General features: G+C 50.5%; 20 protein-coding genes and 6 pseudogenes across 26 annotated transcripts; 14 read left to right on the top strand and 12 right to left on the bottom strand.

The window, feature by feature from the left end:
* Positions 1–369: 369 nt before the first annotated feature.
* On the top strand, positions 370–678 carry LOC131378713 (feather keratin Cos2-2-like). The gene has a single exon (XM_058423684.1). It carries the CDS (start codon positions 370–372, stop codon positions 676–678), a length of 309 nt encoding a protein of 102 aa, XP_058279667.1.
* A 2,422-nt stretch (positions 679–3,100) lies between these two features.
* On the top strand, positions 3,101–3,430 carry LOC120763909 (feather keratin Cos1-1/Cos1-3/Cos2-1-like). Its single transcript, XM_040087542.1, has one exon. It carries the CDS (start codon positions 3,101–3,103, stop codon positions 3,428–3,430), a length of 330 nt encoding a protein of 109 aa, XP_039943476.1.
* Positions 3,431–5,512: 2,082 nt separating this feature from the next.
* Positions 5,513–5,824, top strand: LOC120763861 (feather keratin Cos2-2-like). The gene has a single exon (XM_040087452.1). It carries the CDS (start codon positions 5,513–5,515, stop codon positions 5,822–5,824), a length of 312 nt encoding a protein of 103 aa, XP_039943386.1.
* A 3,423-nt stretch (positions 5,825–9,247) lies between these two features.
* On the bottom strand, positions 9,248–10,018 carry LOC120763855 (feather keratin Cos2-2-like; annotated as a pseudogene).
* A 3,203-nt stretch (positions 10,019–13,221) lies between these two features.
* LOC120763603 (feather keratin Cos2-2-like) lies at positions 13,222–14,155 on the bottom strand (annotated as a pseudogene).
* Positions 14,156–16,695: 2,540 nt separating this feature from the next.
* Positions 16,696–17,022, bottom strand: LOC120763746 (feather keratin Cos2-2-like). Its single transcript, XM_040087294.1, has one exon. It carries the CDS (start codon positions 17,020–17,022, stop codon positions 16,696–16,698), a length of 327 nt encoding a protein of 108 aa, XP_039943228.1.
* An 8,550-nt stretch (positions 17,023–25,572) lies between these two features.
* Positions 25,573–27,458, bottom strand: LOC120763602 (feather keratin Cos1-1/Cos1-3/Cos2-1-like; annotated as a pseudogene).
* Positions 27,459–28,920: 1,462 nt separating this feature from the next.
* LOC120763745 (feather keratin Cos1-1/Cos1-3/Cos2-1-like) lies at positions 28,921–29,688 on the top strand (annotated as a pseudogene).
* Positions 29,689–34,501: 4,813 nt separating this feature from the next.
* On the top strand, positions 34,502–35,428 carry LOC120763601 (feather keratin Cos1-1/Cos1-3/Cos2-1-like; annotated as a pseudogene).
* Positions 35,429–48,581: 13,153 nt separating this feature from the next.
* Positions 48,582–49,028, top strand: LOC120763600 (feather keratin Cos1-1/Cos1-3/Cos2-1-like). The gene has a single exon (XM_040087058.1). The coding sequence runs from the start codon at positions 48,582–48,584 to the stop codon at positions 49,026–49,028; it is 447 nt and encodes a 148-aa protein (XP_039942992.1).
* Positions 49,029–56,504: 7,476 nt separating this feature from the next.
* Positions 56,505–57,292, bottom strand: LOC120763731 (feather keratin 1-like). The gene is made up of 2 exons (XM_040087264.1): positions 57,218–57,292; positions 56,505–56,812 (listed from the first exon to the last, which is right to left on the bottom strand). The coding sequence occupies exon 2, from the start codon at positions 56,808–56,810 to the stop codon at positions 56,505–56,507; it is 306 nt and encodes a 101-aa protein (XP_039943198.1). The 5' UTR covers positions 56,811–56,812; positions 57,218–57,292.
* A 3,262-nt stretch (positions 57,293–60,554) lies between these two features.
* LOC120763732 (feather keratin 1-like) lies at positions 60,555–61,318 on the top strand. Its single transcript, XM_040087265.1, has 2 exons — positions 60,555–60,614; positions 61,004–61,318. Exon 2 carries the CDS (start codon positions 61,013–61,015, stop codon positions 61,316–61,318), a length of 306 nt encoding a protein of 101 aa, XP_039943199.1. The 5' UTR covers positions 60,555–60,614; positions 61,004–61,012.
* Positions 61,319–64,320: 3,002 nt separating this feature from the next.
* Positions 64,321–67,602, bottom strand: LOC120763733 (feather keratin 1-like). 2 transcript variants are annotated; one of them, XM_040087267.1, is made up of 2 exons: positions 67,585–67,602; positions 64,321–64,666 (listed from the first exon to the last, which is right to left on the bottom strand). In XM_040087267.1, exon 2 carries the CDS (start codon positions 64,643–64,645, stop codon positions 64,340–64,342), a length of 306 nt encoding a protein of 101 aa, XP_039943201.1. In that variant the 5' UTR covers positions 64,646–64,666; positions 67,585–67,602; the 3' UTR covers positions 64,321–64,339. The 2 variants fall into 2 exon arrangements, with proteins under 2 accessions (XP_039943201.1, XP_039943200.1); XM_040087266.1 differs by lacking the exon at positions 67,585–67,602 and adding an exon at positions 65,419–65,464 and having other exon boundaries at positions 64,340–64,647.
* A 534-nt stretch (positions 67,603–68,136) lies between these two features.
* Positions 68,137–69,071, top strand: LOC120763599 (feather keratin 1-like). Its single transcript, XM_040087057.1, has 3 exons — positions 68,137–68,175; positions 68,260–68,391; positions 68,745–69,071. Exons 1-3 carry the CDS (start codon positions 68,137–68,139, stop codon positions 69,069–69,071), a joined length of 498 nt encoding a protein of 165 aa, XP_039942991.1.
* Positions 69,072–71,231: 2,160 nt separating this feature from the next.
* LOC120763788 (feather keratin 1-like) lies at positions 71,232–71,978 on the bottom strand. Its single transcript, XM_040087351.1, has 2 exons — positions 71,907–71,978; positions 71,232–71,539 (listed from the first exon to the last, which is right to left on the bottom strand). Exon 2 carries the CDS (start codon positions 71,535–71,537, stop codon positions 71,232–71,234), a length of 306 nt encoding a protein of 101 aa, XP_039943285.1. The 5' UTR covers positions 71,538–71,539; positions 71,907–71,978.
* Positions 71,979–74,158: 2,180 nt separating this feature from the next.
* LOC120763811 (feather keratin 1-like) lies at positions 74,159–74,905 on the top strand. The gene is made up of 2 exons (XM_040087378.1): positions 74,159–74,230; positions 74,598–74,905. Exon 2 carries the CDS (start codon positions 74,600–74,602, stop codon positions 74,903–74,905), a length of 306 nt encoding a protein of 101 aa, XP_039943312.1. The 5' UTR covers positions 74,159–74,230; positions 74,598–74,599.
* Positions 74,906–77,066: 2,161 nt separating this feature from the next.
* LOC120763831 (feather keratin 1-like) lies at positions 77,067–77,776 on the bottom strand. The gene is made up of 2 exons (XM_040087409.1): positions 77,704–77,776; positions 77,067–77,374 (listed from the first exon to the last, which is right to left on the bottom strand). Exon 2 carries the CDS (start codon positions 77,370–77,372, stop codon positions 77,067–77,069), a length of 306 nt encoding a protein of 101 aa, XP_039943343.1. The 5' UTR covers positions 77,373–77,374; positions 77,704–77,776.
* Positions 77,689–80,865, top strand: LOC120763598 (feather keratin 1-like). The gene is made up of 3 exons (XM_040087056.1): positions 77,689–77,745; positions 80,054–80,185; positions 80,539–80,865. Exons 1-3 carry the CDS (start codon positions 77,689–77,691, stop codon positions 80,863–80,865), a joined length of 516 nt encoding a protein of 171 aa, XP_039942990.1.
* Positions 80,866–83,026: 2,161 nt separating this feature from the next.
* LOC120763597 (feather keratin 1-like) lies at positions 83,027–83,793 on the bottom strand. The gene is made up of 2 exons (XM_040087054.1): positions 83,716–83,793; positions 83,027–83,353 (listed from the first exon to the last, which is right to left on the bottom strand). Exons 1-2 carry the CDS (start codon positions 83,791–83,793, stop codon positions 83,027–83,029), a joined length of 405 nt encoding a protein of 134 aa, XP_039942988.1.
* Positions 83,794–84,367: 574 nt separating this feature from the next.
* LOC120763808 (feather keratin 1-like) lies at positions 84,368–86,775 on the top strand. The gene is made up of 3 exons (XM_040087373.2): positions 84,368–84,476; positions 86,007–86,104; positions 86,449–86,775. The coding sequence occupies exons 1-3, from the start codon at positions 84,368–84,370 to the stop codon at positions 86,773–86,775; spliced, it is 534 nt and encodes a 177-aa protein (XP_039943307.2).
* A 2,623-nt stretch (positions 86,776–89,398) lies between these two features.
* On the bottom strand, positions 89,399–92,817 carry LOC120763596 (feather keratin 1-like). The gene is made up of 3 exons (XM_040087053.1): positions 92,682–92,817; positions 90,079–90,176; positions 89,399–89,725 (listed from the first exon to the last, which is right to left on the bottom strand). The coding sequence occupies exons 1-3, from the start codon at positions 92,815–92,817 to the stop codon at positions 89,399–89,401; spliced, it is 561 nt and encodes a 186-aa protein (XP_039942987.1).
* LOC120763809 (feather keratin 1-like) lies at positions 92,474–93,186 on the top strand. Its single transcript, XM_040087374.1, has 2 exons — positions 92,474–92,546; positions 92,879–93,186. The coding sequence occupies exon 2, from the start codon at positions 92,881–92,883 to the stop codon at positions 93,184–93,186; it is 306 nt and encodes a 101-aa protein (XP_039943308.1). The 5' UTR covers positions 92,474–92,546; positions 92,879–92,880.
* Positions 93,187–96,118: 2,932 nt separating this feature from the next.
* Positions 96,119–96,898, bottom strand: LOC120763805 (feather keratin 1-like). The gene is made up of 2 exons (XM_040087370.1): positions 96,821–96,898; positions 96,119–96,433 (listed from the first exon to the last, which is right to left on the bottom strand). Exons 1-2 carry the CDS (start codon positions 96,896–96,898, stop codon positions 96,119–96,121), a joined length of 393 nt encoding a protein of 130 aa, XP_039943304.1.
* A 1,035-nt stretch (positions 96,899–97,933) lies between these two features.
* On the top strand, positions 97,934–99,490 carry LOC120763595 (feather keratin 1-like; annotated as a pseudogene).
* Positions 99,491–101,996: 2,506 nt separating this feature from the next.
* Positions 101,997–111,190, top strand: LOC120763778 (gametocyte-specific factor 1-like). Its single transcript, XM_040087340.2, has 7 exons — positions 101,997–102,194; positions 104,175–104,272; positions 104,768–104,894; positions 106,947–107,033; positions 107,701–107,761; positions 108,556–108,636; positions 109,425–111,190. The coding sequence occupies exons 1-7, from the start codon at positions 102,173–102,175 to the stop codon at positions 109,474–109,476; spliced, it is 528 nt and encodes a 175-aa protein (XP_039943274.1). The 5' UTR covers positions 101,997–102,172; the 3' UTR covers positions 109,477–111,190.
* A 3,486-nt stretch (positions 111,191–114,676) lies between these two features.
* Positions 114,677–129,611, bottom strand: GOSR2 (golgi SNAP receptor complex member 2). 6 transcript variants are annotated; one of them, XM_040087465.1, is made up of 6 exons: positions 129,508–129,611; positions 127,869–127,933; positions 125,714–125,822; positions 124,333–124,465; positions 121,575–121,715; positions 114,677–117,590 (listed from the first exon to the last, which is right to left on the bottom strand). In XM_040087465.1, exons 1-6 carry the CDS (start codon positions 129,534–129,536, stop codon positions 117,429–117,431), a joined length of 639 nt encoding a protein of 212 aa, XP_039943399.1. In that variant the 5' UTR covers positions 129,537–129,611; the 3' UTR covers positions 114,677–117,428. The 6 variants fall into 6 exon arrangements, with proteins under 6 accessions (XP_039943399.1, XP_039943402.1, XP_058279671.1 ...); XM_040087468.1 differs by having other exon boundaries at positions 129,458–129,520; XM_058423688.1 differs by lacking the exon at positions 129,508–129,611 and adding an exon at positions 129,363–129,382.
* Between the last annotated feature and the right edge of the window lie 3,831 nt (positions 129,612–133,442).

The following is a 133,442-nucleotide window of genomic DNA, read 5'->3' as shown; positions in this document are numbered from 1 at the left end:
TCTCTCATCCACTTCTCTCACCTCCTTCTCCTCAGGAATCAGGTGAGTGCAAAGCCTCTTCTCCTCCTCCTGCTCCTGCTGTTTCAAGAGCAGCTCTCTCCTGGCTGTAGGTCTCAGCTGAGAGGGGCTGTCATGGCACAGGGCTGGGAGCTGCTTGTGCTGGGAGAGGGCAGGGGAGAGAAGGTCTTGTGCAGTCAGAGAGAGGCTGGGACTTGGCTGAGGTGGCTCCTGGGCTCTGAGCTGGGCAGTGTAGTGTGGGCCTGGAATTTTCATGGTTCCAGAGAGTTTAGGTGCAGTGCTGCTTCTCATGTGACTTCACTTTCTGCTTCTCCCTGCTCTCTGCTCCAGGTGCACCTGTGACTCCGAGCCATGTCCTGCTGCCGGCCCTGTGACCCTTGCTGCCAGCCCTGTGGCCCCTGCCCGCTGGCCAGCAGCTGCAATGAGTGCTGTGTCAGGCAGTGCCAGAGCTCCCACGTCATCATTGAGCCGCCTGCTGTGCTGGTGACCCTGCCCGGCCCCATCCTCAGCTCCTCCCCACAGAACACCGCCGTGGGATCCTCCACCTCTGCTGCTGTTGGCAACATCCTCAGCTGTGGCGGAGTGCCCATCAGCTCTGGGGGCTTTGACATCTCCTGCATCACCAACTGCTATGGCAACAGATGCTGTCCCCCCTGCTAAATCTGCTGGCAACACCCTCGGGCAAGAACCTCCACAACCTCAGAACGTTCAGCTGCACTGAAGATGGATCTTTAGAACAACGGATTTGTGCCCTTCATTTACTCTTGCCCTCTTCTAATCTCTTCTCTTCCTTTCCTCTCCGCACTCACCAATGCCTTCCCAGAGGGGCCTGTTGGCCTCCCTCCGTCCCTCTGCAGGACAGGCAAATGGACACCCCCACTGAACCCCAGGACCTGCTCCTGGTGTCCTCCTTGAGCCACCTGCTTTTCTTCCTTAGACTCAATAAAGTTCTTTTGCATTCAAAATTGGCCCTCCGCTTTCTTCTTCCGTGTGTGGGAACGTTTCCAGTCAGCTCAGGGCAAAAGGTGCAGGAAGCTGAGGCTGGACACTCTGTGGTGGATTTTACTTTGTGCTTTTTCTCTGGGAGCTCGAAAAACACAGCCCTGCTTCCCCAAAATATTGACCATCAGGAGAAGGTGATGACAAAAATGTCACACAAGAGGGAATTGGAAACAGCAATGCCTGAGGTCAGTACACAAGGTCCTATCTTCAAACACCTCCCTCACATGAGCCTTGTGGTCAGCTTCCAGCCTGACAGGCAGGGCTGAGGGATTTCACAGGATCAACTAAGCCTGAGAACAGAAGCAAAGCCATCCACCCACTGTGTTGGAGGCTGCCACTGTTTCAGCTTCTGAGTGTGAGAGAGGAGCAATTCTCTGCTCTTCCAGCCTCCACCTCCCACACACGGCCCAAGGTTTGTCTCCATGTGCCACGTTCTCTTTGACAACATCATTTTCCCGTAGCTCCTGGCTCAGCAGGAAGGCCAGTGTGGCCACAGGACTGCCCCATCCCCACAGAGCCAGCAGAACACTGAAACCTCCAAGCTTCTCCATGAGGCAGGAGCAAGGAGCCTGGCAAACAGCTGAGTGCTCCAAGGCTGCCTGGACATCAAGGGGATGGCCTGGCTTTGGGATTGTCCTGGTGAGATGGGAGTGCCGTGGCCCTGTGCAGGCTCCTGCCGAGAAGGATCTGGGGGCTGAGTGTGTGGGAGTGTCTGGCGCTGCTGGGCAGGGAAGTCCCTCCGGGCCTTGCAATGGCTGCGCTGAGAGCTGAGCTCAGGCCCAGCTGTGGACACACACACAGGGGCACTGACACATTGCCAGCCTGCCCAGCTGTGCCCAGACATGAGCCCAGACGCACTGAGCCCAGCACACGGGCACAGGCACACGCGCACGGGGCTTGCACACAAGTGCCCTGCCCTGAGCACAGCCATCCCCGTGGAGGCCAGAGGCTCTCAGGGGCTGTTCCCACGAGTGCACAAGCACAGGGATGTGCAGACACTCGCACACACTGGGGCACAGCCACACTGCCACACTCACTGTAGTGGGGAGCAGATGGGGCAGAGGCCACAGGAAGGGGTGGGACTGAGGGGATGCAGGGGAGCTGCCAGCCAGAGCAGCTTCAGGGCACTCCAAGTAGCAGAACTGAAGCTCTGGCAGCAGCGCTACCAGAGCATCAAGAATTTTGCAGGGAGAGGAGGAGGGCAAGGAGGTTTCATTAAGAAGACAAGTCACATAGTGGGTCCCTCTGGAGTGCTGTGAGCTGATGAGGCCCTTGCAGTCAGCAGGAATTACAAAAAGCTGGCAGCATTAGAAACCTCTACCAGATTGCCCCAGGCTGGCATCACCTGCCGAGCTTTGGTTCCATTGTGCACTTACTTCATGTCTCTAACACACACTGACACATCCTTGACCCCAGGAAATATGGAATATTACATGTCAGCATTCCGAAGAAGTGTCCGTGAGGGAATGGGAATGATGTAGGCCAGGAAATGCAGAGTCATTCTTGATGGAGAATCCAACTCCTTCCCTAACATTCCCAGAGCTGTTTCCATTCATTTGGGATCATGCAGGAATAGCATCATTCATGCAGCATGAACTCTGGGCCCTGAGGCACAGTGGGGCCAGGATAAAAGGCAGCTGAACTGGGGACTCTCTCAACCACTTCTGTCACCTCCTTCTCCTTGGGAACCAGGTGAGTTGCAAGCCCCTTTCTCCTCCACACTCTCCAGGACAGCACTCAGCTTTCCAAGCCTTGTTCCTGCTCCTTGTTCTTCTGGCAGGGTTCTGCAATGGTGGTGGTGGTGTGGGCAGAGGGCAGACCGTGTGTTCTGGCCAGAGGCTGAGGCTGGGGCGCTGGTTTCCATGCAGGTTATGCAGGAGCATGGCTGGGCCTGGCTGAGCTCAGAAGGACCGTGCTGGGCTCAGGCAAAGGATCCCCAGTTTGGGGCTGCAGAGCCTGAAGGTGCGCAGGCAGCAGGGGCCGTGTCTTGCTGGGGGTGCCTTGCGGGCTGTGTCTCAGGTGTGCGTGTGCTCTGCTTCCTCCCTGCCCTCTGTGCCAGGTGCAGCGCCAGGCTCCAGCCATGTCCTGCTCTGAGAAGTGCCAGCAGTGCCGGCCCTGTGACCCTTGCTGCCAGCCCTGTGGCCCCTGCCCGCTGGCCAGCAGCTGCACTGAGTGCTGTGTCAGGCAGTGCCAGAGCTCCCACGTCGTCATTGAGCCGCCTGCTGTGCTGGTGACCCTGCCCGGCCCCATCCTCAGCTCCTCCCCACAGAACACCGCCGTGGGATCCTCCACCTCTGCTGCTGTTGGCAACATCCTCAGCTGTGACGGAGTGCCCATCAGCTCTGGGGGCTTTGACATCTCCTGCATCACCAACTGCTATGGTGGCAACAGATGTTGTCGCTCCTGCTAAAGATGCCGAGGACAATATCCATGGGCAAGAATCTCAAAGACCACAGAATATGGTGCTGGAATGAAGTCAGAACTTTAAGACATTGGATTTAGGACTCTGGACCGTTGTTTCCTTCCTCTTCTGCTCTCCTTTTTCTCTTCCCATCCTTCCCTTTCACCACCACTCAATGCCAGCCTCGTGGGACCTGTTGGCCTCCTTTGCTCTGCAAGCCAAGAGGCCGACATGCCAGCAGCCTCTTAGTGGCTGCTCTCTGGTGCCCCCCATGAACCTCCTCCTTTTCTTCTTTTGACTCAATAAAGTTGCTTTTGCATTCAAACCTCGGCCTGTGATTATTCCTTCTTTCTGTCACCACTCTTCCAGTTTGCCCATTGGAAAAAGGGTGGAGGAAACACAGCATTGCAATCCCTGCAACCTACTCTGGGCAATTTTCTAAAGTGCATTTTCTTTTTTTCCTTCTGTTTCCCTTGGAGCTGACAGAGATGTGCCTCTGTCTGAGGGTGGTGAGGCATTGTAATAACCTGCCCAGAATGGTTTTGAATGCCTCAACCTTGGCAGTGTGCAAGACCAGGCTGAACAGAGCTTTGAGCACGCCGGTTTAGTGGGTGGCAGCAGTGCCCATCTGTTGAGGGCAGGACAAGTGGAAAGAAACGGTCTTGAAGTTGCCTTCCAGCCCAAGCCATTCCTAATGAAATCTGCTTCCACACAGGCATCAGCAGTGTGACAAATGTGCTCCGGGGTGGGCAGGGCTGAGTCCCCTTTGGACACCGTTGGAGCTGACTCAGTCAGATGTGGCAGGAGCCACTCTACTCTTCTCACAGAGCCCATTCCTGCAGCCCTATTTGCAAAGTTTGCCTTTGTGAGCAACCACAACACATGAGGAAGCCCTGCTTCCTGGGAAGTGGCCAGCTATCACTTCCTGAGGGATGTAGGCCATGAATTAATTTTCTTTCCCAGTGTACTAGTACATACATAACCTTTTCCTTCTGCTTTTGCAAACTGTCTTCTATTGAGCTTCAAGTTGTTCTCAGTGTTCTTTTATTTGATCTTGTCTTTCCAGCAGAGAAAGGGGATTGATAGAGCAGCTTGCTGGGCACCATGCATCCAGGCAAAGTGCGCTGAGCACAGCTGGAATCCAGCCCAGGGCAAGAGCAGGAACCAGCTGGAGGAGCGAGCATGGACTGTTGACCAAAGGGAGATGTATTAGAGGGCAAGCAAGACCACAAGGAATACCTTATGCCCCCAACCCATTCCTAAAATGGGCCAAGAAAACAGGCTGCACGTGAAAACTCATGGGATGTCACAGAGAAATGAGAGAGAGATGAGAGAGGGATGGGCAGCTATACAGGAAGAATGAGAGTGATGCCCTGACTACTTGGCCACAAACAACCGCACAGGAATGCACAGGTCCATGTCATCTGCCTGCATGGAATGCCACCAGACCATGATCTGAGCCTTCTGCCTACTCAGAGGTGCTTATATCCCGGAAATTCTTGGACCTCTCATCCTGGCCCTAGAAGAATTCCTCAGATAGGAATGCACATGGCAGAAGGCAGGAAATAGAGGCTGCAGTGCAGGAAAGCAGGACACAGCCCCTACCATTAGCTGGGATGGTGCACATTTGACATGAGCTGGTCAAAAAATTATCACTTCCACTAAGGTGCCTCTGGGCCTGAGGCAGGGCAGGACTGCTATAAAAGGCAGCCCAAGTCTCTGCTCTCTCATCCACTTCTCTCACCTCCTTCTCCTCAGGAATCAGGTGAGTGTGAACCCTCTTCTCTTCTCTTGCTCCTGCTGTTTCAAGAGCAGCTCTCTCCTGGCTGTAGGTCTCAGCTGAGAGGGGCTGTCGTGGCACAGGGCTGGGAGCTGCTTGTGCTGGGAGAGGGCAGGGGAGAGAAGGTCTTGTGCAGACAGAGAGAGGCTGGGACTTGGCTGAGGTGGCTCCTGGGCTCTGCGCTGGGCAGTGCAGTGTGGGCCTGGAATTTTCATGGTTCCAGAGAGTTTGGGTGCAGTGCTGCTTCTCATGTGACTTCACTTTCTGCTTCTCCCTGCTCTCTACTCCAGGTGCACCTCTGACCCCAAGCCATGTCCTGCTGCAAGCCCTGTGACCCCTGCTGCCAGCCCTGTGGCCCCTGCCCGCTGGCCAGCAGCTGCAATGAGTGCTGTGTCAGGCAGTGCCAGAGCTCCCACGTCATCATTGAGCCGCCTGCTGTGCTGGTGACCCTGCCCGGCCCCATCCTCAGCTCCTCCCCACAGAACACCGCCGTGGGATCCTCCACCTCTGCTGCTGTTGGCAACATCCTCAGCTGTGACGGAGTGCCCATCAGCTCTGGGGGCTTTGACATCTCCTGCATCACCAACTGCTATGGTGGCAACAGATGTTATCGTCCCTGCTAAATCTGCCGGCAATATGTTCATGAAAAAACGTTCAAGGCCTCAGAACATGGTGATGGAATTATGAAGGAATTTTGAGACATTTTATGTAGGGCTTCTGACTTTTGTTTCCTTCTTCTCCTCTCTTTTTTCTCTTGAATTCCTTTCCTCTCACCACCACCTAATGCCTGCCTTGTGGGAGCTGTTCACCTCTCTATCTCTTTCTATTTGCAGGCCAGGCAGAGGGACACCCCAATTGCACCCAGTTGTTGCTCCTGGTGCTCTCTGAGGACCAGCTCCTTTTCTTGCTTAGAATCAATAAAGTTGTTTTGCATCCAAGCCTTGGACTCTGATTCTTTTCCTGTCCGTGCCAACTTTTCCGGTGAGCTGAGGTCGGAGGGTGGAAGAAGCAGCGGTTGGGACTCCCTCCCTACAATGGATTTCTCTTTGTGTCTTTTCTCTTGGAGCTCACAAACCCATCCCTCACTATTCCACCGCAATTACTGTGGGAGGAGGTGGTTCCCAGACTTGACAGAAAAGGTGGAGGTGAAAGGCAGTGGGTTGGAATCAGCAATGTCTGGGGACAGCCCACAACCTCCTCCTCTTTGCTGACCCCTCCCTCACATTTAGAGTTCAGCCCAGCTGCTCTCCAGACACACAGCACTGAGAGGTTTCACAGGCTGGGATTGGCATCACGCACACAAAAGAGCTGATTGGGATCAGCTGCTCTTTGGAGCTCCTTGCAGGTGAATGTACCTGGAGGGGAGCTGTGACCCCATGAGGAGCCTGCACCAGAAAAGATTCCTGGCAGGAATGTGCACTGCAGTTGAGAGAGGACCACGGTAGAACAGGTCCTGCTGATAGGACTTTTTCCCCTCTTGGGGAGCTGCTGTGGAGAATTCTGTTCTTGAACAAGTTTCCCCCTTGGAAATGACTCACCCCTTTCCATGGGAATCCTTGGAATGAAAGAGGCCCCATCCTTTTTTTTGCAATCCTTGAACTGCTGGAAAACTGGATGGAGTTTGCCAACACCTTCTGCTTTCCAGAGAGAAAAGGCTCCACACCTTCAGTCACAGCACAGGTTCTCCAGCTGTCTGGTCATCTCTGACACGTGCAGAGGGGTTGCAGTGGCTGCTGGATTGGGATTTGACACATTCCTCAGACAGTGCTGGCTCACCCTTCAGACTGCCACCAAGATGCATCTTTAGACAAGACATTCCAATGCCTTTCTGAAGAAGCAAAAGAAGGGTGACGGAATGGCCTCACTTGCTCACCCTGTGCAGAGATCATTTCACTCTCTAGGTGGAACAGCAACCACTCTCTTCAGTGCTGTAGTGGTTTCAAGTTTTCAAGATCACAGCTATTTCAATATTACCTTAGTCCACCACAAATACCTTTGCTCAGATCTACAATTTGAATACTCTTACGTCCCCAATGCGTCTTTTCCACAATTTAAAGGGATATTCTAGTATATCACAGTCCATTACCATGACTTACAAAAGAATTTCAGCCAAAAACCAATTTCCACTCATTCTCTTCCATCTAGGCCTCAACTCTTCCTTCCATTCACTTTGATGTCTCGTATTGTCTCTCTACATGGCTCCACTCTGTCCCTTTTCTCTCCCAGGTCAGAGAGGATTAGTGTTTTGCAAGTTTCATCTGTGCAAGGAAGGAGTGAACATTCTGCAGAGGGCGTGATGATTCTTCCAGACATTGGCCGAAGGTGGTTCAGCTGCGGGCGGCTGGAGCGCGCTGAGGGGGGAAGGCCGGGATCTCACAGCAGCATGGCCACGGCTGGGGCTTCCCCCTTTCCTCTGCACCGCAGCCGCTGACGGGTGGCGAGGCCTTACCTCGCTCCACAGTGGAGGATGGATCAACACTCGGGAAGGGATGCACAAGTGGGAACATTGTCCCACTTCAGATCAGTCCCGCGAGGGCACAGAGGCGGGAAATTCGTACCATTAGGCACAGTTCTTGCTAGCTGGGATCCTCTTTGAACTGGTGCTGTGATCACGCTGTGCCTCCTGTGATTTCTGAGCTTTGATGTTCTCTCTCCCAAAACAGGGAGCTCAAGCATGTCCATGACAGGGCCTCAGAGTCTCTCCAAACACCGGCCTTGTCTCTACACACAGACTTTACTTCTCCAGAAAGACAGAGGATAAACGGCAGGTGCAGAGTGAAATGATCTCTGCACAGGGTGAGCAAGTGAGGCCATTCCGTCACCCTTCTTTTGCTTCTTCAGAAAGGCATTGGAATGTCTTGTCTAAAGATGCATCTTGGTGGCAGTCTGAAGGGTGAGCCAGCACTGTCTGAGGAATGTGTCAAATCCCAATCCAGCAGCCGCTGCAACCCCTCTGCACGTGTCAGAGATGACCAGACAGCTGGAGAACCTGTGCTGTGACTGAAGGTGTGGAGCCTTTTCTCTCTGGAAAGCAGAAGGTGTTGGCAAACTCCATCCAGTTTTCCAGCAGTTCAAGGATTGCAAAAAAAAGGATGGGGCCTCTTTCATTCCAAGGATTCCCATGGAAAGGGGTGAGTCATTTCCAAGGGGGAAACTTGTTCAAGAACAGAATTCTCCACAGCAGCTCCCCAAGAGGGGAAAAAGTCCTATCAGCAGGACCTGTTCTACCGTGGTCCTCTCTCAACTGCAGTGCACATTTCTGCCAGGAATCTTTTCTGGTGCAGGCTCCTCGTGGGGTCACAGCTCCCCTCCAGGTACATTCACCTGCAAGGAGCTCCAAAGAGCAGCTGATCCCAATCAGCTCTTTTGTGTGCGTGATGCCAATCCCAGCCTGTGAAACCTCTCAGTGCTGTGTGTCTGGAGAGCAGCTGGGCTGAACTCTAAATGTGAGGGAGGGGTCAGCAAAGAGGAGGAGGTTGTGGGCTGTCCCCAGACATTGCTGATTCCAACCCACTGCCTTTCACCTCCACCTTTTCTGTCAAGTCTGGGAACCACCTCCTCCCACAGTAATTGCGGTGGAATAGTGAGGGATGGGTTTGTGAGCTCCAAGAGAAAAGACACAAAGAGAAATCCATTGTAGGGAGGGAGTCCCAACCGCTGCTTCTTCCACCCTCCGACCTCAGCTCACCGGAAAAGTTGGCACGGACAGGAAAAGAATCAGAGTCCAAGGCTTGGATGCAAAACAACTTTATTGATTCTAAGCAAGAAAAGGAGCTGGTTCTCAGAGAGCACCAGGAGCAGCGATTAAGGTGCAGTGAGGGTGTCCATCTGCTGGTCTGCAGAGAGAGGGAGGGAGAGAAGCCAACGGGTCCCACTAGGCAGGCACTGGGTGATACTGACTGGAAAGGAATTCAAGAGAGAGAAGAGAAGAGAAGAAGGAAACAAAAGTCAGAAGCCCTACATACAATGCCTAAAAATTTCATCATCATTCCATCACCATGTTCTGAGGCCTTGAATGTTCTTTCATGAGCACATTGCCAGCAGATTTAGCAGGGACGATAACATCTGTTGCCACCATAGCAGTTGGTGATGCAGGAGATGTCAAAGCCCCCAGAGCTGATGGGCACTCCGTCACAGCTGAGGATGTTGCCAACGGCAGCAGAGGTGGAGGATCCCACGGCGGTGTTCTGTGGGGAGGAGCTGAGGATGGGGCCGGGCAGGGTCACCAGCACAGCAGGCGGCTCAATGATGACGTGGGAGCTCTGGCACTGCCTGACACAGCACTCATTGCAGCTGCTGGCCAGCGGGCAGGGGCCACAGGGCTGGCAGCAAGGGTCACAGGGCCGGCAGCAGGACATGGCTTTGGGTCACAGGTGCACCTGGAGCAGAGAGCAGAGAGAAGCAGAAAGTGAAGTCACATGAGAAGCAGCACTGCACCCAAACTCCCTGCAGCCAAGGCACTGCTGGCCCACACTGCACTGCCCAGCTGAAAGCCCAGAAGCCACCTCAGCCAAGTCCCAGCCTCTCTCTGTCTGCACAAGACCTTCTCTCCCCTGCCCTCTCCCAGCACAAGCAGCTCCCAGCCCTGTGCCACGACAGCCCCTCTCAGCTGAGACCTACAGCCAGGAGAGAGCTGCTCTTGAAACAGCAGGAGCAGGAGAAGGAGAAGAGGCTTTGCACTCACCTGATTCCTGAGGAGAAGGAGGTGAGAGAAGTGGATGAGAGAGCAGAGACTTGGGCTGCCTTTTATAGCAGTCCTGCCCTGCCTCAGGCCCAGAGGCACCTTAGTGGAAGTGATAATTTTTTGACCAGCTCATGTCAAATGTGCACCATCCCAGCTAATGGTAGGGGCTGTGTCCTGCTTTCCTGCATTGCTGCCTTTTCATTTCCGGTCTTTTGCTGTGTGTGTTCCTATTTCCCTTCAGAAGACTTGTGTTCAGGCCAGGATGAGAGGCCCAAGATTTTCCAGGATGTAAACAGGTCAGCACAAGGCAGAGTGTTTGGATCATAGTCTAGTGGCATTCCATGTGGGAACGTGATGTTAACCTGTGTCATTCCTGTAGGTTTCTTTGTGGCAAAATTTTCAGTGCATCATTCTCATTCTTCTTGTACACATGCACAAGGGCTGCCATGTAAGGGACGCAGAAACATCTTTTCCTTCTTCTTCCCCATCTCTCTCTTGCAGTCACTCTTTTTTTCATTCAGATGGGCTTCCCTTGTGGGGTTTTTCCTTCTTGCTATATTTACAGTATCTCAGGAGAATTGTGCTGGTCTCATCGACCTCACCCTCTTTCTGTACCCTCTCTGTGGATCCTTTGGGAAGTCTAGGACCATTTCTATGGCTGGGTTCCTTCACAGGGTGTTTGAGTTGTCTTAGAGTTGTCCCCAACACCTCAACAGAGCATCCACTTTTTGATGGTTTTCTTTTATGAATGTCCAGATTGCAAGGTTCAAGGGAGGCCTTCCCAAGCACACACATGTCAGTCTGTGCATGTGTGCATCATGAGGGCATGTCCCCATTTGGCATGTCCTTTAGTCCCACAGAGGCACTGGTTGCCCTGGAGAGATGGAGCCAATGTACAGCGGAACGGTGCTGCTTTGTCCTTGCAGAGAAGTGTCCAGAGAGCTGAAATGCAGCCTCTGCCTCCTCTACTCTCCACTTCTTGCTTTACATTCAAGAAGAAAGCCCAAAAATCCTGCCAGCCTCTGTAGGCCTTCACCCCAAATGGATTCCCCTCTGCTGGAGTGGTGCTGGTGAGTGGGTGTAGTGTCACACTCGTAAGGGGGACGGAACAACCAGGATTTGTACGTGCTGGTGGTTAAGAGGAAAAACCAGAGTCAGAGAGTCCAAAGAAGATTTCATATTTTATTAATAAATTGCCCACTTGGCATGGAAATAGGGAAAGGAGGAAAAGGAAAATAAAGGAAAAGGAAAAGGAAAAGGAAAAGGAAAAGGAAAAGGAAAACAAAAAGAAAAACGAAAAGGAAAAGGAAAAAAAGGAAAAGGAAAAGGAAAAAAAGGAAAAGGAAAAGGAAAAAAGGAAAAGGAAAAGGAAAAGGAAAATCTCAACACTGCTGGCTCATACATCAATCCAGCTGATATGGTGTCCAGGATCCTGGGGGCATTTCCCAGACTTTCTGGGGGCTCTGATTTTAGATAAGATTATCCCTGCAATGGAACCAGTCATCTAGCTTCCTGTGCAAATGAGTTTCCATGCCCAATCTGTCCTTCAGGCTCATTCTGGAAAGGGGATATGGCTTCAGGGGCCTTTTTCATATTCATTCCTTTATCCTAGGTCAGCATTCCATCAACATTTCATGCCCACTACTCTACATCACTCCTACTCTTGCCCTGTGCTATGTTTTGCTGCCCTACAGGAGCCACAGCACAAATGCTTCTGGAAAAGTGCTGCCTTACACCCCAGTGTCCCTTCTACCACACATGCTGGTCTTTCTTGCTAGCTTGTTCTTACTGGCAGTCTTTGATGGTTATTACCAGCTGTATTGGGTTGACCTTGGCTGGAAGGCCAGTGCCTTCCAAGCCACTCCATGACTCTCCCTTCTGAAGTGGACAGGGAAGAGAAAATAAGATGGGAAACAACCTGAGACTTGAGATAAGGAGTTGACTAAAGCAAAACTGTGCATAACAATCTACTGTTGAAATTCTCATTCATCTGATTTTCTTCACACTGTGTCGGACACTGTCTTTTGCCTAAAGGTGGTGAGGTTTGGTAGCTGGGGCAGAAAACTGCAGGAATGGGCTCTGTGAGAAGAGTCCAGTGTCTCCCACTACATCTGACAGAGTCAGCTCCAGCTGTGTCCAAAGGGGACTCAGCTCTGCCCAACACTGAGCACATTTGTCACACTGCTGGTGCCTCTGTGAAAGCAGATTTTGCTAGGAACAGTTTGTGTTGTGAGGAAAGTGTTAAAAGCAGAAGTATTAGGAAGATGATTGTAGGTTTGCTCAAGTGACCTTGCAACTGGGAATGCCAAGGCCTGGAGAGTATCAGTGTGGGAAACCACAAAAAGGATGCCTACTGCTGTTTTATCCTGTGTTTGAAGAAGTAAAATCTCTGTGTAGAGACAAGGCCAGTGTTTGGAAAGATTGTGAGGCCCTGTCATGGACATGCTTGAGCTCCCTGTTTTTGGAGAGAGAAGATCAAAGCTCAGAGATCACAAGAAGGACCGAGACATCACAGCACTGGTGTAAAGAGGAGCTCTGCCAACAAGGACTGAGCCTAAGGGGGACAACTTTCCCAGTTGTGCATCTTTGCCTGAGTGTTGATTTGGCCCCATCTGTAGAGTGAGGTAAGGAAATAAACTTACTCTTTGTCTTTTCGCCATGGTTTTGTGGGTTGTTCCATCTGCCTGACTGTATTGACTAAAAAACTTGGAATGAAAGGAAACGTAATTTTATTTTGTTTACAACACTCCTCCCACCCCACAAAACATGGGCAAGGATGGCATTTACAAAATCAAGTGGATCAAAATCCTGAGCAGCTTTGCCTTGAACACTTCCAGGAATGAGAAATCTACAGTATCTCTGGGCAATTTGTTCCATTGCCTCAACACCTGCAATGTCAGGTTATCTTTATCATCAACAAGGGGAAAGGCCACAAGGAAAACCCACAGGAGTGAGCCCCGCTCTCTGCTTTTCCATGGTACTCCTGAGGAGACTGCAAGAGTTGTCACAGAATGAAGGACAAATCACAGGCCCAGGTTTGAATGCAAAATTACTTTATTGAGTCCAAAGAAGAAAAGTGGGTACGTCAGAGACAGCAACAGGAGAAACCACAGAGACGCAATGGGGCCCATGTATTTGGCCTGCAGATAGAGGGGGGCAAGGAAGGGACCATTAAGGTTGAATCAACAGGCGAGGAAAGGAAGAGAGAAGAGAGGGCAGAAGAAGGAACTAATAGTGAAAAAGTCTAAATCTGATGTCCTCAAACTCTGTCGTCAGTCCAGCACCATGTTCGGAGGTTGTGGAGATTCATTCCCGAGGATGTTGGCATCGGCATCTTTAGCAGGAACGATAACATCTGTTGCCACCATAGCAGTTGGTGATGCAGGAGATGTCAAAGCACCCAGAGCTGATGGGCACTCCGCCACAGCTGAGGATGTTGCCAACAGCAGCAGAGGTGGAGGATCCCACGGCGGTGTTCTGTGGGGAGGAGCTGAGGATGGGGCCGGGCAGGGTCACCAGCACAGCAGGCGGCTCAATGATGACGTGGGAGCTCTGGCACTGCCTGACACAGCACTCAGTGCAGCTGCTGGCCAGCGGGCAGGGGCCACAGGGCTGGCAGCAAGGGTCACAGGGCCGGCAGCAAGACATGGCTTTGGGTCACAGGTGCACCTGGAGTAGAGAGCAGGGAGAAGCAGAAAGTGAAGTCACATGAGAAGCAGCACTGCACCTAAACTCTCTGGAACCATGAAAATTCCAGGCCCACACTGCACTGCCCAGCTCAGGAGCCCAGGAGCCACCTCAGCCAAGTCCCAGCCTCTCTCTGTCTGCACAAGACCTTCTCTCCCCTGCCCTCTCCCAGCACAAGCAGCTCCCAGCCCTGTGCCATGACAGCCCCTCTCAGCTGAGACCTACAGCCAGGAGAAAGCTGCTCTTGGAACAGCAGGAGCAGGAGGAGGAGAAGAGGGTTCACACTCACCTGATTCCTGAGGAGAAGGAGGTGAGAGAAGTGGATGAGAGAGCAGAGACTTGGGCTGCCTTTTATAGCAGTCCAGCCCTGCCTCAGTGGTGCGCAAGAGGCACCTTAATGGAAGTGATAATTTTGTGACCAGCTCATGTCAAATGTGCACCATCCCAGCTAATGGTAGGGGCTGTGTCCTGGTTTCTTACATTGTTGCCTTTTCATTTCCTGGCTTCTGCCATGTGCATTCCTATCTGAAGGCTTGTGTTACGGCAGGGATGAGAGACCCAAGAATTTCCGGGATACCGACATGTCAGCACAGACTGCTTGGGTGATGGTCTGGTGGCATTCCATGCAGGCACATGACGCATCTTGATTCCGCTCTGCTGGGTCAGCCTATGGTCAACAGTCCATTCTCATTTCTGCACCTCATTCCTGCACCTCGTTCCTGCTCTTTTCTTGTGTTTTGTTTCTCTCCTGGAGCCACAGAAAGGACACTTCCTCCAGAAAAGTGCTGCCCTACCTCCCCAGGGCTCCTTCTCCTGGAACATGCTGTTCTTTCTCACCACATGTTCTTAACAAGAACCCTTGGTTCTTTTTACCAGCTGTGCTGTGTTGACACTGGACTGCCAGTGTACTCCAGGCTCTCGATCATTCTCCCTTCTGAGGTGCATAAGAAAGGGAAAGTAGAAAGGAAAACAACTAGAATATTAGGATTTGAATGTTTGCTAAGACATAATCAAAAGATTGTGGGTGCAGTCGTGAACTGGGGAAAAACAAGCAAACAGTTTTTTGCTCTATTTCCAATCAGAAATTTCTATCTCACCACTTCCCAGGAAGCAGGACTTGAGCACATGGAGTGGTGTTACTTGTAGGCAAATATCGCAAAGAACGAATGCCCACCCTTGTTTCTCCTTTCCTTTGCTATTGTGTCTGAACTCCTGTCATACGGTATGGAATATCCCTTTTACTCAACTGCTGTCAACAGTCTGGTCGACTCCCAGGATCTTGCCATTCTCCCAGCTCCTGATGGGGAAGGGAATGTTGCAGGGACAGTGCTGGTGCTGTGTGAGCACTGCTCAGCAGGAGCCAAAGCACTGCAGTGTTCCCGGCACCTTTGTAACTCGCAGTGCAGAGCACAGCCCTGCCAGGGCTGCTGTGGGGAACATGAACTGCATCTCAGGCAGACCCAACACACCCACAAGCCTTGGCTGGCTCCAGAGGCATCCAGCTCTCCGTGTTTGAGACATACACAGCAGCCCTTATCTCCTACACTTGTCCACTGGGATGGGACACCGTCTCTTCCTGTCCAGGCCAATGCTGCCACTCAGACTGGTGCTGAGTGAGGCAGGGGCCAAGACCTTACAACAAATGAGGGGATGGAACTGAAGGGATCAGGGCTGAGATATTACCTCGCTCTGAGATGTAGGATAGATGTTCTGGGTGGCACAGGGACAGCCAAAGAACTGCGGACTCTTTTTAGTGTTCAAGAACCAGGACTTCCAGATTCCTTGAAGCATAAGGTGTTCCACTAATTATGTCCAGGAAAGCAGCGACACATCATTCAGGACAAAAGGCCAAAACCACAGCTCCTTCATCAAAGAGGAGGTCAGGCAGTTTCCCTCTCTGCTGAGGGACCACCAACATAATTTTTCTTTAGGTTATTGAAAATTTCATTCATCCCTGTCTTAAGCCTGGACCACTCTGTGGCTGTCAGGAATTTTATTCATCCAATTGTTCTTCACACCGTGATCGATGGACCTTCTCTGCTGTGTAAAAGTGGTGAAATTTGGCACCTGGGGCAGAAGGCTTCAGGAATGTGCACTGGAACAACATTCCCGCAGCTCCCACCATTTCTGACAGAGTCAGCTCCAACTGTGTCCAAAAAACCCATAAAGGATGCCTACTGCTGTTTTATCCTGTTTGAAGAAGCAGAATCTGTGTAGAGAAAACACCGATGTTTACAGAGACTGGGTGGCCCTCGCACAGACATATTTGAGCACTGGTGCAAAGAGGAGCCCTGCCAGCAAGGACTGAGCTGAAGGGGAACAATGTTCCAATTCCTGCATCTCTGCCCAAGCATTATTTCAACATCCTCCAAGGAAAGAGGTATGGAAATAAATTTACTCTCTATCTTTCCACAATGGTTTTGTGGCAGTTCCAGCTGCACAACTGTGTCAACTCACACACTTGTGATGGAAGTGAATTTAAATAACATTTCATATCATTTTCAAGTCCAAAGCCACGCCAAAAAAAGAGGCATTGACTGCATCCACCAAACAAAGAGGCTCAAAGTGCTGAGCAACTTTGCCTTGAGCACTTCAAGGAATGAGAAATCTCAATGTCTCCAAGTAACTTGTTGCAGTGCCTCATCACCCTCACTGCTAAGAATGTCTTTGTCAGCTCCAAGGGAAAGGGCACAAGAAAAATCCATAGGAGTGAGTCCCACTCTCTGCTTTTCCACTGTACTCCTGAGGAGGCTCAAAGAGTTGTCACAGAATGAAGGACAAATCACAGGCCCAGGTTTGAATGCAAAAGCAACTTTATTGAGTCTAAAGAAGAAAAGCGAGTACGTCAGAGACAGCAACAAGAGAAACAACCACAAAGATGCAGTGGGGGTGTCCAATGGTGTGGCCTGCAGAGAGAGGGAAGATGGGAGTGGGGGCAGACATTCCCATGAGGCTGGCACTGGATGGTGGGGACAGGAAAGGAAGGGAAGACAGAGGAGATAGCAGAAGAAGGAACTAATAGTGAAAAAGTCTAAATTCAATGTCTTAAAGTTCTGACATCATTCCAGCACCATATTCTGTGGTCTTTGATATTTTTGCCCATGGATATTGTCCTCGGCATCTTTAGCAGGAGCGACAACATCTGTTGCCATAGCAGTTGGTGATGCAGGAGATGTCAAAGCCCCCAGAGCTGATGGGCACTCCGTCACAGCTGAGGATGTTGCCAACAGCAGCAGAGGTGGAGGATCCCACGGCGGTGTTCTGTGGGGAGGAGCTGAGGATGGGGCCGGGCAGGGTCACCAGCACAGCAGGCGGCTCAATGATGACGTGGGAGCTCTGGCACTGCCTGACACAGCACTCAGTGCAGCTGCTGGCCAGCGGGCAGGGGCCACAGGGCTGGCAGCAAGGGTCACAGGGCCGGCACTGCTGGCACTTCTCAGAGCAGGACATGGCTGGAGCCTGGCGCTGCACCTGGCACAGAGGGCAGGGAGGAAGTAGAGCACATGCACACCTGAGACACAGCCCGCAAGGCACCCCCAGCAAGACACGGCCCCTGCTGCCTACACAGCTCCAGGCTCTGCAGCCCCAAACTGGGATCCTTTGCCTGAGCCCAGCACGGTCCTTCTGAGCTCAGCCAGGCCCAGCCATGCTCCTGCATAACCTGCATGGAAATCAGCGCCCCAGCCCAGCCTCAGCCTCTGGCCAGAACACACGGTCTGCCCTCTGCCCACACCACCACCACCATTGCAGAACCCTGCCAGAAGAACAAGGAGCAGCAACAAGGCTTGGAAAGCTGAGTGCTGTCCTAGAGAGTGTGGAGGAGAAAGGGGCTTGCAACTCACCTGGTTCCCAAGGAGAAGGAGGTGACAGAAGTGGTTGAGAGAGTCCCCAGTTCGGCTGCCTTTTATCCTGGCCCCACTGTGCCTCAGGGCCCAGAGTTCATGCTGCATAAATGATGCTATTTCTGCATGATCCCTGCATGAACAGAAACGTCTCTGGGAATGGTATGGCATGTGTTGCAGCTTCCTCTAAAATGACTTTGCATTTCCTGGCTTACATCATTCTAATAACAAACATTCTTTCTGAGTGTTCCTATGTGAGATTCCAGGATTTCTGTGGGTAAGGATGTGTCAGTGTTGTCAGAAGACAGAAATGAAGTGCAGAAGGTTTCCAAAGGTGGTAGGTCATGCCAGCCATGGGCACCTTACGGAGTTTTGTAATGTTGTCTGATTTTTGAAATTTCTTCTGACATGAGGATATCTACTCCCAGCCCTCCAGTCTTTGAATCAAGACTCAATGGCTCACCTGGCAAAGTGCCTTGTCCTCCAGATAAAGATCTTTTGCCTTCCTCCTCATCTTGCTCAATTCATGACACTCCTGTGGCACTGTGGTATGAGCTTCTGTCCTGCTTAGAGTGCCCTGAAGCTGCTCTGGCTGGCAGCTCCCCTGCATCCCCTCAGTCCCACCCCTTCCTGTGGCCTCTGCCCCATCTGCTCCCCACTACAGTGAGTGTGGCAGTGTGGCTGTGCCCCAGTGTGTGCGAGTGTCTGCACATCCCTGTGCTTGTGCACTCGTGGGAACAGCCCCTGAGAGCCTCTGGCCTCCACGGGGATGGCTGTGCTCAGGGCAGGGCACTTGTGTGCAAGCCCCGTGCGCGTGTGCCTGTGCCCGTGTGCTGGGCTCAGTGCGTCTGGGCTCATGTCTGGGCACAGCTGGGCAGGCTGGCAATGTGTCAGTGCCCCTGTGTGTGTGTCCACAGCTGGGCCTGAGCTCAGCTCTCAGCGCAGCCATTGCAAGGCCCGGAGGGACTTCCCTGCCCAGCAGTGCCAGACACTCCCACACACTCAGCCCCCAGATCCTTCTCGGCAGGAGCCTGCACAGGGCCACGGCACTCCCATCTCACCAGGACAATCCCAAAGCCAGGCCATCCCCTTGATGCCACCTCCAGGCAGCCTTGGAGCACTCAGCTGTTTGCCAGGCTCCTTGCTCCTGCCTCATGGAGAAGCTTGGAGGTTTCAGTGTTCTGCTGGCTCTGTGGGGATGGGGCAGTCCTGTGGCCACACTGGCCTTTGTGCTGAGCCAGGAGCTATGGGAAAATGATGTTGTCAAAGAGAACGAGGCACATGGAGAGAAACCTTTGATTGTGTGTGGGAGGTGGAGGCTGGAAGAGCAGAGAATTGCTCCTCTCTCACACTCAGAAGGTGAAACAGTGGCAGCTTCCACTGTAGGAGGATGCTTTTGATTCTGTCCTCAAGTGTGGTTGAGCCCACAGTTTTGTGTAAAATAGGCTTAAGGATCATGAAAAAAAAGTAGGAAACTTGTTAGATTAAATGGCAAAACAGTTGTTATACATGGGCACAGGTATTTCATTTGGAAATGGAAGGGTGAATATTACAATTGCTTGTTTCTCCTTGGGATACATCTAATCCTGATGGTTCAGATCCATCATCTGCCATGACCCTGCACTATCCATGCTGTGCCAAGAACTCTGGGTAACTTTCATTCTTTGAAGCCTCAGAAATATTGACTTGGGAAAATAAGTTGGGAAACAGCAATGCATATGCAGAAATGTACACACTGAACCACTGCACTTATATATTGCTGCACTGTGCGTGATGTCAGAAGACAACATCTTAGATCAGGGCAGGGAAAGTGGAACTGCTGGACTGTGCTTCCTTCTCCATGGTTTGACAGAAGTCCAGAGCCTCAGGGGCCACCATGGGGATCCTGGTTGGACTTGGGACACTGGGTCTTCCTGACAGAAGCACATCTGAGAAATGAGCATTCCTGAGAGCACATCTCATCCAGCGGATACTGAAGAGCCTGGTCACTGTTCCACCTGGAGAGTGAAATGATCTCTTCACAGGGTGGGCCAGTGAGGCCATTCCATCAACCTTCTTTTGTTTCTTCAGAAAGGCATCTGAGTGTTTTGTCTAAAGATTCATCTTGGTGCCAGTCTGAAAGGTGAGCCAGCACTGGTTCAGGAATGTGTTTGTGAACTCCAAGTGAAAGGGCACAAATCAAAATCCACTGCACTGTGTCCCACCCTCTGCTTTTACCATCATTTTTCCCCTGAGCTCCCTGGAAGAGTTTCCACAGAAGGAAGGAGAACTTACAGGCAAGGTTTGGATGCAAAACCAGCTTTATTGAGTTTAAAAAGAAAATGAAGAGCCTCAAAGAGGGAACCAGGAGCAGCCACTAAGATGCAAAAGGAATGTCTGTCTGCTTGGCCTGCAGAGGGAAGAAGGCCAACAGGACACACTAGGTTGGCATTGGGTGGGGCTGAAAGAAGGAAGGGAGGAGAAAGGGAGGAGAGTGTAGTAATGCAGCGATAACCCAACAGCCTAAATATACAATTTTCCAAAAATCAATCTTCACTTCAGTACCCTGTTCCGAGATCTTGGACTCTAGACTCCAGTGTTCTCAAAGACATTGACAGCATCTTTAGCATGGACGACATCTGTTGCCACCATAGCAGTTGGTGATGCAGGAGATGTCAAAGCACCCAGAGCTGATGGGCACTCCGCCACAGCTGAGGATGTTGCCAACAGCAGCAGAGGTGGAGGATCCCACGGCGGTGTTCTGTGGGGAGGAGCTGAGGATGGGGCCAGGCAGGGTCACCAGCACAGCAGGCGGCTCAATGACAACGTGGGAGCTCTGGCACTGCCTGACACAGCACTCATTGCAGCTGCTGGCCAGCGGGCAGGGGCCACAGGGCTGGCAGCAAGGGTCACAGGGCCGGCAGCAGGACATGGCTTGGGGTCACAGGTGCACCTGGCGCAGAGAGCAGGGAGAAGCAGAAATTGGGGACACATGAGAAGCAGCACTGCACCCAAACTCTCTGGAAACATGAAAATTCCAGGCCCACACTGCACTGCCCAGCTCAGAGCCCAGGAGCCACCTCAGCCAAGTCCCAGCCTCTCTCTGACTGCACAAGACCTTCTCTCTCCTGCCCTCTCCCAGCACAAGCAGCTCCCAGCCCTGTGCTAAGACAGCCCCTCTCAGCTGAGACCTACAGTCAGGAGAGAGCTGCTCTTGAAACAGCAGGAGCAGGAGGAGGAGAAGAGGCTTTGCACTCACCTGATTCCTGAGGAGAAGGAGGTGAGAGAAGTGGATGAGAGAGCAGAGACTTGGGCTGCCTTTTATAGCAGTCCTGCCCTGCCTCAGGCCCAGAAGTACCTTAGTGGAAGTGATAATTTTGTGACCAGCTCATGTCAAATGTGCACCATCCCAGCTAATGGTAGAGGCTGTGTCCTGCTTTCCTGCACTGCTACCTTTTCATTTTCTATCTAATTCCATGTGCCTTCCTATCTGAAGACTTCTGTAAGTGCTGGGATGAGAGGCCCACATATTTCCATGATATAAACATGTCAGCTCAGGCGGAAGGCTCAGATGGTGGCATTTCATGTGGTCAGTTGATGAGAACATGCATCATGTCTGTGTGAGTTTTTGTGCTAAAATTGTCAGGGAATGTACATTGCCCTCATTCCTGCATGTGGAGAACTGCCATGGGAGGGGACATAAAGCATCCTTTTCTGTTTTTCTCCCTGACTCTCTGTGACAGTTAGTCATTGCTGCACTGACCCCATTGCTACACAAACATTGCTTTCAGGAAAATTCAGATGGTCTCATTTGCCTCATTCTCTTACTGTGCAGTCTCTGTTGGTCATCTTTGAACACCAGCAGTGTGTCTGTGACCTGGTCTTTCCCCAGTATACCTGAGTCCTCTCCTGTCAGAGCTGCTCCCAACATGTTCTCAGCAGAATCCCGAGTTGCTGGTATTTTTATGGCCTTCTATGAATACAAAGAGTTTTTTCTTGGCTCATGCATGAGCACACATGAGTCAGTCTGTGTGTGTGAACCTCATCATGAGGGCATGAAGATTCTCTCAGTTGCGCACCCCCCCTCCCTTGGTTTGTCCTTCTACACCACAGAGTCGCCAGATATCTTTGCCAGAAGAAGCCAATATACAACTGAATGGTGCTTGCAGAGGACTACCCACAGAACTGAAATGCAGAATCTTCCCCTTTCATCCTCAATGTCTTGCTTTATGTTCAGGAAAAAAAGGCCAAGAATATCTTCCCACCTCTGCAGATTTTTATTCTTTTATCAAAAATTGAAGAAGTGGATAATGGCTTTGTTTCGGTTTGAAAGGCTAGTGTCTGCAAAGAAAGGCAGGAACCTCCCTTGGAATGGAGAATATGACCCCCTTCCCTCCAAATTATTATAACTTTGAAATTAAGGGGCTTTCAGGCAAAGATAGGGAAAAGGAATAACAGTTCTTTACTAGTATGTATGTATCTAACAAGGCAAACAAACAACAACAGCAGCAACAAATAAAAGAACCCAGAAAACCCAATAAAGTCTCTTCCTGCTCTTTAAGTACTTTCCCCTTTGGTGCAGTTCCGGTCACAGCCAGCAGGGGCGCTGGTGGCTCCCGGCCAGGCAGGGCTGGTGCGCTGATTCCTCCAAGCCTGCAGGGGGCGCTGTGGCGCCAGCTCGGCTGCCCCTCTGTGTGTGGGTAATGGCGGGTGGGCCGGCAGGAGATGGGGAAGGGGCTTCCTTTACAATCCCCCCGGTGTCCCTCCGGATAGTGAAATGAGCTGTAGCAGGAACGTAGGAAGCAGCAAGCTGGAACGGCAGGGATGAGCAGATCCTGGAGTGTTAGATGAGATGTACCAGAGACTCTGCAGCTGCAGCAAGAGCCGCAGGGTGTCCTGGTGGGCAGGGTTAGCACAGAGTAGTGACGAACCTGGAGCAGTGGCAGAGCAGCAGCAGGGCTGGGCAGCAGCAGCCCGGCTCCTGAACATGGCAGAGAGAGGTTCCCTTGAATGGGAAAGGGGCTTGGGCATCCTGGGTCTTCCCCTGAGGCACCCAAGCAGATAGTGAAGGGTCCCCTGTTTGGTGAGGCAGTGTTCATAAGGTCCCAGTGCGATGGCCACTCTTAAGAGCAGAGCTCCACTCATGGTAGGAGAAGGCAGGAGGAGGCAGAACACCACAGTGTTTGTGAATTCTTCCCACAGCGACTGCAGCCTCCTTCTCCTCCAAACAGTAAGAGAACAAGACAGCAGCTGTGCCCAGCCCCCTTTTTTTCCCAACCCCAATTCTCGAGGTATCTCTGCCCCTCCGAAAGAAACCTTCAGATAAGAGAGTAGCCAGCCGATCAATGATCAATGACTAAGTTTGAATATTGATATCTGGTTAAACCAGTGGAAGGATGACAAGCCTCTGGGAATACACATAAAATCAGAGAATACTGAGTAAAGTTCTCTTTTCCTACTGAGCCTGGGAACAGGTAACAACCAGCCTGGCCCACTCTGTGCAGCTGGCCGGGCAGGCTGGGCCGGGCACCGCTACCCAGCTCAGGTGGGGCCGGCTCTGGCTGGGCCCCCCGAGCCACAGTAGCTGCCGGCGGGGTGGTGGGGAGGCCACAGCTACTAACTTCCAGCTGACCCTGCCGCTGACCTGGACCAAAGGAGGTGTCTGCTGGGCTCCCGGGAGCAGATCTGAGCCTGCGCTGAGATGGGCGCACCCTGATGCCACCATGGGGTAAGGGGAAGTGTCCATCAGCCTGCCTGGCTACTGAGATCCTGGCTGCCATTCTCTGGCCTCTCTGACCTTTGGTGTGATGCTACTGAGGCTTCCCTCTGTCATCCTGGCTTTGAAATCCAACACCATGAGCTGCAGCCCAAGAGGGAGAGATCCGGGCAAGATATTAACTCTTTCACTGCACAAATGAGACCTGAGGACATTAACCCTCTTCCCAAGTGAGAGGAAAAGGACAGAGTGAGACGTGGAGAGACACAGCATGAGATTGAAGTCAGTGAAGAGAGAGAGAGGAAGTAAAAGTCCTAGGTGGGAGGAAGATTGAGGAGTTGCCTAGTTTGGGCTGGGCTCTCTTATGAGGCCATGGAGAATACACTAAAATGTCCCTGTCACTTATAGAATGCTTTTTAGGGGGATGCAAAGTTCTAGTCCTAGCTGTGAGCTGATGTAGCTGTGATCTAATGGAGAATTTTGAACAGAGGAAGATAGAGAGAAAGAGATATGAAGCCTTCTGCTATCGGGGGGAAAAAAGACCTCTGTTTCTTGAGATGAAGATGATTTTAGAGATAGATGAAGAAAGAACCTTTGTTTTTATACTAGAACAGTCATCTTTAAACTGTACGCTAACAAGCTGAAATGCCCAAGACCACAGCTGTAGGAAGGCTGTCAAATGGGAGGAACTTCACGGTTTGCTGAATTTCTGGGCATCTGCAGGTTCATGACATGGGAGCCACCAGGGAACTGTTTCTTGTGGGGATGTCTTCATAGGATTTCTAAGAGAGGGTCCTCTCCCTAAGAACCGATGAAAGACTATTTAAAATTGGTGAAACTGACTGAAAATCCCAGGTTTTGTCTCTTTATGTTGTCAGTGGGAAAGTGAACAGTTGTAGGGTGAAGGAGAAGTGCTTTGAAGGTTTCATTCTAATTCTTTTGAATTTTTCTTTCTTGTAGTTTTGTTAATAAACCTCTCTTTATACCTTTTAAGTTTGAGGCTGCTTTGCTTTTCTCCTAATCCTATCTCACAGCAGAAAAAGAGTAAATAATTCTAGTAGACACTCAAACCACTACACATAATTTGGGAAATAGAAATTAGCAAAGGTGAAACCACTACACCGTGTGAGACATGAAATGGTTGCCAGGCAAAGTCTCCCCAGAGACTCTCCCATCTTCTTCTAGTTGACTCCTGCAACTGACACATGTGCAACCTCTCCCCCACGTGCCTCTGAAAAAACAGTATTGAGACAGAAATCAAGATTAAATTGGCTCCTCACACCTCAGGACCTTGAACATCCAATGGACTGGACTGGCACAGCTGGATGGATGCTGAAACCAGGACTGAGATCTCACCACTGGATCAACACTGAAATTGGAACTGACATTGTATCAGCTAGATGGAAGCTGGAACCAGGGCTGGTGATCTCTTTATCTCTCTGCCTCTCTCTTTCCATCTCTTTTTTTCTCTTTTTCCCTCGTTAATTCATCTCTCTCTCTTTAATTTCTCTCTTCCTTTTCACCAAACCTCTTGATCCAAAACACACTGCCATTGTTTATATAGTAGGTCTGGGACTTCTCTAACATACTAATCTCTACACCAAGTGTGTAATTTACTCATAAAACTTTCTGATTTTTCATGGACCCTCTGACTCCTGCCATTCCTTTTGACTGTGACCATTTAAGAATCTTGAGTGTTTCCTTCGCCTTAACGGCGCAACCCGACAGCCTGCACAACTCGATTGGCAGAAACTGATCCCAACTTCTGCATCACCTCAGCTCTGCATGTCTGGACAGCAGCTAGGTCCTGTCAGGTGCTGAAGGAGTCTGTGAGGTACCTATCTCATCTGCCTTTGATCACATGTGCTACTCATGAGCCCTAGACTGGGTAATGCAGTCGGAGAAGGAAGAGATGAGGCTGTGGGCTGGTCCCAGATATTGCTGTTTATCCTCCTCACTCCTGCCCACCTTTGGAGCCATCTTTTCCCTGTTTGGCATTGGCTGTGGAGTAGCCAGGGGTGTTCTTCAGCAGCTCCAAAGGAAAAGGCACAAAGTAAAATCCCCTACAGGGAGTCCCACAATCTGTCCCTCCACCTTCTACCCTGAGCAGACTGGAAGGGTGGCCATGGAAAAAAGGAAGATATGGAGGCCAATGCTTGGATGCAAAACAACTTTATTGAGTGCAAAGTAGAAAAGAAGATGGCTCAGAGTGGCCAAGAGGAGCAGCCACAAAGATGCAGTGGAGCTCCTGCAGGGTGTGCATCTGCTTGCCTTGCAGGGGGAAGGAGGGCAACATGTTCCTCTAGGCTGGTCTGAGGAGACACAGACAGTAAATAAGAGGACAGAGTAGAAGAAGGAAAGAGTAGCTTTCAGCTCTAAATACAATGTCCCAAAACTCTATCTTTGCCCAGAAGCAGATTCAGAGGTCTTGGAGATTCCTGCCCGAGGGTGTTGCCAGCAGATTTAGCAGGGACGACATCTGTTGCCACCATAGCAGTTGGTGATGCAGGAGATGTCAAAGCCCCCAGAGCTGATGGGCACTCCGCCACAGCTGAGGATGTTGCCAACGGCAGCAGAGGTGGAGGATCCCACGGCGGTGTTCTGTGGGAAGGAGCTGAGGATGGGGCCGGGCAGGGTCACCAGCACAGCAGGCGGCTCAATGACAACGTGGGAGCTCTGGCACTGCCTGACACAGCACTCATTGCAGCTGCTGGCCAGCGGGCAGGGGCCACAGGGCTGGCAGCAAGGGTCACAGGGCTTGCAGCAGGACATGGCTCGGGGTCACAGGTGCACCTGGAGCAGAGAGCAGGGAGAAGCAGAAAGTGAGGACACATGAGAAGCAGCACTGCACCCAAACTCCCTGCAGCCAAGGCACTGCTGGCCCACACTGCACTGCCCAGCACAGAGCCCAGGAGCCACCTCAGCCAAGTCCCAGCCTCTCTCTGTCTGCACAAGACCTTCTCTCCCCTGCCCTCTCCCAGCACAAGCAGCTCCCAGCCCTGTGCCACGACAGCCCCCCTCAGCTGAGACCTACAGCCAGGAGAGAGCTGCTCTTGAAACAGCAGGAGCAGGAGGAGCAGGAGGAGAAGAGGCTTTGCACTCACCTGATTCCTGAGGAGAAGGAGGTGAGAGAAGTGGATGAGAGAGCAGAGACTTGGGCTGCCTTTTATAGCAGTCCTGCCCTGCCTCAGGCCCAGAGGTACCTTAGTGGAAGTGATAATTTTGTGACCAGCTCATGTCAAATGTGCACCATCCCAGCTAATGGTAGGGGCTGTGTCCTGCTTTCCTGCATTGCTGCCTTTTCATTTCCTGACACGTGCCATATTCCTTCCCCCTTGAGGGCTTTTGTAAGTACCAGGACAAGCCCAAGGATTTCCGGGACATAAACACATCAGCGCCTGCAGAATGCTCAGGTCACAGGCTGTTGGCATTTCATGTGGTCAGCTGATGTGAACTTGTGTCATTACTGTGGGTTTCTTTGTGGCAAAGTTGCCAGGAAATGGGCACCTCTTTTGTGCTTCTTGCCCTAGGACTGCCATGTGAGGGGGCACGCGGTGTCAGTAGAGACTCCTGCTGCTAAATTTTTCCTGTCCTTATATGAGCGCACATATTTTTGAGTTGTTCCAGGCAGATGACTGAATTGAAGTCCCTGAATTGACCTTCTTCTGTTGGAGTGTTGCTGGTGACTGGGATGGGACACAGGTTCCTCCTCTCCAGACCAATGCCGGATGCACTTGTACAGATCATCTCCCTGGTGCTGAGTGAGGAAGTGGCTGCATCTCACAGCAAATGAGCGTTGGACTGAAGGGACTGGGGCCTGGGTTGTGCTCTCTTGTGAGATGTAGAACAGAACAGACTCTCTGTGTGGTATAGGGAAAGTCGAACATCTTTGAGTGAAACTCATATTCAAGCAACTCCATACCCCCCCAAAAACTGCATGCCTAGCAACTGTGTCGGGAAAGGTAGGAAGGTGGTTTTTTGTTTGTTTGGTTTTTTAGGCTAACTCCCAAAATCCTGCTGCTCTTTCATCATCAGGTCTGTTAAAGTTGATCTTTGCCCAAGAAAAATAGCTGTTGTGTTCTGACTGCAACCTGTCATTCTGTATCCCACTGTGCTACTGAAACATGGACGAAATAGAAGAGAATCAGGGATGAGGCAGGGCAGTGGCATTGGTGAAATGGAATTCGAGATGGAGTGAAGTTATTTTAGTGGTTTTTTGTTTTTTTTTTTTTGCAGTCTTGCTTTGTTTTGTTTGTAGAGTGTAGAAGGAATGTTCCCAAAATCAAGCATTGTTTTTGCTGGTGGTAATAGGTAAGAAATCCCTCTGTCCTTACCTCAACCCACAACATTTTTCTCCTTACTTTTTTTCTGAGAGGGAAATACCTCTTCCTCTCAGAGAAGACAGATACTGCTCTTCCAGCACAGCCTTGCAGTGCCTCATGCAGCCCCAGATGTTCATTGCACACATTTTACAGGGCTGAGGCGTCTTGCAGACAGCACATTCCCAACTCTCATCACACAGAGCACACATGGGAGAGGAAAGGTTGTTCACATGGGCTGGAAAGATGACAGGGACAAACCACCACAAGTTCCCGCCATGGAACTGGAAAGAGAGCACCAATCAGAACAACCCTTGCTCGCTCTTTGCAGGTCACTGCAATTGCAATCCCATTCTGGGGCAGTTCCATGGCAGAAGCTCTCTCCTCCACCATTTCCTCTTCCTGGAGGTAATAACCCTAGCCCCTCACAGGAAGAGGATCTTTTTCCCATCTCCGGGTACATGGGGAAAATTGGGATGACAGGGGAGAACTGAAGCCCCTTCCTGCAGAGCTCAGCCTTGCACCAAAGGGTCTCCTTCCTGAATGCCAACACAGGAGAACTCTACTTTGCCTCTATCACTCTCTCCCACCTCTACTGAAGCATGGAACTCACAGGGAAGACTCTATAGTGCTTGAACCTCAGAAATTTTGGATTTCGAAGACAGTTGAGATCTTCTGAAAGACCTGTCTGGGAAACATACAGAGTAGATTGGCCAGGAGAGAGTGTCAGTGAGGGATATATTGTTGGGAAAATAAAAAAAATAGATTTTAGTTGGGGAACATTTGTTTAAGACACTGACAATGAAAAAATAAAACAGGATCTTGATAAATAGCAGAAAATTAAAAAAATGCAACCTCCTCTCCCCCAAAACAACTCTTAAATTAACTTCAGTGTCCTTGCCCATGGCAGGGGAGCGGGGGGGCGGGGTGTGGAGTAGATAACCTTTAAGGTCCCTTCCCACCCTTAATATTTTATGACTCTTTGATTCTATGATTTAGTTCATCCACACCTCTTTCTTGAAGATTCAACTTGCAGCCTTCATTTGGAAATCTTCTATTTCCCTCCGCCCTACACAGCACTGTGGGGAGTGAAATGGAGGAGTTTTAGTCAGTGCACAACTGTCCTTTTCTGCCTCCTCACATTTTTCTCTATTCCAGGATGAGCCATTCTTACAGGCTGCAGTCCTTCAAGGCTGTCATAGATGACAAGACGGGAGAAATCTTCTTTGCCACTACAGCTTTGCTATTAACAAACCCATGGAAATTACACAGTTTATATTACGTGCCTGCATGGGATGCCACCAGGCCTGGACTTGAGCATTATGCCTGTCCTGAAGTTCTTATGATGCCAGAAATTCTTGGGCCTCTCATTTCAGCACTTACAGAAGAATTCATATAGAAAAGCATGTGGCACGTGCCAGGAAATGAAAAGGGGCAGTGTAGGAAAGCAGGACACAGCCCCTACCATTAGCTGGGATGGTGCACATTTGACATGAGCTGCTCACAAAATTATCACTTCCACCTAGGTGCCTCTGGGCCTGAGGCAGGGCAGGACTGCTATAAAAGGCAGCCCAAGTCTCTGCTCTCTCATCCACTTCTCTCACCTCCTTCTCCTCAGGAATCAGGTGAGTGCAAAGCCTCTTCTCCTCCTCCTGCTCCTGCTGTTTCAAGAGCAGCTCTTTCCTGGCTGTAGGTCTCAGCTGAGAGGGGCTGTCTTAGCACAGGGCTGGGAGCTGCTTGTGCTGGGAGAGGGCAGGGGAGAGAAGGTCTTGTGCAGACAGAGAGAGGCTGGGACTTGGCTGAGGTGGCTTCTGGGCTCTGCGCTGAGCAGTGCAGTGTGGGCCAGCAGTGCCTTGGCTGCAGGGAGTTTGGGTGCAGTGCTGCTTCTCATGTGACCTCACTTTCTGTTTCTCCCTGCTCTCTACTCCAGGTGCACCTGTGACCCAAAGCCATGTCCTGCTGCAAGCCCTGTGACCCTTGCTGCCAGCCCTGTGGCCCCTGCCCGCTGGCCAACAGCTGCAATGAGTGCTGTGTCAGGCAGTGCCAGAGCTCCCACGTTGTCATTGAGCCGCCTGCTGTGCTGGTGACCCTGCCCGGCCCCATCCTCAGCTCCTTCCCACAGAACACCGCCGTGGGATCCTCCACCTCTGCTGCTGTTGGCAACATCCTCAGCTGTGGCGGAGTGCCCATCAACTCTGGGTGCTTTGACATCTCCTGCATCACCAACTGCTATGGTGGCAACAGATGTCGTCCCTGCTAAATAAATCTGCTCACAATGTCCTTGGGCATGAACCTCCAAGACCTCTGAAACTGCTTCTGGGCAGGAGATAGAGATTTGGGACATTGTATTTACAGCTTAAAGCTATTATTCCCTTCTGCTTTTCTTTATCCTCTGTTTGCTGTCTGTGTCCCTCCAGACCATCCTTGTGGGGACATGTTACCCTACCTTCCTCTGCAGGGCAGGCACATGAGCTCCTCTGCAGGAGCTCCACTGCATCTTAGTTGCTGCTCCTGGTGCTCTCTGTGAGCCACCTCCTTTTATTCTTTCAGCTCAATAAAGTTGTTTTGCATCCAAGTCTTGTCCTCCAAGTTCTCTTTCTTTCTATGGAAAGTCTTCCAGTCTGCTCTGGATAAAAGGTGGAGAAACAGAGGGTGGTAGTCCCTGCAGTGAATTTTACTATGTTCTCTCTCCCCTTGGACTGGATACCGCACAGTCAGTGACCATCAGAAACAGCGAAGCTCTAAAGGCTCACAGGAGTGGGTTGGTGTGTAAATTGATACAACCACGTCACCAAACTACAGCTGAAATGTAAAGAGTAGATTTATTTCAATACCTTATTAACTGACAGGTCCCAAAGAACTGCCAAGCTGCAGAGACACATAAAATGGGAACAGTGGCACCATTAGGGTCAGTACAATCCTAGAGCGTCACTGACTGTCCCACTATCCCAAGAGGCCTCATGCACCTCCAGTTTATCAAAATGTTGTGCTTTTATGACCTTTGAGTTTTTTCATCTCTCACTCTCCCAGCAGGAATCTCAAGATTGTCTGTGACAGATCCCTCCTCAGGTTCTGATAGCTTTTATATTATGTTTCAAAAGAGAGACAGGATAATCAGCAATAAATATGTTTCCCAAGTGGATATTCTCAGCCTCCCCACCTACAAGGTCATTTTGCACAAATCTATCATCCTCCTCTATCATATCTCAAAATCTTTCAGTTTTAACCTTTTTGTCCTAGTTGGGAAATAGCAATGCATAGAAACAGCCACAACCTCATCTTACCTTCTCCTCCTCTCCATTATCCAGTCTAGGGTCCACAGGCTGCACAGGCAGATGAGGTACACATCTCACAGGAGCCCTCAGCTCATGCAGTGCCCAGCCCTGTCGTAAGACACAGTGCTGAGATATTTCAAAAGTTAGGGTTGATATCAGTCATACTCAGGATATGCAGTAGTAAATTACTTTAGGTAGACTTTGTGCACAAGACTTTGGGCTTCACTATTAATTCACATTTCTCCCAATATGGACAGATGTAATCTGTCCATCAATGCCTTCCTGATTGAAGCCTTTGACCAAACCTGTGCCCAAGGGGAGTGCAAGACAGACAAAGGAAGTTGGACCCTGGTGAAGACAGGGTCTGCCATAGGCAGCCCACAGATCACAGAGTCATCAAATGGTTCAGGCTGGGCAATCTTGTCCCACCCCGCTGCCATGGGCAGGGACACCTTCCACCAGACCAGGCTGCTCAAAGCCCCATTGTCCAACCAATTTCCTGCTTCAGACAGCTGGCGTTACTTTATTAGCAGAGCTGGATGCAGAGGGATGTCTCCTAGCATGCCCAGAAACCTAAGAGACCAGGTTGTATTCCAAAAACTAATACATATTCACCATTTTTTGAATACATGCACATATGTTAATTATGTCCATGGACTTGTTTGGATATGGTTCCAGATCTTCTGATGAATCTTTTCTTTTTGGGAGTATCTCAAATATGTGGTCATGTCATAATGTACTTCTGTCATCATTCTTAACTCTGACACATAATCTGTGTTCTCATGTTGGTGTTTAGGATTTTTTCTTTTTTTTCTATCTCATGGAATTTTGTCCTATCTGTTGCCAAGAAACCATAACAACTGATACTTAGGAGATACAAAATAAATTGCCTTGGGAAGGGTGTGGCTGCCTACTCCTTTAGCTGCGGAGTTTCTCTTGGAGGGGCAGAGATACTGCGGGATTTTGGCTGGGTTAAAGGCAGCTGGGAGCGGCTTCCAGCCTTCTTGCTCCATGACGCTTGGAGGAATGCAGGCTGCAGTTGCTGTGGGGAGAGTTCACCACCACTGCTCAATCTCCTGCTGTCTTCTCCTACCCCAAGTGAAGCTCTCTGCTTGTGGTAGCAGCCGTTGCACTAAGACCTTAGTAACATCCTATCTCACTAGAGGGGGGCCCTTTTCACCATCTGATCACTTGCCTTAGGGGAAACTCCAGGACACTGGACTTTTTCCCCTGCCAGGAAAGCCTCTCCCAGCCGTGTTCGAGAGCCAGGCTGCTGCTGTGGAGTTTCTGCTGCCTCTTGCTTGCTGCCTTGGGTGAGCCCGCCCTGCTGTTCCAGCCGCCACTCTGAGGTTCTGGCTGCGGCCCATTTCGCCTTCCAGCCCATCCGCCATTACCCTGTGAGGGAGATGCTTCTGAGCTCACACCACAGCGCCCCCTGCAGGCTTGGAGGAATCAAAGCACCCGCCCTGTCTGGCCGGGAGCCACCAGCGCCCCTGCTGGCTGTGACCGGAACTGCACCAAAGGGGGAACTGCTTAAAGAGCAGGGAAGAAACTGTCTATTGGGTTTTCAGGGTCCTTTTACTTGCTGTTGCTGTCATTGTTTTTTGTTTACCTTGTTATATAGACACATACTGGTAAAGAACTGTTATTCCTTTCCCATATCTTTGCCTGAAAGCCCCTTAATTTCAAAGTTATAATAGCTTAGGGAAAGGGGATCATATGCTCCATTCCAAGGGAGGTTTCTTGGCAGACACCTGTCTTTCAAACCAAGATATTTCTAAACTAAGATATTGGCTAGTACATATTAATCACTGATATAAGTAAATAAGGAAGCTTTAACTGACATAAGACTTACCAGTCACAGACATAAGGAGTTAACATAAGCTCACATTAATCTCTGGTATTTGTACTAAACACTGTCTGCTACAAAGCTAAGCATTAACCATGAATATAGGGATCATACACTGTATGCTAAAGTCAAAAGAATTTTTCCAACACCTTTCCCCATTGCTGCAAAGACTCCTTGAAGAAACAGAATTTGTTTGGTAGTAAATTCCCCCTTTGAGACTTTAATATCATTTCTTTAAAGTGTCATAGGCAGTTATTGTATTGATCGAGTCTGCACATCAGTAAGCACTGAATTAAACAAGTGATTAAGGTCATGAGTACCACATCACATCATGATAAGTGCAAGAGATTGTTTTAACCCTCCTAAATTCAGGACTGTGGGGCCATGAGCCCCACAGCCAAGAGAAATCTAGTCCTTCTATCTCTGTAGTTCTTGCAGCTGGTTTCTTTAGTTCTTTCTTTCTTTCCTATTAGTCAGGAGTTATTGAAAAGAATGAACCAACATATCCCTTTAAATTCTTCACATCCCTGCTTATGTCTCAACACCAAGTAGTCAACTGCAGCTCGATTTTCTAGGGCAGCTTCTCTGACTTGTATAATTTCTGTACTTCGGGCTGTTAATACTTGTGAAGTGTAATTTATATTTTCAGTTAAAACACACATGGTTCTCTTTCTGGTGTGATGGTTCACAGCTACTCTGACTCCAGGTGTTCAAAAGGCAGGAGAAACCAGTTCACTCTCACTATATAGGGTAACTTGGGAATCACAGTCCTCTGTCAACTGAAAAGCTGAACAGTTTTCTCTTTTGTGTTTCACATACTCTTGGTGAAATAGTAGAAGAGTTAATGTATCAATGGCACTGGGCCCTTGAGAAATATTGGCCGGAACATCTGAGTAGGCCTGTCAGCCGCATAGCAAAACTCATCCTATAGGTAACTTCGTGTGCTCCCAGGCATAAGAAATTTGTTCTGTGCTATTGCTTTTTAAGGGAGGTTGTAGCTGTGTCAGATGTTAACATTTAGAAAAGCAACTGACAAATTACATTGCTTTTCTCTGCACACCAGACACTGATCCCAACTGGTGAATCACCTCAGCTGTGCATGTCTAGACAGCAGCTGGGCCCTGCCAGCTACTGAAGGACTGTAGGAGGTACAGATGTCATAAGGGTGTCATGTCTTTGACCATGTGTGCTGCTCATGGAGCAGGTAATGGAGAGAAGAAGCAGGAAGGGATGAGGCTGGGGGCTGGTAGCCCCACAGTGAAGACTGTTTGTCATAGTCACCACTGCCATTCTTTGCATCCAGGATCTCCCTGATGGCCATTGACTGCAGAGTAGTCAGGGATGTCTTCATTAGCTGCAAAGGAAAGGACACAAAATAAAATCCACTCAGGGACTCCCAGCCACAGCTTCTCTACCTTTATTCACTGAGCAGACTGGAAGTGTTGCCACAGAACAAAGGACAACTTTGGGGAACAGGTTCAGATGCACAACATTAATGAGTCTACGGAAGAAAAGGAGGTGGCTCACAGAGGGAAGCAGGAGCAGCCACTAAGATGCAGCGGAGCTCCTGCAGGGTGTCCATCTGCCTTTCATGCTGAGGGAGAGAGGGCAACACATTCCCTCTAGACTGGTGAGGAGACACACAGACAGCAGGTGGTAAAAAGGAGACGAGTGGAAGAAGGAAACAATGTCCAAAACTTCTGTCGTGTCCCCTCACATTGCAGTTCTTAGGTATATGAGTGAGACGCACAGGAGCGGTGCCCATTTCCTGACAACATTAACACAAACCACTCAGAAATGACACAAAAGAACATGACCTGCCCACAAGGGATGCTGCTGGCACTTGATCAGAGACTTCTGCCTGTGCTGACGTCTCTCTGCCCGGGAAATCCTCCTGGCACTTAGAGAAGTAGCCCTTCCTATAGGACAGGAAGCAAAATTACAAGGAAATGAAAAGGCAGCAATGCAGGAAACCAGGACACAGCGCCTACTATTACAGGAGATGGTACACATTTGACGTGAGCTGGTCACAAAATTATCACTTCCACTAAGGTGCCGCTGGGCCTGAGGCAGGGCTGGACTGCTATAAAAGGCAGCCCAAGTCTCTGCTCTCTCATCCACTTCTCTCACCTCCTTCTCCTCAGGAATCAGGTGAGTGCAAAGCCTCTTCTCCTCCTCCTGCTCCTGCTGTTTCAAGAGCAGCTCTCTCCTGGCTGTAGGTCTCAGCTGAGAGGGGCTGTCTTAGCACAGGGCTGGGAGCTGCTTGTGCTGGGAGAGGGCAGGGGAGAGAAGGTCTTGTGCAGACAGAGAGAGGCTGGGACTTGGCTGCGGTGCCTCCTGGGCTCTGAGCTGGGCAGTGCAGTGTGGGCCAGCAGCGCCTTGGCTGCAGCGAGTTTGGGTGCAGTGCTGCTTCTCATGTGACCTCACTTTCTGCTTTTCCCTGCCCTCTGTGCCAGGTGCACCTGTGACCCCGAGCCATGTCCTGCTGCAAGCCCTGTGACCCTTGCTGCCAGCCCTGTGGCCCCTGCCCGCTGGCCAACAGCTGCAATGAGTGCTGTGTCAGGCAGTGCCAGAGCTCCCACGTCGTCATTGAGCCGCCTGCTGTGCTGGTGACCCTGCCCGGCCCCATCCTCAGCTCCTTCCCACAGAACACCGCCGTGGGATCCTCCACCTCTGCTGCCGTTGGCAACATCCTCAGCTGTGGCGGAGTGCCCATCAGCTCTGGGGGCTTTGACATCTCCTGCATCACCAACTGCTATGGTGGCAACAGATGTCGTCCCTGCTAAATCTGCTGGCAATATCTTCAGACAAGAGCATCCAAAACCTCTGAACCTGGTCTGGGCAGAGATAGAGCTTTTGGACATTGTATTTAGAGCTGTGGGCCATCACTTCCTTTTTCTATTCTCCTTTTGCTGTTTGTGTCTCGCAAGCCCAGTTCAGTATGGACCTGTCGCCCTTCCTTCCTCTGCAGGGCAGTCCAAAGAGCACCACATGGGAGCTCCATCTTAGTGGCTGCTCCTGGTGCTCTCTGTGAGCCATCTCCTTTTCTTCCTTGAACTTATTAAAATTGTGCTGCATTCAAGCCTCGGTCTCTGAGTCGTCTGTTGTTCTGTGGCAACTCCTCCAGTCTGCTCAGGAAAAAGATGGAGAAAGCAATGTGTGGGGCTTGCTGCAGTGGATTTTACTTTGTGCCCTTTTTCCCTTGGAGCGGATGAAGAACATCCCAGGCTACCTGGCAGCCAAAGGCCATCATGGAGACTTTTGCTCCAAAGGAGTGGGGATGGGAAACAACAACACCTGGGGACACCTGAGCTCACAACCTCATCTCTTCCTGTCCTTCCTTCATTTCCTGGCCTAGGGTCTGTGCCCAGCACACCTGGCAACAAGCAGAGGAGATCCAAACCTCACACAGTCCCTCAGCACTTGGCAGGGCCCAGCTGCTGCCCAGACATGCAGGGATGAGGTGAGTCACTAGTTGGGATTGGTAGCACACTCAATCTGTGCCGTGGAGTCTCCGTCCCTGTGAACCCAACACCTCCAAAAGGATCTAAGGTTTTGTTTTGGGAGTCCATCTTCCCTGTTTAAATGACTTGTGGCTTCACTGCTAATGCCAACATGTAGGAATGTTTTCAGCTGTACTTGAAAATTTCTGGTTAGTCCTTGGCCTTCAGCCCCACGCAATGCTCCAAATATCATTCCCTGGGTCTCCATGTTCTCCTGGGCACAGAAAATGAACTGCTGAAGGCATTACTGGACTCCAAATACCAGCTCAGGTTCACAGCATTCTTTGATTCATGTGATGTTCCACACAGGCTGCTCCTGCCTAGATCTTTGGACATCATTTCTGCTGGCCTAGTCTCAACAATTGCAGGCAGTGGCGAGTCTGCTTGTCACAGAAACACTGCCCTCTTCAGCCTTTGAGACATTGCTTCATGCAGAGGAGCCATGGGGTGGCCCCAGAATCCCGGGGAAGAACCACCAGAGAGCTTTAAGGTTTCATGTAGTTAGTGCTCAGGTATCTGAATTCATCTCCAAGCATGAAGCAATTGTCAAATGCCTCTCAAGGTGAATATTTGGCCATTCATATCACTCTGGCTATAAACAACTTTTAACTACACTTGATCACATTTACCTCCCCTTCCTAACAGGGATTCCCATCAGGCTCACTTCAAAATAAATTTGGAGTTACAGAAATGGGAAGTTGAGTGCCACCAAAGAGGTCCAGTCCACGAAGCATCAGAATTACAATAGGGAGTGCCTGGTCAGTGCCTGGGGAAAAGAAAAGGAAAGCTCTGAGAACAAAAATTATTCAGCAAAAAGGGAAAAATGCAACGCTCCCTTTCTGTCCCTCCTTCCTCCCCTCATTTTTCCCTACTCCAGTGTGAGGTGATCTGTTGTGGGTGGAGTGGGAGTGATGCCTTGAGAGGCTACCTAGAACAGAGGTTAGACAATGTTAAAGGAATAAAGTAGGTATTTATTAAAAGGCCTTCAAAGGATACACCTTGGGCAGTACAGGAGCCCGGCCATGGCCACACCGAACACGGACAACCAGTCACAAGTTTTCACACTTTTATAAGTTTTGGTCCATTTACATATTGGGGTTAATTGTCCAATTGCAGCTTCAGGTTATGAAGTCTCATCCTCCCAGATTGCTCCCCTCAATTCACTGTTGTTTATACTTTTGGAGCCCGAAGCTGCAATGGTGTCCTTGGTTCTTGGGGTGGAAAAGGATTGTTTTGTCTAACTAAAATGTGAAGAGAACTTGCTAACTCTTAATATGAAGTTCAGTGTTATATACCAATGCAGCACAGAATCTGGAAAATATGAAAGCTAAAACTTAAGGCATCAGACAGAGTTTATTAAAGAAGCCTGGTCACTGAGGTGCCGAGAAGTCTCCCTTGCTCTCTAAATCCATTCTCGGAGAGAGGAGTCCAGGGCTGGCTGGATCTTATCTTAGCCTCAGACTACCAACAGTTTAAGTTTTGCAATTTTGTCCCACATGTTTTAATAATGTTAAATCAGATATATTTATGGAAGATGAGCTATCTATAAAGACAAAGGAACAGACAAAAATAACAGATGAAAGATCTTAATCAGAATTACTTACTACAAGGTATTAAATTAAAGCACTACTACTAGTAGATTACAGCAGAACATGAAACAGTGCACTATATCAAGGTACCTATATTAAAGCTAGCAAAAGAAATAGAAACGATTAGCAGTCAAATGTAATTTACCACAGAAATTATGTTAATGTACGTATTCCTTCACTTAACCCCATGGGAATAACCACAAAGCAGCACCCCTACTCATGGGAGAAACTACATACATTTTCATAGAATGTACAGAAGATTTCTGCTTTATAAAATTTGCTGTGGCCCATGAGACCAAAATAACTCTCTACAGGAGAGCTTGTCCTGTTTGAGTTATCTGACCAGTTAAAGAACCAGAGATAAACCGTTGTGGGGGGTAAGATCCTGCTACACCATCCCACAGCCTGAAGTCTTTCAAGATCTGCTCCCATGAGAGTCCTGTCCACAGGCCACAGTTCTTCTAGATAAGGCTGCTCCACAGACCACAGCCTCCTGCTGCAGATTTCCATCTGCTCTGGCGTGGGGTCCTCCATGGGCTGCAGGGAGAACATCTGCACCACCATCCCTCCCACGGGCTGCAGAGAATCTCCATCCCATCACCAGAGGTACCTCCTCCACCTTCTCCTCTGATCCTTGTGTTTGTTTTTAATGTAACCCACTGGTTCTGGTTTTCTTCATCCCACACTTCCTGTGCAGTGTTTTGCCTTTTCTTAAATATGTTTTCATGAAGGCTTGACCAGCGTCACTGAGAGGTTCAGGCTTGGAACCATTTTCTTCAGCCCTCTGGATGTGGCTTTGTAAAACATGGGAACAGCACTTGGGATCTTCTTGTAACCTCCCCACTGTTACAAAAACCTTGTCATATAGCAGGGGCTACAAGGGAGTATAAAGCAGATTTAGGTGAATAAAAAATTCAGAGGGAAAGAACCAGTTCAGGCTGGTTTAATACAGTATAAAACAAATTTGATTTATTTCAAATTCAAGAGGTAAACAATGTTTTGGCTTCAATAAAGGGCAGATGCAACTTTGAATAATCTTAAAATAAGATCTGATGCTGTAATATTTGGGAAGAAATGCTCAAAAAAATACAACTGCCTAAAGTCCTTGGTAGGTCTACTTCATGTCTTTGGCAAGTTGAACAGATGGAGCTAGTTATGGTCATTTCCATTATGTTATTTTCTGGAGATTTGAAGTGTGATATTTCACATTCTCTCTGGGCCTCTTTGAATCCCCAGGGCACTTTCCCAAAGGATTCTTCCTGGGAGGTCCCTACGCTGACAAAAATCTGCATTTATGGAGTTCATGGTTGCAATTTTGCTCTCTGTTCTCCACGACCACTGCACACCACAGACAGAAGAGTTACCTCAGCTTTCTCCAAAATCCCAGTAAGGTCCCAGGTCTGCAAGTGTGCACAAACTTAATGACAATTGTAATAATTAGGGCCTGCAGCTGTTAGTGGGGCTGTGTTTTCATTGAGATGCTGACAATCAATTGTCGATTGCAATCTCCTGTCCAGCTTTTGAACAGGCCAAAACGGTAAATTCTATGAAGAGTGGGTTCTGGAGATAACCTGTCATATTTCCAAATCACCTACAAATTCAGAAAATCTTTTTCACACAGCAGAAGTTGTGTATTGTGGTATATTAGCGATCCTTGAGTCAGGGAGTTCAGATTTTCAAGGAGCACCTCCAAGTTTTAAGTTTGTTATCAGGGTTAGTGTCAATATTTGAACCAAAGGACTACACACTGCATTGTGCAGGTGCCAGGTTCAAGTATTTAAAATATCAAAGCCCCAAATGCTTTCTTTGTGGTCTTTAAATTCAGCTTCTTACCCGGGAGCCATAAATGAACCCCTGTGGTTTGGCACTTAACTCTTGCTCTGTTTACTTCAGAGGTTTTAACTCTTTGCCCTCCAGGCAAGACACACAGCTTCTCAGCTGTGTTGGTATTGAAATTTGTGCTCCCATATCTATTCCAAATGTCATTGTTGATGGGGACTGACACGAATAAAAATATATGACATTATAATCTATTTACTGATAAGCTTCCATTCAAATGACTGGCCCATTTGCCATCCAGATGTTATTCAGGTTTTGATCTTGAATTTGGAGAGAGAAAGTTATTATCCTCTCTTGGAGCTGGTCACGGTCTCTGAATGTTTAGAGTATTTTCCTTCTGATTGCTATTGCTGTGACCCTGAACCATATTAATTAGACTCTGGATTACCCCAGCAGACTGCCTCTGAATTGTAGCTCTTGGAATGCCTAATGCTAATGCTTGAGTATATAACTCTCTCCACCTCTGAGTTCTGTTTGAACATTCACTGGGTTCTGGTTCCCAGGAACTTATTTGCCTAAGACTGCAGCCTGTATTTTTGGTTTCACCATATCGATCACTCAGTCTCATCTCTTGCCCATGGTTCATGGTGTTGTGCCTTAATGCTGCCCAGCCAGGGACATTTCTGTGCATCAAGGTGCCTTCCTGATCCTTAGCAACCTCCCTTAAGGTCAACAGGGGGTTAAAATCTGTGTCTCTGTTAATGTTATCTCTTTTTATGGAGAGGTAAGATTTGAGTATGGCATGTCATAACATGTCACAGTTTACAGTTGTCTAAAGAAGAAGATTCAGGGTTGTGTTCGTGCATGGCCTGGCTGCAGCCAGCTTTTGTAATAGCCCTTGAGAATAGATTCAAGGATCTAATGGGTATTCACAGAGAATCTCCTCTCTCCAACACATGCACTCTTCCACCCCAGTGTGCCACCCCACGTGCTGTGGAGTGGGGATGATCTGGTTGTTGATTCTGGAATCAGAGTTTTAAAAGACACCAGGAGTCCCAAACCCCCCGGTTTCATCATCATTTAGTAAAATCCCATTTCCTCCAGTTAGACATGAAACATTGAAGTGGCTACCTAAAACAGAGGCTACACAAAATTAAGAGGATAAAGTGGGTATTTGCCTTCAATAGGTACAGCTTGTGCAGTCAAAAGCCTCCAAGAGGGGCTATACTCAATATGGACAAAGGTCATGAGTTTTTCTGACAGTTAAAAGTTTGGTCTATTTACATACCAGGGGTTAATCCTTCAATTACAGTTTCAGGTAATAAAGTCATATTCCCTGAGTTTGCCCTCTCTCCCCTGAACTCACTTTTGTTTATACTTTTCAAGGCCTGAGGCAGCAGAGTGTCCTTGAGTCCCAGGCCTAGAAAGGTATTATTTTGTCTGACCAAAATGTGAGTTGAGAGTTATACACACTCGATATGGAGTTTAGAGTCATACACTAAAGAATTGCAGGATTACAAATATAAATATAAAAATATAAAAGCTAAAATCCTAAGGCATCAGACATGCCTGCCAAAACCAAATGTCACCAGGAATGAAAATGCGTATGTCTCCACAGAAGACAACATAATGCTAAAATCATGGAGTTATGGGATCACAGAATGGTTCAGGTTGGAAGGGATGCTTACGGGAGTTGCTGCCTGGTTCCCTGTCCCAGTCATGGTGTCTCCACATGTGGTTTAAGTCTCTGTCTCAACCACTTTATTCTCAGGTGCAGTTTGGATCCCTGGCTCAGTTATGGCATTCCCACAGGTGGTTTGGTCCCTGCCTTAACCACAGTCCTCAGGCTGAAATGAGTCAGCTCGACCAGCACAGGTCAAGCCCCAACACAGTGCCAAAAGCTGCTGGTTTTCAGCAGGGTAAGCAAGGCACCCTTCTGTCAGCTGGGACACCAACTTACCAGGATTTTTAGCCTGCTGAAGTGTAAAATCCAAGGTGATAACTACTCTGGGCGCTTGCCCAAACCCTTTCACACGCCCTGTCACTCAGGCACAAGCATCCTCAGGGCATATTTCACTGTTGTCTCACCCAAAAGTTGTCTCCTCTCACACCGGGCTGACACTGGATTCCACAAACCTGCCAATAAGCCAACAGTGTTAATTAGCACAGCTATTAATTAAGCAGCTCAGGTGAAGGTAAACAAGGGCTTGGGAAGTGTGCAAAACAAAAGAACTCATTTCACTCATGGATGGGGATAGGGATGTGTGTTCCCTGTTCCTCTCTCTCCGTTGCTCCCCCAGCACAGCAAGGGCATTGCAAAGCACCCAGCCCTTGACCCTATCAAAGTGTTCCCAAGCTCATTTGAGATGTCAGAGCACCTATCACAGCTAAGGTTTACATCATAACAATCTAAATAAACATCCGAGCTGTGCATCAAGCAGCTGATCCACAGCCTTGTCAGGACAGCGTGGAGAGGCATTTCAGGTATCTCTGCAGGTGTCTCTGGTGGTGATCTGGTGTAGGAGGTGATGAATCATCCATGGGAAGTGCCACTCTCTTTGCATCGATGAAGGAAAGGACTGAGGTGAATGCCTTTGATATACCACACAGCTTTACCACACCAGTGAGGACATCTGAAAGGAATCAAACCTCCTTTTCATGTTATAAATGAGCAGAAACAGTGCTCCAAGATAGAGCTTGTCCGAACTAATTGAGAGTTTTCTGATATTTATTTGGAGTTAAAATTCTAAATAGCAAAGAATTTATCTCCTTGACCTCCAGAGCAGGTGTCTTCACCTGAGATATTTGTCACAGACCATCAGTGTGGAGAAATAGGCAATTTCAGACCCAGATTTATCTCCTCCAATAGTTACTGTACCGGTCAGGTAAACCACATTTTACAAGAATCAATTTTTCTCCCAGTGGTGTTCAAGAGAGTTTAAAGACTTAAAAAAAAAAAAAAAAAAAAAAAAATTTCAAAATAGACATCCAAGTTTTATTGAGAAGACTTCCACCCAAAAAGACACTGTCTACACTGTCTAGAGACAAAACAGGAAATGTTGGATATGAGAAAATCACTTTTTGCAATTCCTGTGTCAACTCCAAAGGCTCAGCGGGGTTAGAAGGAGGCTGGTTTATTTTGGTGTTTTGTGTGACGGATGCAGCTAATTAGAGCAACCAGTCCAGCTTCTCTCCTGCTCACAAAACCCCTCTCCCTGCCACCTCTGAGCTGATTAAAATCCTCCTCTTTACCATCTCCTGTGCTAGTAAAAAACAAACAAACCAACAAAACTGGAAAAGCTCCCTAATTAACCACATGGGAAGGATTTGCCTTCCAGTTCTTAATGAGTGGTGAGAAACATTCCACACTTCATTAGGGGCAGGGCCATGTGATGCCTTCAGGGGGATCACACATGCTTTAAAACCATTGCAGGCAACCCAAGCAGCAGGAGCTGAGTCTGATGCTACTGTACAAAAACTGTTCCTCTGGGAACTCTAGATGGATCCACTTGTGCTAAGGATCCATCTTTCTGTATAACATCTCCTCAAGAGTACAGTGAACAGCACAGATTCAATAACAACATAACACCTAAGAGAAGGATGAATAAAGAGGTAGGTAAAGGATGCTGTTGATTTCTTATGAGATTTAGAGATGGTTTGCATGATTTTGTCAAATGTTTCCCATCCTTGCTCAGTGCCCCACATTCATCACAGACATTTCTCTGGCAATCAAAACCAAATCTCCACCTGCAACACAAAGCCTGCAATCAGGACTCACCAATAGGATGAGTCCTTTTCTACTCAGTCTCTTCCATAAGGGCCCTTATACCCTTACTTCATTGCAGAGCTCTGTAGTCACTCTAGAAACACTTTGGACTTTATCCCTGGAGCCCATATCAAACAGCAGCAAATGGTTTGCTCCAAAGGCAGGGCAAGCTCAGCAGCCTTCTCCTGCAACAAGAAACCTCTCAAGACATCAGGTCAGGTTGGGAGACTGGTGCTTAAGATTCCCAAGACAGGGAGTCTCCTGAAGATGTCACAAGTATTTTCTCCTTTAAGGAGGAAAAATTATTTGAGCACAGGCCCCTCAGGCAAATTCCCCAATGTGTCTTTTTGTCCTCACCAGTTTGCAGATGACAGCACCTGTTCTGAAGTTCAAGTCCACAGGGGAGCAGAAGCCTTTTTTTTCTATTGCCAAAACCCACCAGCTTCCAGCCTTCCTCCCCCTGACCTGGCTGGCCACGGTGCCCATCTGCCCTGCCTTCCTTGCTCTGTGCAGCTGAAGCTCTTGACTCCATGAGACAGGCACCCACCAGACAGCACTGGAAGCAGATCCGCTCAGGGTTTCCGTGCACAAGCTGGACAGGATTTCTTGGCACTTCTCCCTTGGCATAAAGCTAATGCTCTTTTAAGCTTTTTAACGTGGAGGATGCAAGAGGCAGCCCAGCCTGCAGGGCCAGGCTGTGCTGAGGAACACCAGCTGTGGGGATGACCATCACATCCTGTTGTGATGAGTGCCAGAAATGTACAGACTCGTTTGTGCTCATCTGCACAGCACTACATGCAAATTTGTCCATGCCATGCATTCAAAAGGATTTATCATCCACCTAAGTGCATCCAGCAAAAAAAAAAAAATGGCCTTATGTGACTACTGAGGGTTCAATGAGCACAACCCTGGGCTGGAGCACGCCAAGGCACCTCAAGGCCCAAAACTTGGATTGACTGAGGATCCCCAGTCATGGCCTAAAGAGTGGAAGAAGCCAAGCAGCCTGGGAAATCTCTTCCCAAGTTGGGGAACAAAGGTTGGTGAAATATTGAAGCTCAGCAGTGCAGTTCAGCTGCCTGGATGAGAAAGACCAGTAGCAATCAGAAGGTGCTGGGAGGGAGAGAGGGAAAAGGATGGTGTGTCCCCACAAGTGGGATCCATTTGGTGTCCAGACAAGGATTGCAGGGCTGACAGGAGCTTGGCCTTTTGTCAGTGGGTTTGAAAACACCATCCCAGGACACCGGTCCTGGTCTGTAGAGGACTTCTCCAGCAATAGGTGTGAGTGTTCTGCCCAAAATTACATGCTCCTGTCCCAGAAACTTTAGCAAATCTCATTCTAACCTCAAAACAAACATCCATAAGGGAAATATCATAGTGTAAACAAGGAAGTGAAAGGCACCAGGAACCTGAAACACGGTCTGTATCATCTGGGATGTCCCACATTTCAGAAGAGCTTGTCAAAAACTCTTCAGTCTGCTTGGGCAACCTGTGAGCCTGGGGCAGTGCAGGACCAATATAAAAGCCAATGAAAGTTCTTGGTCTCTCATCCACTTCACTCTCCTTTTTCTCCTTAAGAACTAGGTGAGTGTGCAGACCCTTTTCCTTCTGCTACTCCTAGAGAATGAAGCCATTACTCAGTGGACAGGTGTTGTTGTTTAACCTCAGCCAGCAACTGAGCATGACAGAGCTGCTCATTCACACTGCCCCAGCAGGATGGGAGAGAAATTCAGAACAGCAGAGGTGAGGAAATCTGTGAGTTGAGGTAAAAACAGTTTAACAGGTACAAGAAAAAAATCCAGCACACAAGAAAAGCAGACCAAGGAATTAATTCACCATTTCCCAAGGCAGGTGGGTGTTAAGCCAACCCCAAGAAAGTAGGGTTCCGTTAACATGTGGAACACTGATTTGGGAAGACAAACACCTTAACTCCAAACATCCCCCTCATCCTTCTTCTTCCACATATTTATATGCAGAGCATGACACCATATGGTCTGGAATCTCTCTTTGGTCAGTTGGGGTCAGTTGTCCCAGCCGTGTCCCCTCCCAACTCCTTGTGCACCCCCAGCAGGTGGGGGGACGTGAGGAGTGGAGAAAGCTTTGACTGTGTAAACACCAGTCAACAATAACAAAAACAGCCCTGTGTTTTTAAAGTTGTTTCCACCGCAAATCAAAGCATGATGAAGATGGTATGGAATATTAGAGAATATATTGGTTTTGGCTTGGATAGAGTAAAATTTCTTTAGGGTGGCTGATATGGGGCTGAGTTTTGCATTTGTTCTGAAAACTCTGTTGATAATACACCTGTGATCCGGTAGCACAAGAAGCTAAAACTTTGTATGATGTTTAGCAATATGGTGAATGGACTCATGTCCTTGGAGCCAGCTGCTGCCTGATATGACAAAAACCTGTCCTCTCCTCTACTGGTACCAGACCACAGTGTAAAAGTTAGAGTTCCAACAGGTGTGAGTGGTCTGGAAGGTGATTCTGTCCCTCCATGACTCAGCCTTTTCTCTAGGTCATGGTGTCTGGAAAAATGTGAGAAACAGTAAAAGTGCAAGGAAAGGCTCCAGGAAGCAAGCCTAGATGTCTGATGCAAGTTCTCATAGAAGAATTTTCCCTGTTCCTTGCTTATCAGCAAGAACTCAAGGGCTGGGGACAGCAAAATGGTGAGGGCAAGAGCTCTCAGCTCTCAGCTCAGTGTGGTTCCACAGTGCAGTAGTGAACTTCACTTCACATAAGGTTGTCCTACCGGACAACTGTATGTGACCCCACTCCCAGATTCCTGATTTTTGTTTCATAAAATTCCTAGGAAATTGTCTGTTGTGTCACCCCTGGTTCTAGGATCTATGGAGCAGCTAAGAAAGTTACATCCCTCCTCAAATTTCCTGTTATCTGGGGTCCAAATATCCACAAACCAAAGGTGGAATGAAGGAAAGAGGGGTCTTTGGCAGTTTTGACTCACAAGAAGAAATCAGTAGCCACAGCTGTATGTACCAGACAAAAAGAGAGTAGGGCTGCCTGTTGACGGGCACAACTGCACCTTCAAAATACAAAATCCATGTTTAGAGGGCAGAAAATTCAAACAGCAGTAGAGAACTTCCTCAGAGACACAAGTGAGAAACCATGGCCTGGATGAATTAGAAGGTGAGGAAAAGCAATAGTGTGCAATGACTTCAGCCCCATGCCGTGTCCTGGGCAGTGCTTGCTGCTGCTCTTACATCTCTGCCAGAAGGGGCCAGATACAACCAGGCTGAGTTGGGATTCCATTCTATTCAGGGATACCTGAGATAGGAATCAAGTGCCAACTCTGGCAACAGAGCAGAGGGGGCAGGTGGGGCCCTCTCAGGAGCTGGCAAACTCATACCCCAGTAGAGAATCCCTGTATCCCTTCAGCCTCAGGGCCAGTCTTGGATTAATTCCCTGATGCATCTTTTTGCCCTCACTGGAACAAGGGGAGAGCACGTCTTCTAAAGGAGCAGTCCTGCGGGTGAGCTGTACCTGTCCTCACACACAGGAATCCTTGGCTGTCCAGTCAAGGATTGCAGGGCTGGATGGAGCTTGGCTTTGTGTGCTGTCGGCTTGCTTGGAAACACCCCACGGAGTGTGCCAGGCCAGTGACTCCAGCCTGCAAGGGAGCCCTGCAGAACTTCTAATGCAGTTTATGGTAGCAATGACATACTCCTGCAATGGAAATTCTCGGAATTCTCATCAGCCCTCAGAGTAAATATCCATGGGGGAATGAATGTAAACACAGGAATCAAAAGTTAACAATGCAGGAATCTGAAACACAGAGCATATCATTAGCTGGGATGTTTTGCAACTCATTTCAGGAAATTATTGCTTCCACAAGAGAAAATCTCAAGGCCTGGAGCAGTGCAGGACCAGACCAATTATTAACTCTCCCATCTATTTGTTAGAGGTTAGGATTTTTTTTTTTTTTTTTCTTTTTCTCTAGGGAATTATCTCCCATCTGCTGCCTAAGAGATAATAACAACCAGTACTTAAGAGACAAAAAGAGTGGCCAAGGTGGGGGGAAGGATGCAGCTGCGCTCTCATAGCTGAGAAACTTCCTCTTGGAAGGGCAGAAAGACCACGAGGTTTTGGCTGGGGAATGAGGGAATGGCTTTGGTTCCTGTCTCTCTCACCCTCAGGATTGGAGGACTGGAGTGGAACGGTTGAGTTGCTGCTACCGAGGGAAGAATAAAAAGTCCTTTCCCCACTTCTTGTGCAGCCATAGCCTTGTGCCCCACTAACTGATGGGGTAATGTGAGAAGAAGAAGAAGCCTTGATGTTGTGCAAGCACCACCGAGCAAAGAGCCCTGCTTCCCCCTCAGCAGCTGCAGGCTTGTGTGGCAAAGGAGACTCACAGAAACTTCTTGGAAAGGCAAGGCTGGAGTATCCCACGAGAGGACATGATGAGGTTGTTTGTGTTAGTAGGAGACTGTCAGAGAGAGTCCATGGAGTGGAGGAGGCCCAACAAGTGCCCCAAGGACTCCTAAGAGCAGTATTCAGAGGAAGAGAGGCAAGAGCAGCAGAGCTGACCATCAACCTGCAAAGGCAAGGGCCAGTGTCAATCAGAGATTTTGGAGGGTGGGAGGAAGGGGACGTAGCACATCAACACGTTCAGTAACCCTTTGGCATCTGAGCAAGCATTCCAGGGCTTGGAGCAACAGGGCCCTTCCTGCCCACAGGGCTGCAAACAAGCCCACGGGGGTGCCCCAAGCCAATGTCCCCAGACTGCAGGCAATGCCTGTGGCACTCAAGACTCATCTTGTGCTGGCACCAATGAGCTCCTGTCCCAGAAGTCCATGGGCTTCCATGCCCAGGTCTAAAATGGAGCCTTCAGGGAGAAATATGTGTGGCCAAAGAAGGCAATGAAAATGTGGCCACGCAGGAAAACAAAGCACAGCCCATATCCTTAATTGGAGTGTTTTGCACTTGAAATGAGCTTCTCAGAAAATTATTGTTTCCAGAGAGACTTCCTCTGGACCTGGGGCAGTTCAGGACCAGTACAAAAGGCATCTCAGCTTCTCATTCTCTCATCCACTTCACTGTCCTTCTTCTCCAGTGGAAGCAAGTGAGTTGGAAGCCCTGTCCTATACTGGGCTGCCTGTTTGGGGAGGGGAGGTGGAGAGAGGGTTTGGTGTGGAGGGGGCTGTGTCTGGGCTGGGGGAACTCCTGTTTTCTTGACTAAGAAAGAGTTTTTGTGGACCTGTCTGTCCTTGTTCATTGGTGGGGATCAGGCAAAGAGTTGTGTGGTCCTCCCTGCACTGGCTGCATATCCCAGGCCAGCCTGTGTCTTGGCTCCCTTGTGATGGGTGGAGAGGTGGCTCCTTAACTATTTCCATGTTGTCCCTTTCTTCTCTTCCAGGTGCACCTGTGACTCAGAGCCATGTCCAGCTGCCAGCCCTGCACGCCCTGCTACCAACCCTGCACCCCCTGCTACCAGCCCTGCAACCCTTGCTACCAGCCCTGCAACCCCTGCTACCAGCCCTGCAACCCTTGCTACCAGCCCTGCAACCCTTGCTACCAGCCCTGCACCCCCTGCTACCAGCCCTGTGACCCTTGCTGCCAGCCCTGCGGCCCCACCCCACTGGCCAACAGCTGCAATGAGTGCTGTGTCAGGCAGTGCCAGGATTCCCACATCATCATCGAACCCTCGCCCGTGGTGGTGACCCTGCCCGGCCCCATCCTCAGCTCCTCCCCACAGAACACCGCCGTGGGATCCTCCACCTCTGCTGCCGTTGGCAACATCCTCAGCTGTGGCGGAGTGCCCATCAGCTCTGGAGGCTTTGACATCTCCTGCATCACCAACCGCCACTGCAACAGGACCTGCTAAAGCTGCTGCTGACAACCGCACAAAAGGACACCCTGGAACCCAGAAGGTGGAAATGGACTGAGCATGGAAATCCTGACCATTGTTTTCAGAGATACTGAGCATTCATGACTCCAGCTGCACTGGAGGAAGGGTACCTGGGCTCTCTGAAGCCATGGTCTTTGTCTAACTTCCCTCTTTCTCCTGCTCTTCTTTCTCTCTCTCTTCTTTGTTGTTATGTCCTCCCCGGGGCTGTGACCGCTGGCTAAGCCCCATCCAAGGTGTGAACTGCAGCCTGGCCAAGGTGCAGGGTCTCCTATATCCCCCTGGTGCTTCCTGCACTACGGTGCCCACTCAGAGGTCCTCCTTTCTCTCTTCCAACTCATTAAAGTTTTGCTGCATTCCAGTCTGTGCTTCTGTTTGGTCCTTCTCTCTCCCCAGGCTGTCCCCAGCTGCCAGAGAGTAAGGTATTGCTCTGGGGGACGTGACAGGCACAGATCAGAGCCCTGGGTCTTCCTGGAGGGAGGGAAGGATGCAACACAGGCTCCTGTCTAGTGGTTGTTCCTAGTAGCTGAGGAAGATATTCCTGTCTCCTGCAGAGCCAGGAGCCATGAGGCCCTGGCTTACTGCACCCCAAAAACCAATTCCTTCATCAGCCTTTTAGAATAACCTGCAGATGATGGAGAGCCTAACCAGTCTTCTCCTAAGGTATCCATCCCCCCGGCTTCATGGTGGGTGGTTGCTGGGAGGAAAGAGTTAAAATCGAAAACTGGCAAGGAGAAAGAAAGTAAGCTGGGTTTAGAGTTCTTTTCCCTCAAAGGCCAAACTTGCACCTGAGAGATGCTAAAAATACTCAGTGTGGAAATTTCACTCACTTTTGTTTATTCTGGATTGTTTTCAGCCTGCTGAAAGAAACTGAATTCTCTCAGAAAAGATACCAGGATATTGTTAAAAACTTCAAAGTATTTTTCCCATAGGCTTGGGCCTCCTTGTAGCAGGGTGTACTGGTTTCAGGTTCACCAATTTCTGTTTCCTGAATTTTGTGTAGTAGTTTGAGTGTCCATTAGAATTATTTATTCATTTTCTGCTGTGAGGTAGGATTAGGAGAAAAGCAAAGCAGGCTCAAGTTTATCAAATCAGTTAGTCAGAGTGACTTGTTTTCATTTTCAGCACAGAAACACTTGGGTTTGATGCTTTTCCTGCCAGTAAAGGCCTTAGCCTGGCCAGAACTAAGACCTAGACTGGGAGGACTTGATGGTACACTTCTCCTGCCAGTCAAAGCCACCGCTTGGCCAGAGCTGCGACTTAGACTGGGTGGGCTTCCCTCTCATATCTTTAAAAGAAATCTTTTAGCAATAACTCACAAAACCACTGGCTTTGTCATGCATCCCAAACTAAATAATCAATGATATGATAAAGAACTTACAAATAACTATAACTATGTACATACATATACAACTCCTTTAAAAGCACTATTCACTTTTTATTACAAACTAATTTAAAAGCATCAAAGGAAACGTCGCCTTGTTTTCTATATAAATCAAATTATGCTTTAAGGAAATGAGCATTTTAGGAGCTATGTATAAAAGAAACCAAAAGCATTATTGAAATGAAATGTAAAATGTTATTGCTAACCCTGTTGTCTAAAATACGTTTGAAATAAAACTAACAAGATGTCAAAGAGAACACCACAGAGTAGTGAAAGGCGTATGTGCTTTTTCCCTATAACCCTGGGATTTCACTTCTTGAAAGTTGCTAAGTTTCCATACTGACAGGGGAGATTAAATTTATAATAAGGGGCAGTATCTGTGTAACACAGGATAACTGTTTATAGTTATAAACAGTTTCTATAACTGTGAAATATTATTAATAGGGTTGGAATAGAGGTATCATCTTCATTTCTTAGCAAGAAAATATCTTTTAACACTGTAAGGTGAGGAAGTCTAGGTGAATATTACCATGAATATTGTGTGACTATATTGCATGTACCAGTATGGGACTATCATGTGTATGCTTTCTTTAGGAAAGGCATAAAGACATGACCTGCAGGCTGCAAGGCAAACTATTTTTGTTAATTAGCAGTTTTTGTTATTACCTTCTCATATATAGTTTTTAACCTTTCTGTAATCTCAAATTACTTTAGTTCTGTAATTAACATCTGGATACTTAATTGCAAAAAACTTAAAAGCTATGGTTATATTTTGGGTTGAAAATATGAAAACATGCAATTACTGTTTCAGGGATAATAGTGACAGACCCGTTATATTTAGAAATCTGCTATTGACTTTAACAGGAGTTGACATGAGTGAAATATGAAAGGTGGTTGTTAGTAATTTTTAGCATGAAAATGCTTGGTTGAAATCCTATAGCTGAAATTGTAGGATTTTTGGAAGAGGAAAATAAATATCTTGGTACTTCTTTTTTCTTTGAAGGGTGAAAATAGCCTGTAAATTATCATGAGTTTTATACAGAAGAAATTATGAAATTAAACCAAAATCCTTAAATATCACACAGCACTATATTGTAACTTCAATGCACACCTGAAAAGAAAAGAGTTTAGTGTTGTTAACATTAAACTGTTGAGAGTAGTTAAAAACAAATATTAGAATGGATATCTGTTTCTATTGTAACTATTTGCCGCATCCGATTATTGAAATCTAACCACTATTGTGGTTAGTATTTTCTGGGATTTTTTTTTCTGTATGCTGATTACTTGCATCACCACGAGCGAATGGATTGTGGTAGGTGTGGCAGGCTGTGGTGGCCGTGATGGGAGCCGCCGTGGCCATCCTGCCTATGCTCTGCTCCCCAGTCCCGGTCTGGGGGGCGGCACTGCTTGGGGCCCCCCCTAGGATGGTGCACTCTGGCAGCTGTTGGAGGATCCCCTGGTCCCACGGGTTGGGTGTTACATCGTGCGAGCGGTCACAGGGTCCTACAGAGCGACTTCGCGCCCCTGAGCCTGGGAGCGCGGAGTTGTAATGGCGCAACTGTAATGGCGGTGACAGAGCGGCAAAGGTTCGGGTTCTCGTTTGGATATCCGAAGGCTGTTTAGTCAGGGAACACAAACAGGGAATAGCAAAGGGGTCCAGGGACATCAGTGATGCCAACAGCCTCGACTAAAATCCAGGGACGAGAACAGGGTGGGGCCAAGGGCCCTGGTTATAAACGAGACAAATTGGGAAGATCTGAGGGTCAAGGTCCAGTAGGGATAGGGAAAAATGGTGTGAAGGGGTGGCTTGGAACCAGCGGGAACCAACAGGGTAACAGGGGTGGAGTACTGCAGCAAAATAGAGCCAATGGGGCTTACAAGAAGGAAGAACATTCTAGGAGGGGTGCATATATGGTGAACAGGTGCTGAACAGGGTGACATAAACCTAACAAACCAATTGAACAACAAAACCTGACAGATATTAACGTGGCTGCAAAGGCCCATGGGAGGAAGGTTTTCCTCACCCTAATCTAGAGGGGTGTTTCAGCTCAATTGCATCTGTCCCTCCAGGGTCGATAATTATCCTGGTGGCAGGCCCCTGGGCCTCCACATTAAACCATGGAAATTTGTTTGCCTCGGCATGTGCTTTGTTCTTCTGAGTCACCCTAGCAGTGGGGGCCACATGGTGTTTTGCCTTTTCTGCTTTTGTAGCTGAACCACTTTTCTCTTTATTGTTGAGTTGTTTGTGAGTTTCACCTGAGTAAAATTGTGAATCGAACATTTTTAACCTCTCGCAGTATTCTTTCTGTTTTCCCCTCCATTTTGTGGGAGAGAAGGGTGTCAAACAATCTTAACTTTTCCCCACTGAGTTTTTTAAGCCATTACACATTGGAAAGACCAGTGTCAGTGGGCACAAGAGACAAGTCATGCTGGAGGAAAGAGGCACTTTTGCTCTTATCAGATACACAACTTTGGTGCTGTGTTCTGATACCAGCACAGGGGGCCAACAGACATCTGCCCTCGTATCCCACAGCAGCTGGTTCCAAGCAGAACAGTTGTAGTGGTTTTAATTTAATAAAACCGGGCAGAAACACCAATTAATGTAGGGGTTTTAGTATTAATTTTCTTTTTGTGGGAGGGAGAGATTAGGAGAAAAAAAAAACAAAGCAGGCTTAAGCTTAAAAATGAACAAAAATAGTTTTATTAACATATATTAAAAGGATGAGAGGGAAAAAAAAAAGTTGAGAAAAAGAAAACTTAAACAAAATCAGAATGATACTTTTAAAAACACACTTCTTTCCTCTTACAAACTATTAACTTTCTTATTGAACAACATAGAGAGACACAACTATTTAGACATAACCACTCATTACTTTAGGAGAAGAGTCTTTCTAAGATCTTTTTTGATGATTGCCAGAAGACAAAATAGTCCAGTGCTCTCAATATCACACATCTGCTGCCACCCGGAGTTTTCGCAGAGTGTGATGTTCTATCAGCAGAGCTTCTCAGTGTAGCTGGGATACTATTTACGCATACTTCTTCTAGTCAAAAGTCATCTTTGTCTCAAAGGCTGAGACCTCCTTTTAACCCAGGAGCAGAGGCTTTAAAGTTCTCAAATAAATCTCATTTACATCAGTCCTTAATTTTGATTAGAATAGCATTCTACCCAACGACACTAAGATGCTGCAAAGAACAGTTTCTTTCTCCATAATTTACCTTTAAAAAGTCCGGTTAAAAATGTTCACTTCTTCAATCCTATTCCAATATTATTAGTTCTTTCACTTCTAATCTAACTGACTTTATACGGTGTCTGTTCCTATGTACCTTCTGTTTCTATGTACCTTCTGTTTTTCTTTCTTCTTTCTCTCAAGGAAGAATTGTGCTTCAAAAGTTCTATGTTGCTAAGAAAGAGTTACATCTGCCCGGGCTTGCAAGGGCCACGTGGACACGCCGGGCTGCAAGACTGAAGAAAAATGCAAAGCTGTGCGGATGGAGGAAGCTGGTAGATGTCCTTTTTTTCCACCCCTGGGTTGCATCCAGGGCGGTCCAGCTCGGAGCTACCACAAAGCTGTGAAAGGGCTTCACCCGGGCTGCTCTCATGCGGGCAGCAGCTCTCAAAGGCTCAGCCAGGCCCGGCCCAGCCGCACAGAGGGCAAAGGGGCCCGACCTGGGCCTCTCCCGTGCTGCATGCGGGCAGCAGTTCTCAGAGGCCTGGCCAGGCCTGGCCTAGCCGCCCAGAGGGGCAGAGGGGCCCGACCAGGGCTCCCCCCTATCTCCATGCAGGCCGCAGCTTCTGGAGGCCTGGCCGGGCCTGGCCCAGCCACCCAGAGGGGCTCAACCTGGGCCTCTCCCGTGCTGCATGCGGGCAGCAGTTCTCAGCAGCCTGGCCGGCCCTGGCCGAGCCGCCCAGCCGGCAATGGGGGGCCCGACCTGGGCTTCCCCAGCTCTGCATGCAGGCAGCAGCTTCTGGAGGCCTGGCCGGGCCTGGCCCAGCCGCCCAGGGGGGCCCGACCTGGGCTCCCCCCTATCTCCATGCAGGCTGCAGCTTCTGGAGGCCCGGCTGTGCCCGGCCCGGCCCGACCACATGTTACCTCATGGCTGATTCTAAAGCGAGAGAGAGACTGATCCCCAGCAATTAGTTTTAAATGTCCCCTCCAAAGTCGCATTGACATTTCCCATTGGTTAACTTAGCTGCCAATATCCCGGCTAGCTTTTTGATAGGTCCTTGTTCTTCTCCCCAAACCACTCCATGGTTAGGGCAGGAAAAATATCTCACATTTTTCTATAACTAGAAAACAAAATTGTGCCAACCCATGATAACAGTCAATTCAGGACATGGCTCAGCACTGTGGGGAAATACAGTCTCCAGCAGCTGGAGGAGTTTCCAGTCTCTAGTACCAGTTAGTTCCTCTGTGCTGTCCATGCCACCCTGGTGCAGGCTTCTTCCTTGTCTGGGCAAAAACCTGGAAAGAGAGGTGCTCCTGTGCAAGGGGCACAAAGATGGTGAAGGGTTGGAGGAGAAGCTGGGATGAGAGATTTAGGTCACTTGGCCTGTTCAGGATGGGGGAGACCTCATCCCAATTTACAACTTCCTTATGAGGGGGAGTGGAGGGGCAAGGGCTGACCTTTTCTTTCTGCTGACCAGTGACAAGATATGAGAGAACAGCTGGAGCTGTGTCAAGGCAGATTTAGTTTGGATATCAGAAAAAGGGTCTTCCCCTAGAGAGTGGTCAGATATTGAACAGGCTCCCCAGGGAATGGTCACAGTCCCAAGGCTGCCAGAGCTCAAGAAACGTTTGGACAACGTTATCAGTGTGGAATGGCTGTGGTGTCTGTGCAGGGCCAGGATTTGGACTCAATGATTCTTGTGGGTGTCTTCCAAGATATTTGGTGCTTCCGTGAAGGCTGAGCGCTGGGTGCAGTTGCTATTTTACTTCCACAGCCAGACATGTCCGGTCAATCAACCTTTTTCTGATAGCAGCCACTCTTTAGAGGATGGACAAAGTGGTGAAAAGAGTGTGTGGTGGAAATTTTATCTCTCCATGTCCTAAGACCACACTTCCTTGTAGACTACACTTGCTACATTGATCTGGTCTCACTGCACTGTTCCAAGGGCTGAAATAAACTCCAAAAGCTCCATCAAGTCCAACAGTTCGGTGACAAAAACTTTTTTGGTCTTTGCAGAGGTATATATCCCACAACAACAAAAAAAGGAGGGATTGTTTCCAGGTGGAGCATTTAAGCATAACAAAACGGATTCTGGCTTGGAGGTTTTGTGGATAGTGGACCCTCTAATCACAAAAAAGTGGAAATTTCATGGCTTGGAAAGAATTGGCAGATGTGGACCAAGTTAATCCTGGTGCACTAGAGAAAGAGTGGTGCTCCAGATGAATTTTCTGTCCACAGAGATTAAAGTTGGCCATGGATGCCATTAGCAATAAAATCCCTTTGGCATTCAGAATATCATCATCCTGCTAGTTTTGCAAGATTTAGAAACCAGAAAGTAATCCAATGTCTGACTAAGCAAGCTTGATGTAAGCCTGTGTTACCAGTTATTTCAGAGGCAACCCCAAACACCTCCTTCCAGAACCAAGACTGAGAAACATCTCTCTCCCTGGCATCTTGGAAGAGCATGTGCAGGGGAAACAACACAGAGGCAATGGCTCAAATGCAGCATAATTTTAATGAGTCAAGGGAGGGAAATTAGGTCATTTTGAACAATGGTTATGGTGCAGTGAGCACAAGGGACAAGTAAGAGATTGTGCCCCATGGCTGTGGCTGAGAACCCTCTATAAGTCCATCTGCCTGCCCCACAGAGGGAGCAGAGCCAGCAGGTCCTCCCCAGGATGGCTGTGTGGGGCTCACAGCCCAGGGCAACAAGGACACAGGAGGGAAAGGAGGGAGTGGCAGAGGGCAGAGGCAGGGATGGGCTGTGCTTCCCAAGAGTCCTTCTGCAAGGGCTGCTGGGGTTGCTCAGCTCCTCAGGATGCAACAAGCTGATGCTCTATCCCCAGTGAAGTACCATCTTGTTGAGTCCTTAGGTTCATACCCCGGAATCATTGCCAGCAGCTTTAGCAGGGGAAGCACCTCCTGCCACAGAGGCCACTGCCCAAGCCAGAGAGGCCAAAGCCCCCAGAGTTGATGGGCACTCCCTGAGAGCTGAGGATGTTGCCAACAGCAGCAGAGGTGGAGGATCCCACGGCAGTGTTCTGAGGGAAGGAGCTGAGGATGGGGCCGGGCAGGGTCACCAGCACGGGCGAGGGCTGGATGGCCACATGGGAGTCCTGGCACTGCCTGACACAGGGCTCATTGCAGCTGTTGGCCAGCGGGGTGGGGCCGCAGGGCTGGCAGGGCCGGCACGGGCTGTAGCAGGACATGTCTTGGGGCTGCACGTGCACCTGGCGGAGTGGGAAGAGGGAAGAAAAGCAGAAGGGGTTAGTGAGTAGAAGTCTGTAACACCACCACAAGGGTTAGAAGACATGAGCTCAAACAAAGAGCTGGAAGGATCATAGGAAGGCCCATAGGCTTCTCCTTGTCCAAAGCCCAAAAGAGACCTGAAAAACACAGCCAAGCCCTGGAAGATCCCTTTGTAGCCCACACCACAGCAGACACCTAACTGAGTGTATTGTTACACTCTCCATGTCACTCCTTTTGCACCCTTCCCCCTCCCACAGAAAGAAACCCCAGAATCAGGCATAGAACAGAAACAGTTTTGTGCTGAAAAATCCCATGGAAATATAATGATGAGAATGAATAAAAGAAGAATAAAGAGCTCCAGACTTACCTTGTTCCCAAGGAGATTTTGTGGAGGAGAGAGGAGTGTATGAGAGAGTGAGGAGAAGGAGCTGCTTTTATACTGCTCCCGTGCTGCCCCAGGCCCACAGTCACTGCACAAGGACAGTAATTTTCCAACAGACTCATCTTGAAAGCAAAATATCCCACCTAATGCCCCAGGTCATGTCTTGTTTTCCATCGCCATTGCCAGTACATTTACTCATTTCTGACATGCACATTATGCTATGTAGGCTCCTTTCAAGTTCCAGGGTGACAGATCCAATGATTTCCCAAGATGGATCATGTCGCTGTCATCAGAAGATGCACCCTCGAGTGCATGAGGGGTCCATGCAGATGTAGGACATGGAACTGGGAAATCGGGCAATGTTCCTTTCAAACCCCGTTACAGAAAGGTTTGACTCTCCCCCTGCCAATGCATTAGTCTGTCCTGGGTACACAAAGGCTCCTGTGCCTGATGACATGACTTATCCTTCTCCCTCAATCCTTTACAGATTTTCTTGGAAGAGTTGTCCCCTCTCATGGCAGTCTCTGGGGAGTCTCATATCACTGCCTTCAGTCACCATGAAGAAAGAAAATGTCATCCTTCGTAAGGACCATGATTACAGTTCTGGTGGAGTCAGGTCTCTCCTTACTACATGAGAGAGGTGTTGGGGCTTGGTACAGCACCTTGTTTGTCCCATTCTCCTCAAAGTGCCATGAAATTTGGATGCATGCCTTAAACCCTAACCAGCACAAGAGACTTTTCCAAAACATGTTGACTGTCCTGTGAGCCCCTGAAGCTGTGGGAGTGTTGGCAAGGAGGTCATGGCGACAGCAATGGCTGTCGTGGCTGCCTGAAGCTGTGTACTCGGGTACAGCCCAGTGCTTGCACCAGTTTTCCTGGGTTATGGATGGATCTGCCCTTGCTGGAGGGCAATTGTGTCCCTGCAGGGGACATAGGTCTACAGACAGCACACACTCCTGGCTTGGCCTCACAGCAAAAGGCTGACACACAGCCAACCCAAAATTAGAGTGTGACTTGCCACAGGTAGGGACTCTCCCTCGAAATTTGCCTACTGAAGGCATTCCCTTGCCCTTCTGGGATGTGTCCCAGCTGCCTCCATGTCTGCGGGGCAGGGAAGTGCATCAGTCCTTGATGTGGTTGAGAGCTGGTTTTGTACCCAGGGCCCTTACGAGTACATACCCTCCCTCAGTGTTCATGGCACTGCAGGGGTTCTCACTGACAACCCTCCTTTGCTAGGGAGTTGGACAAGTTCCTGCTTCTCCAAGGGTGCTGGGTTGCTCTCCAAGTGGGTCTTTCTGAGCATGGGAAGCAAGGTATGCTGAAGCACAAATGCCAAGAGAATACTCAATGCACAGGACATTGATGAGTCCTAACCACAGGGAGGTGTTTTCTGCAACCCCTTCTATCCCTCCACTGAGCATTCAGGAGAGCTCCTCAACACAGCACGGTCTCTCTGGCCAGGAGGATGTGTGTCCACTCCAAATCTCCACCACCCTCCAAGTCTCTCTCCAAGGTACATCTTCTCTCACAAAAGAAAAGAGAGCTGAGGGCTCTAAAACTAAAGCATAGTTCAGTCTCCAGCCCATACTGCTGGAAGAGGCTTTTCATTTCCAGTTGCAGATCTTGCCATTTGTCTTTCTTGAATGCTAGAGGGCTCCTGTGTCCCAGGTCTCCAGATAGTCGATAACTCGCTTTATAGAAGCCATAACCTGGAATGCATTAGCAGGCCTTCACTGGTTGACTCTTGTGAGGTTGACTCTTTTTTTCTACACCCATTCACTGCTGGGAAAGCTTCCCCACCTTCTCAGAACTCTTTTACAGGATGCAGAAGCCTGGGACATCCTGCAGGTGAAGACTCAGAGGGGCATAGTCTCCTCTATCTCCACACTTCTGAGATTACCTTCCTTCATCTGAAAGATGTCTCCTTCCTAAGCAGCCCAGAATATTGTCAGATGCCATTTCCACAAGGGCCCAGGACTGCCTCATGGTGTCCTCCAGAACCCCTATCCTCTGCTGCAAAGCTCTTTGGCAGCCAATCAGCTCCAGCATGTAGTGGGGAGAAGATTTTTTTTCTTCCCCCAGTGCAGGACCTTGGATAAAGGAGTTCAACAGTGCTGGCCCCTGTCTAGGCCCTGCAGTGCATCCAGGTGTGTGTCTGCCTGCTGGACTTTGTGCCCTTCATCCCAGCCCTTGGAGACCAACAATTTTCACAGGTTTCAGTCCTCTGTACTACCCTCTTCCCCAGCTGGTATTTTGTCAGTTTATCTCTAAGGATTGTTACAGGCAACAGCATCAAAGGCCTAAGTTAAATGAGATGAACATTTGCCAAACTTCTCTCACCCACTAGAGCCAGGCATGAGATCAGAGAATGTAATGAGATTTGTCAAGCCTCCAGAAATCCCCCTCACAGGCAAACTTTTATCCTGAGAAATTGCTTCCAGGTTGATTTGCTCCATTACCTTTGTAGGGATTGAGGTGAGGCTGACTGACATGGCTCCTTCTTCATGTCCTTTTTGAGGACAAGAGGTCCACTGGCTTTCTTGCAGTCCTGAGATGTATTCTGTGAGTGCTGAGTCTTTCAAAGGGAGTGGAGAGCCATCAGACACCAACTGTCCCTCATGGGGTGCACACACACTCACCTCAGTCCTTTGGTTAATATGTTCCCACACACACCTGATCCTGCCCTAATTCAAGTAAGCCCTTCCTGCTTATGTCTTTCCAAGGGGCACAATCTCTTGACTGCAATTCCTGCTGGTAAAAACCAAGGCCAAGAATCCATTGAGTACCTCCACCTTTCCTGTAACCCTCATCCTCAGTGAAGCTCATCAGCCAGCCTCTGGACTTCTCATCTATCTGGCAGAATTTCTTGTATCTGTCATGTATTTTGCCTGGTTCAAACCCAGGCAGACTTTGGTTGTCCCTAGTGCTGAAAACTCAGACGAACTGGCAAACATTATCCCCAGAGAAAAGCTTAGTTAATAGGAGGAAAGTTGAAACTTCTTGCTATAAGGGGAACTGTATACAACTGCAACTCATGGCTCCAAGCCAACATCCCCTGCGTTCATGGGACCCCATTACACTTCCAAGGCATCTTCTGCCTTCACTGACACAGCATCACCCAGGATATCCTTGGGTGCCTCATCTCAGCACATGAAAGCAGAGCAGGAATGTTGAAAATGAGGAAATGAAACAGCAGCACAGGTTGACAGAAAACAAAACACAACCTGTGCCACTAGGTAGAAAATTTTGTTTTTGAGGTGAGTCTGTTGGAAAATTACTGCCGTCATGCAACGTCTGTAGGCCTGGGGCAGCACCGGAGCAGTATAAAAGCAGGTCCTTCTCCTCACTCTCTCATCCACTCCTCTCGCCTCCATCTCCTTCAGTACAAGGTAAGCCTGAAGCCTTTTTCTCCTATTTTTCTTCATATTCCTCCAATGCACTGCAGCATATAGCTGCCCAAGTCCTACGTGGGGCCTTGGAACTGCTCTCAGGGGAGAGGGAAGGGGAGGAAGTTCTGTCATCACCAGAGGCTGAAACTTGATTAAGTGTCTCATGAGCTATGGACTAGGAAGGAACCCTTTTGGGCTTGGTTGCAGTTCGGAGGGTTCTTTTTGGCAGAAATGAAGGTGATATCTGTGGATCTCATTGCAAAGCCCCTGACTCTTTTCTCCAACTTGTGACTTATCCCCTTCTTAGTGGGGTGAAAGACTGTTCTTCATCCACAGTTTCTGTTCTTCTTCCCCCTTCCCTGTCTCACAGGTGCACGTGCAGCCCCAAGACATGTCCTGCTACAGCCCGTGCCGGCCCTGCCAGCCCTGCGGCCCCACCCCGCTGGCCAACAGCTGCAATGAGCCCTGTGTCAGGCAGTGCCAGGACTCCCATGTGGCCATCCAGCCCTCGCCCGTGCTGGTGACCCTGCCCGGCCCCATCCTCAGCTCCTTCCCACAGAACACCGCCGTGGGATCCTCCACCTCTGCTGCTGTTGGCAACATCCTCAGCTCTCAGGGAGTGCCCATCAGTTCTGGGGGCTTTGGCTTCTCTGGCTTGGGCAGTGGCCTCTGTGGCAGGAGGTGCTTCCCCTGCTAAAGCTGCTGGCCGTGATTCCAGGGTATGAACCCAGGCACTGCCAGGATGGAACCGCCCTGGGGACGCAGTGTGGGCTTGTTGCTTCCTGAGGGGCTGAGCAACCCCAGCAGCCCTTGCAGAAGGACGGGGCCAGCCTGGGCTCTTGGGAAGCACAGCCCATCCCTGCCTCTGCCCTCTGCCACTCCCTCCTTTCCCTCCTGTGTCCTTGTTCCCTTGTGCTCCCTGGGGCTGTGAGCTCCACGCAGTCATCCAGGGGAGAACCTGCTGGCCCTGTAGGGCAGATGGACATCTCCTGAGATCTCCACCACAGTTATTTGTAGACTCCTGTCTGCCTCTGCTGCTCCTTTGACTCAGATTCGCCTAATTTTCATCTTTTGACTCATTAAAGTTCTGCTGCATTTGAGCCCTTGGCTTTTTGTCATCATTTCCCCTGTATATGCCCTCACAAAATGACCAGGGGGGTTATTGGGTATGCTTGTACAGGGACCATTATCACAGGATTGCTTTGACTATGTTTAGAGGGTGATCCTCAATTTTTCAAACTTCTCTACCTATCTAGAGCTGGATGGAATGATTCAACACTGTTCAATGGTTAGAGCTCCATCAGAGATGATGGCAAGTGAAGAAGGGAGATTTCCTCAACCCTTAGTGTTTAATTTGTCTGTCAGTACCCCAGGAAGGTTGAGACCCTTGTGCCCAACCATCCTGTCAGTGTCCAGTTCGGGGGATCCTGCTCTGAGCTGTCTGGCTGGATTGGAGGGCAGCTCCACTGACTCAGTCAGGGGAACACCATCAGCCTCAGGGAGACCCCTCAGCACATATTCCCTCTTTTTTACCCCTTAGTGGGTCTTCCACTGTATTTGAGTATGTTCCCTGCTGCCAGAGACTGCAAACACCCGTGAAGGACTGGCACTGACATTTTATGGAATAATACCCTTCATAACATAAAATTGTGACAGGTTACATTTTGAGGACTGCCAGTGACAGTATATGACTGCAAAAATGTATTCAAAGAAATACAAAGAGAAGCTCTAATTCCTGATAAAAGTATTCAGTGCGCACAGAGTATGGTTCTTATCCAATAAGCATTCCAGGTTCAGCCTGTAAACTATCCCAGCAGTTATGATGGAGTCTGGGCTCATGTTCCGCTGCTGTTCCCCAGCACCCCCAAATACCTTCCTCCAGGCAGATTTCCAGCCATTCTGCCCCAAAACTGTAGTGATGCAGGGGACTGTTGTGACCCAGGGGCTGTGCCCATCCTCTAGAAGATCAACAGTGACATCCAGCTTGGATCTGCAAACTTACTGAAGGTACACTTGATCCCCTGGCCCTGGTCATCCATGAAGATACTGATCAGAACTGGACCAAATATTGAGCCCAGGGCAACACCACTAGTGACTGGCCATCAACTGGACTTAACTCTATTCACCACCACTATCTGAGCCCGGCCATAAAGCCAGATTTTTATCCAGTGAATACAACCCACATTCAAGTCATGAGCAGTCATTTTCTCCAAGAAAATTTGGTGGGAAATGGTGTCAAAGACTTTACTAAAGTCCAGATAAACAACTTCTTCAATATTTCCCTTGTCCACTTAGTGGATAATCTTGTCACAGGAGATCAGGTTAGCCAAGTAGGGTGTATGTTTAATAAAGACATTCTGATTTGGGCCCCTGTCTGGACCCCTGTCCTCTGATAATACTGGTCAAGCTCCAGAGTTGTGTTAAAAGCTGCCACCAGCCACCTCAGGACAAGTTTCACTTGTTGCCACACCAAAAAATTCTCTCTTCTTACACCACCCTGACACCAGATACCTCAAACACCACATTAAGTCAATAGAGTTAATTAGTATTTTTAAACACCTCACACTAAGATGAAAAAGGACTTTGTGAGCCAACACAACAAAACAACCTGCATCACTCATGGACGAGAATGGAGAGGTCTATTTGCTCTTCCCCCGCACAAGACAGTTCCTCCAGCACAGTCTCATCTTTCCTGGCCCCCAGGTGCCTATCAAAATGTTTAATCACTCTCTCTCCTCAGAGTTTATGGTGGGAGAAGATAAAATTAAAGTACTGTGTGTTGAGATAAAGGCAATTTAATGAAGGAAAGACTGCAAAAACCCTAGGGGGGAAAAAAAAGTTTTATTATCACCTTCCACCAACTGGCAATGTCCATTCTCTCCTGGGAAGCAGAGACAGAGTACACTTGTCTTATTCTTCCTTGACAAACGATCTGTGAATAAATGTTCCCCTGCCACCCTCATCCTCTTTTCTCTCAGCCTTTTTTGCTGACCATGATGTCATGCAATAACAAGTATGCCTTTGGTCAGTGTGGGTCAGGCAGCCTGGCTACGTCCTCTCCCAACCTCTTGACCACATCCACCTTCCTCTGCCTTTTGCAGAGGAGGGTGTAGGGACAGGGTTGATGCTGGACAAGCACAAAATATTTTTGTGTTATCAGCACCATTTCAGCTCCAGCTGCGAAGAACCAGTAGAAGGGTTAATTTGGTGACATTGAACTCCATCTTGTGTAGACCCTATACAGTGCTGTTATTCATCTCAAGCAAATCCTCACGAAGACAGCCCTTAAAAACATCTTTTTTCCCTGGGCATACTGAGAAAGAACCTCCAGAGGAAAGGATGACACAGACACATGGGCTCAAATGCAGCAGAAATTTAATGAGACAAAACACAGAAATTAAGTCGCTCTGTCTGGAGGTCCCAGTGCAGAGAGCATGAGGGACAGAAGGGAATCTGTGCCTCTTCCTGATCCAGAGAGGGCCAGCAGGTTCTCCCCTGGATGGCTGTGTGGGGCTCACAAGGGAACAAGGACACAGGAGGGAAAGGAGGGAGTGGCAGAGGGCAGAGGCAGGGATGGGCTGTGCTTCCCAAGAGTCCTTCTGCAAGGGCTGCTGGGGTTGCTCAGCCCCTCAGGAAGCAACAAGCCCACGCTGCGTCCCCAGGGCGGTTCCATCCTGGAAGTGCCTGGGTTCCTTCCCCAGGGCCACGGCCAGCAGCTTTAGCAGGGCAGGCACCTCGTGCCACAGAGGCCACTGCCCAAGCCTGAGAAGCCAAAGCCCCCAGAGTTGATGGGCACTCCCTGAGAGCTGAGGATGTTGCCAACAGCAGCAGAGGTGGAGGATCCCACGGCGGTGTTCTGTGGGAAGGAGCTGAGGATGGGGCCGGGCAGGGTCACCACCACGGGCGAGGGTTCGATGATGACGGTGGAGTCCTGGCACTGCCTGACACAGGGCTCATTGCAGCTGTTGGCCAGCGGGGTGGGGCCGCAGGGCTGGCAGGGCCGGCACGGGCTGTAGCAGGACATGTCTTGGGGCTGCACGTGCACCTGGCAGAGAGGACATTGAGGAGCAGACATGAGAGGTGCTTGAAGAGCAGCCTGTCACCACACCACGACTCAAGCCAAGACAGAGACAAGAGCTGGAGATGCAGGGATGCCCACAGGTTTTTCCTCACATTTAGCCCACATGCTCCCCGTCAAGAGCAACCAATCTCAAAAGGTTCCTGCCTAGACCATCACTCACTTCAGCAAAACCCCAGCCCCCCTCCATATGAGCCTCTCTCACATTTCACCTCTCACAGAGAGCAGTCTCAATGATGCAGCATAGGACCAAGTGACTGGTGTGCAATGGAAAATAGGAGGAGGGAGAGGAGAGGAGAGGAGAGGAGAGGAGAGGAGAGGAGAGGAGAGGAGAGGAGAGGAGAGGAGAGGAGAGGAGAGGAGAGGAGAGGAGAGGATGGAGGAGAGGAGAGGAGAGGAGAGGAGATGGAGAGGAGACGGAGAGAGAGGATCGAGAGAGAGGATGAGGAGAGGAGAGGAGAGGAGAGGAGAGGAGAGGATGAGGAGAGGAGAGGAGAGGAGAGGAGAGGAGAGGAGAGGAGAGGAGAGGAGAGGAGAGGAGAGGAGAGGAGAGGAGAGGAGAGGAGAGGAGAGGAGAGGAGAGGAGAGGAGAGGAGAGGAGAGGAGAGGAGAGGAGAGGAGAGGAGAGGAGAGGAGAGGAGAGGAGAGGAGAGGAGAGGAGAGGAGAGGAGAGGAGAGGAGAGGAGAGGAGAGGAGAGGAGAAAAGTGACCGGACTCACCTTGATCCCAAGCAGACTGAGGCAAGAGGAGAGGATGAGAGAGAGAGGACGAGTTCTTTCTTATATTGTCCCTGCACTGCCCCAGGCCCACAGTCACTGCACAAAGGTAGTAATTTTCCTACAGACTCACCTCCAAAGCAAAATATCCTCCCTAATGCCACAGGTTGCGCTTTTATTTCCATCAACATTGCCATTTCTTTTCCTCATTCCTGATGTGATCATTAGGCATCTAAGGATCCTTTCAAGTATCGAGATGAAAGACTGAAGGATTTCCCAGGCTGGGATACATCAGCACAGGCAAAAGATGTGCTGGAGGCGTCTCTGTAAGGAAGGGCTCATTGAACCAGGGAAAAATGGTAACACTGGTTTCCACCCTTTTTTGCAGACAATAGAGGGCAAGGCGTGTAGTGGCTGCCTGGATCTCTGGGCTCGGTTACACTCCAGTATTGGAGATGATTTCTCTGTGCATGGATGGAGTTGCCCTTGCTGGAGGGGAACTCATCCTGGCCTGGAACAAAGCCTGCAGACAGCACGCCCTCCTGGCTTGGTCTCACACAAAAAGGCTGACACAGGGCCAACCCAAAATTAAAGCATGACTCGCCACAGGTAGAGAGAGTCTCTTCCTGGAAATTTGCCTACTGAAGGCATTCCCTTGCCCTCTGGGGTGCATCCCAGCTGCATCCATGTCTGCAGGGCAGGGAAGTACAGCCCTGCTTGATGTGGTTTGAGAGCTGTGTTTGCACTCAGGGCTCCTCTGAATATGTCTCCTATGCTCAGTCTCCTCTTGGTTTTCTGTGTTTTTCCTGAATCTTTCTTAATCCTTGGCCACAGGACGCCTAAGATGCTGCCAGCTTTTCTGACTTCTTTTACTCTTCACAGGTGCCTCCATTCTATCCAACCTGCCAGACTGGGAGTAAGATTTTTGATGTCTGGGGGCTGTACATTGCTACTGTTTTCTCCCTGACACCAGCTCTTCCTTTCCACTTCCTTTGGTGTGACAGCCAAGGCTGCCCTTGATTCCAGTGTTCACATCCAGTTCTTCCTTCTCAGAGGCAGCTATGCATCACTATTTTTTCCCCCTGACAGACGCCATGAGACTGGGAGGAACCTCTGGAGATCACCTAGTCCGACCACCCCTCTGCACAGCATGATCAGCTCTTGGAGGATGCTCAGGGCCAAGTCCTGAATTTCTACAAGCATGAACAATCCTCAACCTACCCATATCAACCTCAGGCAAGTTCTTTACCCCCCTCACACTAACAACATCTTTTCTTATGTTTCTCCAGAATTTCCCGTATTTATAGTGTGCCTATTTCCTCTTGTCCCTTCCCTGAAGAAGACTCGGGAGAGCCTAGCTCTGTGTTCTGGACTCCTACCACAGCTCTTTTAGCATTGCTGAGCAGTGTGCCCAGGTGCCTCCTCTCTTCTGGAATGGACAACCCCACCTCAAGCGGCCCCTCCTGTCCTAGGGGCTCCAGTCACGTCACGGGCTCTGAGGCCCTTGGCTGGAGCTGCACCAGTATGACTGTGCCTCTCTTATACTGGGCAACTGCTCTTTGTGGCACTGATTTCTCAGCACTGCGGAGCAGAGGAGAGGGGTCACGTTCCACAGCTGGAGGGCAAACCTTTTCCTAATGCAGCCTTGGATGCTGTCAGGTGCAAGTTCCACAAAGGTCCAGGGCTGTGTTGTGATGCCCTGCAGGACCCCCTTTCTGTACTGCCAAGCTCTTTGGCTGCCCTACAGCCCCAGCTTGTGGGGGGCAGGAGATTTTCTCTCCAGCCTTGCAGGACTTTGCCCAAAGAGGTTAAACAGTGCTGTTCCCAGTCTGAGCCCTGTGCTGCACCAGGAGTGGGTCTCTGCCAGCTCCACTTCATCCCACGCATCACAACCCTTAGAGACCTGAAGCCAAGAGAGTTTTAAGTCATGGTCTTCTACAAGTCAGGATGCCCAGTGTCTTTCTCCCAATCCTCAGCTGCATTCCCTGACTGCCAGCACCTCCCAAAGGGTGTTTAGAGCTCTTTTCACTGACACCAAAGCTCTTGTGTCCATCACCAGGTTGCACACACTCATGTCAGTCCAGTCTGTTTAAATGTTCCCACTGCTGATCCTCCTCCTCTGCTCTGGGGAGCTTTTCCCTACCCCTGTGTCTGAGGAATATCAGGGACCTTATCCTGTGACAGGAAATGTTGCCAGTGAAGACCAAGGCCCAGAATCCTTGGAGAAGCTTCCCCTTTCCTGTGAGCCCTGCCCCAGGCAGCCTCGGCTCAAGACACCCTTTTGCTGTTGCCCTGTGTGGAAGATGTTCTTGTTTGCCACCACAAGCTTTCCTGATTCAGCTCCAGCTGGGCTCTGGCTTTCCAACCCCGGCCCTGGAACACTCAGCCAGCCTGGCAAACAATCTGCATCAGCAAAGGGCATCAAGAGGAAGGGAGAGGAAAGCATTTCCCTGCAGAAGCAGTGTGCAGTGGGCGTTGGAGTGGGGCAGGAGGGAGGAGAGAGCAGCAGGCAGGACGTGCTGCCAGGACAGGAGCCTTTGGGTGCTCTGCTGCTCTGTGCGGGGCAGGGCAGAGCTGGGGCTGTCCCTGCAGAGGCAGCTGCCAACAATGGCAGGGCACTGCCCTGAGCCAACATCCCCTGCCTGATGGGACCCTGTGGGATGGGGGCACATCCTGTGCCTGCACGGACACGCTCTGATCCCAGGTCTCCTCAGGCCTGGCATGGCACACGTGAAAGGAGCTGCAGCACAGACCAAGCATGTCAGAAATGAGGAAATGAAATGGCAGCCTTGATGGAAATCAAACCACAATGTGTGGCGTTAGGGAGGATATTTTGCTTTGCAGGTGAATGTGTTGGAAAATTACTGCCTTTGTGCAGTGCCTGCGGGCCTGGGGCAGTGCAGGAGCGGTATAAAAGGGGGACCTTCTCCTCGCTCTCTCATTCACTCCTCTCACCTCCATCTCCTTGGCATCAAGGTGAGTACAAAGACTTTTCTTTTCTTCCTCCTTTGGGCTTTCTGATCACATTCTCTGCATTAATCTCATGTGGGTCCTTGAGAACAGCTTGTTATTAGAGAGGGAAGGGGCAGAAGTTGTGTACGCAGAGAGGCTGGGTTTGGTCTGAGATGTCTCCTGGCTTCTGGCGTATGTGACTAAAACCCCTTGGCTTGTTCACTCATGAGGAGATTCTTGAACAACCAGTGAGGCTGTTGGGGCTCTCTAAGCAGCCTCCTGCTGTCTTCTCTTTGCTTTTCTCCATCATGGTGTGCCAACAGACTGCTCTGACATAGGCCTGTGTCTACTCTGCTTCCTCTTGCCCTCTCTGCCAGGTGCACGTGCAGCCCCAAGACATGTCCTGCTACAGCCCGTGCCGGCCCTGCCAGCCCTGCGGCCCCACCCCGCTGGCCAACAGCTGCAATGAGCCCTGTGTCAGGCAGTGCCAGGACTCCACCGTTGTCATTGAGCCGCCTGCTGTGCTGGTGACCCTGCCCGGCCCCATCCTCAGCTCCTTCCCACAGAACACCGCCGTGGGATCCTCCACCTCTGCTGCTGTTGGCAGCATCCTCAGCTCTCAGGGAGTGCCCATCAACTCTGGGGGCTTTGGCCTCTCTGGCTTGGGCAGTGGCCTCTGTGGCACGAGGTGCCTCCCCTGCTAAAGCTGCTGGCCGTGGCCCTGGGGAAGGAACCCAGGCACTGCCAGGATGGTACAAGACCAGGGATAGAGCATTGGTGCTCTGTCTACCACTCTGAGTCACTTCTTTCTCATCTTTTGACTCATTAAAGCTCTGCTGCATCCCAGCCCGTGCCTCTGTGTCATCCTTTCCCCTGCACATGCTCACCCAGCACATCCAGTGAGAGAGGTGTTGCTGTGTGGCTCTGGGCAGGCATTGCTGGAAGTGGTATTGCCAGGGCTGTCAACATTGCATTCATTATGTTAATGCGGCATTGATTACTCACATTTAGTGTCACCTTTCTAAATTATTCTGCCTCTCTCTACCTGCAAGAATTACCCGATGCCATTCAGCAACCATTGAATACACCAAGAACACTTTTAGCTCTCCCATCAAAGCCTTCTCTGTTGTCACCAAGCCTGTGTCCTCAGCCCTCATGCACAATTAGCCATCTTGGTCAATCTGCATGTATTTCACTTCCCTTGCTGGAGATCTTTTTGTGTTACAGTCCAGAAGGCAGCACAGCATGCTTGATGCCATCTGGAGAGTGCTGAGCAGAGTGGGATCTTTGCTCCCATCGATGTCCTGTTGACAGTCATGCTCTGATAGCCCAGGGTGTTGATGACAATCTTTGGTGTCCAGGAACACTGCTGGCACTTCCTCCTGTTTTGATGGTGTTACCACAAAAGCACCTCATCCTGGGCCTGACTTTTCAGAGACTGGAGGATGTGATAGGGTTGGCTACGACAAAGCCAACTTCAAATCTGGACCCTGCATGGACAGGTGTCACCGTGTCCTGCAGCACTTCAGCCATTCCCCTCCCTCAGATGATCCTGCACAGCCCCTTGAGACCCTCAGCCCACCCCTGATGCTTCTCCCTGCCTCCCTCTCTCCAGGAACTCTCCCAGGAAAAGTTGCATTCTCGAAATCCACAACATCAGAACAGCCAGGGAGAAGAAAGGATTGCAGGCAGACCTTTAAGGAAGACATGGGGATGCTGGAGATTGAAAAGTGGATATGAGCCAGCAATGTGTGTTTGCAGCTCAGCAACTCCATCAGGTCCAGGGCTGCACAAAGAGAAACATGGCCTGCAGGTAAAAGGAGAGGATTCTCCACTTCTTATCGGCTCTTGTTAAACTTCACCAGGAATGCTGAATTCATTCTGGAGTCCTCAATTCAAAGCATGCATGGATCTGTTAGAGCAGCTCCAGACAAGGGCTGCGAAAATGATCACACATTGCCCAAAAAGGCTTGAGGGAGATGAGGTTTATGAGGCAGGAGAAGGGCAGGCCCTGGAGAGACCTTAGTGCAGCCTTTGGGTAGGTAAAGGGGATGAATGAAGAAGCTGCAGAGAGACCTTTCCTCAAGGCCTGCAATAATTGGACAAGGAGCAAGAGTTTTAAACTGAAATAGGATAAATGCTGAAGGGACATAAGGAGGAATTTTACAGTGGTGAGTGAGATAAGAAACACTGGGAAACAATTCCAAGAGAATGATGGGGTGTCCCATCTTGGGAAGGGTTCAATGCCAGGTTTGCTCAAACCTTATGTGGTGCAGTGACAGATATCTGTGTCCACGGCAACAGGCTTGGACTAGATAAACATTAATGGTCTCTTCCAACCAAAGCCATTCTAGGATCCCATGGAAAGAGGGGTCTGTGAGAAGGCAGCCCAATGCACTCTGCCCTCCCTTTGAGAACATCCTGTGATAAGATGGGATCTGCCAGAGTCTGATGGGAATGCAGCACCTCTGTCTGGTCAGTGAAACATTGACTGCTGAGCACTTGTGCCACAGTGTTGAGCTGAGAAGGGAAAAGGGAAAGAAGTGCAAAGAGAGTGGCTGTTTGGACAATGTGGACAATGCAGGGAAATTCTATCCTGCCCCAAAGAGGCAGAAAGATTCAAAACCCAGAGGGTCCCTCAGTGCACACTGAGCACACGCAGTGCCAGCCTGTGATGACAGCCAGTGCAAAACCAGCCCCAACAACCCCTCCCAGAAACAGCCCTGGGCAACCTCTCTGCCCTGGGAGAGTGTCTGCAGGGCAAAGGATGACACAAAGGCATGGGCTGGGATGCAGCAGAATTTAATGAGTCAAAAGAGGGAGAAGAGGGGGATCCAGGAGGAGGCCACAGTGCAGGGAGCAGCTTAGCAGGGGAAGCACCTCGTGCCACAGAGGCCACTGCCCAAGCCAGAGAGGCCAAAGCCCCCAGAGTTGATGGGCACTCCCTGAGAGCTGAGGATGTTGCCAACAGCAGCAGAGGTGGAGGATCCCACGGCGGTGTTCTGAGGGAAGGAGCTGAGGATGGGGCCGGGCAGGGTCACCACCACGGGCGAGGGCTGGATGGCCACATGGGAGTCCTGGCACTGCCTGACACAGGGCTCATTGCAGCTGTTGGCCAGCGGGGTGGGGCCGCAGGGCTGGCAGGGCCGGCACGGGCTGTAGCAGGACATGTCTTGGGGCTGCACGTGCACCTGGCAGAGAGAGAAGAGCAGAGCAGACTGTTAGGGTTGTTTCAAGAGCAGCCTCACCACACCGTGAGGGAGATCCTTTCTCTCAGCCCCCATGAACACCAACAAGAAACCCAAAGGCAGTGATGACCCCACCCAGCCCACAGGTCAGGAGACACCCCGGTCTATGTCCAGCCTTTCTCCACAATACATCTGCCCTCTCCCCTGGTGAGCAGCCTCTAGACACAGCAGGGAGCAAGGAGCGAGGTATATGGTTAGAAGTCCCAGACAAGTACGAGGTGGAAGAGAAAAGGGAAGGAGGAAGGGCACAAGGAGAACCCAGAGGAAGACAAGAAAGGGCTCAAAACTCACCTTGTTCCCAACAAGATGGAGCTGAAGGAGTGGATGGGAGAGTGAGGAGAAGCTCCTGTTTTTATACTGCTCCGGCACTGCCCCAGGCCCACAGTCACTGCATATGGGCAGTAATTTTCCTACAGACTCATCTCCAAAGCAGACTGTCCTCCCATATGCCCCAGGTTGCGTTTTGGTTTCTGTCAACACTGCCATTTCATTTCCTCATTGCTGACATGGCCATTGGGCCACAGAGAGTCTTTTGAAGTGTTGGGGTGACAGGCCTGAGGCTTTCCCAAGCATGATCACGTCAGTACAGGCAGAAGATGTGCCCCCGTGTGCTGGAGAGGTCTGTGCAGGCAGAGCGCATGGCTGTGGGGAAATGTGTGGTGAGCGTTTTTACAAACCCCTGTGAGGAAACGTGGCTGTGTCTTCCCACCAGCGCAATGCCCTCCTGAGTACCTCAAGTCTTCCCTGAATGTGGGCATGCTGCATCCCTCTCCCTCCCTGCTGCCTCCCTGCTCAGGCCCGAGTCACTGGGCATTGCCTCTGTAGGCAGGTTTGTTACATCGCTGGTTTCAAACGGCTTTGCCCAAGGAAATCTTCTCCTTCAGGGAAGGCATTTCCTGGTTTATTTGGCAGAGTGGTCTCCTCTCATTGCCATCTCTGGGAACCCCAACCTGGGTTGTCAGCAGGCTTGTGGAAGGTGATTGTTGCCCTCTCTGTGATTTCTGAAGCCACCCTTTAGGGTTGGCCTCACTGTCCTCTCTGTCAGAGGGGTCTGTCGACTCTTGGGGCAGGACAATATTCCTGCCTTTCTTCTCACCCCACAGTGCGATTTCCTGCACATTTTGTGCCATAATCTGCAGGATACACAGGCATAGGCCACTTTTTCAGTACACATTGTCTGTCCTGCAAGCATCCCTGACCTTTGAGGAAGCTGACAAGCATCTCTCTCCCAGGGCCAGGATGGAGCTGCCCTTGCTGGAGGGGATTCAGCCCTGCCTTGGACCAGCCTGCAGACAGCACACACTCCTGGCCTGGCCTCACAGCAAGAGGCAGACACACAGCCAACCCAAAATTAGAGTGTGACTTGCCACTGTACTCTCCCTGAGAATTTGCCTACTGAAGGCGTTCCTTTGCCCTCCTGGGACGCGTCCCAGCTGCCTCCATGTCTGCGGGGCAGGGAGGTGCATCAGTCCTTGGTGTAGTCTCAGAGCTGGTTTTGTACCCAGGGCTTTTCTGAGTGTATTCCCTCTCTGAGCATCCCCAGGCACAAGGCACTGCAGGATCCTGCCAGGCCTCAATCCTTTGGGCAACTCCACTCCTTTTCTGGGAAGTTCATCTTCAAGCACTGGACTATCCCCACACACCACAGCTCCAGGCAGCTCCAAAGGCCATTGCCCTCAGCCTGACCTGCTTGGCAGCACTGGGGTGTTCTCAGCACTGACAGTGTGTTTTGAAAAACTGGGCAGGACACTGTGTGTCCCCTGGGTCAGGGTGCAAAGGCCGCAGCCAAAGCGCATCATGGGGTGAGGAGAGGAGAAGAAAGAGAGCCATGTCCCAGGAGCCAACATATTCCTCAGGTGTCAGAGGAGAGGAACCTGGGTCCGCAGGACTTGCTGTGTGAGCAAGGGGGTTTGAGAGGACAGTTCTCTCCGTCCACAAGCCTGCTGACAACACAGGTTGGGGTTCCCCAGAGATGGCAATGAGAGGAGACTACTCTGCCAAATAAACCAGGAAATGTCTTCCCTGAAGGAGAAGATTTCCTTGGGCAAAGCCGTTTGAAACCAGCGATGTAACAAACCTGCCTACAGAGGCAATGCCCAGTGACTCGGGCCTGAGCAGGGAGGCAGCAGGGAGGGAGAGGGATGCAGCATGCCCACATTCAGGGAAGACTTGAGGTACTCAGGAGGGCATTGCACTGGTGGGAAGACACAGCCACGTTTCCTCACAGGGGTTTGTAAAAACGCTCACCACACATTTCCCCACAGCCATGTGCTCTGCCTGCACAGACCTCTCCAGCACACGGGGGCACATCTTCTGCCTGTACTGACGTGATCATGCTTGGGAAAGCCTCAGGCCCGTCACCCCAACACTTCAAAAGACTCTCTGTGGCCCAATGGCCATGTCAGCAATGAGGAAATGAAATGGCAGTGTTGACAGAAACCAAAACACAACCTGGGGCATATGGGAGGATAGTCTGCTTTGGAGATGAGTCTGTAGGAAAATTACTGCCCATATGCAGTGACTGTGGGCCTGGGGCAGTGCCGGAGCAGTATAAAAACAGGAGCTTCTCCTCACTCTCCCATCCACTCCTTCAGCTCCATCTTGTTGGGAACAAGGTGAGTTTTGAGCCCTTTCTTGTCTTCCTCTGGGTTCTCCTTGTGCCCTTCCCCCTTCCCTTTTCTCTTCCACCTCGTACTTGTCTGGGACTTCTAACCATATACCTCGCTCCTTGCTCCCTGCTGTGTCTAGAGGCTGCTCACCAGGGGAGAGGGCAGATGTATTGTGGAGAAAGGCTGGACATAGACCGGGGTGTCTCCTGAGCTATGGGCTGGGTGGGGTCATCACTGCCTTTGGGTTTCTTGTTGATATTCACGGGGGCTGAGAGAAAGGATCTCCCTCACGGTGTGGTGAGGCTGCTCTTGAAACAACCCTAACAGTCTGCTCTGCTCTTCTCTCTCTGCCAGGTGCACGTGCAGCCCCAAGACATGTCCTGCTACAGCCCGTGCCGGCCCTGCCAGCCCTGCGGCCCCACCCCGCTGGCCAACAGCTGCAATGAGCCCTGTGTCAGGCAGTGCCAGGACTCCCATGTGGCCATCCAGCCCTCGCCCGTGCTGGTGACCCTGCCCGGCCCCATCCTCAGCTCCTTCCCTCAGAACACCGCCGTGGGATCCTCCACCTCTGCTGCTGTTGGCAACATCCTCAGCTCTCAGGGAGTGCCCATCAACTCTGGGGGCTTTGGCTTCTCTGGCTTGGGCAGTGGCCTCTGTGGCACGAGGTGCCTGCCCTGCTAAAGCTGCTGCCTGCACTGTGGCCTCCTCCTGGATCCCCCTCTTCTCCCTCTTTTGACTCATTAAAGTCTGCTGCATCCCAGCCCATGCCTTTGTGTCATCCTTTGCCCTGCAGACACTCTCCCAGGGCAGAGAGGTTGCCCAGGGCTGTTTCTGGGAGGGGTTGTTGGGGCTGGTTTTGCACTGGCTGTCAACACAGGCTGGCACTGCGTGTGCTCAGTGTGCACCGAGGGACCCTCTGGGTTTTGAATCTTTCTGCCTCTTTGGGGCAGGATAGAATTTCCCTGCATTGTCCACATTGTCCAAACAGCCACTCTCTTTGCACTTCTTTCCCTTTTCCCTTCTCAGCTCAACACTGTGGCACAAGTGCTCAGCAGTCAATGTTTCACTGACCAGACAGAGGTGCTGCATTCCCATCAGACTCTGGCAGATCCCATCTTATCACAGGATGTTCTAAAAGGGAGGGCAGAGTGCATTGGGCTGCCTTCTCACAGACCCCTCTTTCCATGGGATCCTAGAATGGCTTTGGTTGGAAGAGACCATTAATGTTTATCTAGTCCAAGCCTGTTGCCATGGACACAGATATCTGTCACTGCACCACATGAGGTTTGAGCAAACCTGGCATTGAACCCTTCCCAAGATGGGACACCCCATCATTCTCTAGGAAGTGTTTCCCAGTGTTTCTTATCTCACTCACCACCGTAAAATTCCTCCTTATGTCCCTTCAGCATTTATCCTATTTCAGTTTAAAACTCTTGCTCCTTGTCCAATTATTGCAGGCCTTGAGAAAAGGTCTCTCTGCAGCTTCTTCATTCATCCCCTTTACCTACCCAAAGGCTGCACTAAGGTCTCTCCAGGGCCTGCCCTTCTCCTGCCTCATAAACCTCATCTCCCTCAAGCCTTTTTGGGCGATGTGTGATCATTTTCCCAGCCCTTGTCTGGAGCTGCTCTAACAGATCCATGCATGCTTTGAATTGAGGACTCCAGAATGAATTCAGCATTCCTGGTGAAGTTTAACAAGAGCCGATAAGAAGTGGAGAATCCTCTCCTTTTACCTGCAGGCCATGTTTCTCTTTGTGCAGCCCTGGACCTGATGGAGTTGCTGAGCTGCAAACACACATTGCTGGCTCATATCCACTTTTCAATCTCCAGCATCCCCATGTCTTCTTTAAAGGTCTGCCTGCAATCCTTTCTTCTCCCTGGCTGTTCTGATGTTGTGGATTTCCAGAATGCAACTTTTCCTGGGAGAGTTCCTGGAGAGAGGGAGGCAGGGAGAAGCATCAGGGGTGGGCTGAGGGTCTCAAGGGGTTGTGCAAGATCATCTGAGGGAGGGGAATGGCTGAAGTGCTGCAGGACACGGTGACACCTGTCCATGCAGAGTCCAGATTTGAAGTTGGCTTTGTCGTAGCCAACCCTATCACATCCTCCAGTCTCTGAAAAGTCAGGCCCAGGATGAGGTGCTTTTGTGGTAACACCATCAAAACAGGAGGAAGTGCCAGCAGTGTTCCTGGACACCAAGGATTGTCATCAACACCCTGGGCTATCAGAGCATGACTGTCAACAGGACATCGATGGGAGCAAAGATCCCACTCTGCTCAGCACTCTCCAGATGGCATCAAGCATGCTGTGCTACCTTCTGGACTGTAACACAAAAAGAACTCTAACAAGGGAAGTGAAATACATGCAGATTGACCAAGATGGCTAATTGTGCATGAGGGCTGAGGACACAGGCTTGGTGACAACAGAGAAGGCTTTGATGGGAGAACTAAAAGTGTTCTTGGTGTATTCAATGGTTGCTGAATGGGATCAGGTAATTCTTGCAGGTAGAGAGAGGCAGAGTAATTTAGAAAGGTGATACTAAATGTGAGTAATCAATGCCGCATTAACATAATGAATGCAATGTTGACAGCCCTGGCAATACCACTTCCAGCAATGCCTGCCCAGAGCCACACAGCAACACCTCTCTCACTGGATGTGCTGGGTGAGCATGTGCAGGGGAAAGGATGACACAGAGGCACGGGCTGGGATGCAGCAGAGCTTTAATGAGCCAAAAGATGAGAAAGAAGTGACTCTGAGTGGTAGACAGAGCCCCAGTGCTCTATCCCTGGTCTTGTACCATCCTGGCAGTGCCTGGGTTCCTTCCCCAGGGCCACAGCCAGCAGCTTTAGCAGGGGAGGCACCTCGTGCCACAGAGGCCACTGCCCAACCCTGAGAGGCCAAAGCCCCCAGAGCTGATGGGCACTCCCTGAGAGCTGAGGATGCTGCCAACAGCAGCAGAGGTGGAGGATCCCACGGCGGTGTTCTGAGGGAAGGAGCTGAGGATGGGGCCGGGCAGGGTCACCAGCACAGCAGGCGGCTCAATGACAACGGTGGAGTCCTGGCACTGCCTGACACAGGGCTCATTGCAGCTGTTGGCCAGCGGGGTGGGGCCGCAGGGCTGGCAGGGCCGGCACGGGCTGTAGCAGGACATGTCTTGGGGCTGCACGTGCACCTGGCAGAGAGGGCAGGAGGAAGCAGAGCAAAAGGTGGGGGTGAGGATCAGCCTGTCACCCCACCATGACGATGGCCGTGTTTCTCTCAGTGCAAAAGGCTCCCCAAATCATGATAAAGTCCATAGACATCCCCACCTCACCAACAGCTCAGGACACACCTCAGCCAAGCCCCAGTGTCTGTCTCTGCTGCACCTTCGCCTCTTCCCCTCACCCATGGCAAGAAGCCCCTGTGCCCAGCTGAAGACAAGCAATGTGCTTAGAAATGCATTTGGAGGAGGACAAGGAGGAGGAGAAATGCTCCAAACTCACCTTCTTCCCAAGGAGCTGGAGACAGGAAGAGTGGATGAGAGAGTGAGGAGAAGGAGCCGCTTTTATACAGCTCCTGCACCGCCCCAGGCCCACAGTAGCTGCACAGGGCAACAATTTTCCTACAGACTCATCTCCAAAGCCAAATATCCTCCCGAATGCCACAGGGTGTGTTTTGGTTTCCATCAAGGCTGTCATTTAATTTCCTCGTTTCTGACATCCCCACTAGGTCATGAAGATCCCTTTCATGTTAAGGGATGAGAAGCCAAATGATTTTTCTGGCGGGAACACATGAGTAATGGTTGGACTCAATGGTCTTGGAGGTCTTTGCCAAGACCATTGCGCTTGAGATTCTGTGGTTGAATAATTCTCTGATCCTTGGCAGGAACCAAGTCTCAAACAGAGCCCTGTGCCTTTGGGCTCCTCTTCAATATCTGGGGGAGGTGTTGGGTGTCTGGACCGTTCCTTGTTCCTCCCTCTCTCCTCACCCTCGATGCCCTTTGGCTGCACAATGTGCAGCCTGACCTGGGTGACACACAAGCACAGGCCGCTTTTCCAATGCATGCTGCCAGGGCTGAGAACACAAGTGACATGTGAGGGAGCTGCCAAGCATCCCGTTCTCCCAGGGCCAGGATGGAGCTGCCCTTGCTGGAGGGGACTCAGCCCTGCCTTGCACCGGCCTGCAGACAGCACACACTCCTGGCCTGGCCTCACAGCAAGAGGCTGACACACGGCCAACCCAAAATTAGAGTGTGACTTGCCACAGGTAGGGAGAGTCTCTCCCTGGAGATTTGCCTACTGAAGGCAGTCCCTTGCCCTCCTGGGACGCGTGCCAGCTGCCTCCATGTCTGCGGGGCAGGGAGGTGCATCAGTCCTTGGTGCAGTCTCAGAGCTGGTTTTGTACCCAGGGCTTTTCTGAGTGTATTCCCTCCCTGAGCATCCCCAGGCACGTGGCACTGCACTTTCCCCAAAGCTCTCACATGCTGGGTGGATGGAGGAGGTTTCCTTCCCTCTCCAACGGTGCTGGGTTGTTCTCTAGGCTGAGGAGGCATTTGGAGCATTGGAAAGGGGTGGGCTTGAGTCCCAGTGCACTGCAGGAGCCACAGAGCTTTGGACCCCAGGATGTGTCCAAAGCAGTGGGGCAGTGTTTTCTGAGAGCCCTTCTTCCAGGTCCTGAGCCTCCAGGAGAGCTCCTGTCCACAGCCAGGTGTCTTTGACCAGGAGGATGTGTCCTTGTGTCCATTCTGTCACTCCAGCAGCATCTCAGACTGTTGTCCTGTGTTTTGCCTTGACTTTTTGTGGTTTTTTGAACCATAGGGCGCTTCTAAAATGCTGTCAGCTTTTCTGACCTCTTGCTGTTCACAGGTGCCTCTGAAGGCACATCTGACCTGCCAGGTGCCTGAGTGGGTGGAAGAGTTGGGAGTCCAGGATCTGTTCATCGCTATTCATATCCTCCCTGACCATCTCTTTCTCTTTGTCCTCAGCTGCATTCCCTGACTGTCAGCACCTCCCAAAGGGTGTTTTGAGCTCTTTTCACTGACACCAAAGCTCTTGTGTCCATCACCAGGTTGCACACACTCATGTCAGTCCAGTCTGTTTAAATGTTCCCACAGCTGATCCTCCTCCCCTGTTCTAGGGAAATTTTCCCTACCCCTGTGTCTGAGGAATACCAGGGCCCTTATCCTGTGACAGGAAGTGTTACCATTGAAGACCAAGGCCCAGAAGCCTTGGAGAAGCTTCCCCTTTCCTGTGAGCCCTGCCCCAGGCAGCCTCGGCTCAAGCCTCCCTTTTGCTGTTGCCCTGTGTGGAAGATGTTCTTGTTTGCCACCACAAGCTTTCCTGATTCAGCTCCAGCTGGGCTCTGGCTTTCCAACCCCAGCCCTGGAACACTCAGCCAGCCTGGCAAACGATCTGCATCAGCAAAGGGCATCAAGAGGAAGGGAGAGGAAAGCATTTTCTCTGCAGAAGCAGCGTGCAGTGGGCGTTGGAGTGGGGCGGGAGGGAGGAGAGAGCAGCAGGCAGGACGTGCTGCCAGGACAGGAGCCTTTGGGTGCTCTGCTGCTCCGTGCGGGGCAGGGCAGAGCTGGGGCTGTCCCTGCAGAGGCAGCTGCCAACAACGGCAGGGCACTGCCCTGAGCCAACATCCCCTGCCTGATGGGACCCTGTGGGATGGGGGCACATCCTGTGCCTGCACGGACACGCTCTGATCCCGGGTCTCCTCAGGCCTGGCACGGCACACGTGAAAGGAGCTGCAGCACAGACCAAGCATGTCAGAAATGAGGAAATTAAATGGCAGCCTTGATGGAAATCAAACCGCAATGTGTGGCGTTAGGGAGGATATTTTGCTTTGCAGGTGAATGTGTTGGAAAATTACTGCCTTTGTGCAGTGCCTGCGGGCCTGGGGCAGTGCAGGAGCGGTATAAAAGGGGGACCTTCTCCGCACTCTCTCATTCACTCCTCTCACCTCCATCTCCTTGGCATCAAGGTGAGTCCGAAGACTTTTCTTTTCTTCCTCCTTTGGGCTTTCTGATCACATTCTCTGCATTAATCTCATGTGGGTCCTTGAGAACAGCTTGTTATGGGAGAGGGAAGGGACAGAAGTTGTGTACACAGAGAGGCTGGGTTTTGTCTGAGATGTCTCCTGGCTTCTGGCATATGTGACTAAAACCCCTTGGCTTGTTCACTCATGAGGAGATTCTTGAACAACCAGTGAGGCTGTTGGGGCTCTCTAAGCAGCCTCCTGCTGTCTTCTCTTTGCTTTTCTCCATCATGGTGTGCCAACAGACTGCTCTGACATAGGCCTGTGTCTACTCTGCTTCCTCCTGCCCTCTCTGCCAGGTGCACGTGCAGCCCCAAGACATGTCCTGCTACAGCCCGTGCCGGCCCTGCCAGCCCTGCGGCCCCACCCCGCTGGCCAACAGCTGCAATGAGCCCTGTGTCAGGCAGTGCCAGGACTCCACCGTTGTCATTGAGCCGCCTGCTGTGCTGGTGACCCTGCCCGGCCCCATCCTCAGCTCCTTCCCACAGAACACCGCCGTGGGATCCTCCACCTCTGCTGCTGTTGGCAGCATCCTCAGCTCTCAGGGAGTGCCCATCAGCTCTGGGGGCTTTGGCCTCTCAGGGTTGGGCAGTGGCCTCTGTGGCACGAGGTGCCTCCCCTGCTAAAGCTGCTGGCCGTGGCCCTGGGGAAGGAACCCACGCACTGCCAGGATGGTACAAGACCAGGGATAGAGCATTGGTGCTCTGTCTACCACTCTGAGTCACTTCTTTCTCATCTTTTGACTCATTAAAGCTCTGCTGCATCCCAGCCCGTGCCTCTGTGTCATCCTTTCCCCTGCACATGCTCACCCAGCACATCCAGTGAGAGAGGTGTTGCTGTGTGGCTCTGGGCAGGCATTGCTGGAAGTGGTATTGCCACGGTTCTCAACATTGCATTCATTATGTTAATGCGGCATTGATTACTCACATTTAGTGTCACCTTTCTAAATTACTCTGCCTCTCTCTACCTGCAAGAATTACCTGATCCCATACAGCAACCATTGAATACACCAAGAACACTTTTAGCGCTCCCATCAAAGCCTTCTCTGTTGTCACCAAGCCTGTGTCCTCAGCCCTCATGCACAATTAGCCATCTTGGTCAATCTGCATGTATTTCACTTCCCTTGCTGGAGATCTTTTTGTGTTACAGTCCAGAAGGCAGCACAGCATGCTTGATGCCATCTGGAGAGTGCTGAGCAGAGTGGGATCTTTGCTCCCATCGATGTCCTGTTGACAGTCATGCTCTGATAGCCCAGGGTGTTGATGACAATCCTTGGTGTCCAGGAACACTGCTGGCACTTCCTCCTGTTTTGATGGTGTTACCACAAAAGCACCTCATCCTGGGCCTGACTTTTCAGAGACTGGAGGATGTGATAGGGTTGGCTACGACAAAGCCAACTTCAAATCTGGACTCTGCATGGACAGGTGTCACCGTGTCCTGCAGCACTTCAGCCATTCCCCTCCCTCAGATGATCTTGCACAACCCCTTGAGACCCTCAGCCCACCCCTGATGCTTCTCCCTGCCTCCCTCTCTCCAGGAACTCTCCCAGGAAAAGTTGCATTCTGGAAATCCACAACATCAGAACAGCCAGGGAGAAGAAAGGATTGCAGGCAGACCTTTAAAGAAGACATGGGGATGCTGGAGATTGAAAAGTGGATATGAGCCAGCAATGTGTGTTTGCAGCTCAGCAACTCCATCAGGTCCAGGGCTGCACAAAGAGAAACATGGCCTGCAGGTAAAAGGAGAGGATTCTCCACTTCTTATCGGCTCTTGTTAAACTTCACCAGGAATGCTGAATTCATTCTGGAGTCCTCAATTCAAAGCATGCATGGATCTGTTAGAGCAGCTCCAGACAAGGGCTGGGAAAATGATCACACATCGCCCAAAAAGGCTTGAGGGAGATGAGGTTTGTGAGGCAGGAGAAGGGCAGGCTCTGGAGAGACCTTAGTGCAGCCTTTGGGTATGTAAAGGGGATGAATGAAGAAGCTGCAGAGAGACCTTTTCTCAAGGCCTGCAATAATTGGACAAGGAGCAAGAGTTTTAAACTGAAATAGGATAAATCCTGAAGGGACATAAGGAGGAATTTTACGGTGGTGAGTGAGATAAGAAACACTGGGAAACACCTCCTAGAGAATGATGGGGTGTCCCATCTTGGGAAGGGTTCAATGCCAGGTTTGCTCAAACCTTATGTGGTGCAGTGACAGATATCTGTGTCCACGGCAACAGGCTTGGACTAGATAAACATTAATGGTCTCTTCCAACCAAAGCCATTCTAGGATCCCATGGAAACAGGGGTCTGTGAGAAGGCAGCCCAATGCACTCTGCCCTCCCTTTGAGAACATCCTGTGATAAGATGGGATCTGCCAGAGTCTGATGGGAATGCAGCACCTCTGTCTGGTCAGTGAAACATTGACTGCTGAGCACTTGTGCCACAGTGTTGAGCTGAGAAGGGAAAAGGGAAAGAAGTGCAAAGAGAGTGGCTGTTTGGACAATGTGGACAATGCAGGGAAATTCTATCCTGCCCCAAAGAGGCAGAAAGATTCAAAACCCAGAGGGTCCCTCAATGCACGCTGAGCACACGCAGTGCCAGCCTGTGTTGACAGCCAGTGCAAAACCAGCCCCAACAACCCCTCCCAGAAACAGCCCTGGGCAACCTCTCTGCCCTGGGAGAGTGTCTGCAGGGCAAAGGATGACACAAAGGCATGGGCTGGGATGCAGCAGACTTTAATGAGTCAAAAGAGGGAGAAGAGGGGGATCCAGGGGGAGGCCACAGTGCAGGGAGCAGCTTTAGCAGGGCAGGCACCTCGTGCCACAGAGGCCACTGCCCAAGCCAGAGAGGCCAAAGCCCCCAGAGTTGATGGGCACTCCCTGAGAGCTGAGGATGCTGCCAACAGCAGCCGAGGTGGAGGATCCCACGGCGGTGTTCTGAGGGAAGGAGCTGAGGATGGGGCCGGGCAGGGTCACCAGCACGGGCGAGGGCTGGATGGCCACATGGGAGTCCTGGCACTGCCTGACACAGGGCTCATTGCAGCTGTTGGCCAGCGGGGTGGGGCCGCAGGGCTGGCAGGGCCGGCACGGGCTGTAGCAGGACATGTCTTGGGGCTGCACGTGCACCTGGCAGAGAGAGAAGAGGGAAGCAAATCACAAGGAGTGGGTAAGGATCCAGCTGTCACCCACCATGAGCGAGCCAAGGCATGAGGTGGGAATGAGAGGTGAAGGCTGGTTCTGGAGGCACATGGGCTCCTCCCCTCACACAAATCCCACCAAGACCTCAAGCCCAGGGACATCCCCAACCAGCCCAAAACTGGGGCAATACTTCTGCCAAGACCCAGAAGTCACACACCTCCAGTCCTCTCCTCCTCTCACAAAAAGCATCTGCAAGGTCTTGCATGGGACAAAGTCACAGGTATGTGCAGAAAAATGTGCAGAGAAATCCCAGAGGAGAAGGAGAAATGGAGAATGGGCTTCACACTCACCTTGTTCCAAGGAGATGGAGGTGAGAGGAGTGAATGTGAGAGTGAGGAGAAGAACCTGCTTTTATACAGCTCTTGCATTGCCCCAGGCCCACAGTCCTGCACAAGGGTGGTAATTTTCCAAGAGACTCACCTCGAAAACAAAATATTCTGTGTAATGGCACAGATTCAGGTTATGTTTCCATCTACGTTGCCATTTCATTTCCTCATTTCTGACATTCTTGCCCTGCTCTGTAGGATCCTTTCATGTGCCACAATAAGAAACTAAAGAATATCCCAGGCAGAATCATGTCAGTTTGGCCAGAGGTGCTGGAACGGTCCCACAAGGGCAGGAGATGTTGGCTTGGGGCAGTGCAGTGCAATTGTTTGCAACTGCCTGTGAAAAAAGTGCCCCAGCCCTGCTCCCAGCAACATGTGTGATCACTGTTCCCAAAAGTTCCTCCTGCTTAGGGCTGTGTCAGTTGCTTCTCTCTCTTCCCTCTCTCTCCAAGGGTCACGAGCTGCAGCACCTCCAGGCACCTTGGCTGGGTCAATGTTCCATCTCTCTTCCTCTTGAAGCCCTTTGCTCTGGAGGGGATGTTTGCCAGGCTGTTGGAGTATCCAGGCTCAGCTTAGGAAAGCCAAAGCCCACCTGGAGCCCAGTCAGGCGAAACACATGGAGGGCAACAAGAAGGTCTTCAAGGAAAGGGGAGAATTGGCCAAAGGCAGCTCCAGTATTCAACAGGGCAGCTCCCCTGAAGGCAGGGACAATGTGCCTGGCAGAGGTACTCCAGGGGTTCTTGGACTTGTTCTTTACTGGCAGGAATTGCTTTCAGGAATTTGAGTTCCTGATGCGCCTCAGGTTGTCAGAATATGGGAAGACTTCCCACAGTGCAACAGGAAAAGTGTGGGACCATTTCAACTGTTTCACCTGACACAAGTGTGTCTGATTTGATGCTGTGCATGCAGGAGGGATAGCTGGTGTCAGGTAAAGGTCACTTTCAACTCCCTTTGAAATCACAGCTGTCACAAAAAGCATGTGAGCACTGGAAACGAGCTGGAGGACGTGGCCCTCACAAATTCTTCTGCCTGCAAGAAGGTGGCAAAATGTAGGTCTTGTACTGCAAAAGGAGGAACCCTTGAATCACTGGGCACAGAAGTCTGCTGTGATCTTACAGCCTTAAAACTCTGCTGTGCCGTGTGCCAGGGGCTGCTCAGGGAGGGGATGAGCTCAGAAAAGCCCTGGGTACAAAACCAGCTCTGAGACTGCACCAAGGACTGATGCACTTCCCTGCCCTGCAGACATGGAGGCAGCTGGGATGCATCCCAGGAGGGCAAGGGAATGCCTTCAGTAGGCAAATTTCCTGGGGTAGACTCTCCCCGCCTGTGGCGAGTCGCACTCTAATTTTGGGGTGGCTGTGTGTCAGCCTCTTGGCATCCCGTGTGCCGGCCCACGTCCCACACTGAATTCCCCTGCTGTCAGGGCAGCTCCACCACGCCCCAGTAAAACCATCTCTGAGCACTGGAGTACAGCTCCAGGCAGCCCCATGGCCATTGCCCTCTCCATGGCCTGGCTGTCAGCACTCCCTCAGCCCAGGGGGCTTGCAGCACTGTCACTGTGTTTGTGGAAAGAGTCCAGGTCTTTGACTCTCCTGCTTGCAGTGCCCAAAGCTGCTGCTAAAGCTCATGGTGGTATCAGGAGAGGTCCAAGGTTTATTGAGGAATCAAGGAATTTGAGAGAATAACATCATTCTGTGAGCCTAATGATAATATAGCTTGTGAAGCCCAAAGACTGTCACAAGGAGGGATGACTTTCAACTGCAATTGTTTCCTCAGAAGGAGATTTCCTTGAGTGAAGGCATCTGACCACAGCAGTGCAGCCCACCTGTCTAGAGAGGCACTGCCCAGTGGCTCCTGGCATGAGCAGGGAAGCAGCAGGGAGTGAGAGGGATGTGCTCCATAGTCTGGCACAGTGGCCTTTAGGTATCCAGCAGCCACTGCCTTGGTGGGAAGATGTGCACAGGGAGCTGAAAACAGATCTCCCCAGACCCCACCAGATCTCCCCAGACCTCAGGCTGCACAGGCCCCTCCAGGGAATGGAGCACATCTTCTGCATGTACTGATGTGTAACTGAGCAGGAAATCCTCGGGCTCCTCATCCAGGTACTTGAAAGGTGTCTCTGTGACCTGGAGGGTGAGTCAGAAATGAGGATATGAAATGGCAGTGTTGACGGAAACTAAAACACAACCTGGGGCATTAGGTCAAATATTTTGCTATAAAGATGAGTCTGTTGGAAAATTGCTGTCCTCATGCAGTGACTGTGGGCCTGGGGCGGTGTTGGAGCAGTATAAAAATGGGCCCTTCTCACCACTCTCTCATCCACTCCTCTCTTCTCCATCTCACGGGGAACAAGGTGAGTTTAGAGCCATTTCTTCTCCTAATTCTCCTTGTCCTTCTACTCTTTCCACATAATCCTCTTTGAGACTTCTCACATTGCCAAGACCCAATATTGGTTTTTGAAGATGCTTACCATGGGAGAGGGAAGGTTTACCATGGGCGAGGGAAGGTTTACCATGTAAAAGGATGAATATAGAATAAGGTATCTCCTGAGCTATGGGGCGGTTGCGTTCCTCAATGGACTTGATTATTCGTGGTGGTGCTCCTAGGGGCTGAGAGAAAGGATCCCCCTAATTTTGGGGTGACAGATTGTACTTCAAACCCCTCTCATGCCTTGATTCTCTCTTCTCTCTCTGCCAGGTGCACGTGCAGCCCCAAGACATGTCCTGCTACAGCCCGTGCCGGCCCTGCCAGCCCTGCGGCCCCACCCCGCTGGCCAACAGCTGCAATGAGCCCTGTGTCAGGCAGTGCCAGGACTCCCATGTGGCCATCCAGCCCTCGCCTGTGCTGGTGACCCTGCCCGGCCCCATCCTCAGCTCCTTCCCACAGAACACCGCCGTGGGATCCTCCACCTCTGCTGCTGTTGGCAGCATCCTCAGCTCTCAGGGAGTGCCCATCAACTCTGGGGGCTTTGGCCTCTCAGGCTTGGGCAGTGGCCTCTGTGGCACAAGGTGCTTCCCCTGCTAAAGCTGCTCCCTGCACTGTGGCCTCCTCCTGGATCCCTCTCTTCTCCCTCTTTTGACTCATTAAATTCTGCTGCATCCCAGCCCATGCCTTTGTGTCATCCTTTGCCCTGCAGACACTCTCCCAGGGCAGAGAGGTTGCCCAGGGCTGTTTCTGGGAGGGGTTGTTGGGGCTGGTTTTGCACTGGCTGTCAACACAGGCTGGCACTGCGTGTGCTCAGTGTGCACTGAGGGACCCTCTGCGTTCTGAGTTTCCCTGTCCCAATGGATGTGAAAGGAACGATAAAATCCCAGAATGGGTTGGGTTGGAAAGGACTTTTAAGATCAAACAGTCTCACCCCCTTGGCATGGACAGGGACACCTTCCACTATCCCAGATTGCTCCAAGCCCCATCTACCTTGGCATTTAACACTTCCAGGGATCCAGGGCCAGCCGCATGTTCTCTGCACAACCTGTGCCAGGGTCTCACCACCCTTATAATAAAGGATTGCTTCTTGGTATACAATCTAAATCTCCTCTAAGTCAACGTGAAACCACTCCCCCGTGTCCTGTCACCACATATTCTTGTAATTCTCCAATTCTCCCCAGTCCCACTGGGAAGGCAGATCTGGAGAAGAGCTGCTCAGGGCTGACTGGGTTAAACACAGCCACACAGGCCCACGGCTGGAGCATCTCCTCCTGGCCGTGTCCGTGCCCTGTCTGTGCCCAGGCCACCCTGGCAATGTTTCTGGGGAGAGGGAGCCTGGACAGACATCAGGCAGGAGCAGAGGCAGTTGGTTGTCAAAGGGCTGAGGGTCTCAAAGGCTGCCCAGGAGCGGCTGAGGGAGCAGAGTGGCTGAAGTGCTGCAGGACACAGCTGGGCCCAGGGACACTGGTCCCCACAGAGCCCTCATGACAACCCACTTGGGGCCAAGCAGCCCTGTGTCCCCACTCCTCCCTCAGACCCTGGCAAACAGCAGCCCCAAAGCAGCCCCAGGGAAAGGGGTTTTTGGAGTCACCTGTCCTGGGTGACAGTGTGGCCTGGAACCAAACTATGTATTCTCCTCCCACTGACATCATCCCTGATGAACAGTTAATGGTGGCTCATTTGCAGCAGCAGCCCTGTGCACACCCAACCCCTCAGGCAGCAAGCTGGGTGTTAGAGAAGGGAGAGAGTGCAAACCCTGCAAGGCAATGGGTTTTTTTGTCTTCACAACTGACTCAACTGTGACAGCCACAGCCACCCTGAGGAGGACATCTCAGCTAAGGGGCCATCATGGGCTCCATGGCCCTAGCAAGAGTGGGCAGCTGCAGTGACAACAGGATTACATCCTCCCATTGTGAAACTCCCTGCCCTGGGGGCGGTACCACCTGAACGCGACTGGGTATCACCTGGGGCTTTGGGGATTTGGAACAACACCAGTGACTGACACAGGCAGAGTAGGGCCAAGTTTCCAGGACCACTGCTCTGGACAAGACTGCAACCATCACTGAGTCAGACTGAGGCCACCACCCTGACCAACAGGCTGCTAGGTTGTGCTCTGACTTTGTGGGTTTAAGCCAGGTTTTCTGTATCATTGCGTTTCTAGTAGTCTTTCTATTAAATGTTAACTCCAACCTGAAAACTCAAGGTATTGGTGTGGGGTTTGTTCCTGCCACTGGTTTACTTTCAAACCAGCACATCACCCCGTCAGAACAGGGACGATTGCCCCGAGTGTGCCCTGACACCGAGGGCTGCCACCAGCATCCTGGGCTGTGCGAGCAGGAGTGGAACCAGGAGATGGGTGGGAGCGACGATGCCGCTCTGCTCAGCGCTCCCCTGGTGCCATCCCCCGTGCTGGGAACAGGCTGTAACGCAGGAACAGCCTGGAGCAAGGGGAGAGAGTTTGGTGTAAGGTGGCCAGGATGGTGTGGAGGTTGGAGCACTTGGCTGGAGAGAAGAGGCTGAAGGCCCAGGAAGCATAGGGAAGCATTGCTGAGTGTAGGGAAGAGAATGCTTTAGGGGAGACCAACAATCATCTTTCCCATCATTATGATCATTGAAGAGCATTGGGCCATGCTGCCCAGCCCCAGGTCAGTAGAGAAACTTAGAAAACAGTGTTACCTATTGCATGAGTAAGAATATTTAAATTGAGCCTGTGTTAACACCTTGTGAACAACCATTGCCCAAAATCCCCTTCCACAACCATCCCTGAGCAACATCTCCCTTTCTGGGCATGTTGGGAGCGGATCTGTTGGGGAAAAAATGAGAGGAAACCATGGGCTGCAATGCAAAAGAACTTTAATGAGTCAAAACAGGAAAATTAGGTCAACCCAAGCTGAGACACCAATGCAGAGTCCACCAGGGCCAAACAAGAGTCTGTTGTTCTCCAAGATGAGTTTTCCAAGCAGGTCCCCACACAGGGGTGGAAGCTGCAGGTTCTCCCTGGATGGCTGTGTGGGGCTCAGAGGGGAACAAGGACACAGGAGGGAAAGGAGGGAGTGGCAGAGGGCAGAGGCAGGGATGGGCTGTGCTTCCCAAGAGTCCTTCTGCAAGGGCTGCTGGGGTTGCTCAGCCCCTCAGGAAGCAACAAGCCCACGCTGCGTCCCCAGGGCGGTTCCATCCTGGCAGTGCCTGGATTCCTTCCCCAGGGCCACGGCCAGCAGCTTTAGCAGGGGAGGCACCTCGTGCCACAGAGGCCACTGCCAAAGCCAGAGAGGCCAAAGCCCCCAGAGTTGATGGGCACTCCCTGAGAGCTGAGGACGTTGCCAACAGCAGCAGAGGTGGAGGATCCCACGGCGGTGTTCTGTGGGAAGGAGCTGAGGATGGGGCCGGGCAGGGTCACCAGCACAGCAGGCGGCTCAATGACAACGGTGGAGTCCTGGCACTGCCTGACACAGGGCTCATTGCAGCTGTTGGCCAGCGGGGTGGGGCCGCAGGGCTGGCAGGGCCGGCACGGGCTGTAGCAGGACATGTCTTGGGGCTGCACGTGCACCTGGCAGAGAGGGCAGGGGGAAGCAGAGTAGACACAGGCCTGTGTCAGAGCAGTCTGTTGGCACACCATGATGGAGAAAAGCAAAGAGAAGACAGCAGGAGGCTGCTTAGAGAGCCCCAACAGCCTCACTGGTTGTTCAAGAATCTCCTCATGAGTGAACAAGCCAAGGGGTTTTAGTCCCATACGCCAGAAGCCAGGAGACATCTCAGACAAAACCCAGCCTCTCTGCGTACACAACTTCTGCCCCTTCCCTCTCCCATAACAAGCTGTTCTCAAGGACTCGCATGAGATTAATGCAGAGAATGTGATCAGAAAGCCCAAAGGAGGAAGAAAAGAAAAGTCTTCGGACTCACCTTGGTGCCAAGGAGATGGAGGTGAGAGGAGTGAATGAGAGAGTGCGGAGAAGGTCCCCCTTTTATACCGCTCCTGCACTGCCCCAGGCCCGCAGGCCCTGCACAAAGGCAGTAATTTTCCAACACATTCACCTCCAAAGCAAAATATCCTCCCTAACGCCACACGTTGTGGTTTGATTTCCATCAAGGCTGCCATTTCATTTCCTCATTTCTGACATGCTTGGTCTGTGCTGCAGCTCCTTTCACGTGTGCCATGCCAGGCCTGAGGAGACCCGGGATCAGAGCGTGTCCGTGCAGGCACAGGATGTGCCCCCATCCCACAGGGTCCCATCAGGCAGGGGATGTTGGCTCAGGGCAGTGCCCTGCCATTGTTGGCAGCTGCCTCTGCAGGGACAGCCCCAGCTCTGCCCTGCCCCGCACAGAGCAGCAGAGCACCCAAAGGCTCCTGTCCTGGCAGCACGTCCTGCCTGCTGCTCTCTCCTCCCTCCCGCCCCACTCCAACGCCCACTGCACGCTGCTTCTGCAGGGAAATGCTTTCCTCTCCCTTCCTCTTGATGCCCTTTGCTGATGCAGATCGTTTGCCAGGCTGGCTGAGTGTTCCAGGGCCGGGGTTGGAAAGCCAGAGCCCAGCTGGAGCTGAATCAGGAAAGCTTGTGGTGGCAAACAAGAACAGCTTCCACACAGGGCAACAGCAAAAGGGAGGCTTGAGCCGAGGCTGCCTGGGGCAGGGCTCACAGGAAAGGGGAAGCTTCTCCAAGGATTCTGGGCCTTGGTCTTCACTGGTAACATTTCCTGTCACAGGATAAGGTCCCTGATATTCCTCAGACACAGGGGTAGGGAAAACCTCTCCAGAGCAGAGGAGGAGGATCAGCTGTGGGGACATTTAAACAGACTGGACTGACATGAGTGTGTGCAACCTGGTGATGGACACAAGAGCTTTGGTGTCAGTGAAAAGAGCTCTAAACACCCTTTGGGAGGTGCTGGCAGTCAGGGAATGCAACTGAGGACAAAGAGAAAGAGATGGTCAGGGAGGATATGAATAGCAATGAACCGATCCTGGACTCCCAACTCTTCCACCCACTCAGGCAGGTCAGATGTACAGGCACCTGTGAACAGCGAGAGGTCAGAAAAGCTGGCAGCATTTTAGAGGCACCCTATGGTTCAAAAAACCACAAAAAGTCAAGGCAAAACACAGGACAACAGTCTGAGATGCTGCTGGAGTGACAGAATGGACACAAGGACACATCCTCCTGGTCAAAGACACCTGGCTGTGGACAGGAGCTCTCCTGGAGGCTCAGGACCTGGAAGAAGGGCTCTCAGAAAACACTGCCCCACTGCTTTGGACACATCCTGGGGTCCAAAGCTCTGTGGCTCCTGCAGGGCACTGGGACTCAAGCCCACCCCTTTCCAATGCTCCAAATGCCTCCTCAGCCTAGAGAACAACCCAGCACCGCTGGAGAGGGAAGGAAACCTCCTCCATCCACCCAGCATGTGAGAGCTTTGGGGAAAGTGCAGTGCCACGTGCCTGGGGATGCTCAGGGAGGGAATACACTCAGAAAAGCCCTGGGTACAAAACCAGCTCTGAGACTACACCAAGGACTGATGCACCTCCCTGCCCCGCAGACACGGAGGCAGCTGGGACGCGTCTCAGGAGGGCAAGGGAATGCCTTCAGTAGGCAAATCTCCAGGGAGAGACTCTCCCTACCTGTGGCAAGTCACACTCTAATTTTGGGTTGGCCGTGTGTCAGCCTCTTGCTGTGAGGCCAGGCCAGGGGTGTGTGATGTCTGCAGGCCGGTGCAAGGCAGGGCTGAGTCCCCTCCAGCAAGGGCAGCTCCATCCTGGCCCTGGGAGAACGGGATGCTTGGCAGCTCCCTCACATGTCACTTGTGTTCTCAGCCCTGGCAGCATGCATTGGAAAAGCGGCCTGTGCTTGTGTGTCACCCAGGTCAGGCTGCACATTGTGCAGCCAAAGGGCATCGAGGGTGAGGAGAGAGGGAGGAACAAGGAACGGTCCAGACACCCAACACCTCCCCCAGGTATTGAAGAGGAGCCCAAAGGCACAGGGCTCTGTTTGAGACTTGGTTCCTGCCAAGGATCAGAGAATTATTCAACCACAGAATCTCAAGCGCAATGGTCTTTGCAAAGACCTCCAAGACCATTGAGTCCAACCATTACTCATGTGTTCCCGCCAGAAAAATCATTTGGCTTCTCATCCCTTAACATGAAAGGGATCTTCATGACCTAGTGGGGATGTCAGAAACGAGGAAATTAAATGACAGCCTTGATGGAAGCCAAAACACACGCTGTGGCATTCGGGAGGATATTTGGCTTTGGAGATGAGTCTGTAGGAAAATTGTTGCCCTGTGCAGCTACTGTGGGCCTGGGGCGGTGCAGGAGCTGTATAAAAGCGGCTCCTTCTCCTCACTCTCTCATCCACTCTTCCTGTCTCCAGCTCCTTGGGAAGAAGGTGAGTTTGGAGCATTTCTCCTCCTCCTTGTCCTCCTCCAAATGCATTTCTAAGCACATTGCTTGTCTTCAGCTGGGCACAGGGGCTTCTTGCCATGGGTGAGGGGAAGAGGCAGAAGGTGCAGCAGAGACAGACACTGGGGCTTGGCTGAGGTGTGTCCTGAGCTGTTGGTGAGGTGGGGATGTCTATGGACTTTATCATGATTTGGGGAGCCTTTTGCACTGAGAGAAACACGGCCATCGTCATGGTGGAGTGTCAGGTTGATCCTCATCCCCCCCCCTTGTGCTCTGCTTCCTCCTGCCCTCTCTGCCAGGTGCACGTGCAGCCCCAAGACATGTCCTGCTACAGCCCGTGCCGGCCCTGCCAGCCCTGCGGCCCCACCCCGCTGGCCAACAGCTGCAATGAGCCCTGTGTCAGGCAGTGCCAGGACTCCACCGTTGTCATTGAGCCGCCTGCTGTGCTGGTGACCCTGCCCGGCCCCATCCTCAGCTCCTTCCCTCAGAACACCGCCGTGGGATCCTCCACCTCTGCTGCTGTTGGCAGCATCCTCAGCTCTCAGGGAGTGCCCATCAACTCTGGGGGCTTTGGCCTCTCTGGCTTGGGCAGTGGCCTCTGTGGCACGAGGTGCCTGCCCTGCTAAAGCTGCTGGCCGTGGCCCTGGGGAAGGAACCCAGGCACTGCCAGGATGGAACCGCCCTGGGGACGCAGCGTGGGCTTGTTGCTTCCTGAGGGGCTGAGCAACCCCAGCAGCCCTTGCAGAAGGACTCTTGGGAAGCACAGCCCATCCCTGCCTCTGCCCTCTGCCACTCCCTCCTTTCCCTCCTGTGTCCTTGCTCCCTTGTGAGCCCCTCACAGCCATCCAGGGGAGAACCTGCTGGCCCTCTCTGGATCAGGGAGATGGACACCTGCTGCCATCTCTGCCACAGCCGTGTGATGGAGATTCTAAGCTGACCCTGGTGCTCTTTGCACTGAGGCCTGCACTCAGAGTGACCTTGTTCTCATCTTTTGACTCATTAAATTTCTGTTGCATCCCAGCCCACGCCTCTGTGTCATCCTTTCCCTGTTGTCGGTGTCCCAGGATTCCCAGGGGGAGAGGTGTTGCTAAGGGATGTTCTGTGCGACAGATTCAGGAGAAGGTGTTTGCATCCCTTTTAAGATGCTAGAGTTGAACTTGCTTTATTGTGGTATTGCTGCTTTCTATCCTTCTTCACGTGTCGGTGTTACGACCCACAGCAGAAGGTGAGGGGAACTCAAGTTCTTGTTAATACATCCCTTGAGGTTGATTGGAGAGAACTGACACAGAATGATTAGTGTTGATAAACACACACAGAAAGTTTGTTGTAGAATAATGTGATTGCACAGGAAAACACATCTGTGGCCATTTTGGTTATTTAAGCAATACAACAACATTGAAAGCATTGCAAGATGAAAATGCAACCTCATCACCCAGGGACATGCACAAGGCAAAGGAAAGGAAGAGAGATAAAGAGCAAGATTGTGAAGATCTCTGCAGCCACAGGCCCTGTTGTGAGACTTGGTTGCTGCACAGTCTTGGTCAAAGTGGTGGCAGACCGGACTTGTCAGGTGATGGAGGAAGTCTCAAGGAAGTGGTGGGAGAAAATCCCCAGGAAAATCCACAAAACATAAAATCTATTTGGTTTCTGTTCACTCATTTTCAGGTGGGGACTCCCAGATTCCCCCTCTGTAAGGGAGAGCTTCACACTGGATCATGTAATGTTGTGGATCATGGGACTCTTCAGGGGCCTTCTAAGACAACACAGCTGCCCATCACACCCAGCACAGTTGCTTTGTTTTCGGCCCAAAATGGCCCACCAGCAGAGATGAACACTGTCAGGCCACGGGTGAATGTCCTGGTGCTTCCCCTGGGGGCAGTGAGGCAGCCCCACAGCCCAGTGGTCTGTGAGATGGGGGCAGCTTAGAGTGACAAGAGGCAGCCACCTCCTATCTCATTCAAAGCCCATCATCACCCTCAGTCTTACTAGATCAGAGGCTGGCCATTACACATCCAGAGCTCACCTCCCCCAGTTCACCAAAGCACCCTGAATATTTGGAGTCATTATCCCTTAAGTCTTCAGTGTTGAACAGCCTGCAGATGGATTGAATGAACCAAACCTTGTCAGTGACCCTGTCTACTCCAAGGATGATTTTATCTCTCTGACCAAACCATTCTTGTTTCCATGCTCAGCAATCCCTGGGCCTAAGTCAAGTGCTCTGACCTCCTCACCATCCCAGCCACCCTGCACCAAACTCTCTCCACTTGCTCCAGGCTGTTCCTGCATTACAGCCTGTGCCCAACACAGGAGATGGCACCAGGGGAGCGCTGAGCAGAGCAGCATCATTGCTCCCACCCATCTCCTGGTTCCACTCCTGCTTGCACAGCCCAGGATGCTGGTGACAGCCCTTGGCATCTGTGAGCATCACTGACATGGACAATGCAGTTGGGTGCACCCTCACAGCACTTTGTGAAGTGGTTTATTTGCCATAGGGGCCTTTTGTCAAGGTGATGATCTTGGGGGTCTTTTCCAGCATTAGTGATTTGTGACTCAGCAATGACATGAAGCTGAGGGGAGCAATAATTACACTAGATGGGAGGGTTTAAATCCACAGGGATCTTGAAAGACCTCAGGAACTGTCCCACAGGGAACTTGGGAACTTCCACAAAGCCAGGTGCAAAGTCCTGACACTGCTTTGGGGCAATCTCAGAGACATCAATAGGGACTGTGAGGCGGGTGGAAGGAGAGCTGCCCTGCAGAGAAGGGCTGCCAAGATGGTCACACTGATGCATCTCTCCTGCTCCGAAGGGCAGCTGAAGCAGTTGAGGTTTTTCACTCAGGAGGAGAGCAGGATCTGGGGAACCTTAGTGCAGCCTTTCAGTACATCAAGGGGTGGTGTAAGGCAGCTGGAGAGAGACATATCGAGTGATTGGACGAGGGGAAGGAGTTTTAAACTGGAATAGGCTAGCTGGAGCTGAGATACTGTCTATAGCAGGAGGGTAAGACTAAATAATCTTTAATAATCTCTTCCAACAAAACCTGTTCTGTTATCCCATGATAGCACGGGTTTGTGAGAAGGCAGCCCAATGCACTCTGCCCTCCCTTTCAGAAAACTTTCAGATCCATGGGATCTGCCAGAGTCTGATGGGAATGCAGCACCTCTGTCTGGTCAGTGAAACATTCACTGCTGAGCACTTGTGTCACAGTGTTGAGCTGAGGAAGGAAAAGGGAAAGAAGTGCAAAGAGAGTGGCTGTTTGGACAATGTGGACAATGCAGGGAAATTCTATCCTGCCCCAAAGAGGCAGAAAGATTCAAAACCCAGAGGGTCCCTCAGTGCACACTGAGCACACGCAGTGCCAGCCTGTGATGACAGCCAGTGCAAAACCAGCCCCAACAACCCCTCCCAGAAACAGCCCTGGGCAACCTCTCTGCCCTGGGAGAGTGTCTGCAGGGCAAAGGATGACACAAAGGCATGGGCTGGGATGCAGCAGACTTTAATGAGTCAAAAGAGGGAGAAGAGAGGGATCCAGGAGGAGGCCACAGTGCAGGCAGCAGCTTTAGCAGGGGAGGCACCTCGTGCCACAGAGGCCACTGCCCAAGCCAGAGAGGCCAAAGCCCCCAGAGTTGATGGGCACTCCCTGAGAGCTGAGGATGCTGCCAACAGCAGCAGAGGTGGAGGATCCCACGGCGGTGTTCTGAGGGAAGGAGCTGAGGATGGGGCCGGGCAGGGTCACCAGCACGGGCGAGGGCTGGATGGCCACATGGGAGTCCTGGCACTGCCTGACACAGGGCTCATTGCAGCTGTTGGCCAGCGGGGTGGGGCCGCAGGGCTGGCAGGGCCGGCACGGGCTGTAGCAGGACATGTCTTGGGGCTGCACGTGCACCTGGCAGAGAGAGAAGAGAGAAGCAAATCACAAGGAGTGGGTAAGGATCCAGCTGTCACCCACCATGAGCGAGCCAAGGCATGAGGTGGGAATGAGAGTTGAAGGCTGGTTCTGGAGGCACATGGGCTCCTCCCCTCACACAAATCCCACCAAGAGCTCAAGCCCAGGGACATCCCCAACCAGCCCAAAACTGGGGCAATACTTCTGCCAAGACCCAGAAGTCCCACACCTCCCAGTCCTCTCCTCCTCTCACAAAAAGCATCTGCAAGGTCTTGCATGGGACAAAGTCACAGGTATGTGCAGAGAAATGTGCAGAGAAATGTGCAGAGAAATCCCAGAGGAGAAGGAGAAATGGAGAATGGGCTTCTCACTCACCTTGTTCCAAGGAGATGGAGGTGAGAGGAGTGAATGTGAGAGTGAGGAGGAGAACCTGCTTTTATACAGCTCTTGCATTGCCCCAGGCCCACAGTCCTGCACAAGGGTGGTAATTTTTCAACAGACTCATCTTCAAAGGACAATATCCCACACAGTGGCATCGATTCACATTTTGTTTCCATCTACCTTGCCATTTAATTTCCTCATTTCTGACATTCCTGCCCTGCATTGCAGGATCCTTTCATGTTCTGTGATGAGAAGCCAAAGGATATTCTAGGCAGAGCCATGTCAGTGAGAGCACATGATCCGAGTGCTGGATGAAGGCAGGGATTGTTGGTTTAGGGCAGTAAAAAGCAACTCTTTGCAATACCCCTTGCAGGAAGAGGCCCTGTCTCCCACTGCACACATCCGAGAGCATCCAAATAATCCACTTTTTCTGGACATTTCACTTGCTTCTTTCTTTTCCCTCTCTGCCCTCTGCAAGGGTCATGAGCTGCGGCATCTCCAGGTAGCCAGGCTGTGCCTATGTTCCAGCTCTCTTCCTTTTGATGCCCTTTGCTCTCGAGGGGATGTTTGCCTGGCATTAGGAAAGCCAAAGCCCATCTGGAATTGAATCAGGCAAAGCACATGGAAGGGCAACAGGAAGGTTCTCCAGACAGGTCCTCACTAAAGGGAGCCTTGGACACAGGCAGCCCCAGCTTCTCTGAGGGCAGGGGCTGCAGGAAAAAGGGACATCCTCCAAGGTTCCTGTCCTTGGTCTGCACCGTCAGGAATTGCTGTCAGGAAACTGAAGCTCCTGGTACTCCTTGGAACAACTGGAACAGAAAAGACTTCCCCAAGCAGAACAGGATCCGATGGGGGAACGTTCAAACACACTGGTATGAAATGAGTGCGTGTAAATTGATGTTATGTGTTCGTTGGTGTCAGTAGAAAGCCTTTCTCAACTCCCTTTGAAAGTCAGAGTGACCACAGAATGCTTCTGAGAATTGGAAGAAAGCCAGTGAATGTCTTGTCTTCAAGAGAGGCATGAAAGGGGAGTCAAGGAATAACAGGCCAGTCAGACTTGCCTCGGTATCTGAAAAGGCGATAGAGGAAATCACAACAAAATCCAACATGCAGTGCTTAGGAACGAGGTGTGCTCAGAAGGGCCCTGGATGTAAAACCAGCTTTCAAACTACACCAAGGACTGATGCACTTCCCTGCCCTGCAGACACAAGGCAGCTGGGACGCGTCCCAGGAGGGCAAGGGAATGCCTTCAGTAGGCAAATCTCCAAAGTGAGACTCTCCTGACCCATGGCGAGTCACACTCTAATTTTGGTGTGAGGCCAAGACAGGAGTGCGTGATGTCTGCAGGCTTTGTCCCAGGCAGGGCTGAATTCCCTTCCTGCAAGGGCAGCTCTATCCAAAACCCTGGAAAACCATCTCTGAGCACTGGGCTGTGCCCAGACCCACAGCTCCAGGCAGCCCAAATGCCACTGCCCTCGGCCTGACCTGCTTGGCAGCACAGCCACAGCTTCAGGATGTTCCCAGAATTGACAGTGTGTGGCAGGACATTGTCCAGGTCAGGGTGCAAAGGGTGCGGCCAAAGTGCATCATGGAGTGAAGAGAGGGGGAAGAGAAGGCGCTGTCCCAAGAGTCAACACATCCCTCAGGCAGTAAGGAAGTACAGAACTACACATGGGTCAACTTGAAGCTTGATTCCTGCCCATACTAATGTGTTCCTGCACAAGGAATCCTTGGAGTTCTCATCCCACTACATGATAGAAGCCTCCATAACTTAGTGGGAATGTCAGAAATGAGGAAATTAAATGGCAGCATGGATGGAAACCAAACCACAGTCTGTGCCATTGGGTAGAATGTTTTGCTTTGAGGTGAGTCTGCAGGAAAATTACTGTCCTTGTGCAGTGACTGTGGGCCTGGGGCATTGCAGGAGGAGTATAAAAATGGGCCCTTCTCCTCACTCTCTCATTCACTCCTCTCACCTCCTTGAGAACAAGGTGAGTCTGAAGCTTTTTCTCATCCTTCTCCCTCTCCCACAGGATTTCTCAGTCTATACATGCTTTTCTGTGCCATATGGATTTCTGACATGGGAATAGGAAGGAGACAGAAGATGTAACATGGGGAAAGGCTGGGATTTGTCTGAGGTGTCTCCAGAGCTATGGACCAGACAGGGATCTTCCTTGGGTAGCTCTTAGTTCTTCTGAGGAAAGGAGAAGCCTTTGTGTCTCTCTAGACAGCCCCCAAGGCTCGTGTCCAGTTCATGCCTTTGGTCTCTCATTGTGGAGTGACAGGCTGATCCTCACCCCCTCCTTGTGCTCTGCTTCCCCCTTCCCTGTCTCACAGGTGCACGTGCAGCCCCAAGACATGTCCTGCTACAGCCCGTGCCGGCCCTGCCAGCCCTGCGGCCCCACCCCGCTGGCCAACAGCTGCAATGAGCCCTGTGTCAGGCAGTGCCAGGACTCCACCGTTGTCATTGAGCCGCCTGCTGTGCTGGTGACCCTGCCCGGCCCCATCCTCAGCTCCTTCCCACAGAACACCGCCGTGGGATCCTCCACCTCTGCTGCTGTTGGCAGCATCCTCAGCTCTCAGGGAGTGCCCATCAACTCTGGGGGCTTTGGCCTCTCTGGCTTGGGCAGTGGCCTCTGTGGCACGAGGTGCCTCCCCTGCTAAAGCTGCTGGCCGTGGCCCTGGGGAAGGAACCCAGGCACTGCCAGGATGGAACCGCCCTGGGGACGCAGCGTGGGCTTGTTGCTTCCTGAGGGGCTGAGCAACCCCAGCAGCCCTTGCAGAAGGACTCTTGGGAAGCACAGCCCATCCCTGCCTCTGCCCTCTGCCACTCCCTCCTTTCCCTCCTGTGTCCAACTCGCCTTGTGTTCCCCAGGGCTGTGAGCTCCACACAGCCATCCAGGGGAGAACCTGCTGGCCCTGCTCTCTCTCTGATCAGGCAGATGGACACCTGCTGCCATCTCTGCCACAGCTGTGTGACACAAACTCTCATCTGCTCCTTGTGCTTCCTGCACTGGATTCCTCTTTTGGATTGACCTGTTTATTTCTTCTGACACATTAAATTTCTGCTGCATCCCAGCCCATGCCTCTGTGTCATCCTTTGTCCTACAGGCACGATCCCAAGATGCCCAAGCAGCGCAGTGTTGGCCAGGGGTGTTTCTGGGAGGGTATTTCAGGGATGTTTGTGCAGTGATTGTTCACACAACAATTGTTAACTCTCTGTGCAGGGTCCCTGCCTCTGTGGTCAGTCCAGACACACAGAGTCAGGAGGAAGGGTGCTTCTCTGGGGAGGTTAAGGGTGCATGGGGCATATGGAGAGCCTTCATTATTCCCAGTAGGAAGGATGGAGCAGTGTACTGAGCCCTTTTCAGCCCTTGCAAATGAGTAAAACACCACTGCAGATCATGTGTGCATTGACAGGTTTAGTTCGTCTTAAGCTTCTGGAAACAGTTTTTTACATATTTTTGCAGACAGGACTGGAAGAGGCAAGCTTCTCTGTGCTTGAAAATGTATTCTGTTAGTATTTCCACTCAAGAGAAGCCTACACAGTTCTCCTGATGTATAGTTATGATTCTACAAACACACTATCTGTTGTACCTTAAGATGATTCTGGTCTTGCTGTTATCAGAGAGCACTGATAACACTAAGCATTAAGCCTTCAATCACATGCTGGAATTAAATTAGGCAAATTTCTGGCTATTGCCAGAAAAACTTTGTCCTGTAACCCCTAACTACAACAGTGGGAAACCTTCTAGTGTGTCTTCTTCCCCTAAAGGATATCAGGGGATTGAACATCAGTGCCTTTTGTTCACACGTGTATGAGACTCTTTATTCGAAGTCAGTTCCAAAAGAGGGTGATTGCCCTGAGGAGAGGGGGGCTGTGAGTGTGGATCGTCCAGGGAGGAGAAGAAACAACTGGAGCACAAGTCTGATGAGGAGGAGCTGAGGGGGACTCAGCCTGGAGAAAAGGACACTCACGGAGACCTTCTCACTGTCCCCAACTCCCTGACAGGAAGGAGCAGCTAGGTAGGGCTCAGGCTCGGCCCCAAGGGAACGAGGGACAAAGTGAGTGAAAACAGCCTGAAGTTGTTCCAGGAGGGGTTTAGGTTGGCTATTCAGGAAAAATTCTTCACTGAAAGGGTGGTAAGTCATTGGAACAGGATAAACAAGACCGAGCACTCAAACCATCAGTGTGCTACTGTGGCAAAATATAGAGTATGTAAAGTTTTCTTAAGAAATTATGTTCTTTGATGTGTGATCTTTGTATACTTTCAAGGCTAATCGACAAGACAAGGTCTCTTCCAACCTCGACAATTCTGATTCACCGTTCATGGTCAGTTCATAACCAGCGCCTAAAGCTGCAGGCAGTCCCAGTCAAAAACAGAATTCGTCTAAGCCTGGCTCCAAAATAAACCCTAAATGCGTTTATTTCAGCTGAACATTCCGCAACACCTCAGGGCGGTTTCAGGGTCCCGGTCCGGGGTCGGGGCCCAGCGGCGGCTCCGGGTCCGACCGGGCGGGCGCAACGCGCGCGGCGGTGCCGCGGTGATCGCGGCTGGGCGGGAAGGGCGGCACCGGCCCGGCTCCACAGCATGGCACAACAGCCAGCCTGGCCCCACAGCATGGCCCCACAGCCAGCCCAGCCCCACAGCCAGCATGGCCCCACAGCCAGCTCCACAGCCGGCCCCACAGCATGGCCCCACAGCCAGCCCCACAGCATGGCCCCACAGCCAGCTCCACAGCCGGCCCCACAGCACGGCCCCACAGCCAGCCCCACAGCCAGCATGGCCCCACAGCCAGCCCCACAGCCAGCATGGCCCCACAGCCAGCATGGCCCCACAGCCAGCCCCACAGCCAGCCCGGCCCCACAGCCAGCCCGGCCCCACAGCCGGCCCCACAGCCGGCCCCACAGCCGGCCCCACAGCATGGCCCCACAGCCAGCCCCACAGCCGGCCTGGCCCCACAGCCAGCATGGCCCCACAGCCAGCCCCACAGCCGGCCTGGCCCCACAGCCAGCCCCACAGCATGGCCCCACAGCCAGCCCCACAACCGGCCCCACAGCCAGCCCCACAGCATGGCCCCACAGGCAGCCTAGCCCCACAGCCATCCCCACAGCCAGCCTCACAACAGACCCGGCCTCACAGCCCGCCCCCCCGACGGCCCCGAGGTGGAGGCGGAGCCGGACCCCACCGCCGTGCCCACAGCGGAACCGGCCCGGCCCCACAGCCACCCCCCGCAGCCCGCCCCGAGGAGAGCGAGGACCCATAGCCGATCCCCATCTCGTCCCGGAGCGGACTCGGCCCAGCCTCAAAGCCGGCCCCAGAGCGGACTCGTCCCGGCCCCGGCATGGAGTTCGAGGAGGACGTGGGTGAGGCTTGGTTGGGGAGGGACGGGAAAAGCGCTCGTCGGCTGCGGGCAGGGTCGGGACCGCACTCGCGCCTCTGGGGTCTGTTCCCTGTCGGGCCGGGTCTGTCACTCCCCTCGGGCCGCGTCTGTTCCCATGCCCAATGCCCGAGCCGGGCGGGCCCCCGAGTCCTCTCTCGGTGATTCCAGCCCAGGTCACCACACCAGGTGCAGCTGGCGAGGGTGAGGTCCGGCCTGAATAAAGCGACTTTCTTTGGTTTGAACATGGCTTCCACCCACGTCTGCCGCCTCGGCGGGAGACACGGCGGGTTTGGGATCCGTTCCATGCAGTGTGGACAGGGACCGGCACAAGGATCTCCCTGCACGTGGCACTGTTGTGGTGCCTTTGGTGGTTTCAGCCGTGTATAAATTACAGCTCCTTGGCCTCCCGAGCCGCTTCTGTGCTGCTGGTGTTTGGTGCTGAGGGCTCTGCGCTTCCTCTGGTGCCCTTTCCCTTCACTGGCAATGCACGTGGTCTTGTGCGGAGCCAGTTCGGAGAGAGAAGCCATTGGAAAAATCTCTAACAAATAGTGTTTAGTCTTGTGAATTCCTTAAACAGACAGTGCTTAATCCTGTATTTACATATATCCGTGGTTGATGTGCACAAGTGGGTATCCTGGCCTTGAGAATAAAGACTGCGTGCCTGCTAAAGGCTGTATCTTGGCTAGTCCCCTGAGTTGGAATGTATTCAAGGAGAAGAAACCCTCCTCAGGAGGGAGGACGGGATGTTTGGAGGACCATCCCCCACGCAGCCGGTGCCAGAATAGAGTAATGCTGCTTTGCAATACTGAAATTAGTGTTAGAGTGTTTTATTATTCACAACGTTTTTGGTGACAAAACCACTTGTGACTGCTCTTCCAAGGGCAGCTGGGCCAGTGTAAAGCCAGGTGGGTTTTCAGCTGCTCTTATGCCCCGAGTGGGCTGTTGAGGTGAGAGGTGCTCAGAGGCAGCAGGACTGCACAGCCCAGATAGAAACGAGGACTCTGTCTGTCCCTTCCTTTTCCAAATGGCTCTCGGCATGAATTCTGCTCCTTGGGACTTCTAGAACAGCATTGTAACAGCTGCCAGCCTGGGGCCTGATGGAGCACGAGTGTGAGAGAGTAGGGCAGAGGCAGCAGCAGCCAGTGCCTAGAGCTGGATTAGCTCCTGTATAATCAAATCCTAAATGTGCTGAAAGCCCGGGCAACAAAAGTGGCAGAGCAGAAAGGATGGGAGCAGCCCAGGCTCCCTGATGTGTACCCCACAGACAGATCCACAGGCAGCAGTGGTGCCTTGTGTCTCCTCCTGGCTGCCTCTCTTCCTCCCTGAGAACATGCATATTTATTAATATTTATATTTTAATACGTTTTATAGACAATTATGTATGCATGGATTCACACTGCTTCATGTTCAGTATGTTTGTTCCTCAGTGTTTTTGCTGCTTTAGTAATGCCTCAGCTCCTAAATAATGAGATGATTAAAAGCTTCATTCAGAGTCTCATGTACCGTGTTAGGCACACTCCAGGATGTAATGCAGTGCCTTCACATCCTGCCTCCAGCAGAACAAGCTGTTGATGGAAAAAAGATTTGGTTCAGGTGCTGAAGGCATCGGTGGGTGTGACATGATCCCACTGATCCTCCTCCAGGAGAGCTGGAAAGTGCTGCTGGCTTTCTCTTGGAGTAAGAGTAGTTGCCTCCCTAATAAGGTAACCTAAAGAGTTATTATGCTCGGTGGTGCTGACTCTGCTGTTTTAACTAATGTCCCAGTTAGGAGAACTTCAAATTTAATTAATTTGCTTATGCAAAGCAGGTGCCTGCCTTAATGAATGGTTTCAAACTAAGACCAACTGGTTTAACACCCTCAGACCACGGCCCTGATGTGGTGGTGTGGGGTTTTCCCCTGTGCACTGTGAGTGATTCTTGTCTCCCTAACCAGACGCTCTTCCCTGTTCTCCTGTTCCATCAGATGAGTTTGATCCAGAGAGGTTAATCCAGTGCCCGTTGGTGAAACACCATTGGATCAGAGCACGGCGGTTTCCCTATCACCTGGTGAAGTGTAAGGAGGTGAGCTGCACAGCTGACTTTTGCCACTAGAACTGGTGCCTGCCATAATGGAAACCCAGGTGGAATGCTGCCAGCTCCCTGGCTCTTCTAAAAGGTTTACAGAACTTCTCTGCCTGTGTGCCCACTTAGTTAAAGTAATCTGAAGGGTTTAGATTTGCCTGATGTCTCTCCCCTGCTGGTTTTAAACTGGTTTCATTTGTGCTGTAAGCCGTGCAGTTGTCTTGCCAGCACTGCAGGGAACTGTAGGGAGTTTGCTGAGGGTGTGTTCCACTTCAGTCAGGGTGGCTCAGTGTTTGAATTGTGTTTGGAAGAAAAGTCATGTTCATTTCCCCTTTTGTATTTAGTGACTGTCTGACCAATACATTGCAATTTCTTGTTTATTACTGTATTTTTTAAAGCAACACCACAAATATCCCCATTTTTTTTCCTATGTATCAACAAGAGGCAAGTAAATTTGAGAGATGTGGCTCATAATTTTGGTTTTCCCTTGTGCAGAGCAACCCTGAAATTGCAAAGAAATTGGCCACATGCCCCTTCAACGCTCGTCACCTGGTTCCAAAGGCCGACCTCGGCGACCACATCATGAAGTGCAGTGACAAAGCCTTCATGGAGCAAGATGTGGGTAAGAGAACCCCTGTGCACCCTGGGGACTGAGGTCTCCTCGTGGAATAACCCAAAAATGGGAGGCAAATGGTTGTAGTTTTGTGTGACACAGCAGCTTTAGGGAAACTTACTCTCATTTTCTTGGCTTTATTGGGCAACGTTATAAATAAAGTAGCCAAATTCATAGTTAAAACAGATTTTATTGTGCGACGACAATCAGTCTTGGAAAGCCACAATCAAAAGAAAGTGTCGAGCCCAGGATTGGCACTGGGTGAACACAGATTTGAACTTTTTATTGCTCCAAAATCCCCTTTGTTCACCAAGTCTGTCTCTGGGGCCAGTTTTCATACAGTTTTTAGACTAAGGCAGAGCTTTTTCTATTCTTTTCTGTCCCTCTTGCTCCCTTTGCATATTCACGCAGTCTCTTTTCTTTTCTTTTCTGTTGGCTCGACAAAACAGTTTCTGGGAAGAGATGAACGCTTATCTCAGTTTATCCTTGAGATGCACACCCTTGACGATGCAGATTGTCCTTATCATAGATGCATATCGGGTACTCATCGTCGGGGTGTCGCCGGACTCCTCCCTGATAAAGGCCCATCTCTGTTCGAAGTCACTCTTTTCTATTGCAAATCAGGTCCTTCCTTTTTTTTGCCTCTGCCCACTTCACAATTGCAAATCAGTCTCTTTCCCTGCCCTTGCTTTTTTCAATTTCTTTACTTTCTGGAATCTTTATTTTACAAGCACGAATTATTTTATATCATATATTACGGGCAGTTTCTTGAGAATATGTGTCTTAGGCTGAAAGACAGGTGTCTGCTAGGGAGGGCAGGGCCTCCCTTGGAATGGAGAATTCAAACCCTATTCCTCCAAATTGTTATCATTTTGAATATTAGGTGGGCTCTCAGGCAAAGATATGGGGATAGGAATAACAGTTATTTACTAGTATATATAACAAGGCAAAGGAACAACAACTACAGCATTAACAACAGAACAGAACCAGGAACCTCGAGGGCCTTTGTTTCACAAAGCCTGGGGCAGTCTGATCTCGGTGCCCCTGTGGAACTCCGGGAGCACCAAGCTGGAACAGTGGAAAATCCCGGGCTGGTGGATGAGATCTGTCAGAAACTCGGCGGTGTCCCCGGCAGGCAGGGTGGGATGTCCCGGCAGGGCAGGGGGTGCGGAGCCACAGCTTAGCGAAAAACCTCAAAGCAGCGCCGAGGGGACGGGGACGGCGGGACAGGGCCAGCCCGGCAGGGCAGGAAGAGGCGAGCTCAGAATTCCTGGGCACACGAGCAGATGGTGGTAGATTTCCCAGGACCCGACTTGGTGACAGTGAACTCAGCAGCAAGCAACAGCCTGGCCATCCTCTCTGAAAATGCTGAGAACAATGCCCTGTGACTGCCTCCACCCCTGTCCTTTACCTGCCCCCAAAACTCTATCTTCCCCCTCCGAGGGAAATTCCCAGAGACAAAAGCAGTGTAACCCAGTGCCACACTCCTCTCCCGACTTTTGGCCACCTCTTTGTTTTGGTCAAGCACCAACAAGTACCCAGCAGTTAAGTCTCCTAGCAATTTATGGGAAAAAATCCGTAAGTAAAATGAAACAAACCTAACCTCCAGCAATATGGCAGATGCTCTGGGTAGGCTTTGTATGTATTTTGTTACAAGGCTGGTTGAATAGAAGGGTTTTACCCAAAACCATGCAGGAAGCGCCTCTGGAAGGAGTGGGATTCATTAATGGCCACAAGGATGGGCTGCTCCTCTTGCAGAACCCTTTAACTCTTGCACACCACAGGGGACACAGTTTTCTGTCTTCTGTAGAAGTGCACAGGCAGCGATGCTTACATCCATGTCAGCAGGTTTCCTCTTCAGCTTTCCTGCTCAAAGTTCCAGGGAGCAGAGTCTTCTTTTTCCTTGAAAAAGGCAAATTTGAAGTTGCTGGATTTCAGCTGTCCCCAACCTGTTTGCATTGGTGGGGCTTCCTCTAAAGCCCAGAGATGTTTTACAGCTTGAGCCAAAGTGTTTAATGGATTTAAGGACTGCTGGTCACTGTGTTTTCTCTCTTCCCGAAGTGAGCCAGTCCTGTGAGCCCCCACAGGAGCACCTGAGTAATGGGAGCACGTGGCAGGCACCTCCATGTCATGAAGACTGGGAAACAGGTGAGGAACTTCCGCATCTGCTGCCTTCTTCCTTGCCATGTCCTCCAGCTCGTCTGGGAACATTGTGAGGCCAGGGGTGCTGTTCACTCAGGGCTGCCTTGGAGGACACTTTGCTTGTGCTCGTTCATGTGAACGTGAATCTCTCCACCCAGCAGGCTTGGCTTGGTATAGAGAAAATCCAAAATGCCTGCCACAATGAGCATGGGGAGAGATTTCCAAGCATCCCTTCCTGCTTTTGTACCTTATGTGCAGTGATAGCAATGGAAACGTGTTCTTCAGTGAAGCAGACACATTCCTCATAGGTCAACTTTTCTCCCTTTTGAGCGTGTAAAAATATGACAGAGATATTCCTGATCATAGAATCACAGAATCCCTGAATGGTTTGAATGGTACCTTAAAGCTCATCTCATTCTATGGGCAGGGACACCTTCCACTGTCCCAGGCTGCTGCAAGTCCCATCCAGCCTGGCCTTGCACACTTCCAGGGATCCAGGGACAGCCACAGCTGCTCTGGGCCAGGGCCTTCCCATCCTCACAGGGAACAATTCCTTCCCAGTATCCCACACATCCCTGCCCTCTGGCAGTGGGAAGCCATTTAAGCTGCTGATCTGATGATGGTTTCTGGGGTTTCTTGGTTCTGAGCCAGAACATCTGCTTTTTTTTCACAGAGTTGCTGGAGGGATCTGATTCTCCTTTCGTGTGGGGTGTGATCAACTCTGCCCTAAACAGGTCGGGAATGCAAGTTTGATTCTTTACACCAGTGTTGTTTAAACAAATATTGCAGCCATTTCCCAGCCTCACCTTGATGGCTGGACAGGAGCTCCCTTTGCTGCTGTACAGCCCTGGGAGGGGAGATGCTGCTGGTTCAGTGTGACCTGGTTCCTCATATGGCCTGGACCAGAGAAGGAAACTCTCAGGAGCTCAGATACTGCTCCTGTGTGCCTGTGGCAGGCTGCTCTTCCTGCCCATGGTCTGTGTTTGGGGACTGATGGATATCTGGGCATTGTACAGGGAGAAAGGTGGTCACACTTGTGGTCTCTCTGAGTCCTTGGGAGATCCCTTGTGAGCTCCTGCCTCCTGGGGCCTGGCAGATGTGCTGGAGTTGGGCCCTGTGTCAGCAGAATCCTCCCCTCACGCCATTTCTAAAGTGTGGTCAGAGTTTGGGGCAGGGGGAGCGAGAAGCTCGGTGAACAGGAAGGGGCTGCCCTGGCTGGCTGTGGGATGTGGTGGCACCACCAGAACTGCCTGAGGTGTTTTAAGGTTTATTTACAGTTCAGCAATAATCCTGCCCCTGGCAGGATGAGTTCTGTGTGAGCTCTTCCATAGTGGCTGACAGCAGCACTGCCTGGTTCCACCTGTCAGACTCTTATGTAAAAGACCTTGGAGTGTTCAGAGCACATCCAGCTCTCCTCAGCACCACCAGCATGGCGGCACAGCACCATCCCCCAGGGCCTTGCTGCAGTGAATTGCATTCATGTGAGCCAGTGCATTTGCCAGAAGTAACCAAAGTCACTTAATTCCAGCACCATCAGTGACCAGAACAACTCCTTGCCCCCACGGATGCGGTCCCCTGAGACCCTCCCGTACACCATGCCTGCAGGACTGTGAGTACTGAGCATGCGCCTTTGGCACCCAGTCCAGAGCTGGGGACAGCTTCTGAACTCTCTGGCTCTAGCAGCACTTCATGGCTCCCAATGCATGGACAGGAGGGGTTGTATTGAGCAGCTGCTTCTTGAGAGCAGCTTCTGAGGGAATGTGCTGCTCTGTGTCCTTCCTTTGAAGCATCCTCTGCTCTTTCCTTGCTCCGTTCCTGTGGCCCAGGTTAGGCAGAGCTGCTTCCTGGCCACGTTTGCTGTCTCTCTAAACATGCCCTTCCACAGCATCCCCATTATTCCCTTTCATCCCCCACCCTGCCCTGACTTAAACCAAATTGTTCCTTTGCTTTGTGCTCTGTTCACTTTCAGGCCCAGCTAAGGCAGAGCTGGGGTGAAAGAGGCTCCTTAAACCAGCACCACTGGGGGAAGAAGCTGTCAAATTCCGTCTGGGGAGGGGCAGAAGGAGCTCCCTGTGGGGAAGTGTCTAATGCTGACATCAAAGACTTTTATTTGCCTTTAACAGCAAAGCAACAGCTTAAAGATGCTTTGAGGAATGATTGTCCTGATTCTCACTGGGAGCAACTAAACCTGATGCTCTCAGGGCGCTGCAGACGCAGCTCCTGCACAGCCAGGGATTGTGCAATTGCCACAGTGTTGGGCTCAGTCCGGCAAACCAAACTGAAATGTTAGTTGTAGTCAAGTGCTGCCTCTGCAGAGGCCACTGTCCCTTGGGGGAGTGGGAGAAGTTGTTGTATTTTTGTCCATCTCATGCAAAAATTGTATCTTATCCTTTCCAGAATTCGGACAATTAGTCCCTCCCCCTGGAACTTGGTTTTGCTCCAGAAGTAAGTGTGTCCCTGACTTGGACAGGAGAGCTCCTGCAGATGACAGACATGCTCTGCACCTGATGGCAGGACTCTACACTTGGCTTTTGTTGCATTATGTGTTTCTTGCAATGTTTGAACATGTGAAACTGTCCTTGCTTGCCAAAAGTTTCCCCCAACCACTTGTTTTAAAAGTTACTCTCACCTTTACTTGGTGAATTTTGTTACTGTTCCTGATAAAATTACACAGACTCAGAAACCTTCCCTGCCCAGCCCTGGGTCATGGTAACTCCCTGTGAACAGGAGGAACATCGTAATTGGCAAGTCTCTGTTTTTTGTAACAGGGAATGATCTGTGAGATCTCTGAGACTGTTCTGTGTGCTCCAGAGATGGGGAAACAGTAGAAGACCCTTCAGAAGGATTTTAAGGAGTGGGGACTGAGTAAGTTATTTTAAGCAGGGGAGATAGGATCTGATTATGTTCCTAATTAGAGAAGTGATAGTGGGAAACAACAGTTTGAGGAGCTGAAAATACCCCCCCAGAATCTTGTTCCTTCACTTGACACTTTAAAACCTTTGTGCCCGTGGAGGAGCCGCTTGGGTGCTCGTGGTCAGTGCTAACTGCAAACAGAGGGATGCAGGAATGGGAGGGGCAATGTCCTGCAGGAATGGCAGATTTGGGAGAATTCAGGCCTGGCACAGCAGAAACTGCTACAGTCCAATTTCAGTGGAAGTCAGGAACCACCCAACAGTAACTTCCAGGAATTTCTACCCTATGCCTTAAGCATCTTGCTGTTCTCAGGAAGCCTAGAGGGACTATGTGGAGCTTCTGCTGGACATTTGGGAGAAGTTTTGGCTGTTTGCTGGGGAGCTGCAGCAATGCAGCTGAGGCTCTAGGAGTCGTGTTTGAGGGCCTGTTACAGCGTGGAGAGCACAAAGTGCTGAGAGTTTCTCCAGTCTGTGAAGAGGCTGAGACTAAAATAATCTGGAGCAGCCAAACTTGGAAGTATTTTTTCTGTGCCATGCGCTTTTTGTTTTTATCTTGTTGGAGTCTGAGTTTGTCCACTCGGAGTATAGCAAGTGTTCAGGTTGGGTTTTAAACTGTGTTGTCCTTTGCAGAGACTGCTTTGAGAGCATCCTGACCTTCACTTTTGCACCCTCACACCTTCAGCCTTGCCTTTGTCACCTTAGGCCTTGCCTTGGTCTCCTGTGTGTGAGGGGCTTCCCCAGGCAGACCTTAACAGAGAATCCTCTGCAAGTTCCTTGCATCACACACAACTCCAAACAGGGGAAGTTTCAGGAGGACACTGATACGCTTTTCCAGTTTTCATTAGTTTTGCAATTTTCTAATGCTTAAAACATGTTTGAGAGCTCTTAGGTACCTGTTCTGTATTGGGGGAGGGAAGGAAGGGAGCAGGAATGGTTTAAATCACTAAAAATACATGTTTAGGACTGAAAATGTTCAGATCAAGCAGTATATTTCTAAACATGCAAATTACAAAATGGGATCTCAATATACAACTGTAAAGAATTAAGAAGCCAGACGTGGTGTTTGTCTAGAAAAAGTAATTCCTTAATATTTTCCTCTGCAGACTGAATTTCCACCATCTGTATACTACCACTAGAAAACAATGCATGTTGACTGGAATATGCAAAATCAGAATTCGTTTAAAATTCTGTCAATTTATGTTGAGGTTCTCATTGGGGAATTTAGAATAAAAATGTTTTAAATGCCCTACAACTGCTTGTCTTTAGAGTCAGTAAATGCTAACATGGGAAGCTCTCCTTTCCACCTTCATTTATTTTTTGTCACTTGGAATGAAAGTGGTGACAAACACCAGCTGTGATTGTTTCTGGTTTGACAGCAGCAGCTCGTTTGTAAGATTTGTAGGCCAAAGCACTACAATTTTACAATTTTACAGGTAAATGCCATAATTGCTCGCCATTACACAGAGCTCCTTTAATTGGCAGTGGGTGAAAGCTGCTCCTCCTTGGGGCCCACAGCTGTCTGTGCTGTGGAGGAGGAGAGCTCCTCCACGTTATTAACACTGGGGTGACATTGTCCCCCCAGTCTGGGGGGGAGCCAGTAGCTCAGCCTGTCTGGAAAGGACCAGGCTTGGAGGGTTGTGGTTGTGACTTCAAACACTCCCAGGCCACAAGAAATGAGGGGCTCCATGGGGTCTGTGTTTAGGGTGGGTGCCGCCCAGCTGTGACTGACATCTGAGATCTCATCCCAGAGCCTTGAAATCCCACATCCTTCTGGGCAGTGTCCTCGGGCACATCCTGCATCTGCCGCCTCTGTGAAGGGCAGTGAGACCAGAGGGGGAGGGGGGCTGTGACTGCTGTTCCTGCAGTGCTTTGGGAGTGCTGAGTGAGCCTCCCCCAGCACTGGGAATGTTTCCAATCCCAGGACAGGCTGTCACTGAGCTCTGACTCCCTCTGCTTGTTTTGTATCTGCCACAGGTCACAGAATATTTTTTCAGATGTGTCACAGAGCACCTCCATCCTGGTGACAGAGTAAGGACTTTGCTGTGACATACTCCTTTGTTGAATCCTCACTTTCTTGTGCTGGGTGGGTTGTGCAGTGCCAGAGCCTTCACCCCATTCCCTGGAGGCTGGCTGTCCTGGCTGGAGCAGATGGGATGTAGAGTCAAAATCACAGACTTGGCTGGAAGGGACCTTGAAGCCCATCCAGTGCCACCCCTGCCATGGCAGGGACACCTCCCACTGCCCCAGGCTGCTCCAAGCCCTGTCCAGCCTGGCCTTGGGCACTGCCAGGGATCCAGGGGCAGTCCCGAGGGCTCTGGGCAACGTGTGCCAGGGCTTCCCCACCCTCACAGGGAAGAATTTTTTCCTAACATCTAATCTTAAGTCTCCCCGCTTTTAATTTAAAACTGTTCCCTTGTCCTATCACTTTTTTTTATAAGCCTTTAGGCACTAGAAGGGGCTCTGAGGTCTCCAGGGAGCCTTCTCTTCTCCAGGCTGGACATTCCCAGCTCCCTGTCCCTTGCCACCATTTCTCCCTTCTGCTCCATCAGGAGCTTGCACTCTCCTTGACCTTTCTGTTCTGACCTCTGCCCCTTGCTGCATCCTGTTCCATGTGTGCCTTGGCTTTCCTCACCCCATCCCTACACACAATGGCCCAAGGCAGCAGCTCCGTTTTGCTGTGTCTAGCACAGCCAAGGGCTCTGACAATATTCCTGCCCTGTATTTTGCAACTCCAGGAGAATTTCCAGTCCTTCCAGGCTTTGATTTCTGCTGCCCGTTTCCAGAACATTGATGTAACTGATCTCTTATTCCCATCTCTCTTCCTTTCTCTTGGCCCTTCCCCTCCCTAAGCCAAGGCACAGAGATATCCAAGAGTGGTGGAACAGGAGCTGAGCAATGCCTGGGGGGGAAGAGGGAAGCTCCGTGCCAGGAATCCCCCAGGACTGGTGCAGGGAGTGCTCAGGGGCTGGGGAGGGAAGGGCTCCAACACCCACAGGCCTTGGGGAGAGAAAGTGAGGCAGGAGCTGACAGAGCTTTTCCTTTTACATGGGGCTGGGGAACCACAACACCTACAGCTCCTATGGCCCGGGAAGAGACATTTTCCTCCCGCAGCTGAGGCTTCCAGCCCTGGGCAGCGTCACCACGGGCTGCGTGTTGCGCTGAAGGAGGTGGGTTTTTAACACATCCCCTTGTGCTCAGACGTTCCAGGGTTAACCTGAGGAAGAGTGAACAGGGAGAGGCAGGCACTGAGCAGGCTTTGGGCCAAGTACAATCATCCTCTGGTACTTACCTACACTATTTTCCTTCTAAATTAATTCAGTCCCACCCAGTCTTCATCTCTTATCACTCATTATCTCCCCCTCCGTTCTGCTCATACTTTACCCCCATTTCACTGGTTTTATGAGCTCAAATCCTGGCTGGTTTAGCCTCTGTTTAAAAACATTTCCCTCTCAGATTTAACCCCAGCCAGCAATGAAACATCACAGCTCACTGCCCCCCACACAGGGAGATGAGGGAATCGGGGGGAAAAAGTAAAATTCACCGGTTGAGATAAGAACAATTTAATAATTGAAACAAAGATATAATTAATAATAAAAAAATAACAAGGGACAAGACAGACAAGTGCTGGCCAGTACAGTTGTTCACCACCCTCCCAGCCTGTCATTCCCAGTTTATATACTTGGAATGACTCTCTGTGGTGTGGAATATCCCTTTGGCCAGTTCAGGTCACCTGTCCCAGCCCTGCTCCCTCCCAGCTTCTTGAGCCTCTGCTCACTGGCAGGGCTTGGGAAACTGAAAAGTCCTTGATTTAGAGTAAACACAAATCCTGGGTGTGTTATCAACATTATTCCCACACTGAATCCCAAACACAGCCCAGGGAACAGCTGCTGGGGAGAAAATTAACTCGATCCCAGGTGAAAGCAGGACACAAAACCTTTCCTGGGTTTCTTCTGCATGCTCAGTCACACTCAAACACGCTCCAAAAGCATCAGCCTCATTTCCAGCTGCTGCTCACGGTATCAAAGCCCCTCAGGGGCCCACCCTGGACAGGACCTGGTGCAGCCTCTTCCCAGCACTGCCACGGCCTGGTCCCACCTCTGCATCAAGTTCATACACACAGCACTGACAACCTGCTGGGTATTTTCTGATTTAATAGATGTTTTGTAGCTGTGGGGACTGGAATTACTTCAAAACAGCAGAGCAAAAGGAAGATAATCCAACCCCTTGATCTCACATTTTAAATCCACAATCTCCTTATCAACAGCCACATTTTGCCCTCCAAGCTCTTCCTCCACTTCTCTTAATTAGAGCCCCCTCACCCGCGTCGCTGGCAGGGAGAGGGAGAGGGAGGTCCGGCCCCTCTCAGGGGAGTGAGCAGAGCACAGCAAGGGGCTGGATGTGCCCCCAGCTGCCCCCACTCCTGTTCCAGCACCCACCCACTTCCAGCTCCCTTTCACCACCAGCTCAGGGGCTGTCCCAGCCTGGCACATCCCACCGGTCTGAGCAGTGAGGCCCAGCACAGCCTCCTGCTCCTTCCAACCCCAGTGCAGTGGGACCCATTTCCTACTGTGACCCAAAAGGGAGCCCCCCACAGCACCCCCCTGGCCCCCTCCCCTGCACACCCCCCTCCTCCAGCCACACTGAACCAGGATCAATCCTGGAACTGGTCCTTGCTTGTTTATTTTGGCCCCAAAATGTCGGCTAAGGTAAAAAAATAAATAAATAAAAAATACATAATTTTGGTTGAAAAAAAATCTTTATTCACAGAACATCACATGAATCACATCCCACCCTTGCTCCTTTACGTATAAAATACTGATAAAAAGTTTTATTCCAGAGGCAAGGGAATTCCCACAGAGTCCCCTCCTGAGAGAGCAGCTCACCCCAGAGCTGGAACTCGTGCTGCAGTTTGGAAGCAGAAGTGAGGTGTTCGGTGAGGAAGGAAAAACCCAAGCTACAGCAGCAAAGCCTCCAGGGCTGCAGCTCCAGCCCATTTCCTTTGGCAGGAACCACAATCCCACCAGGGCAATCCAGATCATTTCCCACTGCATCCAAAGGGGGGATGCGGGGCTTGGAGGAACCACCCGTGTCCCTGCCATGTCCCACTGCAATGGAGGGTTTTGGGTTTCACACAAACCACCTGAGGTGCCCTCAGAAATCTCTTTGGACTTTACAGGAGCTTCAAATGTGTGTGATGTCACACGGCCCCAAATCCAGTTCCCCAGGTGGTTCCTTCAAGCCCCATGTGCCACCTTTGGGTGCCACGGGTAGCAAGGACACTTGGCTCACCAAGGGGAAATCAGCCTGTGCAGGGACAAGGAGACTCCAGAAGGGAAAATAAATCAACAGGAAGACATCTATTAAAATGCCAAGCAAGGCTCAGAAAGAGAAAAAAATCCAGTTCCAAGTATCTTATGGCTCTTACCACAGCCCAAAAGGAAGGAGATTGGCCAGAGTCTCACCTTGGTGTAAGACAAACCCTCCCACACCAGGTCGCAACTACAGAAACTTCAAACAATGACAGCCCTAAACCCTAAACCCCAACACTGTAAAATCCAGTGGAATTTGATCAGTTCGTCGGAACTGAGATTTGCCAGGGACCCCTTACAAGTGCACAGCTGCCCTCTCAAGGGCCGAATCCATCAGATTTCATATCCAAAATAAATTTCAGGCAAATTTGGATTTTTGATTTCTATTACACAGCGACAGATGCTCCATCACAGCAGCTTCCCTATTTTCCTTTTAATTCCTTACTCCCTTGGGCTCAAATGGAAACCACGCAGTTCCACGCTTCCTCTGCTACAGTATTTCCTTGGAAAACCTGGACAAATGGGGAACTCTGAGAGCAGGAAACACTTCAGAAGTATCAAACACATGGGGAAGCCCATGAACAGGGGCCACTGGTCACTCTGGGTGTCTGGCTGGGCCCCACGCCAGCTCTGCTCACCAGCACAGCCCTGTCTCATGGCCCACATTCCCTAAAATTCCTTCCACAATTTTTTCAGTTATTAAACCCCTTTCTCCCAGTTTGCAACAGGGCATGTAATGAAAGCAAAGCTCAGTCCAGTGAGGACAGAATGTAGAACTTGTGATGAGTTGCTAATCTAGAGACCCACAACCATTCCAGACAGGAAACAGGGAAGGAATTGCCAGCACGAGGCCACATCATCTGGGTCTGAGACATCTGTGCCACTGTCAGACATCAGGGAGTGCTCCAGACTTGCCACAAGTGGGGATGGGAATGGATTTGTAGGGTGATTGAAATGGATGATGCCCAAAATCCCAGGATAGCCGCTCTATCAGACACCCCCAGGCTGCAGGGGAAGCAGTGCCAGACTGAGACAAGGATCTCACATTGGAAATGTTTCACTGGGACAGGGAACGACCCCAAGGAGACGAGTGTGAGGCAGCACCACCCTGGGAGGTGACACATCTGAGTGTCCTTCACAGGACTCCACAGGTGCACAGGGGACCACAGGGAATGTCCCCCCCAAGGATGGGGACGTCACCATCCCAAGGCACAAACTTGAGGAAACTCTCCTGACCAAGCTGATTTTCAGTGCCAGGCCTGTTGTGCTGATCCCACCATTCCTCTGGGGTGAAGAACCTGCTCCAGCTCTGTGAACAACCCCACCCCTCCAGGGATTACAGGGCGACTCACCTGCTCCATCCACTCAGAAGTTCCAGCTCCAGAGGCCCAAACCCAACCAGCACCTCAGGAAATGAACACAGCTCCCCACACCTCCGTGCTCCAGCATTAGAAATGTCATTTCTGGATTTGGCAGGAGGCCTAGGGAGATGCCACAGACCTGATGTGCATCTCAGTGGAAGCAGGAGGGAGCGTGGCACTCAGCATCCCCTGGGAAGCAGCAGGGCACAGAGAGGTACCAGAACATCCCTCAGATGAGCAGAGCAGCATTTCAGCCCAAAACAGAGATCTGTGCTGGTTAATACTGTGTGTGAAGTTAACTGAGGTTATAACCGTGTTCTAAGACACTTCCCCACACATCCTCCTCCTCCACCACACAAATGGAACCGCAGATGAGAGCCCTTCACTGGACAGCTCTTTTTGCACACCACAGGCTGAACTCAGGCCCGTGAACACCGTGAATTCTCTGTGCACTGCAAAATGCAAGGGTCAGGTCAGTGCTGGCCAGCTCAAGAAAGACTCGCTGCATCCTAGGCTGTGCCTTTGCATCCTCCCATCCCCGTGTGCCCAAAGGGACAAGGTTCACTTCTGCTTCCTATTAACCAGGCCATTAAACCTGCAGGCTTGAGGGGAGAGCAGTAAAGGCCAGGGGTTATTTTCACAGGGCCATTCTCAAGCACGGCGTCCCCAGACACGTCTGTTTCCCGACGTGCTTTCCACGGGACACTGTCTGAGCGGGATTTGTAAACTCTGAAGTCCACGGGAAGGGCTCATCCATAGCAGCAGCCAGAGGAAGGTCAGTCCTGGAGACAGCCAGTCCTCTTGCAGCAGGTCAGCAGCTCATGTCAGGTACTGCACGATGAGGAACATGATGAGGCAGGTCACGGCCATCCCTCCCAGCATGAGGAACTTGTCCTGGAAGGCGCGTTTCTCGATCAGCCGCATCACTGTGTTGGACAGGCCCAGCATGTTGGCAACGTCCAGGATCTTCTTGTGAGTGCCCTGAGGACAACAACACAGCAAAGACACAATCACCCTCATGCTCTGAGCCTTCTTATCCCACAGTCCAAGAGTATTTCATCATGGGTGGTGAGTGATGGATTCTAATCCATGGAATTTCTCTCAGCCAACCATCCCTACCATTCCACAGGAGGTGGCCACAGGACCCTGGAAACAGCTGGATGCCTGGACTAATTAATTCACACACATGAACAGGAACGTGGTTAAAGACACAAAACAATCTGTCTGGACAGAGACAAGATAAAAAGTGTCTCAGAAAAACGTACTCCTTAGGAGGAGAAAGAGTTCTCCTGGCTCTGTTCCAGTCACAGTCTAAAAAGAGCTCTGACCAGCCACAGTTTTGTGCAGAGCTCCCCTTGCTGAAGCACAGTTCATACCTACAGAGACTGAGAAGGTCCAGACACTTGCAAAATAATAGCAGAAAAAATGCAGATAAATGTGTAATGAATGGCATTTCCTGCAATCCTTCCACGGAAAAGCAAAGGGTGCTGCAGGCAGGACACCTGGTATTATTGGGAATATGGATCCCACCATTACAGCAGCAGCTGGGACACAACTGGAATCCTCCTGCTTTATTTCAGGGCAGTGGTTGGAAGAAACAATATGAAATACGGGCACAGAGATGTGCTCCAGGCAGAGGCCAGGGTGGGATACTGCCCTGTGTGAGGAGAGGGGAGAGGACTCAGGGCTGCAGAGTCCCGATGGCACAGGAGTTGAGAAGGACTCTTCAGGAAAGCTGGGCACAGTGACCCACCTGTGGGCAGGCAGAGCACTGAACCACAGCCAGACACTGGCCAGGATGCTCCTCACACCCATGTGTGCACCAGGAGGGGCCCTGCCACACCAGGGACGATGGACAGTCCCTCACGGTGACATCTGGACTGTCCCTGACAGAACACCCCACCTCTAATGCTCTAATGCTCCTTCATCTCTGAGCTAGGTCAACAGCACAGACACCCATCACAGTGCTGAATTCCATGGTTTGTCTTTGAAACAAAAAACTTCAGCCTCTCTTCTTCAGTCCACAATATTTTTGGTCTCAAAAGAGTGAAAATTGGGAATTGTTCTGAGTACAAACCTGACTCAAGATCAGGAAGGCTCTCCCAAGGACAGAATTTAGACCGACTATATTAGACCCACACGCAGAAGTTTCTTGGTCCATAAAACACAGATTTGCAATGCCAAACTACATCATCAGTGTCTTGTGTTCAAGCAGGTTCAGGCCCTTTGCTGAAGTCCAGTTGTGTGTCTGTAATGTCCCATGTAACCCGTTTTCTCCAGTTCCCACACCTCCTGTTAACCCCCTGCAGCCTGCTCTCAGGCTCAGCACCTTCCTGTCTCTGCAGAATCCTTTCACAGTGCTTCAGAACAAAACCAAACCTTGCTGGGAGAACAGAAACCAAATGTGAAGCTTTAAAATGAAAGCAAACAACAGAAAGGGAAAGCACTTAATTCTTGCAGTCATGGAACAGTGGAATTGTACAACTGGATCAGTTAAAGTGACAGTCTCGGAATACTCATTCCATACCTGCCTATATATACCCAATATACACAAAGTTACAGAGAATAGAGCTATGAGTGTCCAAAGGAGGGACACGAGGGTGGGGAAGGGTCTGGAGGAAAAGCCTGGAAAGAGGAGCAGCTGAAGTCAGTTGTTCAGCTGGAGCAGAGGGGACTGAGGTCAGACCTCCCCAGGGGCTGCAGCTCCTCCTGAGGGGCAGCTCCAGTGACAGGAGCCAGGGAATGGCTGGAGCTGAGTCAGGGGAGGGTTAGGTTGGATAGCAGGAAAAGAATCTTCCCTGGGGGCTGGGCAGTGCCCAGGCTCGAGGCTGCCAGAGCTCCAGGAGATGCACAGGGTGGGATTGTTGGGGGGTCTGTGCAGGGACAGAGGTGGGACTGGCTGATCCTTGGAAGGCCCTTCCACATGGGATGTTCCATGATTCCACATTAACCCACTGCTCTTTGTAAGCCACCTCTACACCAGCTGCTTCTACCAGATGTTCTCAGGCAGCAAAGTCTGTGTTGGTGTAAGAAAAACTGATTTGTCTCCTCACCTGCAAGGGAGGAGCAGCATCTCCCCGAACACCCAGGAACATGATGGCCCCAAAAGCACAGAGTGTGCGTACCAGCAGCCATGGACAGACACCCAGCAATTCCCTCTGCAGGGCTGGCCCGGAGCTCACGTGCCTGGCAAAGGCTGGAGGGGAGCCAGGAGACCCAACAGGAACCAGAGAGTCACTGCCAGCAGCAAAAGCAGCCACCCAGCACTGGTGCTACTACAAGAAACAGCATTCCCTGATCCCTGCAGGGCACCAGGTCCTGCCGGGGCTCCTCGATGGCACTGGTGAGCTCTCCTGTGGTGGGATGCACCTTCTTCTCAGGAACCCTCCAGAATCCACGTGCTTCATCCACTCCCTCATGAGAGATTACCTTGGATCAGTGATATCCCAGCTTGGAGAATCAACTCCAATTCCCTGTGCTGCACACAGGACCCTGATGGTTGGATGCTCCAGGCCAATGTGATCAGCCACTAAAACAACCCAGTGCTCAACAGAGTGGACAAATGTCTACAATCCTCTCAGGGATGCAGGAACTTTAAGGAAGGTGCTCTTCCCAAAAAGCAGTCACAATCCCAATCTTTTCCCAGCACTAGTAATGAGTCCTTCCAGCCTTCTCCTCATGAGCTGGAAGCAGAACTCCTTCCTCTCCCCACTCCTGTGGCCAGAGTGCTCAGCAACACCATTCCTCTGCAATGAACACTGAACCACCCACTGAGTTTTCCTCAAGGTTATTCTAGTAATGGACCTTGTCTTAAAACAAATCCATACTCACCAGGTCAGTGAACAAGTGACCTGAACCAGCAGCTAAACCTCATCTTGGAAAGAACTCAGCTTCAAACTCTGCTTTAATGTCTCCACGTGAGATCTGTGTGTGCGGGGCCTGGTCACCAGACTAGGGAGCAGAGAAGGAGCTGCAGCCCTGCTTTGGACCCTGTGCAGGGCTCAGGGAACACCAGGCAGCCTGGAACCCTGGGGTCAGCACAGCAAAGTGCCCGTGCACACCCAGCTCTGCTCCCCTAGTGCCAGCTGGAGTGCAGACCAGGCCTGTACTGCCTGCCACACCACGGAGCTGCAGGTGTGACAGACCTGACCAATCTGGGATTTGTGTCATTAAAAATGCCTAAATCTGGCAAATACATCCCAGAACAAAGCAGTGTCACAAAACTCAGAACAGCAGTTATGCCCATCAGAAGATGAATACAACAAACAGGCATTTCCCTCCATTTTTCACAAGTCCAGTTTCTCCCCACACACTTCTTATTAAAAAGTTTTTTGTATCCTCGAGCTTTTCACTCAGAATTGACCATCACTTTGAGCAGTCTGTAAAATAGAAGACAAATACTTGCTATGAAGAGATGTGCAGAAATGCAGCTGTTATCAGCAGGGAAGGAGGGACTGTTGAGGTGCGTTATCTTTATTACTAATCTTAATCACAAGTGCTCTACACCAGCTTTGTGGCTGCTCTGAGCGATGCTCATCTGAACCAACACTCAGTAATTACATTCGTAATAAGATGCATTATCTTATTACTAATCTTAATCACAAGTGCTCTACACCAGCTTTGTGGCTGCTCTGAGTGATGCTCATGTGAACCAACGCCTCCCTGCCAGCCAGTTATTGAACCTGAACAAAAGAACAGCCAACCAAAGAAAAACAAACAGAACATTCAGCGCTCCAGATGCTGCCCCCCAGGTGAAGGCCAGCCAGCCCTAAGAGATCTTAAAGGTATTACTAACAGGATGGTAAAATGTAAAGATTTCAAGTTGTTTAAATGAAGCTTGGGCCTTTCCAGCATCCTCAGCTCGGAGCAATGTACTGAAACAACACATATATCGATTTTACTTAGCCTGATCAGCGCGAACAAAGAAAAACGTGGGGTCTTTCTGGTAAAAAATGAAGCCCCCACCTTTAATGTGACTCTCTGGTCCCTCAGCCCCTGCAGGATGTTGGTGCCACTGCCAATAAGCTCATCCATGCCTCGGTGGGCACTCTGCAGGGATTCATTAAACTGCAAGGTTTCGTCGATCGGGATGGTGGTGTCAGAGTCCTGTGGGGAAAGCAGGGACTCGGTTACCTGCTCACTCAGAAACACAACATGCACCAGCACACACGGCCAAAAAACCCAACAGCACTGGGAGGACTGGGCTTACATTTTTTTTTCCCTAATGATTTTAAATACAACATTGATATTTGAGTGAGAAAAGTAATTTAGAGAAGACAGGGAAGAAGCCAAAAGGCAAAGCTGAGCAGCTGCTCAACTGCAATGAGATCTCAAGGATGAAAAGAGCAAAGCAGAGAGGTTTTTATAATCTCAGTAGGAACGGATACTGGAGGAGAGAACATCAAAGCTAACAGAAGATGTTTCACACGTTAAACATCACAGGTGTTAAACATCAAGAAGGTGCTTAGTCATTGATCACTGCAAGTGAAAGATTTGTGGCAGATTTCACACCACATTTCTGAGCAACAAAAGGCCTGAAAAAATGTTTGGAGATGACATTCTAAACATTTACAAAATAGTGCAAATTTCTGGCAGTGGAGGCAAACAGACATGGGCCTGCTTCCCTGAGCTCTGGCTTACTCATCACCCAGGGCCCTACTAAAAAATCTCTAGTATTTTTCATGTTTTTCCAGAAAAGATGCATTCGCTCAACTAGGAACTGGGAATCTTGAAACAGAAATAACAGGGTAAAACTCTAATGTGGACTGCACAGGAGGGAAGGGATGGGATCACCCCGAAGGCCTCCAGGACGCTGTTCTGTGACCACCACTCCAGCCAGAGGGGCAAGGAAATGGCTGACTACTCCCACCAGGTTTAGGGGAGTGTTGGGAACGCTGATCACCTGCTCCAGGTACTCAGAACAAGAACCACCCAAAGGCAGAATTCACAGTGATGTGAATGAACAGCACTCCCTGTGCCCAGCAGAATGTGCTCCGAACAGACTCTTTGGTAAAACACTCAAATGTTAACCTGAAAATGCCATGTGGGATCCAAGGTCTGGTGCTGCCCTGCCTGGGCAGAAGGAAGAATCAAGGACAGAGCTCTCAGGGGCCCTGGATGAAGGGGCTGTGACAGAACACACAAACCTGGGCCCCTGTGAATGCAGCACCAAGGCTCGCACAAGTGTCTGAGCAGAAGCACTTAGATTTCCATGTGAATGGCTCTTATTCCAGATATTTAACAACTTTCAAAACAGCAGATTCCATTTCTGTACAAGGGTTTGTTTTTTTTAATCCACTGTAAGGCAGCAGTGCAAATAGAGAAGTAGATCAGAGCTCTGTTTTGCTGCTTGTGGTTTTCTCCAGGTACAAGGAAATGCTTTAAAGATAAAGACCATTTTTAACTCTGAATTAAGCAAACTGTTCAGAACACTGCTACAGCTTCCAAAAGCTGTTCTGGATGTTCCAGTGATTTACTCACACACTCAGCTGACATCTCTGAAAGAACAGGGGAGTATATGAATGGGAACTGTGGGAAACTGTAACCAAGAGAAACTGATAACTGATAAAGAAATCATTTTCCTATTAAAGGTTCATTTTAAACCCACTTTTTTGTAGCGAGCTAAAAAGAAATACAAAGTAATTGTGTATTTTTTTCTTAATCTACAACACCTTTCAAAATCTGAAGGAGAAAATAACCCATTTGCTCTATGTTTTGCATCTGTAAGCCTGCTACTGCTCTTTAAAACTGTTCCACTCACACTTTTTGTTTCTGAACAGCAAATTTTCCTGCAGGAAAACTTGTCCCTACTTGCAGGAAACACCACAGTGTTTAAAAACAACAAATTGCAGTGTTTCTTTTGAGCCTTGTTTATAATTTTGAAATAGTCAAGAAAATACCAGAGATTATCTTTATGGCAGGCTTTGAGAAATGCATTGAACTGCCCTAATCTCAGTTAATTAGGATTGCTCACTTTCTTTCTTTCTTGCCCTGACAATGACTGACAACACAGATAATGAATGTTAGGTGAGATGCCTTTAACAAAGAAGGAAAATAAAGAGGGAAATCAAACCAAAATTTAAAAACAGTATTGAAGAAACAAAACCAAAACCACAAAAAAAACCACCCCAAACCTAACAAAAACAAAACTAACTTTTCAGCTGCTAATAAGTGAAACCTGAAAGCAAGCCTACATTATTCAGAGCAAAATTCCTTCAGGAATTTGCACTGGGGAGACTTCCCAATGGAGGAACTGACAAGAACAGGTGGAACACACGTTGATGTTATCACAAATGTTTGACTCATTTCTAGGCAAAAAGCAAAGGCTTTGTCCCAGCTGTGTGATCTGTGCTTGGCTACACTGAAGTTTGCTGACGCCTGCTGCCTGTGGGGTGTGTACAAGTCAGGCTTTTCACAGATCTCAGGGTTTGGCAGACGTTTGACACGAATCCAAGTGAAATACACACTTTGGTACCTACCTCACTGACCTTTTTACATCTGCTATGTAAATCCAGGTGGAACAGCACTGGGTAAAACAGGAGCAGCAGCTTCTGGAGCCCAGCTTTTCCTCAGCAGAGCTGAACTTTCCCCTACATACTCTGATTCCTCTCCACCTTTACTCACACATACAGCAGCTCCCAACAATCCTGTTTACATGCTGCCTGACTCCCCCCTGCTGGATTTGAGCTGCTGGAGCACAGAGAGCCCCAGCAGGGATATTTACGTTGGTGGTGAAGGTGCGGGCCAGCAGCTCCTCGCGCTGCCGCTCCTGCTGCTCCCGCAGGTACCGGCGGTGCTGGAAGTTCCTCAGGGCTGTCTGCAGGTGCTGCACATCGTACTTCAGCTGGTCCACTCGCCTGCAAAGGACCAGCAACACAAAAACACTCTGCTTTTCCTTGATGAGCAAAGGAGCATCATGAAGTAACAGCAATGAATAACAAGGAACGACGGGTTCTGCTTCTCAAGGCAGGACATGCAATGCTAGGCTGAAATTCCACACCTCCATCTTCCCTGTCTCATTTTTCTACTCCACTGGTGATTATTTCATAGGTGATTATTCATTTTAATCATTTTTTTAGGCTCCAGGCTAATGATAGGATGTGAAGCAGAACACCTGAGCTGTCTTGGACATCCTATCCCATGGATTGTCTCTTCAGGTGTTATGTAACTGTATCCATTCCTCATTTAACACAGATTTGGGAAGATGGTAGGATTTGTACCGGTTCTATTTTATGACCCCTCCCTTCACATAAAAGATGATGCTTTCCAGTTTCTTTAATTAGCATCATGTTCTGAAGTTTGAGGTTTTACCAAAAGCTCAAAAGTCAGTGGGTGATACAGGCAACATCCCAGACATCTCCAGTGGGCTGAAACAAACCATGTCCAGAACTCCACTGGCTCTGGTTAAATGATTGATAAAATTAGATGTTTGATCACCAGATTATCCTGGTCTAGTGGAAGGTGTCCCTGCCCATGGCAGGGGTTGGAACTGATCTTCAAGGCCCCTTCCAACCCGAACCATCCCAGGGTTCTACAAAGAAATCAATGATTATTTCAGATACTGACCTCTTTCTTTAATACAGGTGTCATGGAATCCACCCCTACTATCTACAAGGGCTTTTTGGACTAAACATTAATAACTGAGTCACAGAATTAATTAAGAACAGCAAGTCCTGATGTCTGTGGTCCAACCTCCTGCCCAAACTATCGCTCACTTTAGAAACCACTTTACTTCAGCCACCAACAGCTTGGAAAATGGCCCAGAGGAAATGAAGGAATTTTACTCTCTACCTCCACAAATGCCATTAAAAACAAGTGACAGAGCGAGCACCCAAGTGCATGTTCTGCTCATCTGAGAACAGAGCCATGATTCCAGCTGCATCACCAGGCTGGACTTGATGACCTTTGAGGCCTCTTGATCCCGGGGTTAAATGCAGGGAAGTGATTTTGCCCCTGTGCCTCAATTTTGTTACTGCAGAGCACAGAGATCAGTTATGCAAAGCATAAAGATTTCACACAAATCAAAAAGCAAAGGGCTTCAATAAATTTAATTAAAATAATTATAAAGACTACCCTGCACAATCACAGCAAAGCAGTGAACTCACAGTTTGGCATTCTGCCTCTTGTTGGGAGGTTCTTTGCTGGACAGGATTTCCAGACGTTCCAAGTTGCTGAATATGTTGTCTATTCTTGCCTGAATCTCATTTTCTACCACTGCAAGGAAATAAAAACAGGATTTGACTTGAATTAGGCAACTGCAATCTGATGGAGGCAAATGCTCAAAAACATTCAAAGCAGTATGTAAAACCTGACAGATGCATATCTTTACTGGATGAAAATAATCAGGTAGCTGAGAACTATAAATATAATGAAATGTCACTTCTTTAGCTCAGTAATTTGATACTCTCACCTTTCCCTCCTCCTCTGAGAAGGCAGCTAGAAAAGCCCCTGCTCATTCCAGACATCTGAGCCTCCTTCCCCATCAGCTCCATGAATTAGGATTTCAAGTCCCCACATTCTGCCCTACAGCCCCTTCCTGCTCCCTCAGCAGGATTTGCTGTCACCAGAACACAGAGAAGCATCATCAACCACCTGCCAACTACTCCACGTATCAGGACTTCCCAGAAAATCACACTGAGCAGCACCCAGAGAAGCAAAGAGCACACAAACCTCATCTTTGCCCCTGGATCTCACACTGCCAAAGAGCAGCTGACTCACATCCAGAGACAATGAGATTGTCCTAATCCATCTCTCCATCATTTACTGCAGCTGAACTCAACACAGGAGAGCTGACAGACAGCTACAGCAACTTCTGTCAGACCAAACTACACCGCTGCAAGTTTTTCTGAGCAAGAAGGGACTATTGGCTCAAAGCTGGGAAAGGCAAACTGCGAGTTTGATTTCCTTGCCCCTATTCCCGCTCTTCAACCATGGATAATCCTGTTTTCCATAAATTCTGAAGTACGCACTAGTATCTTAATAGAGAGAGAAATATATACATGTGTTTATTCATTTATTTACTATGTAAACTGATGAACCAATGGTAAACTACATACACTACGCAACCCTATCTCTTGAAATTATCACAAGAAATAGAAGCAAAATGGCAAATTATGCTAATTTTCAGGGCTTTCAAAATCACCCCCAGTGAGCAGCAGTCTGAGAAGTCTGGCATTGTAGAAGGAGTAGCAAAACCACCACAAAAAAACCACAACCAGAATTAGTAAGTTGCTATTTTTGATAGGAAATTTATCCCAGCCCTTCCCAGAACCCAGTCATGCTTCACAAATGTGTTTAAGGTAAGAGAAGTCAGTGGACATGTGCAGAAATGCATCCAGTCAATGCAGTGTCCTTTCACCTCTGAAGTTCCTCATGAAACCCATTATTAGTGACTCATGCAGGAATTAAAAGTTCAAACACAGGTTCAAAATACATATGCCAATTCTGCACTGAGGTAAAAAGTCCTGCCACACATATCAGAGCATCTTATTATGACAGTCATTTATGAGCACGGGGTTATAGTCCAAATTTACTGAGGCAATTTCAGACCTAATGGTTCTACACACTTCCCATAAGCAGGTGGAATTACAGGTTCTGACTCTGATGCAGCAGGAATGTCAGATGCATCCTGCTTAAGTTCCTGCACACAAAATCACAGCATCTTCCCCAGAAACTGCACTGAGCATCTTTAGGGGAAAGCTGCCAGTTGGTGGATGCTGAGGGAATAACAACACAGCAGGGCAGGCACAGTCACAGCTCTCAGCTTTCTGAGCTTCTAACAAACCAGCCCAGAGATGCTCTCAACCTGCAGTTCTGTCCACACCACGGTGTTCATTAATTCAAGGTGTTCAAAACCCTCCATGAGTGCATCAGTGTGGGGGGTTTGATCTGTTTGTCCTCAAGGCCTGCACAGACACCCTGACCATGAGTTCCAGAAGCTGACAGCACCAGAAATCTGGCATTCTACCAGGACTTTAAAGAAACATCCACAGCCAGCACTCTCTGTCAGTTAAAGGCTTGTAACAGGAAGATGAAGCAAATTCTTGTCCTGTCTTTTCTGCTGTCCTCATACAAAACATCACCTTATTGAAGTTAACCAGCAACACAATTTCAATGCATTCTGAATTGATGTGTCTCAGCAGCTGATCACAATGACTCAGGAGCTAAATTTGTTCCAATAACGACTGTAAATGTCACGAGAAGGTGTACAAGGTTAAAGATGCAACCTAACTCAACCTCTCTCCCCCACTCATTACTTACAGTGCACTGACTCTTTGTCTGAAGTCTCCAGGCGCCCCATGTAAGACTGCACCTCGTGGACCTGCCTGTCAGGAGAGAACGAGAAAATGAACAGAGCAGTCAGCTAACAGCCATGAAATCATTGCTCAGCACCTCACTTTTCACTGAAATGCACTTTTTAGAACAGCACAGGAATCAGCAACACAGCGTCAGAGCAGACAGCCCACTCCTGACCACCAACCCAGGCCCTCAGCAGGAAGCAACTCTGGGCTCTCACCTCCAGTACTCGCACCTACAAAGCAACTTTATTTTAAAACAGAAATCTAGGTGAATGTTACAAATTTTTTTGGTAATTAGTTACTTTGCATAATAAATAAAGTTTTTCCCGCAGGTGGGCTTGCAGCTACAAAATAACTTTATTTTAAAACAAAAACAACGGTGAAAATTACAAAAAGCGCAGAACAGCTTTTCTACAAGAAACAGTTGTTCAGCTTGGAGATGACAGTGGGGAAACACCCAAGAGGAGAAGGTGAATAAGGAATGATTTTCACTGTCTAACAACACATGAATTCACCGGCATCAAGTGAAATTTAAAGCTTGTGATTATAAGAAAAAACCACTGTGGCTGGACAAGCAGTGGCATAGCAAAACAAAAGAAAAAAAGAAATACTGATGGTTGTTAAATTCTTCTGGAACAAGATGGGCTTTAAGGTCCCTTCCAACCTGAACCATTTAATGATCACAAAATAAGGCACTACTGAAATGGGGACGGGACAACATCAGTCCCCACACCCATAACGGCTGCTGATCCGTTCCTGCATTCCCAGATCTCCAGCAGGATGTCCTGCTCTTCCCTACAGGGTCACTCTGCATCATTAATCAATGACACAGAAATGATGATTCAATACAAGATTCAATTAAAGTCTCCCACCACCCCACCTCTCGTAACACAGCCCCACAAAGATGCAAATTACCATGGAAATTTAGAATATCTGCTTAATTGTGTCCTTTGGCCCCTTTCCCATGACTTATTCCATGTGGATTAGCAACAAAACCGCGAGAGTTTTTGCCTTATTTTGCAATTCCCACACCACTCCTCTCTCTCCAGACCAGCATTATATGTGAAATGTGGGATTTATCTTCCAGAAGCCACACGCTTCCAGGGGTGGTTTAAACTGCTGCAGCCGGACCCCTCAAACCCTGCTGCAAAACCCCTTACAAACGAGAGTGCTTTAAATAAACCTACATCAATAAACGGGAATCACCGCTCCCGGTGCCCCGGGCCGGCCGAGCCCTCGGGGCTGACGTGGCACCCGCGGCCCGGGGTTCTGCTCCCCGCGGGGATGGGGGTTTATGGGGAAATAATTTTAAAGGGCGCTGACATCTCTGGGGCGTCGGCCCTGGGCTCCCGCACACCGGGCCCGGCCCTCACACACTCGGTCTGCGGGTCAACCGCGATCCTTCAGACAACTGCTGGCTTGAGGGTACAGCCCATCACCCCCGAGCCCTCAGCACTTGTTGGTTTGCTGGCACAGCCCCTCACCCCCGAGCCCTCAGCACTTGTTGGTTTGCTGGCACAGCCCTCACACACCCCTCAATCCCTCACGCACTTGCTGGTTTGCTGGTACAGCCCTCACACACCCCTCAGTCCCTCACGCACTTGTTGGTTTGCTGGTACAGCCCCTCCATCCCGCACCGGCTCCGCTCCGCACACGTCGCCTCCCGACACTTCCGGTCCCGCCGCCTCTCGCTGCTTCCGCTTCCGCTTCCGCCTCCCCCGGGCCGCGGTCCCGCCCCTGAGCCCCGCGCGGCCGCCAGGGGGCGCTGCAGGCCCGGCGTGGCGCGCGCGGGGCGGGGCCGTGAGGGGCCGTGAGGGGCCGGGCTCGGGCGGCGCTTCCCTCGCAAATCATCCCGGGCTGCCCTCGGCCGCTGCGTCGGGAGTAGCGGCTGCTGCGTCCCGGCTCGGTCAGCTAAAAGGGTGTCAGCTGTGAGAGCTGTCTAGGGTCGCGGAACTGCATCCCCGCACGGGAGAATGGAATGGATTCATGCCACTGTGCTCTGCCGTGTACAAGGACACCTCCCACTGTCCCAGGCTGCTCCACGCCCTGTCCAGCCTGGCCGTGGATGCTCTCAGGGATCATGGGGCAGCCACAGCTGCTCTGGGCACCCTGTGCCATAGCCTCAGCACCTTCACAGGGAACAATTTCTCCCCAGTGTCTCATCTATCCATGACTTCTGGCAGTGGAAGCCATTCTCTGTGTCCTGTCCCTCCATCCCTTGTCCCCAGTCCCTCTCCAGCTCTCCTGAGGCCCCTTTAGGCTCTGGAAGGGGCTCTGAGCTCTCCCTGGAGCCTTCTCCAGGTGCACACCCCGAGGTGTCCCACCGTGGCTCCATGCAGAGGGGCTCCAGCCCTCGGAGCAGCTCCACATCCTCGTGATGCCGAGGACGGGCTGGATGCAGTTCTGCAGGTGAGAATTCCAGATGCCAGGTCACCTCTAGGAGTGCAGGTGACCAACACAGCTGGAGATGCAGATACTGATCTGACACTTCCTCATAGGGTGAATCCTACATCCAGGTATCCCTTCTAAAACAGCTCTTCCTGCTCTTTCATCATCATTACACCTGTCCTGCGCCATGCCTTACTGTCCCGTTCAGTGTTTCATTGCCAGGGAACTGCCTGCACTTTACAGGTTTGTTCACACATGATCACGGTCAGTTTAGGGTGTCCATCCTGCAAATAGTTTTGCTTTCTTAATAATCCTGGGTTTTTCTCCATACTTAGAGATACACTAAATTTTCTCCAGCAGGATGTTACCCATTCATGGTGGAACTGCAGGTTCCTGTCCTATCTCACAGAGCTTTGCTCTGGGGCTGGATGAGAGACTGTTTTTCAGTTTGCTCTTCATTGTTTGGACCAGATAAATCCACCACAGCTGAAGCCCCAACTCTTCCTTGTATGTACTGGGGACAACACCCAACATCTTTATGGTCAGAGTCTGCTGAGCCACCTGAATTCCTGTCACCTTTTACTTCATGGGAAAAGCAAGGAGAAGGTGAATTATTAAAAAAAAAACCAATGTGGTCGGGAGTTATAGCCCAGTTAGTCAGGGCAGCAGGACATCAGAGGCACAGGTACAATCACTGATTGATTAAAAAGTTCAAATTAGGACCATAACTCTGTCTTGTCAGTCTTTTAATGGAAAATAGTTCTTGTCAACAAATGTGACTTCATGCTAATAAAAGCTTGATTGGGAAAAACTGGGAAAGGCTTGTATTCTGTAAAGCATTTACCTCTATACCACAAGATCAATTAAGTAAAAGTCTGGAGCTTCTGTCCTCGTGGTCAAGACAAGCACTCAGCTCTCTCCTTCTCCACTATTTCTTCCCTCTGTTAAATGTTGTAATTTTATATTTGATCCTCAGGCTTTGAATTCTTCCTGATGTTGGGCTGATTCTGCCCTTTCTGGGTTTGTGCTGCCTGTCCCACCTGTGGTGTGAAGGGAAACCTGCTTTATCAACAAGAATAATGTCTTAAACTGGGTCCATCCAGATAAAATACTCTAATTCTATTGAATAAAATACACTGATTTAAATCCTAAACTTCCTTCAGAAATCTCAGCCTTGTCCTGCACTTGACTTAGGCAAAACCAAAATAACTGTACAGCAAAAATTCAGGCTACTGAAGGATGACAAATGTTGGCGGAAAAGTGAGAAATTATTTTCAGAGGTGGGGAAGCTGAAGGCAGACACTGATGTGAGACTGGGCAAATTGGGAAACCTGGAGGCCGGAACAGTGTCTGAAATGTTGGGTTTTTTCTATTGTTGCTCATTTGCAGTTCAGGGTGAGCACCTGAAGAATGCAGCCTTGTCACAGGAGAACACGTCCCTGAGCACCACACAGATATAAAAGAGGAAAACAACAACACATCTTTAATTAATGAGAGATTCTGTCCCTGTGGGTCCATCTCTTTGTGTCTCAGATGATGCATCAAACTCAGTCTGCCCTGCCCTGCCACGCAGCCATCCAGGCCTCTGGCAAGAGATTATCCTCTGGATGTCAAACAGCAACTCAAGTCCCAGAAATCACATCAGCCCAAGGAAAAACAGCATATCAACAAAACCATTAACTGCTGCAGTAACAAACACATTCGCTCCCCGTGCTTTGCTCCCCCTTCCCTGAGCCATTAGACCCCATTTTCAAACACTTCTGGAAATAAGTGGAATGGAAATAGAGCCTTGGAATCCCTCCTGGCCAAGGCTGTGAGAGGTATCACAGGAGCCCTGATGAAATGGCAAGCACTGAAATACAAGAACAGATTTCTGTTCTTTTGTGAAGAAATTGATTTTTTCCAGAAACAACGTGCTGCAACCCAGCATCTATTCTTGTTAGACTTCAAGCTCTTCCAGGAGGAGTCCTTCAGCAAATTGGCTCATTTAGACACAACAGCCAGAAGCATGGAGAGGAAGAAAAGGGTTTTGTTCAAGGAAAGCCTCTGTATTGTAAACAGGATAAAAGGGGATGGAGAGAGTCACTTATCACTGTCTCTCATGTCCCCAGGTCATTCCTGTGTAGCATCTACTGTAGAAAAAGGATTTCATATTCCCTGTTCTCCCAGAAATCCAACTGGGGGATTTTCTCTATCACACAATCTTGCAGACTCCGTCTGCATTCAGCAGCAGCTTTCAAACCCCATTGCTCCTCCCCGTTGCTCTCCTCTGCCTCGCGAAGCCGGGCAGCACCCAAGGGAGAGCTGGATCCTCACAGGGTCTCCTTTGCTCTGCCTGCCCCAGCCCGGGTCCCCCTCACAGCCAGGGCACTTGGGGTTCTCTCCAGGAACACTGATGCTCTCTTTAATATCAGACCCCCGTATGCGTCTCTCCTGTTTCTCTGAGCGTGATCCCATCAGGTACAGAAACTCTCTGCCCCCTTCCCTCTTTCTCTTCCCCCTCCCTCTCATTTTGGGGCACTCTTTGCATGCTTTGCTGATACAAATAACTGTGGCTTTCAAAACAAAGGAGTGCCGAACCCCAGGGCATTCCGCCCGGGAGAGACGTTTGGATGAGTGCTTGATGGAGACTCCTGTGAGTCCAGCTGCAGGCCATGGGCTGCGTGTCCCGGCTCTGACAGGCTCCCGGACACAAGGCAGACCTCACAGCGCGCCTCTCAGCACTTCCAGCCCGGGGAAGGGGGCAAAACGAGAAAGGGAGACATGACAAGAATGTTGGAGACTCATCTATCAAATTTCTCGGGCTTTTGGGTGATGTGCTGGACCCAGGTCTCCCTGGGCGAGGAGTTTTTAAAGACACATTGCACCTTCCTGCTCATCTTCCCAAATTAAGAATGTTTCTGCACGACTGTCACAGTTGTGAGACTGATCTGTGGCCAGGAGAGTCACGAAAGCTCAGACCATCATTCCCTTCTGCATAAATATTCCAGGGAAAAGGATATGGAAAGGCCAGGCCAAGGGAACAAGGACTCAAGGAGCATCTCTGCGATTTCACTCCCTCCCTCCCTTCTGTAATGATGCCAGGAATAGGAATAAAAACAAAATATACCCAGTGGTGAGGAACACTGCAACATCCCCCAGCCTGAGG

The sequence above is a fragment of the Hirundo rustica genome, chromosome 27 (assembly GCF_015227805.2).
Source record: "Hirundo rustica isolate bHirRus1 chromosome 27, bHirRus1.pri.v3, whole genome shotgun sequence".
Taxonomy (NCBI): domain Eukaryota; kingdom Metazoa; phylum Chordata; class Aves; order Passeriformes; family Hirundinidae; genus Hirundo; species Hirundo rustica.
Note: the sequence above shows the minus strand (reverse complement) of the source record. Positions and strands in the feature narration are given on the sequence as shown.

What these genes read in the sequence shown, in the direction of transcription:
- LOC120763596 (XM_040087053.1), bottom strand. Translation starts at nt 92,817, where the DNA reads ATGAGGATCAACCTGACACTCCACCATGACGATGGCCGTGTTTCTCTC. An exon ending in CACCTCAGCCAAGCCCCAGT is followed by an intron (nt 90,177 to 92,681) that starts GTCTGTCTCTGC and finishes GCCTTTGTGCAG; the next exon opens with GGCCTGCGGGCCTGGGGCAG. An exon ending in TCCATCTCCTTGGCACCAAG is followed by an intron (nt 89,726 to 90,078) that starts GTGAGTCCGAAG and finishes CCTCTCTGCCAG; the next exon opens with GTGCACGTGCAGCCCCAAGA.
- LOC120763732 (XM_040087265.1), top strand. Translation starts at nt 61,013, where the DNA reads ATGTCCTGCTACAGCCCGTGCCGGCCCTGCCAGCCCTGCGGCCCCACC.
- LOC120763733 (XM_040087267.1), bottom strand. Translation starts at nt 64,645, where the DNA reads ATGTCCTGCTACAGCCCGTGCCGGCCCTGCCAGCCCTGCGGCCCCACC.
- LOC120763909 (XM_040087542.1), top strand. Translation starts at nt 3,101, where the DNA reads ATGTCCTGCTCTGAGAAGTGCCAGCAGTGCCGGCCCTGTGACCCTTGC.
- LOC120763808 (XM_040087373.2), top strand. Translation starts at nt 84,368, where the DNA reads ATGGAGGGCAACAAGAAGGTCTTCAAGGAAAGGGGAGAATTGGCCAAA. An exon ending in GGACAATGTGCCTGGCAGAG is followed by an intron (nt 84,477 to 86,006) that starts GTACTCCAGGGG and finishes GTCCTCATGCAG; the next exon opens with TGACTGTGGGCCTGGGGCGG. An exon ending in TCCATCTCACGGGGAACAAG is followed by an intron (nt 86,105 to 86,448) that starts GTGAGTTTAGAG and finishes TCTCTCTGCCAG; the next exon opens with GTGCACGTGCAGCCCCAAGA.
- LOC120763597 (XM_040087054.1), bottom strand. Translation starts at nt 83,793, where the DNA reads ATGCAAGAGCTGTATAAAAGCAGGTTCTTCTCCTCACTCTCACATTCA. An exon ending in CTCCATCTCCTTGGAACAAG is followed by an intron (nt 83,354 to 83,715) that starts GTGAGTGTGAAG and finishes TCTCTCTGCCAG; the next exon opens with GTGCACGTGCAGCCCCAAGA.
- LOC120763811 (XM_040087378.1), top strand. Translation starts at nt 74,600, where the DNA reads ATGTCCTGCTACAGCCCGTGCCGGCCCTGCCAGCCCTGCGGCCCCACC.
- LOC120763778 (XM_040087340.2), top strand. Translation starts at nt 102,173, where the DNA reads ATGGAGTTCGAGGAGGACGTGG. An exon ending in ACCTGGTGAAGTGTAAGGAG is followed by an intron (nt 104,273 to 104,767) that starts GTGAGCTGCACA and finishes TCCCTTGTGCAG; the next exon opens with AGCAACCCTGAAATTGCAAA. An exon ending in TCATGAAGACTGGGAAACAG is followed by an intron (nt 107,034 to 107,700) that starts GTGAGGAACTTC and finishes TTTTTTTCACAG; the next exon opens with AGTTGCTGGAGGGATCTGAT.
- LOC120763809 (XM_040087374.1), top strand. Translation starts at nt 92,881, where the DNA reads ATGTCCTGCTACAGCCCGTGCCGGCCCTGCCAGCCCTGCGGCCCCACC.
- LOC131378713 (XM_058423684.1), top strand. Translation starts at nt 370, where the DNA reads ATGTCCTGCTGCCGGCCCTGTGACCCTTGCTGCCAGCCCTGTGGCCCC.
- LOC120763599 (XM_040087057.1), top strand. Translation starts at nt 68,137, where the DNA reads ATGGCACACGTGAAAGGAGCTGCAGCACAGACCAAGCAT. An exon ending in CTGCAGCACAGACCAAGCAT is followed by an intron (nt 68,176 to 68,259) that starts GTCAGAAATGAG and finishes TTTGCTTTGCAG; the next exon opens with GTGAATGTGTTGGAAAATTA. An exon ending in TCCATCTCCTTGGCATCAAG is followed by an intron (nt 68,392 to 68,744) that starts GTGAGTACAAAG and finishes CCTCTCTGCCAG; the next exon opens with GTGCACGTGCAGCCCCAAGA.
- LOC120763861 (XM_040087452.1), top strand. Translation starts at nt 5,513, where the DNA reads ATGTCCTGCTGCAAGCCCTGTGACCCCTGCTGCCAGCCCTGTGGCCCC.
- LOC120763831 (XM_040087409.1), bottom strand. Translation starts at nt 77,372, where the DNA reads ATGTCCTGCTACAGCCCGTGCCGGCCCTGCCAGCCCTGCGGCCCCACC.
- LOC120763600 (XM_040087058.1), top strand. Translation starts at nt 48,582, where the DNA reads ATGTCCAGCTGCCAGCCCTGCACGCCCTGCTACCAACCCTGCACCCCC.
- LOC120763805 (XM_040087370.1), bottom strand. Translation starts at nt 96,898, where the DNA reads ATGCAAGAGCTGTATAAAAGCAGGTTCTCCTCCTCACTCTCACATTCA. An exon ending in CTCCATCTCCTTGGAACAAG is followed by an intron (nt 96,434 to 96,820) that starts GTGAGTGAGAAG and finishes GTGCACGTGCAG; the next exon opens with CCCCAAGACATGTCCTGCTA.
- LOC120763731 (XM_040087264.1), bottom strand. Translation starts at nt 56,810, where the DNA reads ATGTCCTGCTACAGCCCGTGCCGGCCCTGCCAGCCCTGCGGCCCCACC.
- LOC120763746 (XM_040087294.1), bottom strand. Translation starts at nt 17,022, where the DNA reads ATGTCCTGCTCTGAGAAGTGCCAGCAGTGCCGGCCCTGTGACCCTTGC.
- LOC120763598 (XM_040087056.1), top strand. Translation starts at nt 77,689, where the DNA reads ATGCTCCAAACTCACCTTCTTCCCAAGGAGCTGGAGACAGGAAGAGTG. An exon ending in CAGGAAGAGTGGATGAGAGA is followed by an intron (nt 77,746 to 80,053) that starts GTGAGGAGAAGG and finishes TTTGCTTTGCAG; the next exon opens with GTGAATGTGTTGGAAAATTA. An exon ending in TCCATCTCCTTGGCATCAAG is followed by an intron (nt 80,186 to 80,538) that starts GTGAGTCCGAAG and finishes CCTCTCTGCCAG; the next exon opens with GTGCACGTGCAGCCCCAAGA.
- GOSR2 (XM_040087465.1), bottom strand. Translation starts at nt 129,536, where the DNA reads ATGGAGGGGCTGTACCAGCAAACCAACAA. An exon ending in CCCGCACCTTCACCACCAAC is followed by an intron (nt 121,716 to 124,332) that starts GTAAATATCCCT and finishes CTTTCCCCACAG; the next exon opens with GACTCTGACACCACCATCCC. An exon ending in ACCAGAGAGTCACATTAAAG is followed by an intron (nt 117,591 to 121,574) that starts GTGGGGGCTTCA and finishes TGTTGTCCTCAG; the next exon opens with GGCACTCACAAGAAGATCCT.
- LOC120763788 (XM_040087351.1), bottom strand. Translation starts at nt 71,537, where the DNA reads ATGTCCTGCTACAGCCCGTGCCGGCCCTGCCAGCCCTGCGGCCCCACC.